Source organism: Bombina bombina, chromosome 3 (genome assembly GCF_027579735.1).
Source record: "Bombina bombina isolate aBomBom1 chromosome 3, aBomBom1.pri, whole genome shotgun sequence".
NCBI classification, from domain to species: Eukaryota; Metazoa; Chordata; class Amphibia; order Anura; family Bombinatoridae; genus Bombina; species Bombina bombina.
Genome location: NC_069501.1, coordinates 995,029,990 through 995,174,168, shown reverse-complemented (window position 1 = coordinate 995,174,168; position 144,179 = coordinate 995,029,990).

The following is a 144,179-nucleotide window of genomic DNA, read 5'->3' as shown; positions in this document are numbered from 1 at the left end:
TTTGCTTAAGGAGGTATTAGCTACTCTGGATGACTGTGATTCCATGGTAGTACCAGAGAAGTTGTGCAAATTGGACAAATTTTTAGAGGTCCCAGTGCACGGCGACGCTTTTCCAATACCTAAGAGGGTAGCGAACATAGTGGAAAAGGAGTGGGAGAAGCCAGGTGTACCCTTTGCCCCACCTCCTATATTTAAGAAAATGTTTCCCATAGTAGACCCTAGAAGGGACGCATGGCAAACGGTCCCGAAGGTTGAGGGAGCTGTTTCAACACTAGCGAAGCGCACAACTATTCCTATAGAGGACAGCTGCGCTTTCAAAGATCCTATGGATAAAAAATTGGAAGGATTGCTTAAAAAGATTTTTGTTCAGCAAGGGTTCATCCTTCAACCAGCTACGTGTGTTATTACTGTCACTTCAGCGGCGTCCTTTTGGTTCGAAGAACTAGAAAGGTCGCTCCAGAAAGAGACTTCCTATGAAGAAGTCATGGACAGAATTCAAGCATTAAAGTTAGCTAATTCCTTTATATTGGATGCCGCCTTTCAAATAATGAAATTGGCGGTGAAAAACTCAGGTTTTGCTATAGTAGCGCGGAGGGCGCTTTGGCTAAAATCCTGGTCGGCAGATGTGTCGTCCAAGACTAAGTTACTGAATATTCCTTTCAAGGGTAAGACCCTTTTTGGGCCGGAATTGAAGGAAATTATTTCAGACATCACTGGGGGTAAGGGCCATGCCCTCCCACAGGATAGGCCTTTTAAGGCTAGGAAAAAGTCTAATTTTTGTTCCTTTCGCAATTTCAGGAACGGACCGGCTAATAACTCCACTGCCGCTAGACAAGAAGGTAACGCGGCCCAGCCCAAACCCGCTTGGAAGCCCATGCAAGGCTGGAACAAGGGTAAACAAACCAAGAAACCTGCTGCTGCTACCAAGACAGCATGAAGGGGTAGCCCCCGATCCGGGACCGGATCTGGTAGGGGGCAGACTATCTCTCTTCGCTCAGGCTTGGGCAAGAGATGTTCTGGATCCCTGGGCACTAGAGATAGTTTCCAAGGGATACCTGTTAGAATTCAAGGGACTTCTTCCAAAGGGAAGGTTCCACCTGTCTCGCTTATCTTCAGACCAGATAAAGAAACAGGCATTCTTACATTGTGTAAGAGACCTATCAAAGATGGGAGTGATAAACCCAGTCCCCTCCGGGGAACAAGGTCTAGGGTTTTACTCAAACCTGTTTGTGGTTCCCAAAAAAGAGGGAACTTTCAGGCCAATTCTGGATTTAAAGATATTAAACAAGTTCCTCAGAGTTCCATCCTTCAAGATGGAAACCATTCGGACAATCTTACCAACAATCCAGCAGGGTCAATTTTTGACTACCGTGGATCTAAAGGATGCGTATCTGCATATCCCAATCCACAAATCTCATCATCAGTTCCTGAGGTTCGCCTTTCTGGACAAGCATTACCAGTTTGTGGCTCTTCCATTCGGTTTAGCCACCGCTCCCAGAATTTTCACAAAGGTGCTAGGGTCCCTTCTAGCGGTCCTAAGACCGAGGGGCATCGCTGTAGCACCTTATCTAGACGACATCCTAATCCAAGCGTCGTCTCTTTCCAAAGCGAGGGCTCATACAGACATTGTGTTGGCTTTTCTCAGATCTCACGGGTGGAAAGTGAACATAGAAAAAAGTTCACTGTCACCGTCCACAAGGGTTCCTTTTCTGGGAACAATAATAGATTCTGTGGAAATGAAGATCTTTCTCACAGACGTCAGAAAGACAAAACTTCTAAAAGCTTGTCGAGTTCTTCACTCTATTCCTCAACCCTCCATAGCTCAATGCATGGAAGTAATATGACTAATGGTCGCAGCAATGGATGTGGTTCCTTTTGCTCAAATTCATCTAAGACCATTACAGCTGTGCATGCTCAATCAGTGGAATGGGGACTATACAGACTTGTCTCCCCAAATTCAAGTAGACCAGGTAACCAGGGACTCACTTCTCTGGTGGTTGACCCAGGATAACCTGTCTCAGGGAATGAGTTTCCGCAGACTGGAGTGGGTCATCGTCACGACCGACGCCAGCCTCTTGGGGTGGGGCGCGGTCTGGGACTCTCTGAAAGCTCAGGGCCTATGGTTGCGGGAAGAGTCGCTTCTCCCGATAAACATTTTGGAACTAAGAGCTAAATTCAATGCGCTCCTGGCTTGGCCTCAGCTAGCGGAAGCCAGGTTCATAAGATTTCAGTCGGACAACATAACGACTGTTGCGTACATCAATCATCAGGGGGGAACAAAGAGTTCCCTAGCAATGAAGGAAGTAACCAAGATAATCCAATGGACAGAGAATCACTCCTGCCATCTATCTGCTATTCACATCCCAGGAGTAGACAACTGGGAGGCGGACTATTTGAGTCGTCAGACTTTCCATCCGGGGGAGTGGGAACTCCATCCGGAGGTCTTTGCTCAGTTAACCCAATTATGGGACATTCCAGACATGGATCTAATGGCGTCCTGTCAGAACTTCAAAATTCCTTGCTACTGGTCCAGATCCAGGGATCCCAAGGCGACTCTAGTGGATGCATTAGTGGTGCCTTGGTCGTTCAACCTAGCATATGTGTTTCCACCGTTTCCTCTCCTCCCCAGGCTCATAGCCAGGATCAAACAGGAGAAGGCCTCTGTGATTCTGATAGCTCCTGCGTGGCCACGCAGGACTTGGTATGCAGACCTGGTGAATATGTCATCGGCTCCACCATGGAAGCTACCTTTGAGACAGGACCTTCTAGTACAAGGTCCATTCGAACATCCCAATCTAGTTTCTCTGCAGCTGACTGCTTGGAAATTGAACGCTTGATTTTATCCAAGCGTGGGTTTTCAAATTCTGTGATTGATACTCTGGTCCAAGCCAGAAAACCTGTGACTAGAAAGATTTACCATAAAATATGGAAAAAATATATCTGTTGGTGTGAATCCAAAGGATTCTCCTGGAGTAAGATTAAAATTCCAAAGATTCTCTCCTTTCTCCAAGAAGGTTTGGATAAAGGATTGTCAGCTAGTTCTCTAAAAGGACAGATTTCTGCATTATCCGTCTTGTTGCACAAACGATTGGCAGCTTTGCCAGATGTACAAGCTTTTGTTCAGGCTTTGGTTAGAATCAAGCCTGTTTACAGACCCATGACTCCTCCTTGGAGTCTAAATTTAGTTCTTTCAGTTCTTCAAGGGGTTCCGTTTGAACCTTTACATTCCATAGATATTAAGTTACTATCTTGGAAAGTTCTGTTTTTGGTTGCTATTTCTTCTGCTAGAAGAGTTTCTGAATTATCTGCTTTGCAGTGTGATCCACCCTATCTGGTGTTCCATTCAGATAAGGTTGTTTTGCGTACTAAGCCTGGTTTTCTTCCAAAAGTTGTTTCCAACAAGAACATCAACCAGGAAATAGTTGTTCCTTCTTTGTGTCCGAATCCAGTTTCAAAGAAGGAACGTTTATTACACAATTTAGATGTTGTTCGTGCTTTAAAGTTCTATTTAGAAGCAACAAAAGATTTTAGACAAACCTCATCCTTGTTTGTCGTTTACTCTGGTAAGAGGAGAGGTCAAAAAGCTACTGCTACCTCTCTCTCTTTCTGGCTGAAAAGCATTATCCGCTTGGCTTATGAGACTGCCGGACGGCAGCCTCCTGACCGTATCACAGCTCACTCTACTAGGGCTGTGGCTTCCACATGGGCCTATAAGAACGAGGCTTCTGTTGACCAGATATGTAAGGCAGCGACTTGGTCTTCTCTGCACACTTTTGCCAAATTCTACAAATTTTATATTTTTGCTTCTTCAGAGGCTGTTTTTGGGAGAAAGGTTTTGCAAGCCGTGGTGCCTTCTGTTTAGGTAACCTGATTTGCTCCCTCCCTTCATCCGTGTCCTAAAGCTTTGGTATTGGTTCCCACAAGTAATGGATGACGCCGTGGACCAGACACACCAATTTTGGAGAAAACAGAATTTATGCTTACCTGATAAATTACTTTCTCCAACGGTGTGTCCGGTCCACGGCCCGCCCTGTTTTTTTTGTTTTTTTTTAATGAGGTTGAAAAATTTTTCTTTATACACTACAGTCACCACGGCGCCCTATAGTTTCTCCTTTTTCTCCTAACCGTTGGTCGAATGACTGGGGGGCGGAGCCAGAGGGGGAGCTATATGGACAGCTCTTGCTGTGTGCTCTCCTTGCCTTTCCCTGTGGGGGAGAACATTTCCCACAAGTAATGGATGATGCCGTGGACCGGACACACCGTTGGAGAAAGTAATTTATCAGGTAAGCATAAATTCTGTTTTTGTTAAAGTGAATGTAAATTGTGATGCTAAAGTGCCCGGTTTTTAAAAATTCAATTAAAAACAGGGGCACTTTAATTCATCAAAATTTACATTTCACTCGTTGTGAAAAAATACTTACCTTTTAATCTTGACAGCAGCTCCAGCTTCCTCCACCCGTTGCAAAGCCTCTTCCGGGGTCTAAAATGAGGAATCCGGCTTCCTCCAATCACGGCGTTGAATCAGACACTGATTGGAGGATGACCTATCCATCATCAGCTGTGATTGGAGCCATGATTGGAGGATGACCTATCCATCATTTCTGACATCAGAAATGGCTTGCGACGACCGGAGGAAGCTGGAGCTGCTGTCAAGATTAAAAGGTAAGTATTTTTTCACGAGTGAAATATAAATTTTGATTAATTAAACTGCCCCTGTTTTTAATCAAATTTTTAAAAACAGGGCACTTTAGCATCAAAATTTACATTCACTTTAAGTATGATAATATTTTACAACAATCAGTTGCACAAGGCAAATAATCAATTATGGAAAATAAACATTTAAAATTTATGCTAGACAAAACAGACTATGAGGCCTACTTATCAAGCCGTCAACTATGCTGCATTCGCCGGCACCAATACGCTCGCCTAACATTGCCTAACATTGCAGCCGCGGACCTGAATGCGCTCTCCTTATTTATCAAAAAAGCTGTCAAAAAGCCGCGCAGCAAGTACGGGGCGATGAGCAGCGGGCTGTTGTTAACTAACAGACATCGATCTTGCTGCTATTCGACTTTTTCGCAACTTTATTTATACCCTCCACTCCCCGACTCCCCCGCAACCTAAATAAAGTTATTAAACCCTATCCCGCCGCTCCCGGACCCCAACGCAACTAAATAAATGTATTAACCCCTATCCCGCCACTTTTGGACCCCGCCTCAACTAAATAAAGTTATTAACCCCCTATCCCACTGCTGCCAGACCCGCCGCAAGCTAAATAAAGTTATTAACCCCTATCCCGCAGCTCCCGGAGCACACCGCAACAAAATAAAGTTATTAACCCCTATCCCGCCGCTCCCAGTAGCCCACCGCAACTAAATAAAGTTATTAACCCCTAAACCCCTGGCCTCCCATATCATTACCACTTACTAAACCAATTAACCCCTAAACCGCCAGCCCCCCACATCGCCATAAAATAAATTAAGCTGTTAACCCCTAAACCTAACACCCCGCTAACTTTACCTTTAGAATTAAAATAAACTAAATTAAACTATTAATTAACCTACCCCAACTATTATACTAAAATTACATTAAATTACATTAAACTATTAATTAACCTACACTATCTATTATACTAAAATTACATTAAACTATATTAAACTATTAATTACCTACCCTAACTATTATACTAAAATGGCATTAAATTACATTAAACTATTAATTAACCTACCCTAACTATTATAATAAAATTGCATTAAACTATATTAAACTGTTAACTATTCTACACTAACTATTGTACTAAATACATTAAACTACAAATTAAATTAACTATATTATATATTTAAAAACCTAACCCTACTCAAGTTATTTAAATCTACTTTAAAGAATTACTAAGTTAAAAAAAAATAACATCTAAGTTACACAAAATAAAAAACACTAAGTTACACAAAATAAAAAATTAATTATCAAATATTTAAACTAATTACACCTAATCTAATAGCCCTATCAAAATAAAAAAGCCCCCCAAAATAAAAAAACCCCTAACCCTAGCCTACAATAAACTACCAATGGCCCTTAAAAGGGCCTTTTGCGGGGCATTGCCCCAAACAAAAATAGAAACACCCACCCCAACAGTAAAACCCCCCACCCAACAACCAACCCCCCCAAAATAAAATCCTATCTAAAAAACCTAAGCTCCCCATTGCCCTGAAAATGGCATTTGGATGGGCATTGCCCTTAAAAGGGCATTTAGCTCTTTTCCACCCAAAGTCCCTAACCTAAAAATAAAACCCTTCAATAAACCCTTAAAAAACCTAACACTAACCCCCAAAGATCCACTTACAGTTTTTGAAGACCCAACATCCATCTTCAACGAAGCGACAGAAGTCCTCAGCGAAGCCGGCGGAAGTCTTCATCCAAGCGGGCCGAAGTCTTCATCCAACCGGGCAGAATTCTTCATCCAGACAGCATCTTCTATCTTCATCCATCCATTGCGGAGCGGGTCCATCTTCAAGACATCCGGCGCAGAGCATCCTATTCTTCTGACGTCTTCTGAACAATGAAGTTTCCCTTTAAATGATGTCATCCAAGATGGCGTCCCTTACATTCCGATTGGCTGATAGAATTCTATCAGCCAATCGGAATTAAGGTGGAAAAAAAATCCTATTGGCTGTTGCAATCAGCCAATAGGATTAAGCTTTCATCCTATTGGCTGATCCAATCAGCCAATAGGATTGAGCTCGCATTCTATTGGCTGATTAGAATAGCCAATAGAATGCAAGCTCAATCCTATATGTAGGTGGTGGCGATGTCGGGGCGGCAGATTAGGGGTGTTTAGACTTGGGGCTTATGTTAGGGTATTAGGTGTAAACATAACTTTTATTCTAGCTTAGAAATCAATGGGATATCTGGCAGCATCGAACATAAGATTTTGTTGCTTTCAGACTCCCATTGATTCCTATGGCATCCACGGCCTCCAGGGTGGCGGATTGAAAACCAGGTATGCTGGGCCGGAATAGTGGCGAGCGTACCTGTTAGAAGTTTGATAAATGGCAAAAGGTGTCAGATAGTGCCAAATGTGTATTCGGAACATCTGTAATGATGTAAGCATCGATCTCTGTTGGATTGAGACCGGCGGATCGTATGTTACGTCACAAATTTCAACTTTTGCCGGTCTGTAGGCTTTGATAAATAGGGCGAATCAGGCTCGCCACAATTACGCTGCAGAATTCCAGCGTATTTGCGGTTGACGGCTTGATAAATAGGCCTCTATGTATCAAATGCAGTATATATTTGGAATAGAAAGAAGCGCAGTGACTTTAGACGTAATCAATCTCAGTCTAATGGTAACAAAAAAAGAGGGGAAACAACAACAAAAAATGTAGGGGTCAAAAAGTTTTTTCTTTTTTAGATAGTGAGACGGAATATTCCTCTGATGATAGCAAAGGGATTGATAATGTGTCAGCAAATTTAGCCACCCAGGGCGTTTCTGGTGTGGGGTCAATGGTATCACAGTATAAACTAGTAGTAAAACCCAAAGTGCCAACGTCACACAGGGATCTTACTTATTCTGAGAATAGTGGGGCTAATGTACAACCACAATTAAATATGTCCCCTCAAATTAGTGGACTCATTTTAGAACAGTCAGGTTTGGATAAGGTTTTTCCAGGGGAACAGGACCCTATGGGAGGGGGTTCGAGCCATAAAAAAGCAAGTACAAATAACTAATGTCTTAAATTTGTCTAGTGTACCTTTAACTTCAGATCAGGAATATCTTCTGAGTTTGGGTTTGGAATTTGCCCCTTCTTTTATTTTTTTCAAACCCTATTAGATGTTAATCGTCTAGTAAGAAATATTACTCTAAAAAAACACTTTGGTGATTCTAACAGTAGCCAGAGATGCCAAGATAATGCTAATTCTGGGAATATCACTGATTTTACTAGCTTTGAAGAGTCTTATGATGTGGTATCATTACAAATGTTAGCGTCAGACACTAGAGGATGTTCAGGTGATATTAACAGAGGGCAATCTTTTAAAAACAAGTCCAGATTTTACCAGATAAAGAGTAGAGGTCCCACTGTGGAAACATTTCACAACAGAATTGAGTCTGATTTAGTTGCTTTAGGAGAATCCATTTAACAAAATACCCATAAACAGAAATTCAATCTTACAAAGGGACAAAAGGAAGCGCTTGTTTCTTTGGAACAAAATAGGTGTAATATACCTTTAAGGACAGGTCCCTCCTACCAACAGCCAAACCCTATTTAAACCTCACATTGCCATATTCAAACTGCCTGTTAATTGATGTACTTTGTTTCAGTCTGCTCTGTGAAGAGTTTAGCTCTATTTTCATAGTTCTTAAGACCAGGTCTCTGTTAATTTAACCTTTGTATTATTCAGCTTATCGTAACCTTTATTAGGTTTACACTTTGAGGTTTATTCAAATCAAACCTTTACCACAATCAGCAATTCAGCCTTTTCTGCAGCCGCAATATTCAGCTCTGTGTGTGTTTCCAGCATCAGCTGTGTATCGGATCATCCTAACCGCAACCGGAAGTAAGTCACACTCTCACCGGCTTCTCACTTCTCCACACGCTGTCGGACAAACAACCCTCCGGATCTTTTCTCACATCGGGTATTTTCATTCCAAGACAAAGGTACTGTGATTGCTTACTTAGAGACTGAAGTGGTAAGATTATATGCCGATAAAACCTCTAAGAATTCGTAAGCACTATTCATACTAACCTGTGTCTGAACCACCAGTTATATTGATATATGCTTCCAAAAGGATGTGAAAGAATGTGTGGGACTTGTAAATATTTTATTTCCAGTGTGAGTGTGTGAAGATTGTCTGCGGTACTAGTCAAACACCTGTAACAACTTGTTGAAGTGATTATCCTGCAGAACATTTACCTCTAAGCAAATCATTAAGCAGAAACCTGAGACTGCTATCTAACACTGCTCATAGGAAACCTGTGTTATATTAAACACACGTTGTTTCTTTTCCAGTGTCATTCATTACTGTATTTGTTACTAATTAGCTCACTGTTTCTGATCTTAGTAAATATAACCACTTTGCTGAGACTTAAAACACAAGAGCAACAAAACCAATTTTATATTGGTCAGGAGTATTACAGTATTAACAGGCCTAAAATATCTGTTTGTTTACTCTTTAAGTCATGGAACCACAAGAGATTCAGAATGAGTTCTCTAACATACATCAAAAGTTGGATTACCTTGCACATGGCTTAACAGAGGTGCAAGCAGAGAATACAGCTTTAAAAGCCTTAATAAAAGAATGTTTAACCCCTAAGGAGCAGGCTACTCCTGAACCTCAAATTCAGCATCCTACTCCTTTTTCAGGTAAACGATCAGTTTTCAGAGATTTTAAAAATGCATGCAATTTGTTATTTACTTTGAGACCCAGGACTTACCATAGTGAGAGAATAAAAGTTTGCACTACTATATCTTACTTACTCGGGGAACCTAGAACATGGGCCAATAGGCTGTATTAAACAAACGATCCTGTAATGGATTCATTGCAGGATTTTTTCTCTGCTATGTCTATCTTATATGAGGATACTAACACACAGATTAATGCAGAGACCAAACTGCGTGCTCTTAAACAGGGCAAAAGAACCGTGGAAGAGTTCATCACTGACTTTCAGATGTGGGCCTCAGACTCCAAATGGAATGAGGTCAGCCTCAGAAATCAGTTCAGGCTGGGATTATCTGAGAGTTTAAAAGATGAGCTCTCACGAATAGAAATGCCTGAAACATTATCAGCTCTCATAAAAGTCTGTATTACTCTGGACAGACGTCTGAGAGAGCGCAAAGTAGAAAAATCAGTCTATGAGACAGTCTCTAGACGCACTTATCCCTCACCTACATCACAAGAAAAGACTTTATCTAACCCTATACCTATGGAAATAGGAACTATAAGGGGTCCACTTACCTCAGAAGAAAATATAAGACGAAGATTGTCAAATGTCTGCCTATATTGTGCACATAAGGAGCACTCTGTTAGTGAATGTCCATTACTATCAAAACAAAGAAAGGGTAAGACAGAATCTATCAAACAGATATATAACACCTCTAAGACACAACATCTAACTATTCCCCTTTCTTTACAGTGGGATCAAGACAACCTACAGACTGAAGAACTAATAGATTCTGGGGCGACTGGAAATTATATTGACACTGATTATGTAAAAAAGAATAAAATACCCACTGTGTGCAAAGCAAACCCAGTTTTTGTCAAGTTAATTGATGGTACATTCATTCAGAAGGGACCAATCACTCATCACACCATACCACTTTTAATAACCACATCCAAGGCACACACTGAATATGTAACTTTTGATATTATACCTATAGCACAGCACTCAGTCATCTTAGGTTATACATGGTTAGTTATTCATAATCCTGAAATAGATTGGACACAAAACACAGTAAACCTAAAATCAACCTATTGTACTAAGACTTGTTATCCTCACTGTTCCATTGCTACTATGGAGCAGGGTATTCCATGTGTTTATCAGGATCTGGCAGACGTATTCGATTTGAAAGAAGCTGAAAATTTACCTCCACACAGAGCATTTGACTGCCCCATTGACATCATTCCAGGATCACAAATACCTCATGGCAAAATTTACCCAATGAACCAAAATGAGCTCCAAGATTTACGTACCTATCTGGATGATAATCTGAGAAAGGGTTTCATTACACATTCAACCTCTCCAGCAGCGGCTGGGATATTCTTTGTAAAAAACAAAGATGGAACTTTACGTCCAATTATCGACTACAGAGCTCTAAATAAGATCACAGTAAAGAACCAATATCCACTCCCTTTAATCCCTGAGTTACTAGAAATACTTACGGGGGCCACTGTATTTTCAAAACTGGATTTAAAAGGAGCTTATAATCTAATCCGTATCAAGAAGGGTGATGAGTGGAATACTGCTTTCCGCACCAAATACGGATTGTTTCAATATAACGTTATGCCCTTCGGATTATGCAATGCTCCGGCAACTTTCCAGCATTTCATAAATGAGATATTCCATGATCTCACAGATATTTGCGTAATAATCTATTTGGATGATATCTTAATATATTCAAAAAATATGGCCGAACATAAGAAACACGTTCGTTGGGTTTTAACTAGACTTAGACAAAATAAGTTATATGCCAAGTTAGAAAAATGTATCTTTCATACATCAGAAATAAAATTCTTGGGGTATATTCTAAAACCCAACAAGATTAAGATGGATCAACAAAAGATTCAGGCTATCGTAGAATGGCCAAAACCTACTACCACACGCTCACTCCAGAGGTTTCTGGGGTTTGCAAATTTTTACAGGAAATTTATTAAAGGGTTTTCCTCAGTTGTAAAACCACTTACTCAACTAACTAGTAGCAGTCACAAATTCTGTTGGACAAAAGAGTCCCAAGAAGCTTTTACTAAGCTAAAAGAACTTTACACTTCAGCACCAGTTTTAACTTTACCAGACTACAATCAAGCATTCATATTGGAAGTAGATGCTTCCAATTCTGGAATTGGAGCAGTCTTATCACAACAGAACAGGGACACCAAACTGATTCATCCCATTGCTTTCTATTCAAAGACTTTCTTACCAGCAGAGAGTAATTATTCTATTGGTGACAAAGAGTTACTAGCTATAAAACGTTCACTAGAACATTGGCGACACCTCTTAGAAGGAACTAAAGAACCCTTTCTGATTTATACCGATCATAAGAACCTTGAATACTTGAGGACCAACAAGACACTCTTTTCCCGTCAAGTAAGATGGGCACTTTTTATGGATCGGTTCAATTTTTTAATAACATACCGACCAGGAAGTGCAAATGCGAAAGCTGACGCTTTATCAAGACAGTTTGATTCCAGTTTGCCACATCACATCTCAACACCAATTATAACAGAAGAAACATTTTTGGGAGCACTCACTGGTTTAGAGACTGAAATATTATCAGCTCTTAAAGATGAGACTTCCATACCACCAGAGTGTGTTAAGGATTCAACAACAGGATTATTCTACCATAATGGAAGATTATTCATTCCTGAGTCTCAACGACAGCTCATATTGAACAACACCCATGACAATTTATTATCTGGACATACAGGAATCCAAAAGACCATTGAGTTAACTAAAAGAAACTTTTGGTGGCCTCATATGGAAAAGACTATTTCTGACTACGTCATTGGCTGTGATGTCTGTGCTAGAAACAAGGTGGAGCACAGGAAACCTATAGGTTACCTGACGTCACTACCGATTCCTGAGAGACCATGGAGTACCATATCCATGGACTTCATTGTTGATTTACCATATTCACAACATTATAATACAATATTTGTTGTAGTGGATCAATTAACCAAATTAGCTCACTTCACACCTTTAAAGGCTCTTCCTAGTGCCTTTATAACAGCAAAAACATTCATTAGGGCTATTGTTCGCCTACATGGTTTACCATCAACCATTATAACTGACAGTGGTACTCAATTCACCTCCGCTTTCTGGAGATCACTCTGTAAGTCACTAAAGATTGACACACGTTTCTCCACAGCATTCCACCCACAAACCAATGGGTTAACCGAACGTTTAAACCAAACATTAGAACAGTACCTCAGGTGTTATATTACACATTTACAAGATGATTGGGTAACATACCTCCCTTTGGCAGAATTTTCATACAATAACTCTCTATCCTCTTCAACAAAGATGTCCCCATTTTTTGCCACATATGGTTATCACCCCACATCAATCACTCTTTCAAATACTCCAGTCAATTCTCCAGGTGCTACAACTTATCTCACTACCTTACAAGATCGATTAGAACAAATAAAGGCACACCTCGTTCAAGCTAAAGACAGACAAAAACATTATTATGACCAAAGACACAGACCCTCACCAGACTATAAGTTAGGTGATCAGGTACTTCTTTCTACTAAATATCTAAGGTTACAGATACCAAGTAAAAAATTAGCTAATCAGTATATAGGACCTTTTTCAATTGACAAAATCATCAATCCTAATGCAGTGAGACTAAAGCTACCGCAACATTACAAAATACATAATATATTTCATGTCTCATTATTAAAACCATATACTTCAGACCGAAACAGATTAGATTTGACAGTTCCTCCTCCCATACTCCTAAACAACCAAGAAGAGTTTGAGGTAGAAAGAATCCTAGACTCTCGCATTAAGAGAAGGAGACTAGAGTATCTGATTCAATGGAAGGGTTATGGACCAGAAGAGAATTCTTGGCAACATTACTCAGAGATTAACGCTCCAAGACTCCTTAGGCGCTTCCATCTTCGTTACCCATCTAAACCTCACCCTGAATCACCGGGGGTGATTCCTTAACGGGGGGAGATGTAATATACCTTTAAGGACAGGTCCCTCCTACCAACAGCCAAACCCTATTTAAACCTCACATTGCCATATTCAAACTGCCTGTTAATTGATGTACTTTGTTTCAGCCTGCTCTGTGAAGAGTTTAGCTCTATTTTCATAGTTCTTAAGACCAGGTCTCTGTTAATTTAACCTTTGTATTATTCAGCTTATCGTAACCTTTATTAGGTTTACACTTTGAGGTTTATTCAAATCAAACCTTTACCACAATCAGCAATTCAGCCTTTTCTGCAGCCGCAATATTCAGCTCTGTGTGTGTTTCCAGCATCAGCTGTGTATCGGATCATCCTAACCGCAGCCGGAAGTAAGTCACACTCTCACCGGCTTCTCACTTGTCCACACGCTGTCGGACAAACAACCCTCCGATCTTTTCTCACATCGGGTATTTTCATTCCAAGACAAAGGTACTGTGATTGCTTACTTAGAGACTGAAGTGGTAAGATTATATGCCGATAAAACCTCTAAGAATTCGTAAGCACTATTCATACTAACCTGTGACTGAACCACCAGTTATATTCATATATGCTTCCAAAAGGATGTGAAAGAATGTGTGGGACTTGTAAATATTTTATTTCCAGTGTGAGTGTGTGAAGATTGTCTGCGGTACTAGTCAAACACCTGTAACAACTTGTTGAAGTGATTATCCTGCAGAACATTTACCTCTAAGCAAGTCATTAAGCAGAAACCTGAGACTGCTATCTAACACTGCTCATAGGAAACCTGTGTTATATTAAACACACGTTGTTTCTTTTCCAGTGTCATTCATTACTGTATTTGTTACTAATTAGCTCACTGTTTCTGATCTTAGTAAATATAACCACTTTGCTGAGACTTAAAACACAAGAGCAACAAAACCAGTTGTATATTGGTCAGGAGTATTACAATAGGGCACTTGTCATACGCCCTGCAGATAAGGGAGGGTCAGTGGTTGTAATGGATAGATCAATGTATGTATCTGAATCCCAACGTCAACTGACTAATACACAAGATTACTCTAGACTCAGTGGGGATCCCACAGGTGTGTTCAAGAGGGAATTAAGACATCTATTGGATGATTGATTGGAACAGGTTTTTTTTTATTCACATATGGTAGATTATTTGATTGTTGAATTTCCAAAAACACCCTGGTTCCACCATCTACCGAAGGTACACAAGTCTGTAAGCAATGTACAAGGTTGACTAATAATAAGTGGCTTTAATTCCCTTCTTGAACACACCTCTGAATGGCTGGACTCTCTGTTACAGCCTCTTGTTACTTCCTTAGTCTCTCACATCAGAGATACCAAGCATGTACTCAATTTAATCAAAGATGTATCATGGAATAATGGCTTTACTTGGCTGATGATTAATGCAGTGTCCCTTTATTCGTCTATTCCCCATGACAAAGGTTTACTAGCATTACGTTTCTTCCTTCAACACTTCCCTCAATAAACCAGTGAGTTTCAGCAGTATATCATCAAGGCGGCCAACTGTTTGCTTACCCACAAATATTTTAGGTTTGAGGGGTAATGCTTTCTCCAAAAATGTAGCACAGCCATGGGAGCAAAATCCTACATGAATTTATATCTAGGTTGGTGGGAGATGGTGCACATATTTGGAGAGAGTAACCCCTTCAGACCTTATATAAGATTGTTTAAGCACTTTATTGATGAATTGCTGCTGATCTGGTCAGGTCCAAAGGATTTCATTGCCCCCTTTGTTGAATATTTGAATACTAATGATATGGGGTTGCGATTCACCATTAAACACTACTCCAGATATATCAATTTTATGAATCTCACTTTGATAGGAGACGATAGTGGTAAGATAATTTCAAAGGTTTATCGCAAGCCCATATCTGATATCCTTCACGCCACCTCATGTCACCCTGATCATGTGATGTTTGCTGTGGCCAAATGCCAGTTCACTAGATTAAAATTAAATTGTAATGAACATTCAGATTTTGTGACTGAGGCTGGTGAATTAGAAAGACGGTTGTTTGCCAAGAAATAACCCAAAAGGGAAGTATATAGGGCCAGGAGGGAGGTTGATAACACTGATGGTTCTTGTAGGAAACAACCAATCAGATGCTCATACAAAAAATGCCACACTTTAGGCTCAATACTATCCCCCACACAACTTAAATCTACTACTTATCCATCTAGATCTTGGCTTACCCATTTGGGGATGTTTAGATGTGGACACAACAGGTGCAAACCCTGTGACTATGTATATATTACCCAAACTTTCAGGTCCTCTGTTACAGGAGAAGCTTTTGAAATACAATCATGTTTAAATTGCACTTCCTCTTTTGTAATCTACCTTATTGAATGCACTTTTTGCAATCTTCAATATGTTGGACTCACTAGTAGGGATGTTAATACCCGAATTCTGGAACATTTGTCTACTATATCGAAAGGTAGATCCTCTACTCCTCTTATGCAACATTTTTCTACAAAACATGATAGCAATATGTATTCATTTAGGTGGTGTGCAATTGAAAAAGTAAAACCTCCTAAAAGGGGAGGTAATCTTGAACAAATTTTGGCTAAAAGAGCGATGTATTGGATATTCACGTTGGGCACACGTATACCTTAAGGTCTAAATTCCAGGTATGACCTCATTAATTATTGGAAATTGTCTTTTCCCTAAGATACGTTGCCTGACCTGACTTTCTAATTTCTCTCTCTTTCATTATTTACTAACTCTTGGCTAGATTACGAGTTTTGCGTTATGAGGGGTGCGGTGCTAACTTGCATGTTATTGTCAACGCTCTCTTACCTACAGCGCTGGTATTACAGGTTCTCATAAACCCGGCGTTAAAAGACAAGAAGTGAGCGTAGAGCAAAATTGTGCTCCATACCGCACTCCAATACCAGCGCTGCTTAAGTCAGCGGTGAGCTGGTTGTACGTGCTCATGCACAATTTCCCCATAGACATCAATGGGGAGAGCCAGCTGAAAAAAAGCCTAACACCTGCAATAAAGCAACGTAAAGCTCCGTAACGCAGCCCTATTGATTCCTATGGGGAAACAAAAGTTATCTTTACACCTTACACTCTAACATGAACCCCGAGTCTAAACACCCCTAATCATACACTTATTAACCCCTAATCTTCTGCCCCTGACATCGCCGACACCTACATTATACTTATTAACCCCTATTCTGCCGCTCTGGACATCGCCGACATCTACATTATACTTATTAAACCCTAATCTGCTGCCCCCAACATCTCCAACACCTACATTATATTTATTAACCCCTAATATCCCGCCCCCAATGTCGCCGCAACCTACCTACACTTATTAACTCCTAATCTGCCGCCTTCAACGCCGCTAGCTAGCTTAGGTTTTATTTTTATTTTACAGGCAAGTTTGTATTTATTTTAACTAGGTAGAATAGTTACTAAATAGTTATTAACTATTTACTAACTACCTAGCTAAAATAAATACAAATTTACCTGTAAAATAAAACCTAACCTGTCTTACACTAACACCTAACCTTACACTATAATTAAATAAATTACCTAAATTAAATACAATTAACTAAATTAAATACAAATACCTAAATTACAACCCCCCCCCACTAAATTACACAAAATAAAATACAAATTACAAGATATTTAAACTAATTACACCTAATCTAATAACCCTATCGAAATAAAATAAGCCCCCCCCCCCCAAAAAAAAAAAACCCTAGCCTAAACTAAACTACCAATAGCCCTTAAAAGGGCCTTTTGCTGGGCATTGCCCCAAAGAGATCAGCTCTGTTACCTTTAAAAAAAATACAAACAACCCCTCCAACAGTAAAACCTACCACCCACACAACCAACCCCCCAAATAAAACCCTAACTAAATAAACCTAAGCTCCCCATTGCTCTGAAAAGGGCATTTGGATGGGCATTGCCCTTAAAAGGGCATTTAGCTCTATTGCTGGCCACACCCTAATCTAAAACTAAAACCCATCCAATAAACCCTTAAAAAAACACTAACCCCTGAAGATACACTTACAGTTTTGAAGAGCCAACATCCATCCTCAACGAAGCCGGGAGAAGTCTTCATCCAAGCCGGGAGAAGTGGTCCTCCAGAAAGGGCAGAAGTCTTCATCCAGACGGCATCTTCTATCTTCATCCATCCGGCGAGGAGCGGGTCCATCTTCAAGACATCCGGCGTGGAGCATCCTCTTCAAACAACGTCTTCTTCGGAATGAATATCACTTTAAGTGATGTCATCCAAGATGGCGTCCCTTAGATTCCGATTGGCTGATAGAATTCTATCAGCCAATTGGAATTAAGGTTGAAAAAATCCTATTGGCTGATGCAATCAGCCAATAGGATTGAACTTCAATCCTATTGGTTAATCCAATCAGCCAATAGGATTGAGCTCGCATTCTATTGGCTGATTGGAACCAATCAGCCAATAGGATTTTTTCAACCTTAATTCCGATTGGCTGATAGAATTCTATTTTAAGGGTTTATTGGGTGGGTTTTAGTTTTAGATTAGGGTTTGGCAAGCAATAGAGCTAAATGCCCAGTAAGGGCAATGTCCATCCAAATGCTCTTTTCAGGGCAATGGGGAGCTTAGGTTTTTTAGTTAGGCTTTTATTTGGGGGGTTGGTTGTGTGGGTGGTGGGTTTTACTGTTGGGGGGTTGTTTGTATTTTTTTTTACAGGTAAAAGAGCTGATTTCTTTGGGGCAATGCCCCGCAAAAGGCCCTTTTAAGGCTAGGTTTTTTTTTTTAATTTTGGGGGGGCTTTTTTATTTTGATAGGGCTATTAGATTAGGTGTAATTAGTTTAAATATCACGTAATTTGTTTTTTATTTTGTGTAATTTATTGTTTGCTTGTTTTTGTAATTTAGGTATTTGTATTTAATTTTGTTAATTGTATTTAATTTAGGTAATTTATTTAATTGTACTGTAAGGTTAGGTGTTAGTGTAAGACAGGTTAGGTTTTATTTTACAGGTAAATATGTATTTATTTTAGCTAGGAAGTTAGTAAATAGTTAATAACTATTTAGTAACTATACTACCTAGGTAAAATAGATACAAACTTGCCTGTAAAAAATAAATAAACCCTAAGCTAGATACAATGTAACTATATTGTAGCTAGCTTAGGGTTTATTTTACAGGTAAGTATTTATTTTTAAATAGGAATTATTTAGTTAATGATAGGAATTTTTAGTTATATTTATTTTAATTATATTTAAGTTAGGGGGTGTTAGGGTTAGACTTAGGTTTAGGGGTTAATAACTTTAACATAGTGGCGGCGATGTTGGCAGTGGCAGATTAGGGGTTAATAAATGTAGTTAAGTGGCGGCAACAATAAATACAAACTTGCCTGTAAAATAAAAAAAAAACTAAGCTAGCTACAATGAAACTATTAGTTATATTGTAGCTAGCTTATGGCTAGATTTAGAGTTTGGCGTTAGCCGTCAAAAGCAGCGTTAAGGGGTCCTAACGCTGCTTTTTACCGCCCGCTGGTATTTAGAATCAGCCAGGAAATGGTCTAACTCTCACTTCCTTACCGCGACTCCAGGCTACCACGGATCCCCTTACGCCAATTGCGTATCCTATCTTTTCTATGGGATCTGCCTAACACCGGTATTTGGAGTCTTGGAAGAAGTGAACGGTAGCCCCTCTACCGACAAGACTCCTACCGAAAAAAAAGTCAGTAGTTAAGAGCTTTATGGGCTAACGCCAGAATATAAAGCTCTTAACTACTGTGCTACAAAGTACACTAACACCCATAAACTACCTATGTACCCCTAAACTGAGCCCCCCACATCGCCGCCACTATAATAAAAAATTTTAACCCCTAATCTGCCGACCGGACACAGCCGCCACCTACATTATACCTATGAACCCCTAATCTGCTGCCCCTAACATCGCCGACACCTATATTATATTTATTAACCCCTAATCTGCCACCCAACGCCGCCACAACCTAACTACAAGTATTAACCCCTAATCTGCCGACCGGACCTCGCCGCCACTATAATAAATGTATTAACCCCTAAACCGCCGCACTCCCGCCTCACAAACACTATAATAAATATTAACCCCTAATCTGCCCTCCCTAACATCGCCGCCACCTACCTACAATTATTAACCCCTAATCTCCCGCCCTCAACGTCGCCGCTACTATAATAAATGTATTAACCCCTAAACCTAAGTCTAACCCTAACCCTAACACCCCCCTAACATAAATATAATTTAAATTAAACGAAATAATATTCCTATAATTAAATAAATTATTCCAATTTAAAACTAAATACTTACCTATAAAATAAACCCTAATATAGCTACAGATTAGGGGTTAATAAATGTAGTTAAGTGGCGGCAACAATAAATACAAACTTGCCTGTAAAATAAAAAAAAACCTAAGCTAGCTACAATGTAACTATTAGTTATATTGTAGCTAGCTTACGGCTAGATTTAGAGTTTGGCGTTAGCCGTCAAAAGCAGCGTTAAGGGGTCCTAACGCTGCTTTTTACCGCCCGCTGGTATTTAGAGTCAGCCAGGAAATGGTCTAACTCTCACTTCCTTACCGCGACTCCAGGCTACCGCGGATCCCCTTACGCCAAATGCGTATCCTATCTTTTCTATGGGATCTGCCTAACACCGGTATTTGGAGTCTTGGAAGAAGTGAGCGGTAGCCCCTCTACCAACAAGACTCCTACCGAAAAAAAAGTCAGTAGTTAAGAGCTTTATGGGCTAACGCCGGAATATAAAGCTCTTAACTACTGTGCTACAAAGTACACTAACACCCATAAACTACCTATGTACCCCTAAACTGAGCCCCCCACATCGCCGCCACTATAATAAAAAATTTTAACCCCTAATCTGCCGACCGGACACCGCCGCCACCTACATTATACCTATGAACCCCTAATCTGCTGCCCCTAACATCGCCGACACCTATATTATATTTATCAACCCCTAATCTGCCCCCCCAACGTCGCCACAACCTAACTACAAGTATTAACCCCTAATCTGCCGACCGGACCTCGCCGCCACTATAATAAATGTATTAACCCCTAAACCGCCGCACTCCCGTCTCACAAACACTATAATAAATATTATTAACCCTTAATCTACCCTCCCTAACATCGCCGCCACCTACCTACAATTATTAACCCCTAATCTCCCGCCCGCAACGTTGCCGCTACTATAATAAATGTATTAACCCCTAAACCTAAGTCTAACCCTAACCCTAACACCCCCCTAACATAAATATAATTTAAATTAAACTAAATAATATTCCTATAATTAAATAAATTATTCATATTTAAAACTAAATACTTACCTATAAAATAAACCCTAATATAGCTACAATATAACTAATAATTACATTGTATCTATTTTAGGATTTATATTTATTTTACAGGCAACTTTGTATTTATTTTAACTAGGTACAATAGCTATTAAATAGTTATTAACTATTTAATAGCTACCTAGTTAAAATAATTACAAAATTACATGTAAAATAAATCCTAACCTAAGTTACAATTAAACCTAACACTACACTATCATTAAATTAATTAAATAAATTACCTACAATTAGCTAAACTAAAATACAATTAAATAAACTAATCTATAATACAAAAAAAAAAAAAATTACAAAAAATAAAAAAAATTACAAGAATTTTAATCTAATTACACCTAATCTAAGCCCCCTAATAAAATAAAAAACCCCCCCAAAATAAAAAAATTCCCTACCCTATTCTAAATTACAAAAGTAATCAGCTCTATTACCAGCCCTTAAAAGGGCTTTTTGCGAGGCATTGCCCCAAAGTAATCAGCTCTTTTACCTGTAAAAGAAAATACAATACCCCCCCAACCCCCCCAAACCCCCCTTAAAAAAAACCTATCACTAACCCCCTGAAGATCTCCCTACCTTGAGTTGTCTTCACTCAGCCGAGCCGAAGTCTTCATCCAATCCGGGCGATGTGGTCCTCCATCCGGTAGAAGTCTTGATCCAAGCGGCAAAGAAGAGGTCCTCCATCTGGGCGAAGCCTTGATCCAAGCGGCAAAGAAGAGGTCTACCATCCGGGCGATGTCTTCTTCCAAGCGGCATCTTCTATCTTCTGTCTTCCGGATCCATCTTCATCCCGCCGACGCGGAACATCCTCCTTCCCCGGCGGACTAACGATGAATGAAGGTTCCTTTAAGGGACGTCATCCAAGATGGCGTCCCTCGAATTCCGATTGGCTGATAGGATTCTATCAGCCAATCGGAATTAAGGTAGGAAAAATCTGATTGGCTGATTCAATCAGCCAATCAGATTGAAGTTCAATCCGATTGGCTGATCCAATCAGCCAATCAGATTGAGCTCGCATTCTATTGGCTGTTCCGATCAGCCAATAGAATGCAAGCTCAATCTGATTGCCTGATTGAATCAGCCAATCAGATTTTTCCTACCTTAATTCCGATTGGCTGATTGAATCCTATAAGCCAATCGGAATTCGAGGGACGCCATCTTGGATGACGTCCCTTAAAGGAACCTTCATTCATCGTTAGTCCGTCGGGGAAGGAGGATGTTCCGCGTTGGCGGGATGAAGATGGATCCGGAAGACAGAAGATAGAAGATGCCGCTTGGAAGAAGACATCACCCGGATGGAAGACCGTTTGCCGCTTGGATCAAGACTTCGCCCGGATGGAGGACCTCTTCTTTGCCGCTTGGATCAAGACTTCTACTGGATGGAGGACCACATCGCCCGGATTGGATGAAGACTTCGGCCCAACTAAATGAAGATGACTCAAGGTAGGGAGATCTTCAGGGGGTTAGTGATAGGTTTTTTTAAGGGGGGTTTGGGTGGGTTAGAATAGGGGTATGTGGGTGGTGGTTGTAATGTTGGGGGGGTATTGTATTTTCTTTTACAGGTAAAAGATCTGATTACTTTGGGGCAATGCCCCGCAAATAGTCCTTTTAAGGGCTGGTAATAGAGCTGATTACTTTTGTAATTTGGAATAGGGTAGGGAATTTTTTATTTGGGGGGCTTTTTTATTTTATTAGGGGGCTTAGATTAGGTGTAATTAGATTAAAATTCTTGTAATATTTTTTTTTATTTTTTGTAATTTAGTGTTTATTATTAGTTTATTTAATTGTATTTTAGTTTAGCTAATTGTAGGTAATTTAATTAATTTAATGATAGTGTAGTGTTAGGTTTAATTGTAACTTAGGTTAGGATTTATTTTACATGTAATTTTGTAATTATTTTAACTAGGTAGCTATTAAATAGTTATTAACTATTTAATAGATATTGTACCTAGTTAAAATAAATACAAAGTTGCCTGTAAAATAAATATAAATCCTAAAATAGATACAATATAATTATTAGTTATATTGTAGCTATATTAGGGTTTATTTTATAGGTAAGTTTTTAGTTTTAAATAGGAATAATTTATTATATTATAGGAATATTATTTTGTTTAATTTAAATTATATTTATGTTAGGGGGGTGTTAGGGTTAGACTTAGGTTTAGGGGTTAATACATTGATTATAGTAGCGGCGACGTTGCGGGCGAAAGATTAGGGGTTAATAATTGTAGGTAGGTAGCGGTGATGTTAGGGAGAGCAGATTAGGGGTTAATAAAATTTATTATAGTGTTTGCGAGGCAGGGAGTGTGGCGGTTTAGGGGTTAATACATTTATTATTGTGGCGGCGAGGTGCAGTCGGCAGATTAGGGGTTAATACTTGTAGTTAGGTTGTGGCGATGTTGGGGGGGCAGATTAGGGGTTAATAAATATAATGTAGGGTTTGGCGATGTTAGGGACAGCAGATTAGGGGTTCATAGGGATAATGTTGTTGGATGCGGTGTCCGGTTGGCAGATTTGGGGTTAATAATAAAATGCAGGTGTCAGCGATAGCGGGGGCAGCAGATTAGCGGTTAATAAGTGTAAGGTTAGGGGTGTTTAGACTCGGGTTCATGTTAGGGTGTTAGGTGTAGACTTAGAGAGTGTTTCCCCATAGGAAACAATGGGGCTGCTTTAGGAGCTGAACGCTGCTGGGTTTTTTTCAGCCCAAACTGCCCCATTGTTTCCTATGGGGATATCGTGCACGAGCACGTTTTGCCAGCTTACCGTCACCGTAAGCAACGCTGGTATTGAGGGTTGAAGTGGAGCTAAATTATGCTCAACGCTCCCTTTTCTGAGCCTAACGCAGCCACTCAGACAACTCTCAATACCAGCGTTGTTTAAAGGGTGCGCTGGGAAAAAAAGCAGCGTTAGCTACACGGGTCTTTACCGACAAAACTCTAAATCTAGGCGTTAGGGTTTATTTTATAGGTATTTAGTTTTAAATAGGAATTATTTAGTTAATGATACGAATTTGTATTTATATTTATTTAAATTATATTTAAGTTAGGGGTGTTAGGGTTTAGTGTTTAATAAATATAATATAGTGGCGGGGACGTTGGGGGCGGCAGATTAGGGGTTAATAAATGTAGGTAGGTTGCGGCGACATTGGGGGAGGGAGATTAGGGGTTAATAAATATAATGTAGGTGTCAGCGATCTTGGGGGCAGCAGATTAGGGGTACATAAATATAATGTAGGTGGCGGCGATGTCCGGAGCGGCATATTAGGGGTTAATAAGTATAATGTAGGGGGCGGTGATATCGGGGACGGCAGATTAGGGGTTAATAAGTGTAAGATTAGGGATTTTTAGACTCGGGGTTCATGTTAGGGTGTTAGGTGTGAACATAAATTTAGTTTCCCCATAGGAATCAATGGGGCTGCGTTACTGAGCTTTACGCTGCTTTTTGGCAGGTGTTAGACTTTTTCTCAGCCGGCTCTCCCCATTGATGTCTATGGGGAAATCGTGCACGAGCACGTACAACCAGCTCACCGCTCACTTAAGCAGCGCTGGTATTGGAGTGTGGTATTGAGCACAATTTTGCTCTACGCTCACTTCTTGCCTGTTAACGCCGGGTTTTTAAAAACCCGTAATACCAGCGCTGCAGGGAAGTGAGCGGTGAGAAAAAACTGCACATTAGCACCGCACCCCTCATAACGCAAAACTCGAAATCTAGGCGTTTGTTCTGTGTATTTGGCGTCACAGGGTTACCATGGTTTCTTATTAAATAATTAGGGACAGGCGTAACAATTTTGTAACAACCTAAAGGGTTGCATATTAACACTTTTAAATGAGAGGGGTAGATCCTAGCACCCATTGGCTATGAATACGGCCTAAGCCGAATCACATAAGCCAGGTGGTGCTACGCTCTTCCTACCTTGCTGCTGTTGTTCCTTGAAACTTTTTTTAAACAATGTAATAAAGAATTTGGAATTTTACCTTACGAACTGTCCACCTTCATTTCTTGAGTTAGTTATATAGGCCAGAGAAGAGGCATCACTTGGCTCACTCTTTCCAAGTCCTGGCTGATCTTTCAGACATCTGCCTTTTGTGGTGTGCGAGAGAACGTTTTTCAGATCCCATCACAGATATGAGGGATCATACACAGACAGTGGCGGTTCTAGAATTTTTTTATTGGGGGTGCCAGTGTTTAATTAGAGGGGCACATTAAAAAACAGAAACAAATTATATTTAAACATTAAATACTTTAATTTTGCTTTACATTAAAATCATACCCTAGCATCATATTGAGCCTCCCGAGCATGGAGGCAAGCACCTCAAATCAGCTCTTCAGTCTTTAGAATGTTTTATGGGCATAACATTTTTTTGTCTGTGGGCAAACCCACCCACCCATGCAGCCTTCAGAGAGACCTGGAGGTTACGTTATACTAATGCACTTCAGATTACGTTATACTAATCCACTTCAGGCTTCACAATAGTGGTATAAGGGTATAAAGGAATAACCTGTTGGAAATCATATTATAACCCTAAAATATCATAAGCATCCCAGACTCAGTTAACTATTTGGCTGCCGCAGTGGTTCCATGAATCGAACATCAAAGCGTATCAGTTCTGTTTGGTAGCCAAAGGGTTAAATTGGACACATGCACCCCATGCCATATATGACACAAACCCCATTAGAGGCTGCAGGGGGTGAGAGCAGTAAACTTCAGAATAGAGAATGAGAGAAAATGCAAGTGAATAGATGAATGAATAGAGACAAAAGGTTTGTGAAATTATGCAGACATCATTCTATCCAATAGGTGTTTACATCCCCCTTACCTCTCTTAGCTCTTAGCTCCAGTTTGGGGGGGTCTCTTCTGCTCCCAAAAAAGGAACTGGTATCCTGCAGATGGCAGCTGAATGATATTTGCCCAACCTCTGCATCAGAGCCGTAATGCCCAATCTTATCCTCACTGTAGGGCCGAATTTCAGACATTGCTGCAGCAATAGTATAGGATCACTGAGAACCGCTGAATTGTGTGAGGAGATCCGCTGGAAGGTAAAATGCTATCCTTTTGGGTGGTGAAGAGGATCCTCCAGGGGGGTTAACGCTGAGTATGGCGGGTCCTGGGGGATGGATAATCTGGTGACCTGTAGGGGGTAAATTAGGAGTCCAGCGGCTGGAAGAATGGGGATTTTCAATGGGATAAATCAAAGGTCCTGGGGGAGGGGGATAAGCCACCTTGAGGTCCGGTTTCCCAGCTCCGTTTTGAACAATGGCAGCAGAATGATGACGTCACACGAGGGGGCGCTCTGACATCAGGAGGCAAGTGCGGAATAACAATGACACTGCAGTAAAACAAGGAATCAACTTCATGGATAAGCTCAGGGGGGCCACAGGGGGGGGGGGCAGGGACATTTTTACAGGGGCATTGGCTACTGTAGGCCCCCATGTAGAACTGCAACTGTCCACAGAGCAGGGATCTACTGTTGATATGGGCCATGAGGTAGGTAGATGGATTCTCTGAAAGAGGTCAAGTTGGTCAGTAGATAGGATGACATCAAGTGTGGTGAAGGTTGATGCGCTACTGATTTGGAACATTAGGTTGGTCAAAGCACAGTTATTCTGCAGGTCAGCAAAGGAGTCATTAGTGCTAAAGGGTGCCATCAGCTAAGGAACTCAAAGTTTAGGACGCCATACTTGTCAGTAGTCAGCTCGCCCCTCAAAGTTTAGGCAGCCATACTTGTCAGTAGTCAGCTCGCCCCTCAAAGTTTAGGCAGCCATACTTGTCAGTAGTCAGCTCGCCCCTCAAAGATTAGGCAGTCAGCTCCACTACTCTAGGTACAAATATAAACAAACTCCTGAACATATTAGCACTGCGGAATCTGTTGGTGCTCTACAAATAACGGATAATAATAATATCAGCAAATCACAGTGCAGCATGTAGGAGTGTCAGTGTTCTGCATTCCATAAAATGCACTTCAGCCTCTCAGGAGTGAGTGGAAACAGTACAGTTTCCAAAGTAAACTTACACTAAAAGCAGGCAAAATAAATAATGTGCATTGCAAAATCTTTTTTTATTTATGCATCATTAAACATTTTGGGCCACATTACAAGTGGAGCACTATTTAATGCTCCTGTTTGAGCATTAACTGCACTAGAAGTAGGCTTTTTGCACACGTCAGGTTGCTCTCATATTATGAGTTGAAAGTAAACTGTTTTCGCTTGCGCTAACCCGACGTGCCTAAAAAAACAATTTAGAAAATCGAGAGCGCATTAACGTATTCCCTACTGAAGAGTGTTAGAAAAAAAAAGCATAGGACTTTAATAATTAATTTATAGGTATGTATATATATATATATATATATATATATATATATAAATATGTTTATATGTGTGTACATATGTGATATAAAAATATACCAAACATCACAAACCAAAACAAATGTGAAAATAAATGTGATGATTCAAACGAGAATCAATAAACAAAAAGTTCATATAAGGATATGTGTATTCTTGTTGAGACTTCTGTGACTCTTTGTATCCTTGGAGTTTCTCAAAGAAAAGGAGAAAGAAATAGCAACATAGTGTAATTCTGTGATGATTATCAGAAATGTATCCAACTTGTGGCCAAATGCCTACTCACATGAACTTGAGCTTACGACCAAGCTCAGGGGAATGCGCACACCCACTTTATACTGATGGGTAAACAGTACTCTCACAGCAATGCAATAAATAAAAGATTTATTTAAAATACAGTAAAAAGCGTCACAAATGCTAGGGACAGCAGATTAGGGGTTCATAGGGATAATGTTGTTGGATGCGGTGTCCGGTTGGCAGATTTGGGGTTAATAATAAAATGCAGGTGTCAGCGATAGCGGGGGCAGCAGATTAGCGGTTAATAAGTGTAAGGTTAGGGGTGTTTAGACTCGGGTTCATGTTAGGGTGTTAGGTGTAGACTTAGAGAGTGTTTCCCCATAGGAAACAATGGGGCTGCTTTAGGAGCTGAACGCTGCTGGGTTTTTTTCAGCCCAAACTGCCCCATTGTTTCCTATGGGGATATCGTGCACGAGCACGTTTTGCCAGCTTACCGTCACCGTAAGCAACGCTGGTATTGAGGGTTGAAGTGGAGCTAAATTATGCTCAACGCTCCCTTTTCTGAGCCTAACGCAGCCACTCAGACAACTCTCAATACCAGCGTTGTTTAAAGGGTGCGCTGGGAAAAAAAGCAGCGTTAGCTACACGGGTCTTTACCGACAAAACTCTAAATCTAGGCGTTAGGGTTTATTTTATAGGTATTTAGTTTTAAATAGGAATTATTTAGTTAATGATACGAATTTGTATTTATATTTATTTAAATTATATTTAAGTTAGGGGTGTTAGGGTTTAGTGTTTAATAAATATAATATAGTGGCGGGGACGTTGGGGGCGGCAGATTAGGGGTTAATAAATGTAGGTAGGTTGCGGCGACATTGGGGGAGGGAGATTAGGGGTTAATAAATATAATGTAGGTGTCAGCGATCTTGGGGGCAGCAGATTAGGGGTACATAAATATAATGTAGGTGGCGGCGATGTCCGGAGCGGCATATTAGGGGTTAATAAGTATAATGTAGGGGGCGGTGATATCGGGGACGGCAGATTAGGGGTTAATAAGTGTAAGATTAGGGATTTTTAGACTCGGGGTTCATGTTAGGGTGTTAGGTGTGAACATAAATTTAGTTTCCCCATAGGAATCAATGGGGCTGCGTTACTGAGCTTTACGCTGCTTTTTGGCAGGTGTTAGACTTTTTCTCAGCCGGCTCTCCCCATTGATGTCTATGGGGAAATCGTGCACGAGCACGTACAACCAGCTCACCGCTCACTTAAGCAGCGCTGGTATTGGAGTGTGGTATTGAGCACAATTTTGCTCTACGCTCACTTCTTGCCTGTTAACGCCGGGTTTTTAAAAACCCGTAATACCAGCGCTGCAGGGAAGTGAGCGGTGAGAAAAAACTACACATTAGCACCGCACCCCTCATAACGCAAAACTCGAAATCTAGGCGTTTGTTCTGTGTATTTGGCGTCACAGGGTTACCATGGTTTCTTATTAAATAATTAGGGACAGGCGTAACAATTTTGTAACAACCTAAAGGGTTGCATATTAACACTTTTAAATGAGAGGGGTAGATCCTAGCACCCATTGGCTATGAATACGGCCTAAGCCGAATCACATAAGCCAGGTGGTGCTACGCTCTTCCTACCTTGCTGCTGTTGTTCCTTGAAACTTTTTTTAAACAATGTAATAAAGAATTTGGAATTTTACCTTACGAACTGTCCACCTTCATTTCTTGAGTTAGTTATATAGGCCAGAGAAGAGGCATCACTTGGCTCACTCTTTCCAAGTCCTGGCTGATCTTTCAGACATCTGCCTTTTGTGGTGTGCGAGAGAACGTTTTTCAGATCCCATCACAGATATGAGGGATCATACACAGACAGTGGCGGTTCTAGAATTTTTTTATTGGGGGTGCCAGTGTTTAATTAGAGGGGCACATTAAAAAACAGAAACAAATTATATTTAAACATTAAATACTTTAATTTTGCTTTACATTAAAATCATACCCTAGCATCATATTGAGCCTCCCGAGCATGGAGGCAAGCACCTCAAATCAGCTCTTCAGTCTTTAGAATGTTTTATGGGCATAACATTTTTTTGTCTGTGGGCAAACCCACCCACCCATGCAGCCTTCAGAGAGACCTGGAGGTTACGTTATACTAATGCACTTCAGATTACGTTATACTAATCCACTTCAGGCTTCACAATAGTGGTATAAGGGTATAAAGGAATAACCTGTTGGAAATCATATTATAACCCTAAAATATCATAAGCATCCCAGACTCAGTTAACTATTTGGCTGCCGCAGTGGTTCCATGAATCGAACATCAAAGCGTATCAGTTCTGTTTGGTAGCCAAAGGGTTAAATTGGACACATGCACCCCATGCCATATATGACACAAACCCCATTAGAGGCTGCAGGGGGTGAGAGCAGTAAACTTCAGAATAGAGAATGAGAGAAAATGCAAATGAATAGATGAATGAATAGAGACAAAAGGTTTGTGAAATTATGCAGACATCATTCTATCCAATAGGTGTTTACATCCCCCTTACCTCTCTTAGCTCTTAGCTCCAGTTTGGGGGGGTCTCTTCTGCTCCCAAAAAAGGAACTGGTATCCTGCAGATGGCAGCTGAATGATATTTGCCCAACCTCTGCATCAGAGCCGTAATGCCCAATCTTATCCTCACTGTAGGGCCGAATTTCAGACATTGCTGCAGCAATAGTATAGGATCACTGAGAACCACTGAATTGTGTGAGGAGATCTGCTGGAAGGTAAAATGCTATCCTTTTGGGTGGTGAAGAGGATCCTCCAGGGGGGTTAACGCTGAGTATGGCGGGTCCTGGGGGATGGATAATCTGGTGACCTGTAGGGGGTAAATTAGGAGTCCAGCGGCTGGAAGAATGGGGATTTTCAATGGGATAAATCAAAGGTCCTGGGGGAGGGGGATAAGCCACCTTGAGGTCCGGTTTCCCAGCTCCGTTTTGAACAATGGCAGCAGAATGATGACGTCACACGAGGGGGCGCTCTGACATCAGGAGGCAAGTGCGGAATAACAATGACACTGCAGTAAAACAAGGAATCAACTTCATGGATAAGCTCAGGGGGGCCACAGGGGGGGGGGGGGCAGGGACATTTTTACAGGGGCATTGGCTACTGTAGGCCCCCATGTAGAACTGCAACTGTCCACAGAGCAGGGATCTACTGTTGATATGGGCCATGAGGTAGGTAGATGGATTCTCTGAAAGAGGTCAAGTTGGTCAGTAGATAGGATGACATCAAGTGTGGTGAAGGTTGATGCGCTACTGATTTGGAACATTAGGTTGGTCAAAGCACAGTTATTCTGCAGGTCAGCAAAGGAGTCATTAGTGCTAAAGGGTGCCATCAGCTAAGGAACTCAAAGTTTAGGACGCCATACTTGTCAGTAGTCAGCTCGCCCCTCAAAGTTTAGGCAGCCATACTTGTCAGTAGTCAGCTCGCCCCTCAAAGTTTAGGCAGCCATACTTGTCAGTAGTCAGCTCGCCCCTCAAAGATTAGGCAGTCAGCTCCACTACTCTAGGTACAAATATAAACAAACTCCTGAACATATTAGCACTGCGGAATCTGTTGGTGCTCTACAAATAACGGATAATAATAATATCAGCAAATCACAGTGCAGCATGTAGGAGTGTCAGTGTTCTGCATTCCATAAAATGCACTTCAGCCTCTCAGGAGTGAGTGGAAACAGTACAGTTTCCAAAGTAAACTTACACTAAAAGCAGGCAAAATAAATAATGTGCATTGCAAAATCTTTTTTTATTTATGCATCATTAAACATTTTGGGCCACATTACAAGTGGAGCACTATTTAATGCTCCTGTTTGAGCATTAACTGCACTAGAAGTAGGCTTTTTGCACACGTCAGGTTGCTCTCATATTATGAGTTGAAAGTAAACTGTTTTCGCTTGCGCTAACCCGACGTGCCTAAAAAAACAATTTAGAAAATCGAGAGCGCATTAACGTATTCCCTACTGAAGAGTGTTAGAAAAAAAAAGCATAGGACTTTAATAATTAATTTATAGGTATGTATATATATATATATATATATATATATATATAAATATGTTTATATGTGTGTACATATGTGATATAAAAATATACCAAACATCACAAACCAAAACAAATGTGAAAATAAATGTGATGATTCAAACGAGAATCAATAAACAAAAAGTTCATATAAGGATATGTGTATTCTTGTTGAGACTTCTGTGACTCTTTGTATCCTTGGAGTTTCTCAAAGAAAAGGAGAAAGAAATAGCAACATAGTGTAATTCTGTGATGATTATCAGAAATGTATCCAACTTGTGGCCAAATGCCTACTCACATGAACTTGAGCTTACGACCAAGCTCAGGGGAATGCGCACACCCACTTTATACTGATGGGTAAACAGTACTCTCACAGCAATGCAATAAATAAAAGATTTATTTAAAATACAGTAAAAAGCGTCACAAATGCTATACAAAACACCTTATACAGAGGTTAATAGAGCCATATGTATGGATATTTGCTCACAAAAGTCAACTCCACTGCAGGATGCAGGCGGATACAGGCAGCAGAAACTTAACCGCTGCACAGATCAACCTGACCCCAGATGGGAGTGGCTCCTCCTACCAGTGTATCAGCAAATGTACAGACGCACAGGAGAGTAAAAAAGTTCCAAAAGTTCCGACGATCGTTTCGCTTAACAAGCTTTTTCAAGGAGATGAAGTGCGCATGTCCGTGTAGCCTTATATACCGGTCTTTAGATTTAGAACGGATATCTGGATTCTTCTGTTGCCATTTTGGAAGAGGGCATGAATGTCCTCCAGTCTATTGGTTGTCTTATGTGGATTTGTTTTATGCTTACAGCCATTAAGGAAAATATTGCCACATTCACAAATATATACTAATATATTGCGTTGCATATTGAAAAATATAATATAACAATATTGCGTCTTTACAGTCATACATAATTTGTAGCATCACAATTTTGTTTAATAGTACAATCTACATATGGCTATATCTGAAACACCATTATTATCTGTTCCTTTCACCATTCATGGAAATATGCCTGTTTTATTCTTATTTTAATGTATGTGAATTTACTTACGCTAGCACAGAGTATACTATCTTAATTCAAACACCAGAATACATATCTCAGACCTAAACTCTATTACAAAATATGAGAAATTGATCCTAATAAGTTTATTACTGTCTACTCATGTTCCTAACGAATAGTCTACAATTAATTATATACCATCAGTCATTAGTTGTTTAGACTATCTATAGTGAATAGTTCTTCCTCCCTGCTCTTTTATCCAACATTTATTTTTTATTTTTTATTTGTTATTCTTGCCCCAAGTTATAGAATTATTATTTTTTTTTTGCCTTTATTTTATTAAGGTAAGAATGGATGTCACCTATATTTAGAATGTTATATGATATTATCATTATGATTTAGATAGAACTTAATATTGCAAGAAGTGATGTAGTTCAAAGTCTTTGTTTAAACCATTAGGTATAAAAGTATCCATAGTGTGTATCCATTTCATTTCTAATCGTCCCAGTTGATTCTGTATGTCACCACCCCTCCAGTCTTGTTCAATTTTCCTTATCCCTAGGAATTCTAAATCACTGACCTTCCTTCTGTGTACCCTATCAAAATGTGCTGACAATGTGTGATTTTGGTAGCCCTTCTCAATATTATATATGTGTTCATTTAATCTTGTTTTCAAGAGCCTAGAGGTGCGACCTATATAGATTAGATTGCATGAGCAGCGTAATAGATAGACTACATTCTTGCTATTGCAAGTAATGAATTTATTTATCTCATAAACTTTTTTATTATCTGCTGAATAGAACTTATTGCATAACTTTGATGTTTTTTTCATTCTCTGACATGCATTGCAAAATTGACATTTTCTGAACCCTACCTGTGGAGTGGGCAGCCAGTTCTTGGAAGACATTACATTTTGTTTATTTTTATTGTTATTTCCATGTGATAACCGTAATTTCAAATTTGGTACCTTTTTGAACATAATATTGGGACCTTCCCCAAGAAATTCTGTTAATCCCGAATCTCTTGTAAGGACCCCCCAATGTTTATGAATAATATTTCTTAACTCATAACTTTGTGTGCTGTGTTGGAAAATTAATCTGTTAGCTATGTTTTTATTATCTCTCTTGTTGCCTTGTGTACTGTTGTTTTTGTACTTTAATAATTCAGTTCTATCCATATTCCTAACTTCCTCTATTTTTTCTTCCAAAAAAACATTTGAATAGTTATTTTCTAAGAAACGTTTTTTTAAAACTTTAGATTGACTTTGGTATTCCGCTTCTTCCTTACAGTTGCGTCTTAATCTAACAAATTGGCCTTTGGGGACATTTTTTAACCAATGGCGTTGGTGACAGCTGTTGAGATTTATATAGTTGTTTACATCTATACTTTTAAAGTGATTCCTTGATTTAAGTGAGTTCTCCTCAATATATATTTCCAAATCCAGAAATTCTATTTTCTCTTTGCTATACTTCCAAGTTAAGGACACTTGGAACTCGTTATTTTTCAAATATTCCATAAATTCCAATAACTGACCCTCACTTCCTGACCATATTAGAAACAGGTCATCTATATAGCGGTGATAGGACACCAGATATTGCGCCCAGGGGGAATTGTAGATGTAATTATTTTCCCAGTTGGCCATGTAAAGATTGGCATAACTGGGCGCAAATCTGGTTCCCAATCGCAGTACCACTTGTCTGCAAATAGTGGCCTAGATTTGGAGTTTTGTCGGTAACGACCCGAAAAACTAACGCCGGCTTTTTTCTGGCCGCACCATAAAAATAACTCTGGTATCGAGAGTCCACATAAAGGCTGCGTTAGGCTCCAAAAAAGGAGTGTAGAGCATTTTTAACGCAGCTTCAACTCTCGATACCAGAGTTGCTTACGGACGCGGCCAGCCTCAAAAACGTGCTCGTGCACGATTCTCCCATAGGAAACAATGGGGCTGTTTGAGCTGAAAAAAAACCAAACACCTGCAAAAAAGCCGCGTTCAGCTCCTAACGCAGCCCCATTGTTTGCTATGCGGTAACCCTTCCTACGTCTGCACTTAACACTCTAACATGTACCCCGAGTCTAAACACCCCTAACCTTACACTTATTAACCCCTAATATGCCGCCCCCCGCTATCGCTGACCCCTGCATATTATTATTAACCCCTAATCTGCCGCTCCGTAAACCGCCGCTACTTACATTATCCCTATGTACCCCTAATCTGCTGCCCCTAACACCGCCGACCCCTATATTATATTTATTAACCCCTAAACTGCCCCCCACAACGTCGCCTCCACCTGCCTACACTTATTAACCCCTAATCTGCCGACCGGACCTGAGCGCTACTATAATAAAGTTATTAACCCCTAACCCGCCTCACTAACCCTATCATAAATAGTATTAACCCCTAATCTGCCCTCCCTAACATCGCTGACACCTAACTTCAATTATTAACCCCTAATCTGCCGACCGAATCTCGCCGCTATTCTAATAAATGTATTAACCCCTAAAGCTAAGTCTAACCCTAATACTAATACCCCCCTAAGTTAAATATAATTTAAATCCAACGAAATTAATTAACTCTTATTAAATAAATTATTCCAATTTAAAGCTAAATACTTACCTGTAAAATAAATCCTAATATAGCTACAATATAAATTATAATTATATTAGAGCTATTTTAGGATTTATATTTATTTTACAGGTAACTTTGTATTTATTTTAACCAGGTACAATAGCTATTAAATAGTTAAGAACTATTTAATAGCTAAAATAGTTAAAATAATTACAAATTTACCTGTAAAAGAAATCCTAACCTAAGTTACAAATAAACCTAACACTAGACTATCAATAAATTAATTAAATAAACTACCTACAATTACCTACAATTAACCTAACACTACACTATCAATAAATTAATTAAATACAATTGCTATAAATAAATACAATTAAATAAACTAGCTAAAGTACAAAAAATAAAAAAGAACTAAGTTACAAAAAATAAAAAAATATTTACAAACATAAGAAAAATATTACAACAATTTTAAACTAATTACACCTACTCTAAGCCCCCTAATAAAATAACAAAGCCCCCCAAAATAAAAAAATGCCCTACCCTATTCTAAATTACTAAAGTTCAAAGCTCTTTTACCTTACCAGCCCTGAACAGGGCCCTTTGCGGGGCATGCCCCAAGAAATTCAGCTCTTTTGCCTGTAAAAAAAAAACATACAATACCCCCCCCCAACATTACAACCCACCACCCACATACCCCTAATCTAACCCAAACCCCCCTTAAATAAACCTAACACTAAGCCCCTGAAGATCATCCTACCTTGTCTTCACCATACCAGGTTCACCAATCGGTCCAGAAGAGCTCCTCCGATGTCCTGATCCAAGCCCAAGCGGGGGGCTGAAGAGGTCCATGATCCGGCTGAAGTCTTCATCCAAGCGGGCCAGAAGAGGTCTTCCATCCGATTGAAGTCTTCATCCAAGCGGCATCCATCCAGAGCGAAGCGGCAGCATCCTGAAGACCTCCACCGCGGAACATCCATCCTGGCCGACGACTGAACGACGAATGACGGTTCCTTTAAATGACGTCATCCAAGATGGCGTCCCTCGAATTCCGATTGGCTGATAGGATTCTATCAGCCAATCGGAATTAAGGTAGGAATATTCTGATTGGCTGATGGAATCAGCCAATCAGAATCAAGTTCAATCCGATTGGCTGATCCAATCAGCCAATCAGATTGAGCTTGCATTCTATTGGCTGATCGGAACAGCCAATAGAATGCGAGCTCAATCTGATTGGCTGATCGGATCAGCCAATCGGATTGAACTTGATTCTGATTGGCTGATTCCATCAGCCAATCAGAATATTCCTACCTTAATTCCGATTGGCTGATAGAATCCTATCAGCCAATCGGAATTCGAGGGACGCCATCTTGGATGACGTCATTTAAAGGAACCGTCATTCGTCGTTCAGTCGTCGGCCAGGATGGATGTTCCGCGGTGGAGGTCTTCAGGATGCTGCCGCTTCGCTCCGGATGGATGCCGCTTGGATGAAGACTTCAATCGGATGGAAGACCTCTTCTGGCCCGCTTGGATGAAGACTTCAGCCGGATCATGGACCTCTTCAGCCCCCCGCTTGGGCTTGGATCAGGACATCGGAGGAGCTCTTCTGGACCGATCGGTGAACCTGGTATGGTGAAGACAAGGTAGGATGATCTTCAGGGGCTTAGTGTTAGGTTTATTTAAGGGGGGTTTGGGTTAGATTAGGGGTATGTGGGTGGTGGGTTGTAATGTTGGGGGGGGTATTGTATGTTTTTTTTTTTTACAGGCAAAAGAGCTGAATTTCTTGGGGCATGCCCCGCAAAGGGCCCTGTTCAGGGCTGGTAAGGTAAAAGAGCTTTGAACTTTAGTAATTTAGAATAGGGTAGGGCATTTTTTTATTTTGGGGGGCTTTGTTATTTCTTCTGTTAAGTGTGATCAGTCCACGGGTCATCATTACTTCTGGGATATTACTCCTCCCCAACAGGAAGTGCAAGAGGATTCACCCAGCAGAGCTGCATATAGCTCCTCCCCTCTACGTCACTCCCAGTCATTCTCTTGCACCCAACGACTAGATAGGATGTGTGAGAGGACTATGGTGATTATACTTAGTTTTATATCTTCAATCAAAAGTTTGTTATTTTAAAATAGCACCGGAGTGTGTTATTATCTCTCTGGCAGAGTTTGAAGAAGAATCTACCAGAGTTTTTGCTATGATTTTAGCCGGAGTAGTTAAGATCATATTGCTGTTTCTCGGCCATCTGAGGAGAGGTAAACTTCAGATCAGGGGACAGCGGGCAGATGAATCTGCATAGAGGTATGTAGCAGCTTTTATTTTCTGACAATGGAATTGATGAGAAAATCCTGCCATACCGATATAATGTCATGTATGTATACTTTACACTTCAGTATTCTGGGGAATGGTACTTCACTAGAATTACACTGTAAGAAGTACATAAAGCTGTTTAATAACTAGAAATTATGTTTAACGTTTTTGCTGGAATGTAAAATCGTTTTCATTTGCTGAGGTACTGAGTGAATAAATGTTTGGGCACTATTTTTCCACTTGGCAGTTGCTTAATCTTTTTTCTGACAGTTTCTGTTCTCTCTCACTACTGTGTGTGAGGGGGAGGGGCCGTTTTTTGGCGCTTTTGCTACGCATCAGATATTTCAGTCAGCAACTCATTGTATTTCCTGCATGATCTCTACAGAGCTCAGGGGTCTTCAAAACTTATTTTGAGGGAGGTAATTTCTCTCAGCAGAGCTGTGAGAATTATAGTTGACTGAGATAAAAAACGTTTATTCTGTAATTTGTTTCCTGCTTTCAGAATTTGTTATCTTTGCTAATGGGATTAAACCTTTGCTAAAGTTGTGTTGTTTACAAGGATTGAGGCTATAACTGTTTCAATTTATTAATTTTCAACTGTCATAGATCTTCTGTGCTTCTTAAAGGCACAGTACGTTTTTAATATTATTCTAATTGAATTGTATTTCCAAGTTGCAAGTTTTATTTGCTAGTGTGTTAAACATGTCTGATTCAGAGGATGATACCTGTGTCATTTGTTGCAATGCCAAAGTGGAGCCCAATAGAAATTTATGTACTAACTGTATTGATGCTACTTTAAATAAAAGTCAATCTGTACAAATTGAACAAATTTCACCAAACAACGAGGGGAGAGTTATGCCGACTAACTCGCCTCACGTGTCAGTACCTGCATCTCCCGCTCAGAGGGAGGTGCGTGATATTGTAGCGCCGAGTACATCTGGGCGGCCATTACAAATCACATTACAGGATATGGCTACTGTTATGACTGAAGTTTTGGCTAAATTACCAGAACTAAGAGGTAAGCGTGATCACTCTGGGGTGAGAACAGAGTGCGCTGATAATATTAGGGCCATGTCAGACACTGCGTCACAGGTGGCAGAACATGAGGACGGAGAACTTCATTCTGTGGGTGACGGTTCTGATCCAAACAGACTGGATTCAGATATTTCAAATTTTAAATTTAAACTGGAAAACCTCCGTGTATTACTAGGGGAGGTGTTAGCGGCTCTGAATGATTGTAACACAGTTGCAATACCAGAGAAAATGTGTAGGTTGGATAAATATTTTGCGGTACCGACGAGTACTGAGGTTTTTCCTATACCTAAGAGACTTACTGAAATTGTTACTAAGGAGTGGGATAGACCCGGTGTGCCGTTCTCACCCCCTCCGATATTTAGAAAAATGTTTCCAATAGACGCCACCACAAGGGACTTATGTCAAACGGTCCCTAAGGTGGAGGGAGCAGTTTCTACTTTAGCTAAGCGTACCACTACCCCTGTGGAGGATAGCTGCGCTTTTTCAGATCCAATGGATAAAAAGTTAGAGGGTTACCTTAAGAAAATGTTTGTTCAACAAGGTTTTATATTGCAACCCCTTGCATGCATTGCGCCGATCACGGCTGCAGCGGCATTCTGGATTGAGTCTCTGGAAGAGAACATTAGTTCAGTTACGCTGGACGACATTACGGACAGGCTTAGAGTCCTTAAACTAGCTAATTCATTCATTTCGGAGGCCGTAGTACATCTTACTAAACTTACGGCGAAGAATTCAGGATTCGCCATTCAGGCACGCAGGGCGCTGTGGCTAAAATCCTGGTCAGCTGATGTTACTTCTAAGTCTAAATTGCTTAATATACCTTTCAAAGGGCAGACCTTATTCGGGCCCGGGTTGAAAGAGATTATCGCTGACATTACAGGAGGTAAAGGCCATGCCCTGCCTCAGGACAAAGCCAAAGCTAAGGCTAGACAGTCTAATTTTCGTTCCTTTCGTAATTTCAAAGCAGGAGCAGCATCAACTTCCTCTGCACCAAAACAGGAAGGAGCTGTTGCTCGCTACAGGCAAGGCTGGAAACCTAACCAGTCCTGGAACAAGGGCAAGCAGAACAGGAAACCTGCTGCTGCCCCTAAAACAGCATGAATTGAGGGCCCCCGATCCGGGATCGGATCTAGTGGGGGGCAGACTTTCTCTCTTCGCCCAGGCTTGGGCAAGAGATGTCCAGGATCCCTGGGCGCTAGAGATAATATCTCAGGGATACCTTCTGGACTTCAAATACTCTCCTCCAAGAGAGAGATTTCATCTGTCAAGGTTGTCAACAATCCAGACAAAGAAAGAGGCGTTTCTACGCTGCGTACAAGAGCTCTTGTTAATGGGAGTAATCCATTCAGTTCCACGATCGGAACAGGGACAGGGGTTTTACTCAAATCTGTTTGTGGTTCCCAAAAAAGAGGAAACTTTCAGACCAATCCTGGACTTAAAGATCCTAAACAAATTCCTAAGAGTTCCATCGTTCAAGATGGAGACTATTCGGACAATTTTACCTATGATCCAAGAGGGTCAGTACATGACCACTGTAGATTTAAAAGATGCTTACCTTCACATACCGATTCACAAAGATCATTACCGGTACCTAAGGTTTGCCTTCCTAGACAGGCATTACCAGTTTGTGGCTCTTCCATTCGGATTGGCTACAGCTCCAAGAATCTTCACAAAGGTTCTGGGTGCTCTTCTGGCGGTACTAAGACCGCGGGGAATCTCGGTAGCTCCATACCTAGACGACATTCTGATACAAGCTTCAAGCTTTCAAACTGCCAAGTCTCATACAGAGTTAGTACTGGCATTTCTAAGGTCACATGGATGGAAGGTGAACGAAAAGAAAAGTTCACTCGTTCCACTCACAAGAGTTCCCTTCCTGGGGACTCTTATAGATTCTGTAGAAATGAAGATTTACCTGACAGAGGACAGGCTAACAAGACTTCAAAGTGCTTGCCGCACCCTTCATTCCATTCAACACCCGTCAGTGGCTCAATGCATGGAGGTAATCGGCTTAATGGTAGCGGCAATGGACATAGTACCCTTTGCACGCTTACACCTCAGACCACTGCAACTGTGCATGCTAAGTCAGTGGAATGGGGATTACTCAGACTTATCCCCTTCTCTGAATCTGGATCAAGAGACCAGAAATTCTCTTCTATGGTGGCTTTCTCGGCCACATCTGTCCAGGGGGATGCCATTCAGCAGACCAGACTGGACAATTGTAACAACAGACGCCAGCCTTCTAGGTTGGGGTGCCGTCTGGAATTCTCTGAAGGCTCAGGGACAATGGAGTCAGGAGGAGAGTCTCCTGCCAATAAACATTCTGGAATTGAGAGCAGTTCTCAATGCACTCCTGGCTTGGCCCCAGTTGACAACTCGGGGGTTCATCAGGTTTCAGTTGGACAACATCACGACTGTAGCTTACATCAACCATCAGGGAGGGACAAGAAGCTCCCTAGCTATGATGGAAGTATCAAAGATAATTCGCTGGGCAGAGTCTCACTCTTGCCACCTGTCAGCAATCCACATCCCAGGCGTGGAGAACTGGGAGGCAGATTTCTTAAGTCGTCAGACTTTTCATCCGGGGGAGTGGGAACTCCATCCGGAGGTCTTTGCCCAAATACTTCGACGTTGGGGCAAACCAGAGATAGATCTCATGGCGTCTCGACAGAACGCCAAGCTTCCTCATTACGGGTCCAGATCCAGGGATCCAGGAGCAGTCCTGATAGATGCCCTGACAGCACCTTGGGACTTCAGGATGGCTTACGTGTTTCCACCCTTCCCGATGCTTCCTCGATTGATTGCCAGAATCAAACAAGAGAGAGCATCAGTGATTCTAATAGCACCTGCGTGGCCACGCAGGACTTGGTATGCAGACCTGGTGGACATGTCATCCTGTCCACCTTGGTCTCTACCTCTGAAACAGGACCTTCTGATACAGGGTCCCTTCAAACATCAAAATCTAACTTCTCTGAAGCTGACTGCTTGGAAATTGAACGCTTGATTTTATCAAGACGTGGGTTTTCTGAGTCAGTTATTGATACCTTAATACAGGCTAGGAAGCCTGTTACCAGAAAGATTTACCATAAGATATGGCGTAAATACCTATATTGGTGTGAATCCAAAGGTTACTCTTGGAGTAAGGTTAGGATTCCTAGGATATTGTCTTTTCTACAAGAAGGTTTAGAAAAGGGTTTGTCTGCTAGTTCATTAAAGGAACAGATCTCAGCTCTGTCCATTCTGTTACACAAACGTCTGTCAGAAGTTCCTGACGTCCAGGCTTTTTGTCAGGCTTTGGCCAGGATTAAGCCTGTGTTTAAAACTGTTGCTCCACCTTGGAGTTTAAACCTTGTTCTTAATGTTTTACAGGGCGTTCCGTTTGAACCCCTTCATTCCATTGATATAAAGTTGTTATCTTGGAAAGTTCTATTTTTAATGGCTATTTCCTCAGCTCGAAGAGTCTCTGAATTATCAGCCTTACATTGTGATTCTCCTTATTTGATTTTTCATTCGGATAAGGTAGTTCTGCGTACTAAACCTGGGTTCTTACCTAAGGTAGTGACTAACAGGAATATCAATCAAGAGATTGTTGTTCCTTCTTTGTGCCCAAATCCTTCTTCGAAGAAGGAACGTCTACTGCACAACCTGGATGTAGTCCGTGCTCTAAAATTTTACTTACAGGCAACTAAGGAATTTCGACAAACGTCTTCACTGTTTGTCGTTTACTCTGGGCAGAGGAGAGGTCAAAAAGCTTCTGCTGCCTCTCTTTCTTTTTGGCTTCGTAGCATAATTCGTTTAGCTTATGAGACTGCTGGACAGCAGCCTCCTGAAAGAATTACAGCTCATTCTACTAGAGCTGTGGCTTCCACTTGGGCCTTCAAGAATGAGGCCTCTGTTGAGCAGATTTGCAAGGCTGCAACTTGGTCTTCGCTTCATACTTTTTCCAAATTTTACAAATTTGACACTTATGCTTCATCGGAGGCTATTTTTGGGAGAAAGGTTCTTCAGGCAGTGGTTCCTTCTGTATAAAGAGCCTGCCTATCCCTCCCGTCATCCGTGTACTTTTGCTTTGGTATTGGTATCCCAGAAGTAATGATGACCCGTGGACTGATCACACTTAACAGAAGAAAACATAATTTATGCTTACCTGATAAATTCCTTTCTTCTGTAGTGTGATCAGTCCACGGCCCGCCCTGTTTTTAAGGCAGGTAAATATTTTTTAATTTATACTCCAGTCACCACTTCACCCTTGGTTTTTCCTTTCTCGTTGGTCCTTGGTCGAATGACTGGGAGTGACGTAGAGGGGAGGAGCTATATGCAGCTCTGCTGGGTGAATCCTCTTGCACTTCCTGTTGGGGAGGAGTAATATCCCAGAAGTAATGATGACCCGTGGACTGATCACACTACAGAAGAAAGGAATTTATCAGGTAAGCATAAATTATGTTTTTATTAGGGGGCTTAGAGTAGGTGTAATTAGTTTAAAATTGTTGTAATATTTTTCTTATGTTTGTAAATATTTTTTTATTTTTTGTAACTTAGTTCTTTTTTATTTTTTGTACTTTAGCTAGTTTATTTAATTGTATTTATTTGTAGCAATTGTATTTAATTAATTTATTGATAGTGTAGTGTTAGGTTAATTGTAGGTAATTGTAGGTAGTTTATTTAATTAATTTATTGATAGTCTAGTGTTAGGTTTATTTGTAACTTAGGTTAGGATTTCTTTTACAGGTAAATTTGTAATTATTTTAACTATTTTAGCTATTAAATAGTTCTTAACTATTTAATAGCTATTGTACCTGGTTAAAATAAATACAAAGTTACCTGTAAAATAAATATAAATCCTAAAATAGCTCTAATATAATTATAATTTATATTGTAGCTATATTAGGATTTATTTTACAGGTAAGTATTTAGCTTTAAATAGGAATAATTTATTTAATAAGAGTTAATTAATTTCGTTGGATTTAAATTATATTTAACTTAGGGGGGTGTTAGTATTAGGGTTAGACTTAGCGTTAGGGGTTAATACATTTATTAGAATAGCGGCGAGATTCGGTCGGCAGATTAGGGGTTAATAATTGAAGTTAGGTGTCGGCGATGTTAGGGAGGTCAGATTAGGGGTTAATACTATTTATTATAGGGTTAGTGAGGCGGATTAGGGGTTAATAACTTTATTATAGTAGCGCTCAGGTCCGGTCGGCAGATTAGGGGTTAATAAGTGTAGGCAGGTGGAGGCGACGTTGTGGGGGGCAGATTAGGGCTTAATAAATATAATATAGGGGTCGGCGGTGTTAGGGGCAGCAGATTAGGGGTACATAAGGATAACGTAGGTGGCGGCGCTTTGCGGTCGGCAGATTAGGGGTTAATAAGTGTAGGCAGGTGGAGGCGACTTTTGGGGGGCAGATTAGGGGTTAATAAATATAATACAGGGGTCGGCGGTGTTAGGGGCAGCAGATTAGGGGTACATAAGTATAACGTAGGTGGCGGTCGGCAGATTAGGGGTTAAATTTTTTTTTTCGAGTGTCGGCGATGTGGGGGGACCTCGGTTTAGGGGTAAATAGGTAGTTTATGGGTGTTAGTGTACTTTAGAGCACAGTAGTTAAGATCTTTATAAACCGGCGTTAGCCCAGAAAGCTCTTAACTACTGACTTTTTTCCTGCGGCTGGAGTTTTGTCGTTAGATGTCTAACGCTCACTTCAGAAACGACTCTAAATACCGGAGTTAGAGAAATCCCATTGAAAAGATAGGATACGCAATTGACGTAAGGGGATCTGCAGTATGGAAAAGTCGCTGCTGAAAAGTGAGCGTTACACCCTATTTTGAGTGACTCCAAATACCGGCGGTAGCCTAAAACCAGCGTTAGGAGCCTCTAACGCTGGTTTTCACGGCTAACGCCAAACTCTAAATCTAGGCCAGTGTGTTTTATTAAAATAGAAGTCGTTGGTTTCCAGTATGATCTTAATGCCTTCCAAAATGAATTCAAGTTGTTTGCTATTCAGAGTTTTGTCCTCCTCCAGCATCTTTTTAACTGATGTAATGCCAAGATCCTTATTTATAATGGTGTACAGTGATGTGACGTCACTAGTGACTAGCCACCAATCTTTGTTCCACTCTATACTCTCCAGATGATTCAATATACTTATGGTATCTTTTAAATAGGATTTAGTGCTTTTCACATAGCTTTGTAAGTGTTGGTCTATATAGGCTGAAAGGTTACTGGTTAGGGAATTAACACCCAACACGATTGGTCTCCCTGGGGGATTACATAAATCCTTGTGGATCTTCGGGAGTACATAAAAAGTTGGTGTTTTCGGAAATGGATTATATATATAAGAATATTCCTTTTTATTTAGAATATTTTCCCTAAGCCCATTATTTAGGTATTTCTCTAATCTTTTTTTAAAGTCAAATATAGGACTAGAACTTAATTTTTTATAGGTGTTAATATCATTTAGTTGTCTAAGGCATTCTTCATCATATTTCACTTTATCCATTATAACTGTGCCTCCGCCTTTGTCCGCGGGCTTAATTATGATTCTATCATCATTTTTCAATTGATCTAGTGCCATTTGTTCTACCCTAGTTAAGTTCCATTTATAGTCCATTCTGAGATTTTTTATATCCCTATGGACCAGCTCTAAAAAAGTCTCCATGGGGGCTGATTTATATTGAGTCAGATTAAATGTAGATTTATTGCTTATTTCTACATGTCTGTATATATTTGGTTCTAGGGAATTATTTCTTATAATCGGGCTATTTGCAAAATATTTTTTAATGCACAAATTGCGTATGAATTTCTGTATTCCTATATATGTATCAAATTTATTGATTCTATAACTTTGGGCAAAATTTTGTCCCTTCCTAAAACTGATGTTTGTGCTTCTGATAGTCTCACACTTGACAAATTGAAGATCCCTTTATGTGTGATACCCGTGTTACCCTTTTCTATGATATCCTTTCTCCTGATACTATGTGGTTTTCTTTTTAATAGTCTACTCTGTCCATGTTCCTTCTTCTCTTGTTGAACAGATCTGAGTCTGTGCGTGTGTATCTTCTTTTTCCAGTTTCTATAAAAACCTCCTCATCACCTGAGTCACATCTATTAAGTCCCTCAAATCTATTATAAGTGTTGGTCTCATTGTGATATTGTGCTTTCTGTTTCCTGAATGGATTCTTTGGTTGTTGCCAATCATAATCTTACCATCTTTGTTGCTCTGGTCTTTGGTAGTTACCCCTGTTATGTTGATATGTGTAATTTCTAGTATCATGCTGAAAGTCAGTTTGTCTATATCCCCCCTGTGGACTCACCTCGTTTCTATGTGTGTAATATTGCTCTCTCTCTCTATGTGCCAATGAGCTATTGCTGTTTTGGTGCATCCTATTGCCCTTGTCCAAATTCTGGTGTATGTACCCATATTCTTTGTCTTTTTGTTTCTTAGTCATCTTATTATTATTTTTGTTATTACTAGTATTGTACATATTCGTCCTTATGTTTTTAACTTTATAATTCCTTTCCTTCCTTTCCTTATAATCCTCGTAGTCTCTAATATATTTCTTTCTTTTGGTATTTTTAATTTCTTTTTTCAAAGAATCAATATTCTCCATTATTATGTTGGAAAGGTTTTCATATTTGGTGTTACTCATATGTGGAATTACTTTCTGTTCTAATGCGTTAATTTCCTCATTTACTTCCTCTAGAAGTTTCTTTCTTTCATTAATAATTAAACCCATTAACGTTTTTGTACAGTCTTCTAAGATGTGATTCCATTTTGTCATAAACATCAAATTGTCTTGGCCAAACGTGGGATTTTTAAAAATTCTTAATCCCCTTGGGGTGATTTGTTCTTTCAAATACTTTTCTAATGTAACAATTTCCAAATGATATTTTGTTTCCTTAGTCATATACTTTTCAACTTAATAAACCCTCAAGGGATTCGTTTGTTGTATCATTATTATCAAAGAAGTCATCAGCGCAAGATGTCATATTGCGTCTGCTATTAAATAGTGTCATTATATAAAAAAAATTGTCAAAATAGCCAATAATCTCAGTACAACTTATCTTAGGCAGTCAATTAGACAGAGTGGAGACACTGTATGTGTATGTATATATCCTTAATTGCTAATAGTGGTGCTATTAAATCTCTTGTAGAATTTAATCTATGTGATAGTGAAACCGCGTAGTATCGGTTTTATTGAAAATCTATGCAATAGCAGTTAAATGCCACTAAAATCTTATGTGTACTTTATAACACTATATAACAAGATTCTTGTTGCTTTGTGCTTAAGCAACTAAATGCAAAATGTTATAAACTAGTGCAATAGTGAAACCGTAAGGGAACGGTATTGGAAAACTTACGTGCAATAACAATTTGCAAAATAATCTGTGCTTTCATAAACAATCTTATATATCCTCTATATCAATATATAGCGATATTCTTATTACTTTAAAAATTGAGCACCTAAATACAAGGTATAGTATAAGACAACAAGTGATATAAAAATATACCAAACCTCACAAACCAAAACAAATGTGAAAATAAATGTGATGATTCAAACGAGAATCAATAAACAAAAAGTTCATATAAGGATATGTGTATTCTTGTTGAGACTTCTGTGACTCTTTGTATCCTTGGAGTTTCTCAAAGAAAAGGAGAAAGAAATAGCAACATAGTGTAATTCTGTGATGATTATCAGAAATGTATACAACTTGTGGCCAAATGCCTACTCACATGAACTTGAGCTTACGACCAAGCTCAGGGGAATGCGCACACCCACTTTGTGTACATATGTATTTATGTATTTATATGTGTATATATGTATTTACAGACATATATACACATTTAAACACATAAATACATATGTACACATATATAGATATTTATTAATATATATATATATATATATATATATATATATATATATATATATATATATATATATATATATATATATACAGTATATACAATCACTGGCCTGTTTAATTGCTTGGTAACACAAATTGCTAATCAACCAATCACATGGCAACAACTCAATGCATGTAGGCATCTAGATGTGGTGAAGACGACTTGCTGAAGTTCAAACCGGGCATCAGAATGGGGAAGAAAGGGCATTTAAGTGACTTTGAATGTGACATGGTTGTTGGTGCCAGACGGTTGGTCTGAGTATTTAAAAAAACTGCTGATCTACTGGGATTTTCACGCACAACTATCTCAAGGGTTTACAGAAAATGGTCTGAAGAAGAGAAAATATCCAGTGATTGACAGTTGTGTGGACGAAAATGCCTTGTTGATGTCAGAGGTCAGAGGAGATTGGGCAGACTGGTTCGAGATGATAGAAAGGCAACAGTAACTGAAATAACCATTGGTTACAAGCAAGGTATGTAGAATACAATCTCAGAATGCACAACACGTCAAACTTTAAAGCAGATGGGCTACTGCAGCAAAAGACCACAACGGCTGCCACTCCTGGCAGCTAAGACCAGGAAACTCAGGCTACAATTCACACAGGCTCAACAACATTGGACAATAGAAGATTGGAAAAAATGTTGCCTGGTCTGATGAGTCTCGATTTCAGCTGCGACATTCAGATGGTAGGGTCAGAATTTGGCTGAAACAACATGAAACCATGGATCCATTCTGCCTTGTATCAATGGTTCAGGCTCCTGGTGGTGGTGTAATGGTGTGGGGGATATTTTCTTGCCACACTTTGGGCCCCTTAGTACCAATTGAACATTGTTTAAACGCCACGGCCTAGTATTGTCTCTGACCATGTCCATCCCTTTATGACTACAATGTACCCATTTTCTGATGGCTACTTCCAGCAGGATAATGCACTATGTCACAAAGCTCAAATCATCTCAAACTGGTTTCTTGAACATGACTATGGGGCCTATTTATCATTGTGTCAATCTCTACGCATTCGCTGGAGTCAATACGCTCGCCAGACATTGCTGTTGCGAATCTACATACAACGCCCTTATTTATTAAAAAGTCTGTCAATTACGGAGCGATGAGCATTGGCCTGTTGATAAATAAGAGTCATTAATGTCACAGATATTCTGTTTGTTTCCAACTTTATTTATACCATTTCATTACTGTCCATGAACAAGCACATTTCTCTAAAGCTAATCTTTTATTTTTCATCTGTTAATGTCCAAGAAATAGCTAGATTTATACCTGAACAAACAATAATATCTTATAGAAAGTTATTTTCTATGTATTTGTTATACAAAAAGCTGATATATGATATTTCCACATAAATTAATGTGTATCTGTATTTCTATAAATCATGATATGCCTATCTCATGATTTATTTATTTTTTAATTATTATAAATGCTAGAATTTGTACATATATCTTTGCACATACTTGTATATGTGTTATGTCAGAAATCTTTTGCAAACATATTTACAAGTCCCAAAATTCCTTTTTTTGTTCTAAACAATGTTGTCTTTCATATCTCTGTGTTTATTTATACCACTATATGTATATAGTATAAATTTATTATTATTCTGAGCATGAATAATTGCAAATATAACATGTAATCAGGGTATATCATATGTATTGATTTGCAAATGGATATTTTAAGAACTGGGACAGTTTTCTCTCTGCACCTGTGTAACCCCTCCTGATTGCAGTCTAGTTTTAAACACCACACACCAAAATTGGCTGGCATATAAGATGACATTTCTTAATGAAAATGAAATTCAAGAGATGGAAGAAAAACACTGAAAATAGCATGACAGTAAAGAGGTGATTTTAATTTTTGCTGTATCTGAATTTTTGCTGTATCCCTTTGAGCTATCAGCTTAAGATTATATTGAATCAAATATCATTCAAAATTTAAAATAATTGTCTAAAATAATACACTGTGTGTTCTAATGTCATCATTAATGTTTAACTTTAATACTAATTTCACATATGCATACTTTCAAAGTATAATACACAATGTAACAAATGGCACTTACAGGTTCTGATGAGTGATCAATGACACAAGTATTGAGCAATTTGATTCGTTAGTGATAGTATAAAATGTATATTTAAATCAGATTGGCTGATGTCATAAATCATGTGATCATGCATTTCCCAATCAAAAGTGGTGGAAACTTTCACTAGTTTGTCGGATGTTTAGGAGTATTGCGTCAAATTTGGTGGGAAAAGTGTTATGTCAAATTTGATGCGAAGTGGAGAGTGGGACTTGTATTACATGCCTTAAACATGGTGCAAATAGATTTATCAAAAAAAAAAGGAAGTTCGCTATTTTATGTTATATATTTATTTCATTTTTATTGATTTAGAAAGAGTATACAATTTTAATAAAGTTTCTAATTTACTTTTATTATCTAATATGCTTTATTGTCTTGCAGCATCGAACATAACCTTTCTGTGTTTTCAGACTCCCATTAATTTCTATGGCGTTTGATAGGTACGCTGCATCGGAATTCACGTGAGCATACCTGTTGAATGTTTGATAAATTCGGAAGAGGGTCAAATAGAGTCGAATGTGAATTTTAAACATCTGGAATGACGCAAGCATCAATCTGCATCGGATTGAGATCGCGGGAGCGTAAATCTACCCCTATGAGTTTACTGTACTCCAATGTCCTCCAAAGTCACCAGATCTCAATCCAATAGAGCACCTTTGGGATGTGGTGGAACCGGAGATTCGCATCATGGATGTTCAGCCGACAAATCTGCAGCAACTGCGTGATGCTATCATGTCAATATAGACCAAAATATCTGAGGAATGTTTCCAACACCTTGTTGAATCTATGTCATGAAGAATTAAGGCAGTTCTGAAGGCAAAAAGGGGTCCAACCCGGTACTAGCAAGGTGTACCTACTAAAGTGGCTGGTGAGTGTATATATAAGTGCATTGGAGCCCTTTACATGATAACATGTAAAAACATATTTATGCAATATTCATATTTAATAAAGGTTTTAACTATGTAATTACAGTAAATATTTCAAATTCCAATATGCTGCACAAAGCAGAATATGTTCTAAGTATTTCTAAATAGATATTCCTATATATACTTTATCTGTATATATCTATACCTATATATAATCATCTATTTATATAGGTATAGATATATATTTTACCAAAATACCATTATTTATATATATATATATATATATATATATATATATATATATATATATATATATACTGTATATATGTATTTAAGAAAAAATAGAATATATTCTTTAATGTGAAGAACATTGGAAAGTGAAATACTCATATTTTTATGTCGGGTTAGAGAATATGCATTTGGGAATTAGGCGAGAGTTAGTGTGTTTTTTTCCATTTTTTTTCTCTATTAAAGGGACAGTTTACTCAAAAAATTTCTCACCTTTAATTTATTCCCAATGATCCACTTTACCTGCTGGAGTGTATTAATTTGTTTACAAGTAGCTCCTTTACCCTTATATTGGCATTTGAAATAGTTGATTTAGCATGTAGTATCCCCACCTATGCTGAAAGTTTGTGGCCGCAGGTCCAAGCTATAGATAAGCTTTGTAAACACAGCCAGCAGAAGAAATTGCACTCCCAGTGGGGTATAGCAGAGATAAGGTAATAAAATGTTGATTTTCCATTGTTCTCTCCAAGTACTGGTGATTGTTTTATGGACAGATATAAGATAAAGAAGCAGGTTATATGTACACAATGTGATACAGTAATCAGATCTGATTATACTTACAAGCTCAACCCATTTTATTAGGTTGTGGCTTCAAAACACAAAATCGGAGCTTTAATATACACAAATAAACCTTAAAAAGCTCATTTTCATACATTTTTTACTCTGCCGTTGTTAAAAAAAAAAAAAAAAAGCAATTGTAAACACATTACGGGAAAAACTATTTTACAGTATACTGTCCCTTTAACTTCTATAGTGGAATACAACCTGTGTGCAATATTCTAAGTTCAACTTTTCAACATGCAAAAAAATTAGTTATAGCAGAGGTAGCACCCATTGTTTTTACAGAGTATCTTATTTCTTGTTTAAGTTGATGATTCATGTCGCTATTACAGACAAACATTCATACATTCACACGCTATCATACATTATCACATACACACATTGTCATACACACTCACTATGATAGACACACTCACACATACACACATTCACACATTCACATTCTATTCTATATTATTTTGTACTTCATATTAAATTGTATTACATTTAAACTTTGCCCTTTCTATTTTGTATTTTATTTTGCATACATCAATGTATTTAGGATTGTGATTTTACAAATTCTGATAATGCTTTCACAGTTTCTATGTAACTTTAACAAATTATGATCATACTTTGTATGTCCCAGAGAAATGAGTGATACCTTTTTGGGATGCAACATTTCACATAGGAGATATAAGGTAACTGGAGAACACCTGAACTGATATAAATGCTCAGTTTGCATCAATTACAAATTAAACTGAAATGTTTTCAATACAATTCAATTTGCTTTTGTTTATATTTTAGTATATAGTACTTTTCTGTTAATTAAAATAAGTGTATTGTGAATTTTGAGAAAACTTCACCTGCATGCAGCTTGCGAGATAAATCAGTGAGAACAGCGTGTTTAAATTCCTAACATTTCACAAGAATTGTGAGAGAGCTTCAAACATACCCTGGAAATGTCCCTGCCACTTTCTGAATCCATTGTAAACTTTTAGTTTACAATGGATCAAATACAAAGTTCAATGTAATTTGTAAAAGGTACACAAAAAATTATAAAGTACGATACTAATTTGTTGAAGTAGCACAAACACTTTCAAAACAAAATCAGAATTTGTAAAATCACTGCTAGATCTAAATATAAGTATATTAAAATAGAAAAGAGAAATCGTAATCGTAAAGCTTAAATGCAATAATTCTGAAAGGACACAATCTGAAATGTAAAGTGAAATGAAATACAAAGCACAAAGTGTACGTTAGCAAAACTTTAATATCATGCAGCTCTATATTGCACTGGGCTTGGTTCTCTTTCAGATACACAAATTAGAGAGATCTTGAAGCGCTAGAGAGTTACACACTTTTTCTCTTTGAGCATTCAGTGAGTTCAGCCCCAGTGAAATCTGAACTACAATTTCTCTCCAAGCTGAAGATTTTTTTTAGCTTCAGGGCCATAGTTATATGCACAGCCACACTTATTATCATAGCTAGGCCTAGGTGTGCAAACTAATACCTCTGGCAGGCTTATATGTGTAGAGGGAAGGAGTAGGTGGGCAGAGCACCACTCCATTAAAAAGCCAAATCAGTGCAAACTAGTACCTCTGGCAGTCTTTATATATTGTGGGAAGGAGTAGGGGGGAGCAGCATGAGCAGGGTAGCAATACTAATTGCAAATGTATTAAAATATAAAAGAGAAATCACAAAGCTTAAATGCAATAATTCTGACGGGACACAATCTGAAATGTAAAGTGATATAAAATACAAAGCACAAAGTATAAGTGTAACAAAACTCTCATATCTTGTCTCTCCCTTTATTACCCATTCCCCAATTTTGCATAATTAACACGGTTATATTAATACACTTTTTACCTCTGTGATTATCTTGTATCTAAGCCTCTGCAGAATGTCCCTTTATTTTAGGTCTTTTGACAGACTTGCATTTTAGCTAATCAGCCCTGAATAATAAATAACTCCACGGGAGTGAGCACAATGTTATCTATATGTCACACATGAACAAGCGCTATCTAGCTGTGATAAACTCTCAAAATGCACTAAGATAAGAATTGGCCTTCAAGGACTTTGAAATCAGCATATGAGCCTACCTAGTTTTAGCTTTCAACAAAGAATACCAAGAGAACAAAGCTAATTTGATGATAAAAGTAAGTTGTTTAATATGGCATTCCTTATCTTAATCATGAAATATTAACTTTGACTAGACTGTCCTTTTTAGTAAGCAGAAGGTACCATAAACAACATATCTATCTATCTATCTATCTATCTATCTATCTATCTATAAATAAATATATATATGCTGTATGTATATATATATATATATATATATATATATATATATATATATATATATATATATATATATATATATATATATATATATATATATATATATATCATAATGAAATATCTGATTAGTAACATTCTCTGACCAAAAGTAACCCTGTAAAAGACAAAATGCCTGAGAAACACAGAGAGGCACCCAAACTATAGCACAATTATTTCTAATATACTTTCAGAAACATTAGAAGTGCTTATTTGAGTGCCAGACTAGTATGACATATGCTCAGAAAGTTTGCTCCTTGCACATGAGCTCTGCCTCTGTACCTCTAAATGTCTACAGAGCTAATTAAGGTTAACAAGAACACCATAATAGTGACAAGAAACAGTAAAGCCCTCCTGGCAATATTGAGAGAAAACATACAAAAGTAAATAAAATTACTTCAAAGCATACACCATCTCATGTAGCACAATAAACGCAACAATAAAACCTGCCATGATACAGATAGTGTTTTTAAAAGATACTATGATATAAAGCCAAAACAATAAAGTTTACCCTTGAGCAGGACTTTGCAATTTGAACATCACAGAATAAAGTATGACATAATTAGCAATAGTGGCCCAGTAATACAAACAAGCCTTGCCTGTTTGCTCCTTGATTAGAAGCCATCTTGACAGTGTGATCAATAAAATGGATCTTGTCAGATGGAACAATAATATGGAAAACCTCTTCTTGGACACATTTTTAACGCCCGCTGGTATTATGAGTCTTGAAATGACAGGCTCACCACTCACTTTTTTGGCCAGTTATTAACTATTTAATAACTACCTAGTTAAAGACAAATTTACCTGTAAAATAAAACCTAACCTAAGTTACAATTACACCTAACACTACACTATAATTAAATTAATTACCTAAACTAAATACAATTAATTACAATTTAAAAAAAAATATCTAACGTACGAAACCCCCCCCCCTTAAATTACAGAAAATAATAAAATAATGACAAGAATTTTAAACTAATTACACCTACTCTAACCCCCCATATTAAATAAAAAAATCCCCCCAAAATAAAAAAGCCCTACCCTACACTAAATTACAAATATCCCTTAAAAGGGCCTTTTGCGGGGCATTGCCCCAAAGTAATCAGCTCTTTTACCTGTAAAAAAAAATAAAAATACCCCCCCAACATTAAAACCCACCACCCACACAACCAACCCTACTCTAAAACCCACCCAATTCCCCCTTAAAAATCCTAACACTAAACCCTTGAAGATCACCCTACCGTGAGATATCTTCACCCAACCGGGCAGAAGTGGTCCTCCAGACGGGCAGAAGTCTTCATCCAAACCGGGCAGAAGAGGTCCTCCAGACGGGCAGAAGTCTTCATCCAGACGGCATCTTCTATCTTCATCCATCCGGCGCGGAGTGGGTCCATCTTCAAGACATCCGACGCGGAGTATCCTCTTCTTTCTTCGTCCGACGACTGAATGAAGGTTCCTTTAAATGATGTCATCCAAGATGGCGTCCCTTCAATTCCGATTGGCTGATAGAATTCTATCAGCCAATCAGAATTAAGGTAGAAAAAATCCTATTGGCTGATGCAATCAGCCAATAGGATTGAACTTTAATCCTATTGGCTGATCCAATCAGCCAATAGGATTGAGCTGGCATTCTATTGGCTGTTCCAACCCCTAATCTGCCGCTCCCGACAACGCCGCCATTATAATAAACATATTAATCCCAAAACTGCCGCACTCCTGCATCTTAAAAACTAGTTAAATATTATTAACCCCTAATCTGCTGTCCCTAACATCGCTGCAACCTACATTACTGTTATTAACCCCTAATCTGCTGCCATCAAAATTGCCGCGACTATACTATAGTTATTAACCCCTAACCCTAAATCTAACCCCCTAACTTTAATATAATTAAAATAAATCTATATAAAAATTACTATCGTTAACTAAATAATTCCTATTTAAAACTAAATACTTACCTGTAAAATAAACCCTAAGCTAGCTACAATATGACAAATAGTTACATTTTAGCTATCTTAGGTTTTATTTTTATTTCACAGCTAAGTTTGTATTTATTTTAACTAGGTAGATTAGTTAGTAAATAGTTAACTATTTACTAACTACATAGTTAAAATAAATACAAATTTACTTGTAAAATAAAACCTAACCTGTCTTACACTAACACCTAACCATACACTGCAATTAAATAAATTACATTAATTAAATACAATTAACTAAATTACAAAAAAAACACTAAATTACACAAAATAAAAAATAAATTATCAAATATTTAAACTAATTACACCTAATCTAATAGCCCTATCAAAATAAAAAAAAGCCCCCGCAAAATAAAAAAAAAAACTAGCCTAAACTGCCAATAGCCCTTAAAAGGGCCTTTTGCGGGGCATTGCCCCAAAGAAATCAGCTCTTTTACCTGTAAAAAAATAATACAAACAACCCCCCACAGTAAAACCCACCCCCTACACAACCAAACCCCCAAATAAAATCCTATCTATAAAACCTAAGCTCCCCATTGTCCTGAAAAGGGCATTTGGATGGTCATTGCCCTTAAAAGGGCATTTAGCTCTTTTTCCTTGCCTAAACCCTATGCTAAAAATAAAACCCACCCAATAAACCCTTAAAAAAACCTAACACTAACCCCTGAAGATCCACTTACAGTTTTTGAAGACCGGACATCCATCCTCAATGAAGTCGGGAGAAGTCTTCATCCAGACGGCATCGTCTATCTTCATCCTTCCGATGCGAAGCGGCTCCATCTTCAAGACATCCGGCGCGGAGCATCCTCTTCTGTCGATGGATCTTCAAGAATGAATTCTCCTTTAAATGACGTCATCCAAGATGGCGTCCCTTGAATTCCGATTGGCTGATAGAATTCTATCAGCCAATCGGAATTGAAGGGACACCATCTTGGATGACATAATTTAAAGGAACCTTCATTCCAGAAGAGCCGTTGGATGAAGAGGATGCTCCGCGTTGGATGTCTTGAAGATGGACCCGCTCCGTGCCGGATGGATGAAGATAGAAGATGCCGTCTGGATGAAGACTTCTGCCTGTCTGGAGGACCACTTCGCCTGGCTTGGATGAAGACTTCTCCCGGCTTCGTTGAGGACTTCGGCCCGGTTGGATGAAGACTTCTCCTGGTAAGGTGATCTTCAAGGGGTTAGTGTTAGTTTTTTTAAGGGGGTATTGGGTGGGTTTTAGAGTAGGGTTGGTTGTTTGGGTGGTGGGTTTTAATGTTGGGGGGACTTGTAATTTTTTTACAGGTAAAAGAGCTGATTACTTTGGGGCAATGCCCCGCAAAAGGCCCTTTTATGGGCTACTTGTAATTTAGTGTAGGGTAGGGCTTTTTTTATTTTTGGGAGGCTTTTTTATTTTGTTAGGGGGATTAGATTAGGTATAATTAGTTTAAAAATCTTGTAATTTGTTTATTATTTTCTGTAATTTATTGTTTTTTTGTACTTTAGATAATTTAATTTAATTGTATTTCATTGTATTTAATTTATGAAAATAATTTAATTATAGTGTAGTGTTAGGTATAATTGTAACTTAGGTTAGGTTTTATTTTACAGGTACTTTTGTATTTATTTTGTCTAGGTAGTTATTAAATAGTTAATAACTATTTAATAACTATTGTACCTAGTTAAAATAAATACAAACTTGCCTGTAAAATAAAAATAAACCCTAAGCTAGCTACAATGTAACTATTAGTTATATTGTAGCTAGCTTAGGGTTTATTTTATAGGTAAGTATTTAGTTTTAAATAGGAATAATTTAGTTAATGATAGGAATTTTAATTTTGATTTCTTTTAATTATATGTAAGTTAGGGGGTGTTAGGTTTAGGGTTAGACTTAGGTTTAGGGGTTAATAACTTTAATATAGTGGCGGCGACGTTGGGGGCGGCAGATTAGGGGTTAATAAATGTAGGTAGGTGTTGACGATGTTTAGGGGTTAATATATTTATTATAGTTTACGGGTTAATATATTTATTATAGTGGCGGCGATGTCCAGTTCGGCAGATTAGGGATTAAAAATTATTTTTTAGTGTTAGCGATGCGGGAGGGCCTCAGTTTAGGGGTTAATAGGTAGTTTATGGGTGTTAGTGTACTTTTTAGCACTTTAGTGAAGAGTTTTATGCTACAGCATTGTAGTGTAAAACTCTTAACTACTGACTTTAAAATGCGGTACCAGTCTTGACAGGAGAGGGTCTACCGCTCACTTTTTGGCAGACTCGTAATTCCGGCGCTATGCAAGTCCCATTGAAAAAAGAAGAAACACAATTTACGTAAGTGTATTTGCGGTATTTCCAAGTCTGGCCAAAAAAGTGAGCGGTGAGCCTGTACCTTCAAGACTCGTAATACCAGCAGTCGTTAAAAAGCAGCGTTAGGACCTCTTCTTAACGCTGGTTTTTTAATCTAACGCACAACTCGTAATCTAGCCGCAAGTGTTTCTGATGTCAGTGAACACAGGGACTCAAGTCTCCAGCAATCCTTCAAAGCAATTCAATGTCCACAGCATCATTACTTAAAAACGTTCTTACTTTATTAGAACACAGACATGTTAATGCGACGTTTCGGGTATTAACTTTTATTCATGCATGAATAAGGGTTAATACCAAAACGTCGCATTAATATGTCTGTGTTCTAATAAAGTAAGAAAGTTTTTCTGTGGACATTGAATTAATCTATTTATATTAATATCCATACATTAATTAAAATGTTTTAGGGAGCACCATACCAGCTCCCAATATTATTTGGTTTCTATAAATTTAACAAAAAAATGATCTACTTATATACATGAGATACACAGCAGTGACTTGATGCACTTGTCAGTGTTCTGTTGGCTTGATGCTCTCTACAAAGTCTCCTAAAATGACCGCTCCTGCATCTCTACAATTAGTATTGCTATCCTGCTCATGTTGCACCCCCCTACTCCTTCCCACAATACATAAAAGACTGCCAGAGGTACTAGTTTGCACACATTTGGTTTTTATGGAGTGGTGCTCTGCCCACCTACTCCTTGCCTCTACACACATAAGCTCGCCAGAGGTACTAGTTTGCACACATAAGCCTAGCTAACAGAGCAGCACTCCCCCCACCTACTCATTATTATTATTATTATGTTACTTGTAGAGCGCCAACAGATTCCTTACACACAAAAGGGAAGAGGTACTAGTTTGCACACCTAGGCCTAGCTAACAGAGCAGCACTCCACCCATCTACACCTTCCCTCTATTCACAAAAGCCCACCAGAGGTACTAGTTTTAACACCTAGGCCTAGCTAACAGAGCAACAATCCACCCACCTATTCTTTCCCTCTACACACAATAGCCAGCCAGAGGTACTAGTTTGCACACCTTTGCCTAACTAATGAAGCAGCGCTCCATCCACCTACTCCTTCCCTCTGCACACAAAAAGCCACCAGAGGTACTAGGTTGAACACAGAGTGGCGCTCCACCCACCTAATGCTTCCCTATACACACAATAGCCAATCCTAGTTCCTATACCCGTTCTGGTAATCAGATTTTCCAAATTGTGGGGGAATGGCACCTTACCAACAAACCAGACAGACAAAATTTACCAGCCAGACATCACTCAATGTGAAAAGTTACAAAATAGCTACAAAATATCGACAGAAACCACGTTCTGATACCTGTTCTGCCTGTAATATGCTTTTTCATGAAATGTGACATAACAGCAACCAGCAACCCAGACAAACCAAATCCACCAGCCACACATGACTAAATGCGATAAGTGGAATCAGCCACAAAACATCCATAGAAACTATGTTCCGATACCTGTTGCACTTATGGGTTGTTGTTTTTTAAATGTGGCAGAACAGCAACTTCCCTGCAACACAGACAGACAAATTCACCAGCCACGCATGACTAGATATAAGTTTAATCAGCCATAAAACTTTTACAGAAACCATGTTCTAAAACCTGTTCCGGCCTATAATAAATTTTTTGTAAAATTCGGTGGAACTGCACCTTCTCAGCAATACAGAGAGACCAAATTCACCAGCCAGACATGACTAGATGTGATCAGTCTAATCAGCTACAAACTATCCACGGCAAACACGCTGTGATATCTGTTTTAGTCTGTTATATGCTTTATCTTAAAATGAGGTGTAACGGCACCTTCCCAGCAAACCAGACAAATAAATTCACCAGCCATGCATGACTAGAAATGATAAGTTTAAGCAGCCACAAAACGTTTACGGAAACCATGTTGTGAAACCCATTCAACCTTGTAATCCATTTTTTTGTGAAATGTGGTGGAACTGCACCTTCTCAGCACATAGACAGACCAAACTCACCAACCAGACATGACTAGATGTGATAAGTGAATCATCCACAAACATTCATGGAAACAATGTTCCACTATCCCTTTCAGTTTGTAATACACTTTTAAAAAAAATGTAGCGGAACAGTACCTTGCCAACAACCCAGATAGGCCAAATTCACCAGCTACACGTGACTAAATGTAATAAGTGTAATTAGTAGCTTGATAAAGGGGCAGGACCCGAAACGTTGCTCAGTTGAATAAAGGCACTGTTGCCATACTTTGAGTGCCACCGGAGTGTTGTTTTATGTCATATACTACAGGACCTTGGAAAGGGAGGTCCTCCTGGTGTGCACCACTATCGGTTTATTGGGAGATTAAGGACATTTGGTCCTGCTTTTTCAACACTAATAAGTGTAATTAGCCACAAAACATCCATGTAAACCATGTTTCAATATCCATTCCACCTGTAATGAGCTTTATTTGCAAAATGTATATAATAGAATCCTCCCAGAAACCCAGAACCCAACCAAATTCACCAGCCAGACATGACTAGATGTGATAAGTTTCTGATGATGTTTTGTCGCTGATTACACTTATCCCATCTAGTCAAGTGTTGCTGGTGGATTTGGTTTGTCTATGGTGCTGGGAAGTGCTGTTACATCACATTTCAGAAAAAAGTGCATTACAGGTGGAACATGTATCAGAACATGGTTTCTGTGGATGTTTTGTGGCTGATTACACTTGTCACATCTAGCCATATGTAGCTGTTTAATTTGGTCTGTCTATGTTGTTAGGAAGGTGCTGTTCTGTCACATTTTGCAAAAAAAGTAGATTACAAGCAGGAACAGGCATTAAAACATGGGTGCACAATGCAGGGCAGCGGCTTCAAAGGCTAATAAGATACTAGCATGTATTAAAAGAGGTATTGATTCAAGGGAGGAAAGCATAATTCTGTCATTATATAAAGCCCTGGTAAGACCTCACCTTGAGTTTGGAGTGCAGTTCTGGGGACCAATTGCTAAAAAAGATATTGCAGAACTAGAAAAAGTTCAGAGAAGGGCCACAAAGCTAATAAGGGGGATTGGAGAAATTAACCTATGAGGAGAGGCTAGCCAAACTGGGTCTGTTTTCTTTAGAAAAAAGGCGCTTGAGAGGTGACATGATTACTTTATATAAATATATTCAAGGCCATATACAGAGATGGCAGAAGCTCTGTTTATTCCAAGAAAATTGTTTCTGACAAGAGGTCATAATTTAAGGTTGGAGGAAAGGAGATTTAATCTCCTGCAACGGAAACGTTTTTTTCACTGTGAGAGCAATAAAATTGTGGAACTCATTACCAAAGGAGGTAGTGAATGCCAATACCATAGATACATTTAAAAATAGTCTGGATAAGTTTCTGCATACTAACAAAATTCATGGATATGATTGCTAGTATTAAATGGGTCACATTTTAATGGGGTTATTTAAGCTTAACTGGAGCTTTTTGTAAGTATTTTAGATTTGTATAGGTTGAACTCGATGGACTTCAGTCTTTTTTTCAACCTTATCTACTATGTTACTATGTTACTATGTTTCCGTGCATGTCTTGAAGCTGATCACACTTATCACATTTAGTCATGTGCAGCTGGTGACTTTGGTCTGTCTGGATTGCATTGAAAGTGCCGTTCTGGGTTATGTTCTGTTCCGGACGATACTTTGGTTGTTAAAAGGTTAATTAAATATTATATCACAATTCTTGTTCCTAAATATTGTTCTCAATAGTCTCTAACACATTCCAATATATTTTGCATTGATTTCCTTCATAAGTTAATACTTTAAACTTCACAAGCTTTAGCTTGCTACATTCTACATAGTCACTGTAGAGGCTAATTCTATCTGTCCTTAACTGGCTTTAGCAGAGGAAATAAGATAAGAAGTTTTCAAAAGAGTGCTGTAAAACAATTACAATTTTGGGGAAAAATCCCAATGGCAATTCGTTTTTCTATACCGGTAAGAACTTGTTTGGCTCCAAAAAATAAGGTAAGCGGTCAGGTGCGTGTGTGTGTGTGTGTGTGTGGGGGGGGGGGGGGGGTGCATTTAAAATCTATTCCATTAGAAAAGGTTAAGGTATGTAGAAATCTCAGAAAAATATTTTCTTACACAAATTGTCAGATTCTAGAGGGCGCCAAACTAATGGTTTCGAGCACAGAAATCAGCATTGCATAATAAATACCATAAAGATTATTATTAGTGCAAGCAATGTCCCAAATACAATTTCTGCAGAAGCCATATAGACCTAAGCTGCTCTTCTGACCAACCACTAACAGCCAGCAAACAAGAGATATTTTAATGTACTGTATGTAGAAGGATTTCCCAGTTAATAATTTATTACAAAAGAAATCTTGTAATTACATGGTGTTGCATGTTAGAGTCTTGGCTGACATGCAAGGGAGTTTTTTTGCTTTGGCTTTGCCGTTATTCAAAAATCGTGAACATATACAACATAATTTATGTAGTCTGTCTTAGGCATCCTGGCATGTGAATGTATCTTAAAGGTTAGAACATTTCACTTATGATGTCAAACTTTTTACTTCATGCAAACCGACAACTCTGACATGACAAGGCAGTAACTATTCTAGAGCTTGACATTTCCTGTTGCAGGTTTCTATTTACTCATAATTGCACATTAAGACTTAGTCATTTAGTGATTTACTAAATTGGAAGAGAGGATATTTTAAAGAGGAACATCTGAAAAGTTGTTGTTTTTTTAAATATGAATGAAGCTTTTTTTTTTTTTTAAAGGTAATATTTTCAAATGGGAACAAAGGTTAATTGGTTAATACACATTTAATAAAAAAAAACATTTGCCTAGATTACGAGTGGTGCGCAAATTGTAGCGCAAGTGCGCTATAGGTTTTTTTCGGCTCCCTAGAGCGTCTTCAACATCTCTAGCCTCACCAGTCCTTATGTTATTAAATAGTATTTCATAGCATAAGGACTGGTAAAGCTAGAGAGGCTGAATACGCTCTAGGGAGGTGACAAAAAAAACCATAGTGCACTTGCGCTACAGTTTGCGTGCCACTTCTAATCTAGGCGATTGTCTACAGGAAAGTATTTTTCCTGTTAAATGAATGCATGAGGAGTGTAAGATATGTAAGATATTGCATATGGACGCAAGACGTATGTTCGTCTAGCAATGGAAGAAAAAGAATGAACAAATACAAACTTTAGGGCCAGATTACAAGTGGAGTGCTAATTAACACTCCCGCTCGAGTGTTAATAGCGCAAGAAGTAAAGTTATGGATCTCCTGCTAACCCAATGTGCACAAAAATCTGAACTTACAATATCGTGCACAAAACAACCTATTCCCCCATAGAAGTCAATGGAGCAAAAAAGTGGAAGAAAACCTAACACCCAACTCATAAACCTGGTCACATATTCTCATGTGCGCTAACCCGACATGAAAATATGAATATTTCACATTCCAATGTTCTTCATATTTTATTTTTCATATAGTTTCATATAGTTTATGTTCTATTTATTCATAAATACATATTTCTATATATTTCTGATGGTATTTGTGTACAATATATATCTATACCTATATATATATATATATATATATATATATAAAATAGAGAGAAAATAACTCATTGTGTAAACCATTTACAAATCTAAAGAAGTCAGAAAACTTACTTTAAACCTAGAAACTCTCTGACTACACTGTTTCCAATGCATCAAAGGAATCTGGTAAGATATGCAAATGAGGTTCACAATGACTCACCTTTTAACTTTTAGCCTGCTTTTTAAGACAGGACTTCCCTTTATGACATAGCACTGCTGCATTACACAGCTTTTATGCATAGCTAGGGTTAGTACAGTGAGTGGAGGGATTTTAAAGTCACTTTTCGCCTCCCCATAATTTTAATTGTTTATATATATATATATATATATATATATATATATATATATATTATAATATATATATATATATATATATATATAGGAATATCTATTTATAAATAGTAAGAACATATTCTGCTACATGCAGAACATTGGAATGTGAAATATTTACAGTAAATACACACTATAAGAATATTGCATAAATATGCTTTAACATGTTTTCATCTTCTTCACTGCAAAGGGCTTCAATGCACTTGTGTCTATATATGTCTACATATGATATTAATGTATTTATATGGTGTATATATGTCTGTAAATACATATATATCTTTAGAGATATTTTAAAGCCCTTTGCTTGCCTTTTTTTTCTAACACCTGAGACCTCATACCTTTGTGCCCTAATAATTTTTTTTGTGCAATTTTTTTCAATATCTTTTATTAGTTGGTGTTATTATGAGTGTAACTGTACTTTCTAATGACAGTGGAGGGCCCTCTAGTGGGCCTGTAACAAAATTAAGGGATAACTGAGTTAAAGTCTGGAATTTGCTATGTGTGTATGTGTTACTTTGTTGCAACCGGAGGGGTTGGAGAGTGTTCTTACCTTTTATAGGTCCTTTGTTGCAGTGGTTCCATGCCTCTTTTCCTGCTTCCAGACTTTGAGAGGATTTTCCCGCCCACCCGTCCCCGTTTAGAAGTAGAAGTTGGCGGCAAGGTGGTCAAGGTGGCTTAAAGATAGGACTATCCCCTAGCTATGGGTAGGTTTTAGTTGAATCAACTCTCTAAGTCAGGTTTTATTTAGACCTCCACCCTTATCCAGCGGGTTGTATAGCACGTTGGTAGGGGTCACTCTCCTGGGGGGGTGGTTATTTTTACCCTAGCTAGGGCTTCGGTACTAGCCCTGGAGTGAGCAGTCAGAATGATGAGTGATGGCCTTGAAAAACGGGGAGGGGTGACGCCCACTAGGTGCCGGCCTAGGGGTTTCCCTCCTTGACAAAATGCCTTCCGAAGATCTCAAAACTAACATCCATTTCTCTCTGCTAAGGTGCGTGAGCAATCCGTGCCACACTGCAGGTATCGAATGGGGCTTTGACCATCTGTCAGTAGGGGTTAGTTAGCTAGTGGTGAAGTGCCGCCAACGATTTAGAACTTTTACAAAATTCAAGTTACTGAAAAGCTGCCTAAACTATTAAATAGTTGATAAGTTTGCGTTTTAATAAACGTGACCGGTCTTTTCCCAATACAGTTGTTGTGTTTCATTTATTTAGTACATAAGTTAGTAAACAAAATGACGCAATAGGAGGTTTATCCCTTATGTATTTTTTAATGTGTTTTGTGCAACTTTTTTTATTTGCGAATCAGTTAACCACAGCTACGAGGACGCACTAACCAGAGGAGCGTTAACTTCAATTGCCTCAAGCAAACCCAATATTGCTCATTTGCAAATGTTTGTGTTCCACTCGTAATCTGAGCCTTAGTCATAATAATTAGTTAGTACGCATCTCTATCTATTGGATAGAATGAATAAGGGCTAAATTTTAAGTTGCTCCTCCCGCGTAAACTACACTAGATGGAGGCTTTTTGTGAGCTTCAGGTTGCGCTCCGTATTATGAGTTGAAAGTAAAAAAATTAGTGCAAGAGCATAAACCTGACGCGCCAAAAGTTGGAGAATGTCATAACCGCATTAATGTATTCCACCATCGACTTCAATGGAGCGTAAAAAACTGCAAAGAACACTAACCCTCATAATCGTAGTGTTAACCCGACCGTGTATATTCAAGAGCGCTATATCCGACATAAAATCTGAATATTTCCACATAGAAGAATATGTTCTACTTATTCTTAAAAAAATACATAAATATACATATATATTTATATATGTAATATAGGATTTGTTGGTAAAATATATATCTATATCTATATATAATATGTATATATGTGTGTATATATACAGTTATATATATATTTATATATAGGTATGGATATATACAGAAATATGTAGGAATATCTATTTAAAAATACTTAGATACCTCTTCCCCAAAGTAGGTAGGTTGTAATAGTTGTCTATTATGGATTTGTAACTAATTAATCTGCGACGAACCTTCGCAACAGCTCAGACAATCGGATGTCAGATATTATCCCTGGTTACGTATGGTTGGTTGATCGTGTTGAACAACTATTGTTATTGTCATTTTGGTACTTACGATTCTTACAAGTGTTGGACATTAGAAACAAACCGTTATCTATAGTGTTACCTTTGAATAAGTGCTTTGTAGTAGCATTCCAGGTTAAATTAATCCTAAAAAATGAATAGCTAATTTATTATCTATCTTGATCATGAACTGAAATACATATTGTGCACAGAAATTGTGTTTATTATTATTCTTGCATATCATGACTCCATTAACACAAGATAGGATATCTTAATGGTTCCTATTAAAACGTAATCAGAAACAATCTTAATATCAAACTAACTTATTAGGCAGAATTACAACAAATATATTTTTGGGGGCGGGCAACGGAGGCTGCTAGTTTTGGGGCTTGGAGAAGAATATTGGGAGATGCTTTTAAATTGTATGTGAGACCCCATTGCATGGGTTAGGACTATAATGTTTTTTACCCTTGCAGGCCCGATACAGTGCTGGGTAATTGGACACTCATATTGTTTACTGGGCAGCTGAGGTCAGAGATGACTGGGACTCAGCTGTATTTTCCAAAGAGGACTTGGCTGGTTAGTTGGTTTGGGTGTTAGATGAATGCATTGGGACCAGGGTTGTGTGTAATGTGGTGGCTAATTCCAGGGTTTTGGTTGTTCATGCTGGGGACACGATTAAAGCTTTATGTCCCAAAAAGAGTTGGTAGATAGGATCCATTTTGACTTGGAGAAGCTGATTGATTTGTTTCCCTGGCTTGGGTAATAGTCTGGTCGGATGTTGAACCCAGGGTGGTTTGGAGATCTGCTTGGGATGTGCCAAAGATTGAAAGTCTCTACGAAGAAAGTAAACGCATGATTTCTAGTTTGGTGAGGAGCTGGGGTGGGTGTTGCATTCGCCACGTTTAAATTCAAAAGGGAGTCTGAGAGATAGCTTCTTCTTGAAGGATGGGGTCCATTTAAATGAGATTTTCAGCTCTTTAATTTTAAGGAAGGGGTAATAAAGGCCTTAGGGTTTGTGAGGCGGGGGCTCAACGGTAGTGTCGAGCTTTGTGCGGTGTGCTTGCCTTATGCTTTGAATAAGTAGGATGTTTTTTCTGGTTCCTCCTGTTTTTTCACAGGAGAGATATATTTAATGGGGCGTGCATTTTATTGTGTTGGGAGTGCTGTGGGGATTGTGAGGGCAGCACGGTGTGGGGTTTTGTATTACAATTGTTATTTATGGTTCAAGTTATTTAATTGTTAACAATTTATATTTAATAAACAAAGCTGTGGCCTCTTTTTCCCCATTTCCTGTTCTGTGCATTTTCTTTTGGGTAAAATTAAGTTTCGAGTGTAAGGGTCAATGTAACCCCTGGCGGAGGAACTGGAAGAAAGGGGTTTTTGACCCTACACTGGCCTCAGTAGGGAGGTCAAATTTAGGGCATAGGGTGGAGTTGGGGGAGAGGTTTTATAAGGTGTGGGGGGAGAAAGTGGCATCACTTCAGGATCTGTACAGCCAGGAGAAGAACATGCCCTCCCTGTTTTTAAAGTGGTTGTAGTCGTAGCTTTGGCAGGGTGCTTGCCCTATGCTTTGAATAAGCTAGGATGTTTTCTAGTTCCTCCTGTTTTTTTCACAGGAGAGATATATTTAGCTAACACACACGGACTCTATTAACCCCATTAACCTTATGGAATTTTCAGTGATAGGCATCAATTAGGTGAAAATGGGCACCAAACTAATATATGCAAATAGTAACTGCCAGGGATTAAAAGGTAATAACTCAATACACAAGCAATCTCATGCTGAAAACACAATCGCCTAGATTACGAGTTTTGTCGGGTCAGGGTGTGCCGGTGCTAACGAGCAGTTTCCCCTCACCGCTCACCTACAGACACACGACCTAGTATTACGGGTTTTTACAAACCCAGCGTTAGCCGCAGAAAAGTGAGCGGAGAGCAAAATTTAGCTCCACATCTCACCTCAATACCAGCGCTGCTTACGGTAGCGGGTGAGCTGGCAAAACGAGCTCGGTGTACGATTTTTCCCATAGGAATCAATGGGGGAGAGCCGGCTGAAAAAAAACCTAACACACCTGCAAAAAAGCAGCGTAAAGGCTAGGAGCCCCATTGATTCCTATGGGGAAAATACATTTTATGTCTACACCTAACACCCTAACATAAACACCCCTATCTTACACTTATTAACCCCTAATATGCCGCACCTGACATCGCCGACACCTGCATTATATTATTAACCCCCTAATCTGCTGCTCCGGACACCGCCGCCACCTACATTATATGTATTATCCCCTAATCTGCTGCCCCCAACATCTCCGACACCTACATTATATTTATTAACCCCTAATCTGCCACCCCCCAATGTCGCCAGCAACCTACCTACACTTATTAACCCCCTAATCTGCCGCCCCCAATGTCGCGCCCACTATATTAAAGTTATTAACCCCTAATCTAAGTCTAACCCTAAACACCCCCCTAACTTAAATATAATTTAAATAAATCTAACTAAAATAACTATCATTAACCAAAAATGTTCCCTATTTTAAAACTAAATACATACCTATAAAATAACCCTAAGCCTAGCTACAATATAACTAATAGTTAACAATGTAGCTAGCTTAGGGTTTATTTTTATTTTACCAGGCAACTTTGTGTTTATTTTAACTAGGTAGAATAGTTATTAAATAGTTATTAACTATTTAATAGCTACCTAGTTAAAATAAAGACAAATTTATCTGTAAAAAAACCTAACCTAAGTTACAATTACACCTAACACTACACTATATTTAAATTAATTCCCTAAACTAAATACAATTAAAACATAATTTATGTAAGAACTTACCTGATAAATTCATTTCTTTCATATTGGCAAGAGTCCATGAGCTAGTGACGTATGGGATATACATTCCTACCAGGAGGGGCAAAGTTTCCCAAACCTCAAAATGCCTATAAATACACCCCCACCACACCCACAATTCAGTTTAATGAATAGCCAAGAAGTGGGGTGATAAGAAAGGAGCGAAAGCATCAACAAGGAATTGGAATAATTGTGCTTTATACAAAAATTATAGCCACCACAAAAAGGGTGGGCCTCATGGACTCTTGCCAATATGAAAGAAATGAATTTATCAGGTAAGTTCTTACATAAATTATGTTTTCTTTCATGTAATTGGCAAGAGTCCACGAGCTAGTGATGTATGGGATAGCAAATACCCAAGATGTGGAACTCCACGCAAGAGTCACTAGAGAAGGAGAGATAAAAATAAATACAGCCAATTCCGCTGAAAAATTAATCCACAACCCAAATCAAAGTTTAAATCTTATAATGAAAAAAACTGAAATTATAAGCAGAAGAATCAAACTGAAACAGCTGCCTGAAGAACTTTTCTACCAAAAACTGCTTCTGAAGAAGAGAAAACATCAAAATGGTAGAACTTAGTAAAAGTATGCAAAGAAGACCAAGTTGCTGCTTTGTAAATCTGATCAACAGAAGCTTCATTCTTAAAAGCCCAGGAAGTAGAATCTGACCTAGTAGAATGAGCCGTAATCCTCTGAGGCGGGCATTTACCCGACTCCAAATAAGCATGATGAATCAAAAGCTTTAACCAAGAAGCCAAAGAAATGGCAGAAGCCTTCTGACCTTTCCTAGAACCAGAAAAGATAACAAATAGACTAGAAGTCTTTCTGAAATCTTTAGTAGCGTCAACATAATATTTTAAAGCTCTTACCACATCCAAAGAATGTAAAGATCTTTCCAAATAATTCTTAGGATTAGGACACAATGAAGGGACAACAATTTCTCTACTAATGTTGTTGGAATTCACAACTTTAGGTAAAAATTTAAATGAAGTCCGCAAAACCGCCTTATCCTGATGAAAAATCAGAAAAGGATATTCACAAGAAAGAGCAGATAATTCAGAAACTCTTCTAGCTGAAGAGATGGCCAAAAGAAACAATACTTTCCAAGAAAGTAATTTAATGTCCAGAGAATGCATAGGCTCAAACGGAGGAGCCTGTAAAGCCCTCAAAACCAAATTAAGACTCCAAGGAGGAGAAATTGACTTAATGACAGGCTTGATACGAACCAAAGCCTGTACAAAACAACGAATGTCAGGAAGAATAGCAATTTTTCTGTGGAACAGAACAGAAAGAGCAGAGATTTGTCCTTTCAAGGAACTTGCAGACAAACCCTTATCCAAACCATCCTGAAGAAAATTGACTTAATGACAGGCTTGATACGAACCAAAGCCTGTACAAAACAACGAATGTCAGGAAGAATAGCAATTTTTCTGTGGAACAGAACAGAAAGAGCAGAGATTTGTCCTTTCAAGGAACTTGCAGACAAACCCTTATCCAAACCATCCTGAAGAAACTGTAAAATTCTAGGAATTCTAAAAGAATGCCAAGAGAATTTATGAGAAGAACACCATGAAATGTAAGTCTTCCAAACTCGGTAGTAAATCTTTCTAGACACAGATTTGCGAGCCTGTAACATAGTATTAATCACTGAGTCAGAGAAACCTCTATGACTAAGCACTAAGCGTTCAATCTCCATACCTTCAAATTTAAAGGGCCACTGTAAGTAAATATTTTCTATGCCTGTTACTAACTAACTACCCCAAATACGCTTTTTATCAATAGCATTTCATTTACATATCTCTACCGTATATCAGAAATCTTGTCTGCAAATTTAATTGTTTTCCAAACCCACTCCGTGGGTATCCTTTGCTCTGTACCAATCCGTTTACAATACCTAGGTTTCAAAATGGCGCTTTAAACACAAAGTTATTGGTTTAAGTATTTTGAACATGCAGTGCTGAAAATAGTGGGCAGGATAACGTGACATCATCAGCGAATAAAAGATATAACTTTTAGAACGTTTTGAAACTTCGTTTTGGAGAAAATATAGGTCAGTAGGTTTTAATTAGTGTTTATTAACTTTAATATGTTAGTTGTTTAGCTTAAAAATTAGAACAGAAAGTAATCCTTTAATGATTTGAGACCCTGATGGAAAAACAGACCTTGAGCTAGAAGGTCTGGCCTTAACGGAAGTGGGCCAAGGTTGGCAACTGGACAATCCGAACAAGATCCGCATACCAAAAACCTGTGTGGCCATGCTGGAGCCACCAGCAGAACAATTGAACGTTCCATTATGATTTTGGAAATCACTTTTTGGAAGAAGAACTAGAGACGGAAAGATATAAGATGATAATTCCAAGGAAGTGACAACGCATCCACTGCTTCCGCCCTGAGGATCCCGGGAACCTGGACAGATACCTGGGACGTTTCCTGTTTAAGATGAGAAGCCATCAGATCTATTTCCTGGAGGCCTCCACATCTGAACAATCTGAAGAAACACATCTGGGTGAAGAGACCATTCTCCCGGATGTAAAGTTCTGGCGACTGAGATAATCTGCTTCCCAATTGTCAATACCTGGGATATGGACCGAAGAGATTAGACAGGAGCTGAGATTCCGCCCACATACAAGTATCCGAGATACTTCTTTCATAGCTTGAAGACTGTGAGTCCCACCTTGATGATTGACATAACACCACAGTTGTGACATTGTCTGTCTGAAAACAAATAAATGGTTCTCTCTTCAGAAGAGGCCAGGACTGAAGAGCTCTGAAAATTGCACGGAGTTCCAAAATATTGATTGGTAATCATCGCCTCTTGAGATTTCCAAACCCCCTGCCGCTGTCAGAGACCCCCAGACAGCTCCCCAACCTGAAAGACTCGCATCTGTTGTGATCACAGTCCAGGTTGGACGAAGAAAAGAGGGCCCCCTTGAACTATACGATGGTGATCTAACCACCAAGTCAGAGATAGTCGAGTATTGGGATTTAAGGATATTAATTGTGATATCCTTTTAGTAATCCCTGCACCATTGGTTCAGCCATACAAAGCTGAAGAGGTCTCATGTGAAAACAAGCAAAGGGGATCGCGTCCTATGCTGCAGTCATGAGACCTAAAACCTCCATGCCACATAGCTACTGAAGGGGAATAACTTGAGACTGAAGGTTCGACAAGCTAAAACCAATTTCAAACATCTTTTGTCTGTTAGAGACAAAGTCATGGATACTGAATCTATTTGGAATCCTAAAAGGTTACCCTTGTCTGAGGAATCAAGGAACCTCTTTGGTAAAATTGATCCTCCAACCATGCTTTTGAAGAAACAACACTAAGTTGATACGTGTTGAGATTCTGCAAATGTAAAGACTGAGTAAGTACCAAGATATCATCCAAATAAGGAAAACACCGCAATACCCCGCTCTATGATTACAGAGACGTAGGGCACCGAGAACCTTTGAAAAGATCCTTGGAACTGTTGCTAGGCCAAATAGGAAGAGCAACAAATTGGTAGTGCTTGTCTAGAAAAGAGAATCTACAGGAACTGATAGTGATCTGGATGAATCGGAATATGAAGATAAGCATCCTGTAAGTCTATTGTGGACATATAATGCCCCTTGCTGAACAAAAGGCAGAATAGTCCTTATAGTCACCATTTAAATGTTGGTATTCTTACATAAACGATCTCAAAATTTTTATATCCAGAACTGGTCTGAAAGAATTCTCTTTCCTTTGCATCAATGAACAGATTTGAATAAAACCCCAGACCCCGTTCCAGATATGGAACTGACACAATTACCCAAGATGACTCCAGGTCTGAAACACACTTCAGGAAAGCCTGAGCCATTGATGGGTTCACTGGGAATGCGTGAAAGAAAGAAACTTCTCACAGGCGGTCCTTACTTTGAAACCTATTCTGTACCCTTGAGAAACCAATGTTCTGAATCCAATGATTTTGGATTGAATTGATCCAAACATCTTTGAAAAATCGTTAGTCTGCCCCCTACCAGCTGTGCTGGAATGAGGGCCAACACCTTCATGCGGACTTGGGGGCTGGTTTTGATTTTCTAAAAAGCTTGAATTTTATTCCAGAATGGAGAAGGCTTCCAATTGGAAACTGTTCCCCTTAGGGGAAGGGTCAGGCTTCTGCTCCTTATTCTGACGAATGGAACGAAAATGGTTAGTAGCCCTAAATTTACCTTTAGATTTTTTATCCAGAGGCAAAAAAGCTCCCTTCCCCCAGTGACAGTTGAAATTTAGAATCCAGCTGAGAACCAAACAATTTATTACCTTGGAAAGAAAGAGATAGCAACGTTGACTAAGAAGTCATATCTGCATTCCAAGATTTAAGCCTAAGGCCTCTTCAGCTAAAATAGCTAAAGACATATACCTGACATCAATTCTAAATGATATCAAAAATTGGCATCACAAATGAAACTATTTGCATGTTGAATTAGCTTAAAAATGCCTATACGCATTAGGATCTGGTACTTGTTGCGCTTAAAGCCTCCAACCAAAAAGTTGAAGCCTAAGAAGATGACCTGAACATAAATAAGTTCTTCCTTAGATAAGATTCAGGCTTCCTATCTAAAGGACTCTTTAAAAGAAGTACTATCTGCTATAGGAATAGTTGTACGTTTAGCAAGAGTAGAGATAGCCCCATCAACTTTGGGGATTTTTTTCCCAAAACTCCAATCTATCAGACGGCAAAGGGTACAATCTCTTAAAACCTTGGAAGAAGGAGTAAATGAAGTACCCAAACTATTCCTATGCCCTAGAAATTACATCTGAAATACGCGTCAGGAACCGGAAAAACCCTCTGGAATTACTACATGAGGTCTTAAAAAACAATATTTAAATGTTTACTGGGTTTTTTTTTATTTTTTTATTTTTTTTATTTTAAATCCATCTTTTATTTATCAGAATGCATAACATATGGTTACAAAAAGGTGTTTTGCCTATATAATATCGTATCATTACAAGTTATACTACGGTATACCTAAATCTTTGGTTTTGAAGATGGCTTTTTGACAATAATTGTAAACCAACAACATACAATAAAAACGACATCGAATGAGAAAAAACAAAAAACCAATTCTGGTCTCTTGTTCTTATTACTTTTATACGCTATACCTTTATCTATTTGATATAACATTTTCATATTTCTTCCCTATCTTCAAAATCTAAGTAATTGCTATTGATATTCTAAGCTTCACTCTTTTCCCTTATAGTTGGTAATCTATGTGTAGTTCAATTCCTTTCTATAACAGGTATTGGAGGTGGAGGGGCAGTAGGTGTAAGGATTCATCCCATAGGAATCTCATGTTATGAAAAAACTCTAATCTATTTCTTTTTCATAAAACCATACTCTTCTAGGCATAACATCTCCTCAACCTTATCTAGCCACATCTGTCCTGTCAATAGGGTCGGTTTTGTTTTCCATTTTAATGCTATCAAGGATTTTGCGCTGTTTATTCCCACTTGTAGCAGCTGTCTCCGGAGTTTACATGACTGTTTTGGGTAATTGGTTGAGTAGTACTATATTAGGCGTTAAAGTAAGGCCTGGAATCAACCCTTTTTTAAAGTGGTCTTCTATGAAGTGCCATAATTGAGTTAATGTTCCACACTCCCTCCCACATATGTATATAGCTGCCCCCTTATTTTACATCCTCTCCAGCACCCGTCCACCCAGAGGATGGGTATAAAGTTCAATCTTGTCGGTGTTAGATACCAACGTGTCAACACTTTGAAATTAAATTTGAGTATTTTGGGGTGAAGTTGATGACTTCTCCTAATGTGTTGAAATAATCAATTTCCATGTTTCAATCATTCAACGTCTCGCTAACTCTCTATGCCATTTGGTGGTATATGTAGGAAGTATTTTTTCTTGGCCATTCTGCAATAATGCTCAAATCTTTGATAGGGAGTGTGGAATCGGGTGTACTGGCAGAGCAGGTCTTTTCAAAAGGGGTCAATTGTCGCAGAAAAATCTGTCTTGTATGTGAATGTGTTAATGAAGTGTTTCGAGTTGCATATATTTTAACCAAGGGTGATATGCACCATTGGCTACCTCTTTTATTTCTTCTCGTCTCAGGAGTTTACCCTCATGTATAAATTCCCTCAAAGGTGTTGGTGTGTCCCCCATTCTACTAATCTTTGATAATTTCTGTCTAATCCCCCTGTAAGTTCAGCATCTCATTGGGGATCGGTTTAAAAGTGGGGATCTGGGACTAGATATATCACCTTTCTTCTTTACTATTATGTCCCAACTCTTCAAAAAATTGTCTGTGCATTGGGAGTGTCGTACATTGTGGGGGTCTCAGTATTTTGGGTACCCAGCATAAAGCCTCAGACGGAGGGGACCCCCCCTTTTTAATATATGGGAGTCAATCGCTATCCAGGCATATGATCTGATGTGTTATGCCAATCTAAAACTCTCTGCAAAATTATTGCATCTAAATAGACTTTAATTTCTGTAAGGCCAAGTCCCCCGGCGATTGTTAGATCTATATATTGTAACTGTGTTTACTCGGGGCTTACACTGTGCCCATACAAATTTGTTTATATGCTTCTGAATCTGAGTGGAGAACCACCTAGGTAGGGCTATAGGTAAGGCTTGCAAGATGTATAAAATTCTTGGTAATGTCGTCATTTTAATACATTGCACCCTTCCCCACCAGGATATAGGTTTACCTGACCATTTATTTAGATCTTTCTGTACCGACTGTAATAAAGTCTCAAAGTTCTTTTTAAATAGTGTTTTTTTGGTTTGGGGATAAGTATATGCCTAAATATTTAAGGGCGTCAGTCTTGAAGTTTCAGAGGACAGACCTCTGACAGTCTAGTAAATGCGTCTTGCCTGAGGGAAATATTTAATAATTCTGATTTTGAGGGATTTACTGCAAATTAGAGCATTTCCCAAAACTGTCCAATTCTTTCATGATTGCTTACTAAGGAGTGGGTCGGGTTTAGTAATCGTGAAGAGGACGTCGTCCGCGTAGAGCGCGATTTTAAAACTATGGGGGCCAATGACTATGCATTTTATTGAATTATTTTCCCGAACATGAGATGCCAATACTTCCATTGTTAATATAAATAACAGGGGGTGAGAGCGGGCCAGCCCTGTCTGGTTCCATTGCTTATCGTAAATGAATGTGATAAAATGCCAATTTGCTTTTACTTTTGCGGGTGGGGTGTGCATAAAGGCTAAATATCCTATTAAGCATTTGGGGTCCTATCCCTATCTCTATTAATGTTTCTTTAAGGAATTGCCAATCAAGCCGATCGAAAGCCTTTCTCGGCATTGGTCGCCAAGAAGACCGTCGGTATTTTATGATATTTGGCATATGACATGAGGGTCAGGGCTCTAAACGTATTATCCCTTGCTTCCCTAAGGGGAATGAAACCTACTTGGTCAGTGTGAATAATGTCTGCGAGTATTTTGTTTAATCTTTTTGCTAGAATCTTGCCAAGGATTTAAGGTCTGTGTTCAATAATGATATGGGTCTGAAATTTTTTGGGTCTGTAGGGGCTTTGTCTGGTTTTTAAAATTACTGATATATGAGCTTGTTGCATTTCCGTGGTCAAAGGAGTACCCTTATAAATAGTCTGAAACAGGGCTAGAAGGTGTGGCGCTAGGGAGGATTTATACATTCTGTAGTACATATTGGTAAACCCGTCTGGGCCAGGGCTCTTCCCTGGAGGCAGGTCTTTCATGACAGAGAGAACCTCTTGTAATGTAATAGGGGCTTCAAATTCTTCTCTTAATGATGTCTGGATTTTGGGCAAATGTGCATCTTTAATATATTTTTTTATTTGGCTCAATCTATTTGGGGATTGGTCTGTTCGTATATTGTATAGTTCTGAATAATAGGCCCCAAATTGGGCTGCAATTTCCTTACTATCCAACAGAGTTTGGCCTAATGGCGTTATTAATTTATTTATATGTGCTCTCATGTTCTGCTCATTCAGAAGCCTAGCTAATCTTGGTCCTGCTCTATTGCCTTCATAAAAATAGGTTTTCTTCAGAGCTAGGGCATTTCTCTGTGCTTCCTTTATCAAGATTTTATTAATGTCTTGTCTCACTTTGGTTATGTGTGTTAATAATGTTACATCAGGGAGGTTATTTTTGTGTTGTATTTCAAGTTTGTTTAGGCGGGCTCGTCAATGTCAGGATAGAGTGTTATGTTTCCTCATTATAGCTTTTTGTTTTATGCATTCTCTCTGATAAAGCCTATGCGCCTCCCAAAATAAAGCTCGGTTGTGTTTCATTATTATTGTTAAATAGAAAATATTCCTGAACTGCTTTTTAATATACTTCTTGACTGGGGGATGATGGAGATGGAATTATCCATTTTCCAAATAAGGACTATCGGTGCATCTGGCCACTACAGATCAATTAGAACTGCAGGAGTGGTCAGAACATGCCTGTAGCACAAATCTCTGTGTCTTTTAAAAGAGATAGGTGGTTCCTATCAAGGAATAAGAAGTCAATACGAGTGTATGAGGCCCCAGGGATGGGAATTAAAATGTTATACTTCTTTGCTGTGTTAGGATGCTGTATCCTCCATACATCTACCAGTCCCAAAGATTCTATCATTGAAAGGGCTGCGTTAGGTGCCCTAGACTTTGTCTGCCAATGTTTTGTAGAAGAGTCTAGCGTGGGGTCTAGTGTTGTGTTAAAGTCCCCTCCTATTATTAGCAGGCTCTTTTGTGTTCTAAGATGAGTGTAAGCAGTTTTTGGAAAAAGATTTCCTACGGTTGAAAGGTGCATACACATTAACAAATGTGACGGGTTTGTTTAAACATGAGGCCTACCAAAATTAGGATTCTGCCCTCAGAGTCTGATATTTTGTTATGCAATTGAAATGCAAATGTTTATGGAATAAGTTGCAATCCACCTTTTTTTTAGCGTTATATGCGTTATGAAAGCTTATAGGAAAGTCTCTTGATACTAGGGAGGGTTCCTCTCCTGAAACAAAATGAGGTTTCCTGGAAAAAAAATGACCGAATGAGAATATTTAGCAAGGTGCTTAAGAGCCACCGAGCGTTTAGTTGGAGAATTAAGCCCCTTGGGTGTTTTGCGATATAGATATGCGTCATATCTATGTTTAGTGGAGGTTACAAGCGTTAGTGGGGATTGGCTTACCTGCCAGAGACAGCTGTGTGAGCATCTAAGGCATTTTCTAAAATATTGTCCTATGAGTGAGGTTCCTATTGAGGAAAGGCATTCAGAACAAGAGAAGAGGGTATTTTCTCTATTTGAAGATCTAAGGGTGATAAGCGTATAAGTATATTTGACCAGTACAACATACAAATAACAACAAAAACATTGAAAAGACAAACAATAACACATTTTGAGATTACTCATTATGAGAACAAAACAGCAATCAAACAGATTCCTATCTAGTCTATGAATAATCTACGAGTGGGTGGGGGGGGGGGTAATCTGATGGTTTTATCTCTCAACTCTAAAATGGGCATCAACAGTTTCTATCATGCTAACTATGATAACTATAACACTCAACTGGGTCTACATTTGTAAAAGCTAGTTAGTTTGTGCTATTAGCCTATTACAACGGCTACTCTAATAGTTCTGGTATGCTGTAAATAAACATATATCAGGTTTCATCTGTAGAGTGGGAGGCAAAGGCAGGACCGGATGCTTCAGTGTTTCTTCTTTTATGTGGCATTGTAGTCCAGTTACTCCTTTGGGGTTTAGGCTCTGTTAGTCCTGGTTGGATCTTACTCTTATTAGTGTCCGACAATTTAGGCAAAGAAGGTGGTGCTATATTAAGCTGTTTACAAAAACTATTCTAAGTCATCAGGTCCTCTGTAAATGTAGGTTTTCTCATCTTTCGAGACTTGATTGCAAAGGGGAATCCCCATCTGTATGTGATTCCCAAGTCTTGAAGATGTAGAGTTAGATACCTAGCTTCTTTGCGTTTGGCTAAAGTGATTGGACTGAGGTCTGGGATATATCTGTATTGCATCTTCCCCGAAGTGAAAGGGTGATTTTTTTCCTGGTTGCCTGTAGAAGTTTCTCTTTGTCTGTGTACTTATGGCAGCACAGAATTACATCACGTGGTGGCATATGATCAAGGGGTTTGTGGTCTTAAGGCTCTATGAGCTCTATCAAGGGTGATGGGTTCTTTTTCAGGATCTAGTAAATATTTAAATAGATTCTTGGAGATAGGAGGGCAATTGCTGTGGCAAAATCTGTTCTGGAATGCCACGAATCCGAAGATTCTGACGGCGGCCTCTATTGTCCAGATTTTCCATTTGCATTTGTAAGTGATCTATAGCCTCATGTTGAACTTGGAAAGCCTGTGTAGTGTTGTCTGAGGATTTATTTGTTTCTTCCATCTGCTCTTCCAGTTCTAGGACTCTATCTCCCAGTTCTCTAATATCTCTTTTAACTTCTGCCAAGCCATCTCTAAATAGCTCTGCTGACCTGTTGCATTATATTAGTAAGATCTGCTTTAGTGGAGAGTGTTTGGAGATCAGCTCTTGTTATAGGTGCTGAGTTCTTTAAAGCAGAAGTACTGATCTGAGAAGAGTTGTCAAGTTGATCAGGAGTAATTGGTTCGAATTCCACTATAGTGGGAGAATCCTGGCTTTTAAAGTATGAGTTCAATTTACCTCCTGTTAGTGTGCCTCCTTTAGAAGATTTATCAGCTTTGTTTTTGAAAGCCATTGTAGTATCCTTAAGCGTATAGGCCTTTTAATCTATTAATAAGCTTCTCTGCAAGTGTCCCTTGTTGTGCGCAGTTATATTATGTGTATGGTAGAAATTGATAAGTCTTTGAGGCCAACCGCTTGGTAAATATGTGATAGAAGCCCCACAACAATATATCTATGTCAATGGTCTATTAGTAGTTTCCTTTAACGTATTTTTTTCTTTCTGACCGTATTTATAGACAGTCTCAGGTCCTGCTATGGCTCAGATCACCGTAATTTTAAGTTTCAGATGTTTAATGTTTTATTCAAACTGTGGTAAATCTCTGCTTGTTACTACTACATATAGCGCTGTATATAGCTACCTGTGTTCCCAGCAAAGTTATTCTGATATCTCGTCTGCTTGACGGGTCCCTCTGGCGGATGCTGGTGCTGTCTGCTGGGTTTTAGAGTCGTAGTTTGCTGTGATAACAGATATGTCCTGCGGTTATGCCTTACCCGGTCATTCGGATGTGCGCCATGCATGTTATGCTGCGTCACGATTACTCCTGTCTTCTCCAGTTAGACCTCAGACTTTAATCGATATATGTGTCGTACACTGGTGTTCTCCCAATCTTTAATTTGGTGTATATTAAGCTTCAGTGTTCTCTCCTGGTATAAATAAACCCAGTTGGTGACAAAATAAAAGGTTATAAATCACCATTAGAGTTGATATCAACGGAGCTTTGTCAGTGTGCGACCATTTGCTTCGCTGGTCGGCTCCACCCCCTAACGTTTACTGGTTTTAATATCAAGAGGACTAGACTCCTCCATATCTAATGCAATCAACACCTCCTTTTAATAAAGAACGAATAAACTCCATTTTAAATAAATATGAAGATTTGTCAGTGTCAATATCTGAGGCAGAATCTTCTGAACCAGATAGATCCTCATCATTAGAGATAGATAAATCAGAATGCTGGCGGTCATTAAAAATTCATCAAATTTCTGAGAAGTTTTAAAAGACCTTTTACGTTTATTAGAAGGTGTATAACAGACAGTGCCTTCTGAATAGAATTAGAAAACACATTCTCTTACATTAACAGGAATATCCTGAACAGTAGATGTTGAAGGAACAACAACAGGTTAATGGACTACTACTAATGGAAATATTGTCTGCTTTTGAAAGTGACAAACTAACACAAACTACAGCCGGAGGAACAGTTACCACAAGTTTACAACAAATGCACTTAGCTTTGGTAGAACCAGACATCAGGCAGCAGCATTCTAGAAGTAGATTCTGATACAGGGTCGAATTGAGACTTCTTGCAATATGTAATAGAAATAAACAACATATAAAGCAAAATTATCAAATTCCTTATATGACAGTTTCAGGAATGGGAAAAAAATGCAAACAGAATAAGCCTCTGGAAACCAGAAGCAAAATGAAAACAATGATTTAAATAATGTCAAAAAAACTGGCGCAAGTATGACGCCCACAATTGATAAAATGTTTTGTTTTTTTTTGGCGCCAACAAACACGAGAGTCATAGATGACGCAACTACGTGAAAACTCTCGGCGCCAACTAAGACGCCGGAAATGATGTCATAATGTCAACAAACGTAATTCTCACGCCCAAAAATGACGCAATAAATTACAGCATTTTGTGCTCCTGCGAGCCTAACAGCCTGCAATTTAGAAAGAAACAGTCAATTTGAAAATTTTTCAGGTAAGGAAAAAATTTATTCATATGCATTTCCCAAAATGAAACTGACAGTCTGTAAGAAGGAAATATACTGATTAACCTGAATCATGGCAAATATAAGTATAAAACATATATTTAGAACTATACATATAAAGTGCCAAACCATAGCTGAGCGTGTCATAAATAAAATAAAACATACTTACCAAAAGACACTCATCTACATAAAGTAGACAGCCAAACCAGTACTGAAACGAGAATCAGCAGAGGTAATGGTATATAAGAGTATATCGTCAATCTGAAAAGGGAGGTAGGAGATGAATCTCTACGACTGATAACAGAGAACCTATGAAATAGATCCCCGTTAGGATGACCATTGTATTCAATAGGTAATACTCCCTTCACATCCCTCTGTCATTCAGCGGGCTTCAGCACGCTACAAAGCGCATAGGCAACGTAGAAATCTAGCACAAACTTACTTCACCACCACCACAGGAGGTAAAGTTTGAAAAACTGAATTGTGGGTGTGGTGGGGGGGTGTATTTATAGGCATTTTGAGGTTTGGGAAACTTTGCCCCTCCTGGTAGGAATGTATATCCCATACTTCACTAGCTCATGGACTCTTGCCAATTACATGAAAGAAATACAATTATCTAAAGTACGAAAAAAAAAACCCACAAAATACAGAAAATAATAAAATAATTACAAGTTTTTTAAACTAATTACACCTAATTTAATCCCCCTAATAAAATAAAAAAGCCCCCCCAAAATAATAAAAAGCCCTAACCTATACTAAATTACAAAAAGCCCTTAAAAGGGCTTTTTGCGGGGCATTGCCCCAAAATAATCAGCTCTTTTACCTGTAAAAAAAAGTACAATACCCACCCTGACATTAAAACCCACCACTCACACACCCAACCCTACTCTAAAACCCACCAATCTCCCCTTAATAAAACCTAACACTAACCCCTTGAAGATCACTCTACCTTGAGAAGTCCTTCACCCAACCGGGCCGAAGTCCTCAACGAAGCCGGGCAAAGTGGTCCTCCAGACGGGCAGAAGTCTTCATTCAAGCCAGCCAGAAGAGGTCCTCCAGATGGGCAGAAGTCTTCATCCAGGCGGCATCTTCTATCTTTATCCATCCGGCACGGAGCGGGTCCATCTTCAAGACATCCGACACGGAGCATCCTCTTCCATCGATGTCCAACTGAAGAATGAAGGGTTCCATTAAATGATGTCATCCAAGATAGTGCCAATCGGAATTAAGGTAGAAAAAATCCTATTGGCTGATGCAATCAGCCAATAGGATTGAGCTTGCATTCTATTGGCTGATCAAATCAGCCAATAGAATGCCAGCTCAATCCTATTGGCTGATTGGATCAGCCAATAGGATTGAACATCAGCCAATAGGATTTTTTTCTACCTTAATTCCGATTGGTTGATAGAATTCTATTAGCCAATCGGAATTGAAGGGATGCCATCTTGATGACGTCATTTAAAGGAACCTTCATTCTTCAGTTGGAAGTTGATGGAAGAGGATGCTCCGTGTCGGATGTCTTGAAGATGGACCCTGCTTCACGCCGGATGGATGAAGATAGAAGATGCCACCTGGATGAAGACTTCTGCCCATCTGGAGGACCTCTTTTTCCCGGCTGGGATGAAGACTTCTGCCCATCTGGAGGACCACTTTGCCCGGCTTCGTTGAGGACTTCGGCCCAGCTGGGTGAAGACTTCTCAAGGTAGGGTGATCTTCAAGGGGTTAGTGTTAGGTTTTATTAAGGGGGTATTGGGTGAGTTTTAGAGTAGGGTTGGGTGTGTGGGTGGTGGGTTTTAATGTTGGTGGGATATTGTACTTTTTTTTACAGGTAAAAGAGCTGATTACTTTGGGGCAATGCCCCGTAAAAGGCCCTTTTAAGGGCTATTTGTAATTTAGTATAGGGTAGGGATTTTTATTATTTTGGGGGATGTTTTTATTTTATTAGGGGGATTAGATTAGGTGTAAGTAGTTTAAAACACTTGTAATTATTTTATTATTTTCTGTAATTTAGTGTTTTTTTTTCTCGTACTTGTATTTAATTGTATTTAATTGTATTTAGTTTAGGGAATTAATTTAATTTTAGTGTAGTGTTAGGTATAATTGTAACATAGGTTAGGTTTTATTTTACAGGTAAATTTGTCTTTATTTTAACTAGGTAGTTATTATATAGTTAATAACTATTTAATAACTATTGTACCTATTTAAAATAAATACAAAGTTGCCTGTAAAATAAAAATAAACCCTAAACTAGCTACAATGTAACTATTAGTTATATTGTAGCTATCTTAGGGTTTATTTTATAGGTAAGTATTTAGTTTTAAATAGGAATAATTTAGTTCATGATAGTAATTTTATTTAGATTTATTAAAATTATATTTAAGTTAGGGGGTGTTAGGTTTAGGGTTAGACTTAGGTTTAGGGGTTAATAACTTTACTATAGTGGCGGCGACGTTGGAGATGGCAGATTAGGGGTTAATAAATGTAGGTAGGTGTCGGTGATGTTAGGGCAGGCAGATTAGGGGTTAATAATATTTAACAAGTGTTTGCGATGCGGGGAGTGTGGCAGTTTAGGGTTAATATATTTATTATAGTGGCGGCGATGTCCGGTTCGGCCTTGGTTTAGGGGTTAATAGGTAGTTTATGGGTGTTAGTGTACTTTTTAGCACTTTAGTTAAGAGTTTTTATGCTACGACGTTAGCCCATAAAACTGTTAACTACTGACTTTTAAATGTGGGTACCAAGTCTTGACAGGAGAGGGTTGTACCGCTCACATTTTGGAAGACTCGTAATACCGGCGTTATGCAAGTCCCATTGAAAATATAGGATACGCAATTGATGTAAGTGGATTTGTGGTATTTTCGAGTCTGACCAAAAAAGTGAGCGGTGAGCCTGTCATTTCAAGACTCGTAATACGAGTGGGCGTTAAAAAGCAGCGTTGGGACCTCTCAACGCTGCTTTTTAAGGCTAACGCAAGACTCGTAATCTAGCCGAGAACTTTTAAAGATTACTACAATTAAAGCCTAACTGTTCTTCTAGGCCTCCTTCAAGGTACAGTATGCCTTACTGCAGCAGGAAGAGAAATTACTCTCCTCGTCAACTGCCTGTTATGACAATCTGCCATTTGTTAATGGGAATTCTCTGGTAAGCAGCAGGTAAGAGTTCATTGTATTTACAGATGCTGTGATAACACCCTTTCAAATGGGCTAGATTTTCTCTCTCTCTTATCCCCTGGGACAATAATTTCAGCTGCTGCCTCTTGTTTCAATTACTTTTCTGTAGCCAATACTGTAGAATTGAAAGAAGCAACTATTTCAAATGAAAAAATACAGGTATGAGCTACTGGTATAGAATTTATTACACCCCAGCAGGGAAAATGGATAACTGGGAACAATTTAAAGGGGAGATGAATGTTACAGTAGAGTTATACACCACATCCATTATTGTTAGGAGTTTCCAAAACTGTATAGCATCATCTGTAGAAGATAAATAGGATGTAATATATATACCTGCCAAAAGTACAGTCTTTGATCAATAAGGATCTGTATCGGTACAATTCCCCACCACCCTCAAAAAAATAGTTTAGCATATCAGGGGGCAAAACTTTGTCCTCACAGCTGTGCCATGTCTGCACACATAATAAGAGTTCTCAAAAATCACATTTTGTTACAAAAAGGGAATATATTATAAAATGTAATTGTTAATGGATTCATCATATCTTGAGAACGTGCTTAGCATGCAAGGGCCAGATTTTGAACCTTCAGTATAGGCTTTTTCCACAGTCTCTTCTATGTATTTTTTTATTAACTCCTGATTGGTTAGAGTAAATGGACTAACCAATCATGAGAGTGGTATGGCATTGGAATAGGCATTGAAGAGTATAGAAAATATGGTAACTCATGTGCCAACTCACTTTCATGTTTAGGGGTTATTATTAAAACAATGGATAAGCATGCTTTTTCTGTAAAATCATAGCTTTGTGTTTAAAATATCACACAGTATAATACACAACACATCTATCTTTGGGTTTAGCAGATCTCTTAAATAAGTCACTGTTCCTTATTTCAGTTATAACGAATCACAACAGATGTATCTGGCACCCAGCAAATGTTAGAAAATGCTGAGTCAGCTGTGGTTAGCTTTTGTTCATCTTCAGATACAATGTCCTAAGAGACAAGAAAACAAGAGGTGCCTGATGGTGTAATAACGTAAGGAACAAAAGGAGGATAAGTGATATATACAGCTGGGTACTCACAAGATACGTTGCACTTCCAGTGCAATATTAGATGAACCAAGGCTTCAGAGTCGCTCAGCTGACTCAAACGACCTGGAAGGACAGCTGGGCCATGGGGGAACTCCTCTCAGATGATGCATCCAAACCAAGGAAGGACTCAGCCAATCAGATAGTAGCACCTATGATAGGTCTACTACGAGCAGGTTTGCAAGGTGTTGTCCATAATCACAGCAACCATAGGGCAAGGTACAGAAGTGTAAAAGGATTTTATTTAAAACAAATTAAAAACATGGAGTTGCAACAACGCGTTTCTCGGCAATCATGCTGTTTCATCAGGCTGTATAGGCTCTACTTAAGCATATAACAGACTAATAGGAATAGTGGAATGTCACACACCCACCTAAGCACCATACCCAATTGGGCCATCAAGCCAGCAAATTAAACCAATCACATTGGGGCGCGTCAGCATATAGGACAATCCAAGAACAACAGTAGTGTTTAATGTTTAAAAGCATATTCACACATTCTAATATCTAAAAATGAACAAACCCAAATAGCTTGAATCAAATTGGGAATTGATGATATATCGCGAATTGAGTGTGAAGGACTAGGACGATTACGAACCGTTACGTAAAAGTGAGGGTAAGGGATATATAATAAATGTGCAGCCCACAATAAAGATATGGGAGAATCGCTCAAATAGGGAAATAGCGGAACAATGTAATTGGTAGATTCAGTAATGCAACTATGTGTGTGGTCGGTGACGTGAACCAGATAGGAACTCCAATTACTTATGTGGGAAGACCTCAATGTCTATAAAGATAATGACAAATCTGAAAAAGGGGTGTGTGCCGATGTGTGTGGTATGTGTATAGTCAGTGACATAAACCAGATAAATGTGCCATTTGTGTATGTAGAATGACCAATGTCACGTTATTACACCATCAGGCGCATCTTATTTTCTTGTCTCTTAGGACATTGTATCTGATTTATCGTCATCTTTTGAGAGAGTGGCCGTTTGGCACACAGCGTCTTGTGGATTCCTTTGAGACCATATGCTCCAGAGACTAAAAAATTCATTTTTGGACTTTCTGTAAATATTCCACTGATTTATCATTATTATTTTTATGCTTTATTTTTAATTTTTTCAAATTTCATATTTTGATTTGATAATTCATATTTTGATTTTTTAGATATATATTTTTGATTATAAATATATATATATATATATATTATCTTCACTATTATTCTTAACATTATTATCTATATAGATTTGACTGTATTTTGGTTTTCATTTTATCCCCTAATGTTTATTTATTATAATTAATTATTTTGGGGTATAGCTATTGGAGTTATCCTGCTGACACTCCTCTTTTACACAGCTATAGGATTAGATTGTGTTTTCTTCTTTTTTTTTTTTGTTCATTTTCAGCCATCCTTCACTTCCACTGTAATTGCAAAATGATTGGAAATACTTATAGTGTAGTACCCTTTATATACCATTGTTCTCTGCCCCACATACGAATCACCATTTACACAATGCCATTAAAAAGGGAACCAAATTATTTGAAGAGGATGATGATGTCTTACTGAGCCACAGATTTACATTTATAAAAATAATGAAACCAAGAGATTACAATACAAATTACAAATGGAAGCTTATTTCACAAAAATGGAAGTGTGAGAACAAAGCAAGCTATAAAGTTAACTGACGGTTTGCAGTGTGCTCCCAGGAATTTTAAAGGGTAAATTAGTCAGGGAATGCAACACATATTCTTGTGATAATAAAAATGTGTATGAATAATAAATGCTGATACTAATGAATAATTATTATAATAAACAATAATAATGAATTAGGAATGTAAAGTATAAAACAGGGAAACCACGTTGTTCTATTTTATAACCAATACTTCATATGTGTTGTTTTACCATTTGTAAAATACATTTATTTTTGTGGGCTATTGAACCTTTTGCTACTTGTAATTGATTGATTAAAGGGACAGTCTACTTGAACATTTTTATTGTTTAAAAAGATAGATAATCCTTTTATTACCCATTCCTTAGTTTTGCATAACCAACATGGTTATATTAATAGACTTTTTACCTCTATGATTACCTGTATCTAGGCCTCTGCTTAGATGCACTGAGATGGCTCCTTATGTCAGTGCTTTTTACAAACTTGCATTTTAACCAATTAGTGTTGGTTCCTGTATAACCATTATCATTCTCCAAGGGAGTGAGCACAATGTTATCTATAGGGCACACACAAACAAGCACTGTCTGGCTGTAAAAAACTAATAAAACGATAAGAGGCAGCCTGCAGGAGTTTAGAAACAGGCAAATTTAGAGGTTATACAGAATATTAATATAACAATGTTGGTTATGCAAATATATATTTAATAATAAAAAGTACATTATTTTTGTATGTGAAGAATGTAAAATATGCGTAACCCGCATTGGGGGTCGCAAAAATAATAAACTAAATGATCCAAAAATCATAAAAATTAAGCCTAATCTAATACCCCTATAAAAACAAAAAAAGCCACCCCAAATAAAAACACCCCCTAATCTAACAATAAACTACCAATAGCCCTTAAACCAGGGCTCTCATCCTATTGGCTGATTTGAATATTTCAACCAATAGGAATGCAAGGTAACCCCAAATATAAAAGGGGTACCTTGCATTCAATCTTCAGTGTGCGGCGGAGATCGCATGAAAAGGTGCCTCCACGCCACTGAGGATCGCTGCCGTTAAAGAGGACTGGTGCTCTGGATCCGGCGCATCAGGGAAGACCGCTCCTCACCTCGGGAAGAAGATAGAAGATGATCCCGCAATGGATGAAGATGTTGCCGCCTGGATGAAGACTTATCGCTGCCTGGATGAAGATGGATGACTTCAGGAACTGTGAGTACATTTTTTGGGGTTAATGTTAGGTTTTATTTTTTAAATTTTTTGGGTTTTTTTTTTTTTATTTAGATTAGATTTTTTTATTTTTTTATGGTCAGCAAAAGAGCTGATTGCCTTTTAAGGCAATGCCCCATACAAATGCCCCTTATTTTGGGGGGGTTGATTGGGTGGGGGGGGGATTTTACTGTTAGGGGGTACTTTTTTTTATGTAAAAGAGCTGATTGCTTCAGGGCAATGCCCTTCAAAAGGCCCTTTTAAGGGCTATTGGTAGTTTATTGTTAGATTAGGGGGAGTTTTTATTTTGGGGTGGCTGTTTTGTTTTCATAGGAGTATTAGATTAAGTTTAATTTTTATTATTTTGGATAATTTCGTTTATTATTTTTGTAATCAAAGATTTTTTTTTTTCATAATTTTAGTGTTTTTTTGTTGTAATGTTTTTTTTTATTTTTTTTTTTTATTTTAGTTTTTTAAAAAGAGTTGTATTAGGTTTATTTATAGTTTAAGCTTAGTTTTTTAAATTTCACAGGTAAGTTTTTTTAATTTATTTAAAGGTAGTTATCTTGTAACTTTAATTTAAAGTTAGAGGGTGTTAGGTTTAGAGGTTAGTAGTTTAATTTAGTGTGTTGCGATGTGGATGGCCGTTGGATTAGGGGTTAATAGGTTTAGTTTAGTATTTGCAATGTGGGGGGGCCGGCGATTTAGGGCTTAATATGTTTATTTAGTGTGTTGCGATGTGGGGGGCCGGCGGTTTAGGGGTTAATGGGTTTATTTAGTGTTGGCAATGTGGGGGGTCGGCGGTTTAGGGGTTAATACTTTAATTTAGTGTTGGCGATGTGTTTGGGCGGCGGATTAGAGGTTAATAGGGTTATTATAGTATTTGGGCTGCAGGGGGATGGCTGTTTAGGGATTAATAGTGTAGTTTATGGGTTTTTAGTGTACTTTGTAACATTTTAGTTATGATTTTTGTGAAACATTTTTGTTTTGCAAAATCCATTACTACTGGTCTTTGATCACAGAATGGATCATTGCGGTATAAGCTATAACGCTGGCGTAATAGCCGGATCACACAACCTGTAATATGGGTGACCTGAAAATTCCACACTCAAAAGCCATTGTTTGAGTGCGGAATAGAGAGTTGCGGTATAGTCTAAAACACTTGCGATATAGCCGTATCGCTGTGGCTTGTAATACGGGAGACCTGCCATTCCGTGCGCAAAGGCCAACTTTTCAGTGGTATAGCCATACCGCACAATTTGTAATTTTGCCCATTGAAAATAGGCAGGTGACCACGGTTACTACTATAATCATCTTACTAAATTGTTATGAGGGGTACCCCAAATTAAATAAAACGGGGCCATACAGGCTTTTTTGGGGGTTGTAATAAAAAATTGTTTTATTGCCAGGTGATCACTGTCACCATTGTCAATAATAACTGTCACTATTGTCAATAACTGTGGTGACAGTAACCATCTGTCTATACAGAAAAAAATGTAAATTTTTTAAATTTCCCTGAAACATCATATATCAGCCACAGTCTTACATTTAAAGAATATAGCCAGGATCAAACACCTGTTTCCTATAGAAGATCTTCTCATAATCATCCATGTTTTGGTGAATCACGTATGGACTAGCATACTATTTAAGATAGGTCTGCTATCCTACAAAGCTCTGCATGATCAGAGACCAAGCTATTTGAAAGAATTACTGGTGCACTATGTCCCAACTCTCACTCTTCGATCAGCACAACATGCCCAGAACCTAAATGTGACAAGAATTCACCAATGTAGTTTGCAAGCTTTCAGCTATGCTGCCAAACATTCTCCCAAGTACAGTGAAAGAAGCCTTGGGTGAAAGAGTTTTAGACAAAAGAGCGCTAAAATAGCTAATACCCAATGGAGATAAGAAAAAGAATTGTCTGTAACAAATAAGTTTCTTATTAAAACAGTCAATTTTATTAGTTGTATAAACTCTTAGTAGTAATGACGTGTTTCTAACTGTCTTATGCAGACTATATAATATCCATACAATGTGTTAAAAGAGTTTTGATGTGAAAAGAGTTATGATGTTACATAAATATGTGTGTGATGTAAACCATATAACATAATTTTTTTTTTTTTTTTTTAAATACAGTAGGTTGGCCAACCTATAGCCTAGATTTAGAGTTGGGCGGTAGCCGTCAAAAACCAGCGTTAGAGGCTCCGAACGCTGGTTTTTACCGCCCTCTGGTATTTGGAGCCAGTCATTAAAGGGTCTAATGCTCACTTTCCAGCCGCGACTTTTCCATACCGCAGATCCCCTTACGTCAATTGCGTATCCTATCTTTTCAATGGGATCTTTCTAACGCTGGTATTTAGAGTAGTGGCTGAAGTGAGCGTTAGAAATCGAACGACAAAACTCCAGCCGCAGAAAAAAGTCAGTAGTTAAGAGCTTTCTGGGCTAACGCCGGTTCATAAAGCACTTAACTACTGTGCTCTAAAGTACACTAACACCCATAAACTACCTATGTACCCCTAAACCAAGGTCCCCCCACATCGCCGCCACTATATTTACATTTTTTAACCCCTAATCTGCCGCTCCGTACACCACCGCCAACTACATTATCCCTATGTACCCCTAATCTGCTGCCCCTAACACTGCCGACCCCTATATTATATTTATTAACCCCTAATCTGCCCCCCACAACGTCGCCGCCAGCTACCTACAATAATTAACCCCTAATCTGCTGACCGGAGCTCACCGCTAGTATAATAAATGTATTAACCCCTAATCCGCCTCACTCCAGCCTCAATAACCCTATAATAAATTGTATTAACCCCTAATCTGCCCTCCCTAACATCGCCGACAGCTAACTTCAAGTATTAACCCCTAATCTGCTGACCGGAGCTCACCGCTACTCTAATAAATGGATTAACCCCTAAAGCTAAGTCTAACCCTAACACTAACACCCCCCTAAGTTAAATATAATTTTTATCTAACGAAATAAATTAAGTCTTATTAAATAAATTATTCCTATTTAAATCTAAATACTTACCTGTAAAATAAATCCTAATATAGCTACAATATAAATTATAATTATAGTTTAGCTATTTTAGGATTAATATTTATTTTACAGGCAACTTTGTAATTATTTTAACCAGGTACAATAGCTATTAAATAGTTAATAACTATTTAATAGCTACCTAGTTAAAATAATTACAAAATGACCTGTAAAATAAATCCTAACCTAAGTTACAATTAAACCTAACACTACACTATCAATAAATAAATTAAATAAACTACCTACAATTATCTACAATTAAACCTAACACTACATTATCAATAAATAAATTAAATACAATTCCTACAAATAAATACAATTAATCAAACTAACTAAAGTACAAAAAATAAAAAAGAACTAAGCTACAAAAAATAAAAAAATATTTACAAACATTAGAAAAAAATTACAACAATTTTAAACTAGTTACACCTACTCTAAGCCCCCTAATAAAATAACAAAGACTCCCAAAATAAATTTCAAAAGTTCAAAGCTCTTTTACCTTACCAGCCCTTAAAAGGGCCCTTTGCGGGGCATGCCCCAAAGAATTCAGCTCTTTTGCCTGTAAAAAAAAACATACAATACCCCCCCAACATTACAACCCACCAACCACATACCCCTAATCTAACCCAAACCCCCCTTAAAATAAACCTAACACTAAGCCCCTGAAGATCTTCCTACCTTGTCTTCACCATGCCAGGTATCACCGATCGTTCCAGGCTCCGAAATCTTCATCCAAGCCCAAGCGGGGGCTAGACATCATCCGGCTGAAGTCTTCTATCAAGCGACGGCTGAAGAAGTCCAGAAGAGGCTCCAAAGTCTTCATCCTATCCGGGGAGAAGAGTTGATCCGGACCGGCAACCATCTTCTTCCAAGCGGCATCTTCTATCTTCATCCGATGAGGACTGGCTCCATCTTGAAGACCTCCACAGCGGATCCATCCACTTCTTCCGACGACTTCCCGACGAATGACGGTTCCTTTAAGGGACGTCATCCAAGATGGCGTCCCTCGAATTCCGATTGGCTGATAGGATTCTATCAGCCAATCGGAATTAAGGTAGGAACATTCTGATTGGCTGATGGAATCAGCCAATCAGAATCAAGTTCAATCCGATTGGCTGATCCAATCGGATTGAATTTGATTCTGATTGGCTGATTCCATCAGCCAATCAGAATTTTCCTACCTTAATTCCGATTGGCTGATAGAATCCTATCAGCCAATCGGAATTCGAGGGACGCCATCTTGGATCATGTCCCTTAAAGGAACCGTCATTCGTCGGGAAGTCGTCGGAAGAAGAAGATGGATCCGCGGTGGAGGTCTTCAAGATGGAGCCGGTCCTCATCGGATGAAGATAGAAGATGCCGCTTGGAAGAAGATGGTTGCCGGTCCGGATCTACTCTTCTTCCCGGATAGGATGAAGACTTTGGAGCCTCTTCTGGACTTCTTCAGCCGTTGCTTGATAGAAGACTTCAGCCGGATGATGGATGTCTAGCCCCCGCTTGGGCTTGGATGAAGATTTCGGAGCCTGGAACGATCGGTGATACCTGGCATGGTGAAGACAAGGTAGGAAGATCTTCAGGGGCTTAGTGTTAGGTTTATTTAAGGGGGGTTTGGGTTAGATTAGGGGTATGTGGTTGGTGGGTTGTAATGTTGGGGGGGGTATTGTATGTTTTTTTTTACAGGCAAAAGAGCTGAATTCTTTGGGGCATGCCCCGCAAAGGGCTCTTTTAAGGGCTGGTAAGGTAAAAGAGCTTTGAACTTTTGTAATTTAGAATAGGGTAGGGCATTTTTTTATTTTGGGGGGCTTTGTTATTTTAATAGGGGGCTTAGAGTAGGTGTAATTAGTTTAAAATTGTTGCAATTTTTTTCTAATGTTTGTAAATATTTTTTTATTTTTTGTAACTTAGTTCTTTTTTATTTTTTGTACTTTAGTTAGTTTATTTAATTGTATTTATTTGTAGGAATTGTATTTAATTTATTTATTGATAGTGTAGTGTTAGGTTTAATTGTAGATAATTGTAGGTAGTTTATTTAATTAATTTATTGCTAGTGTAGTGTTAGGTTTAATTGTAACTTAGGTTAGGATTTATTTTACAGGTAATTTTGTAATTATTTTAACTAGGTAGCTATTAAATAGTTATTAATTATTTAATAGCTATTGTACCTGGTTAAAATAAATACAAAGTTGCCTGTAAAATAAATATTAATCCTAAAATAGCTACAATATAATTATAATTTATATTGTAGCTATATTAGGGTTTATTTTACAGGTAAGTATTTAGATTTAAATAGGAATAATTTATTTAATAAGAGTTAATTTATTTCGTTAGATAAAAATTATATTGAATTTAAGGGGGTGTTAGTGTTAGGGTTAGACTTAGCTTTAGGGGTTAATACATTTATTATAGTAGCGGTGAGCTACGATCGGCAGATTAGGGGTTAATTATTGTAGGTAGCTGGCGGCGATGTTTTGGATGGCAGATTAGGGGTTAATAAATATAATATAGGGGTCGGCGGTGTTAGGGGCAGCAGATTAGGGGTACATAACTATAATGTATGTTGCGGCGGTGTAGGGAGCGGCAGATTAGGGGTTAATAATAATAAGCAGGTGTCAGCGATAGCGGGGGAGGCAGATTTGGGGTTAATAAGTGTAAGGTTAGGGGTGTTTAGACTCAGGGTACATGTTAGAGTGTTAGGTGCAGACGTAGGAAGTGTTTCCCCATAGAAAACAATGGGGCTGCGTTAAGAGCTGAACGCTGCTTTTTTGCAGGTGTTAGGTTTTTTCAGCTCAAACTGCCCCATTGTTTTCTATGGGGATATCGTGCACGAGCACGTTTTTGAAGCTGGCCACGTCCGTAAGCACCGCTGGTATCTAGAGTTGCAGTGGCGTTAAATTATGCTCTATGCTCCCTTTTTGGAGCCTAACGCACTGAAAACCCAGCCATTCTGTGAACTCTAAATACCAGTGGTATTTAAAAGGTGCAGGAGAAAAAAAGCATGCGTAGCTAACGCACCCCTTTGGCCGCCAAACTCTAAATCTAGCCGTAAATGTGCTAATAACAAATACAGTTAAAATATAAAATCAGATTTGGGCTTAAGGATCAAAAGATCAACAGCATTCATAAAGTAAGTGTCCTTTCCCAAATAAAGAGTCAAAATAGTTCATATAAAATTTATATGTATAACAAAAAACGAGATATATCTAAAGCGATGGCTGTTGTCTTAAGTTATGTACATTGAGATACAGCTGTAGGGAGCCTGTATTAACAGCAAAAAGTTAGTATGATATACCTATCTGACCTTTTTACCCCTTTGGTGCATCGGTGGTAGAGGAAAAACGTCCTGGGATCCTATGAGTAATCTTGCAGGTTTACGGGTTTCAAATCCACCCTTAGCCCTGATGTTGTCCTTCTGTAAGTTGAATCCATTTGAGGGATCTGTGCTTAAGGTAGAAATATTTACCTTCTTTATGGTATTTGTGACTTGCAGGTTACAAATTCACCCTGTACCCGGATGTTTCCATATGCCGTATCTCAGTGGTAATGGAATTCTACGAGGAGTAGTAATACTGTATGGGACTGCATCAACTTTAAGTGATATTCGGGCTGGGTTACAGTTTAACAGGCCCAATGCGCCAAACATGTCTTCTGTAATCTCATTCACTCTGGCGACGAGGCTGTAGTCTATTCTCATTTAACTGCAGGAGAGAGGCTCCTAACCCATAACTGCTTGCATAAGCACTAACCACAGTCTTTTTGGAGGGGTCATAGACGCCCAGCACTGGGGCAGATCACAACAAGGACTTGACCCGTGTAAAGGCCTCTTCTTGTGGTGGTTCCCAGACCCAGGCAACATCTTTTTTCAACAATTCGGTGATGGGGTGTAACCCTGAGGACAAATCTGGTAGGAACTTGCCCACATAATTCACAAGGCCCAATACTTGTCACAGCTCATCTACATCTGAAGGACTTTTTATTTGCTCAATAACAAGGACTTTGCTAGAGTCCGGCTTGGTACCATCTCTACTAATGATGTGTCCAAAGTAACATAATTCTGATTTTCTAAAATGACATTTTTCTTTATTCAATTTCAGCCCGGACTCTTTGATGGTCTGCAGCACACAGCTCAACCTCTATTCGTGTTCATCCAGGGTGGACCCATACACCAGGATATCATCCATAACAACTACAGTGCCCTCGTGATCCCTCAGGAGGGAACTAATTTCTCTTTGAAAAATTTCAGGGGCAGAGGATATCCCAAAGGGGAGTCTGCAAAAGTAAAACCGAACTACCGGTGTAATGAAGGTAGTCAGTTTGCGGCTCTTCGTGTCTAGAGGTATCTGCCAGAATCCGCTGGAAGCATCGAGTGTAGAAAATAATTTTGCCCCTGACAATTTCGGAGCTATGTCTTCAAGTGTCGACAGCACATAGCTCTCCCTTTTCACAGCCTCATTCACCCGTTTATAATCTACGCAGGTGCGTATCTTCCCATTCTTCTTTCCAACGGGCACAATGGGAGCACACCAGTCCGTTGCTTCGGGCACTTCTTCAATATTTTCCATGTTCTTCATTCGCAGAAGTTCCTTCTCCACATAAGGCATGAGTGGAATGGAATTCTACTAGGAGTAGTAATACTGTATGGGACTGCATCAACTTTAAGTGATATTCGGGCTGCCTTACAGTTTAACAGGCCCAATTTGTCAAACATGTCTTCCGTAATCTCATTCACTCTGGCGACGATGCCTAGACTACAGGCCACTTTCCTCCTCAATAAGTTGTTAACACACGGCCCTCTGATTACATGTATCCACATGGTGAATTTATTTTGCTTGCACTCACAGCTAGCAAGAAATTTTCCCATTCTTCTTTGCAACGGGCACAATGGGAACACACCAGTCAGTTGCTTCAGCCACTTCTTTAATATTTCCCATGTTCTTCATTCACAGAAGTTCCTTCTCCACTTAAAGGGTTAGAAAACTTTACTTTTTAAACTTAGAAAAAATACATAATCACTTAGTTAATGTTTCAAAGGGTTAAACCTACTTACTCTGACTTTTCAATGAAGCTTGAATCTTTAATAAAAATGTATTTTATGTTCCCATCTAAACGGTCTCAAAGACCGCCCATAAATGTAGGCTGGAGTTAGAAAATGTATGCTATCCCTTCATCCAATGGGGCTGCAGCACAGACCTCTTATTATAATTTTTAAATAAAGGGTTCTCCTTATTCTCCTCATGCACATTTTAATCTGGGGGCACTCGCATGCGCAGTTAGCAGTGAAAGTCCGGTCATCCATGCACATCTCATTTAAGAATTAGGACTTATCAATATGCTCATCAGAGTAGGGGGATCTGCAAACATTAAATATTGCTCATTAGTCTAGGGGTTTTAAATATATTTACCTAGCTGCTGCCACTCTTTGTGCTCCTCCAGAACTGACTGTATACAGTGCGTGCCTTTATCTTCAGCGCTCTGGTGCACCACTCCCACTGAAACGTCACTGGCCTCTTCATCAGAATCTGGCATGGAGTTGATGACACGCCGGCTGACACTGATTGAAAGAGGACAGTTTTGAGCATGTGCTGCCACTGATAATAGTAAATGTGCATGCGGGACTCCATCTTTGTTCTACCTAGGAAGAACTCCGTAATTTGCCATGTTTAATGAGGAAAAAAAGAGGGTTTGGCAGAATAAAGATTTTCAAATGCAAATTATAGGTAATCTATAAAAATGTGCTAATGCGTGTTATTTGCTTAATTTAAGAACAGGATTTGATGTTTTGAAATATGAGGGGAAAAAAATTGGAGTTTACTATCCCTTTAAGGCATGAGTGGGAATAGAATTTTATGAGGCGTAGTAATACTGTATGGGACTGCATCAACTTTAAGGGATATTCGGACTGGCTTACAGTTTAATAGGCCTAATTCACCACCAAACATGTCTTCCGTAATCTCATTCACTCTGGCGATGAGGCCCAGACTACAGTTCGCTTTCCTGTTTAATAACTTTTTAACACACTGCCCTCTGATTACATATACCCACATGGTGAATTTCTTCTGCTTGTACTCACAGCTAGCAAGAGATTTTCCAGCACAATCAATAGGGCCTCCAGGACTGTGAAATTTCGTTGTGACTTTTTCAAGCTGAGGCTGTCGAGGCAGTTTCATGAATGCTGCTAGGGACATAACTGTAATGTCTGCTCCTTTGTCAATCTTGAAGGCAACCGTGGCTCCCATCACTGTGAGGGTAAGCCGCCAATCTTCGTCTGAACCGGACTGTTCTACAAAAGACCCTACAAAGGACTCCTCTTGAGTTACTTGGTCACTGTCCACCTGCATCTCTTTAATAGACTCAGTTTTACACACCACTTCAAAATGGCCCATTCAGTTACACTTCTTGCACCTCTTGTCTTTAGCAGGGCATATATTATTTGCTTCATGGGTACGGTTATACCACGTGCAACGAGTCTGCTGCACCCACCTGCTGCTGCCCTTTGTCTACCGCTCATATTTTGCCAGTTGCCTGCAGCTCTCCTGAACTGCTGCACTTCATCTACAATACTCTCAGACCTCATGTCAGCACTTTGCTTCTTCATCAGTTCACTCTGGCCGGCCATCCTAATCGCCTCATCTAGCGTCAATTCAGCCTTCAACTGTAAATTCAGTGAGACCTCAGCTTCTGCAATTCCTATAACTATTCTGTCTCTGATTTGCTCTTCCTTAGCAGCTCCAAACTCACAAAACTCTGCTAATTTATACAAGCTGCGCACAAATTACTCCACCGATTCCCCCACAAGCTGGGCACATTTGTGGAAACAAGACCTCTCATGAATCACATTTATTTTATGCACAAAATGGGCACTGAATTTATTCATAACTATCTCAAAATCAAATTCTTCCCCTTCTTGGCTCCACATCTTTCCCATAGAGTATAGAATTGAATTAACTTGTACTTCACCACTCTCCTTGTCCAACCTGGAAGCAATCCTGAAGCGTGCAAACCGCTGTTGCCATGTGGGTCATGCTGCAGGCTGGGAGAAATCAAACGGCTCAGGTGGAGTAAATTTCGTCATCACCATTAATCAGGAAACAGATGTGCAGGTACGTACTTCTGACACCATGTCATGAGATGCAGGACACAGTATGATAGGTACAACTTAATTTTATTGCAGACCACAGAAATGACAGACTGCATAACACATCCAGCTTAGTAACTGCGACACAGGTTATACTGGACATAGGTGATGCCCACTTCCTGTGACATCACACCCATGCTCTCATCACACTGTCCATTTAATAAAAATGAAACAAATTGAAATATAAATTCCGTATTTATTATGCTTGCTATTCCTGTAAAATGGAATAAGATTTTTTATTTTTCCACATTGCCAAAAAAGGCCAAAAGGTTAAACTGTAATCTAAGTATGCAGCAAATAATGCAAATTGCTCTAATTAGCTGCATATCTTATCTCTCTTGCTTGTGGTGGGTTGGACAAGCTGTTCTGCTCTCACTGTGCAGTATGTAGGTGGTTCTTTAAAGTTTAAAGCATACTTTCTGCCTCTCTATGGAGTGTGGGATACTAACATTAAAGGGTCAGTCAACACCAGAATTTTTGTTGTTTGAAAAGAAAGATAATGCCTTTATTACCCATTCCCCAGTTTTGCATAACCAACACTATTATAGAAGTACACTTTTTACCTCTGTGTTTCCCTTGTACCTATGCTTATGCAAACTGCCCCCTTATTTCAGTTCTTTTGACAGACTTGCATTTTAGCAAATCAGTGCTCACTCCAGGGTAACTTCACATGCATGAGCTTAATGTTATCTATATGAAACACATGAACTAATGCCCTCTAGTGTTCAAAATGCATTCAGATTAGAGGCAGTCTTCAAGGCCTAAGAAATTAGCATATGAACCTCCTAGGTTTAGCTTTCAACTAAGAATACCAAGAGACCAAAGCAAAATTGGTGATAAAAGTAAATTGGAAAGTTGTTTAAAATTACATTCCCTATTGAAATCATGAAATTTTGTTTGGACTTGACTGTCCCTTTAAACAGAGTAGAATTGCATAATCAAAAAATGCATGGTAATATGACAATGCAAAAGCACAATATGAATTTCAAATGATTAGTAGATTTTCTTTTGACAAATTTCAAAGTTTGTTCCATTTTCCTTCCCCCCTGCATCATGTGACAGCCATCATCCAATCTCAAAAAGCATATAATCATTTTCTCAAAGTTCTTGCACATGCTTACTAGGAGCTGGTGCCTCAGAAAGTGTGCATATAACAAGATTCTGCACATGATAATAGGAAAGTGAATGGGAGAGTTGTTTAAAATTGGTTGCTCTATCTAAATCATGAAGTTTAACTTTGACTTTAGTGTTCCTTTAAATTTCTTCTTTCCAAAGTCTTCTTTTTCCTTTTATCCAGTGAATTCCTCTTTCCCATTGACACACACTTTAATACAACATAATAACTCCCAACTTCAGGCACCCATTTTTTTAAAATTAATAAAATGTTATGGGCTAGATTCAGAGTGGCACGCTAACTGTATCGCACAAGCGATATGGGGTATTTCTCAGCATGCCTATAAAGAGTTGAAAGTAAAGGTGTTCGCTTGAGCGCAATAGAATTTAATGCAGGTTAACGTAACCTCAAGGCGTTAAGGGTAGTATGTTAAACAAAATTGTACTAAACACATTAAAAGTACATTTAACAGTACAGTTAAACTCATTATAAATATATATACAGGTAGCCCTCAGTTTACGCCGGAAGGAATGTTTGTAAATAGAAACTGTTGTAAATTGCAACCCAGTTTATAATGTTAGTCAATGGGAAGTAAGGGAGTCAGGTTCCAGGCCCCTCTCAAAATTTTCATAAGTAACACCTAATACATTATTTTTAAAGCTTTGAAATGAAGACTTTAAATGCTAAACAGCATTATAAACCTAATAAAATAATCACACAACACAGACTGTATCATCAAACTAAGTTTAATGAACAAAAACATTTTTTTACTTGCATTTTTCTGCACACAGTTCTCTGCATTGTTAGGATGTTAGATAATATTGGGTCTGCAGCTATTCTATGCATTCCAGTCTGGACTGATTTATATGCACCCTGACCTTCAAGCAGCTGGGCAGGAAGATAAAAGTGAAGTGGCTGCTAGATCTTGTTCCTTTGAAAGCTGCTTGATAGCTCAGGTCTGGTTACACTGATTAAATTCAGCTTGCATATCTTTGCTGCAACATAAAAAGACAGCTCCACCTACTGGCTACTTTAATCAATGCACTGCTTCTCAATGCTTTTCAATAGCATAACCACAAAAAAGAGTACACTTGTAGCACTCAAGAGCTGGTTAAATTGCTAGAAAAAATTCTAAAAAGCTCAGTGAGTTGGAACATTAGAAAGACAACATTAGTCTCTAGGAGTACTAAACCTAACTAAGTTAAAACTTAACATTTATTTATTATGCAGTGCTAAAATTTGCGGAAAACACGAAAATTAAAAACACTAACCGTGATTGGAGCTAGAATAAGTCTGGAATAATTAGGCTAATTGGACCGATGAATAAATCTGTAACTCAGAGTCTCCTCTATATAGGCTATAGTATTGTGGCTAGGGTTATATACAGTGAGGATAATTTGAGATAATTTTGAGGAGAAATTATCCTCACTGTATATAACCCTAGCCACAATACTATAGCCTATATAGAGGAGACTCTGAGTTACAGATTTATTCATCGGTCCAATTAGCCTAATTATTCCAGACTTATTCTAGCTCCAATCACGGTTAGTGTTTTTAATTTTCGTGTTTTCCGCAAATTTTAGCACTGCATAATAAATAAATGTTAAGTTTTAACTTAGTTAGGTTTAGTACTCCTGGAGACTAATGTTGTCTTTCTAATGTTCCAACTCACTGAGCTTTTTAGAATTTTTTCTAGCAATTTAACCAGCTCTTGAGTGCTACAAGTGTACTCTTTTTTGTGGTTATTCTCTTGACCACATTTTGTTCTCCAAGTTTATATATAGTACACAGCACCACCGACTCTATTATTATAAAGTACAGATCTGGAATACACCCCAGAATCTATCACACTAAGAGATCTAGAGCTTATTTTTTATTTAAAGAAGTAGTGCCATTGGTTTTCCCCCTTTGTTATGAAGCTTTTCAATAGCAGTCACATGACTGAAAAAAGGGCGTTATTCTGAAATGGCGCAAATTGAACTGTCGTAAACCGAGGGCCACCTGTATATATATATATAATTTAAGAAAAGGCTGAACAATATCCCTAAGGAGGCTTGTATGTCAATATCGCATACAAGCCTGAGGGAAAAAGATTTTGGTTTCTTCCGTTGGTTTAAGGTGTTAATCCTTTTTAGAGGCTGAACAGGTAAAATTTATATGTATAGAAAATAAATGTTGTAGTGAAGCCTGTAGCCCTTGTTTCTTTGCTAACACCAAAATTTCCGTAGTTACATAAATAGACTAGTCCACACTTGGTATATAGTAAGACTGTCTTTAAAGTTGCGGTTTATATTGGAAGTCCAAACATCAAATAAAGCAAAACACTCACTTACCCGTCTTCATTTAATGCAGGGGCTGTGTTCCTCTCTGCCAGCAATCAATTTGTGCCTTTTGGATGCTGTGTGTCACAGACATGCAGGTGTTAGAAAGCTGTCCCTCTGTCGGTATATCCAATGTATAGGGCGTCCGGAGAGAGAGAGTGTTTGCAAAGCTGCTGGTAGCGGTATTGTGCCCAGGACAAACCGCCGAAAAATAACATAAACAGACGCCTCCACACAGGTGGATGAGATCCAGCAGTAAACGGATCGAGAATATGGTTTTAAAAGTCTCTTTATTGTATATCCATAAAAGTATACTGTGAGCAGTCACAGAAAGTAAGTAATGATATCACAGCCAAAAGCGTGTCAGCTAGTCCTAAAGCCCGTTTACACGAGCCATTTTTTGCAGTACAGAGGTTCCACCCTTTGCTCTCTTTCTCTCCCTCTCTTTTGCTCTCTCTCTCTCCCCCCTCTCTTTTGTTCTCTCTCTCTCCCGCTCTCTTTTGCGCTGTCTCTCCCCCCTCTCTTTTGCTCGCTCTCTCTCCCCCTCTCTTTTGCTCTCTCTCCCCCCTCTCTTTTGCTCTCTCCCCCCCTATTTTGCTCTTTCTCCCCCTCTCTTGCTTTCTCTCCCCCTCTTTTTTGCGCTCTCTTTCTCCCCCCCTCTCTTTTGCTCTTTCTCCCCCCCTTTCTTTTGCTCTCTCTCTTCCCCCCTCTTTTGCTCTCTCTCTCTCTCTCTCTCCCCCCTCTCTTTTGCTCTCTCTCCCCCTCTTTTTTGCTCTCTCTCCCCCCTCTCTTTTGCACTCTCTCTCTCCCCCCTCTATTTTGCACTCTCTCCCCCCCTCTTTTGTGCTCTCTCTCTCTCCCCCTCTCTTTTGTGCTCTCTCTCTTTTGTGCTCTCTTTCCCCTTCCCTTTCTTTTGCTCTCTCTCTCACCCTCTCTTTTGCTCTCTTTCTCCCCCTTTCTTTTACTCTCTCTCTCCCCCTCTCTGTTGCTCTCTCTCTCCCCCTCTCTGTTGCTCTCTCTCTCTCCCCCTCTCTTTTGCTTTCTCTCTCTCCCTTCTCTTTTGCGCTCTCTCTCCCCCCCTCTCTTTTGCTCTCTCTCTCTCTTTCCCCCCTCTCTTTTGCTCTCTCTTGCTCTCTCTCACTCCCCTGTCTTTTGCTCTCTCTTCCCTCTCTTTTGCTCTCTCTTCCCTCTCTTTTGCTCTCTCTCTCCTTTCTTTTGCTCTCTTGCCCCCTCTTTTGCTCTTTTACCCCTCTCTTTTGTTCTCTCCCCCCTCTCTTTTGCTCTCTTTCCCCCCCTTTTGCTCTCCGTCCCCTCTCTCTTGCTCTCTCTCCCTTCTCTTTTGCTCTCTCTCTCCCTTCTCTTTTGCTCTCTCTCCCTTCTCTTTTGCTCTCTCCCCTCTTTTGCTCTCTCTCTCCCACCTCTCTTTTTCTCTCTGCCCCCTCTCTGTTGCTCTCTCTCTTTCCCCACCTCTCTGTTACTCTCTCTCACGGCCATGGCTGCTCCTGCCCAAAACCCGCTCCTGCCATGCCCACCCGACCACGCCCTGTCACACCCGGCCCCGTCCCTGTCACGTCCGGCGGCTCTGCCCCCATCATGCCCGGCCGGCCCTGCCCCCATCATGCCTACAGTTCTTGCAGCGGGCAGGTCAGTTTGTTGAAAGCCAGGTGTGTTTGTCCTTGCGCAGTCTGTAGTGTACATGACAGCTTCAGACAAGCACACTTGGTCTTTTACATTATAGGACAAATAAATAAATGTAGCCCCTCACATTTTCATGTTAAACTTTTGCACGTGAATACAGTTACTGCAGGAGAAGTTGCCTAGGTAACTATCAGACTGGTTGGTCATGTGATCAATTTAGCCTATAGGGATGATCCTGTTGTTGAAACTGGAGAGAAGAGTGTAAGATACAGAGGGAAGCATGTCAGAGCAGTGAAGGAGTGCATGAGGCCTGGCTGTGAGGAGAACTGCAGACTCCATACTGTGTAAAGTAACAGTATTCCTCTGATCTGCTGATTTAGTGTATGGTGCCAGCTGCAGTCTGACCCTGTGAGAGGGAGATGTGGAGCAGGATCCAGACAAAGTAAATGACTGTCAGACCCTACCTAGAGCTCCCCTTCAGCCTGTGCAGTTGAATCCTGTTTAGTGGTTAGGAGTATCCTCTCCCCCTGTCATACTGACAGGGCATTCTGTCCATCACAGACACTTATACACAGCTCTTCCTATGGATTGCAGCTTCCTATGAGTTGTAACTGTTTAAATGCATATGGATTACCTTAAAGGGCCCCAACATTTCTGTGCACCAACTGGTACCCATCAGCCATTAGGGTGAAGCCTGAGGGTGGGCTCACAGGTGGTTTGGGAGGGTGCTGGGCCTGGTTGGACAGAGTTGGTGAGTTAGTTAGCCACTGTATTACTTGCCTTACTTTTGTTTGCCATAATACTTTAATACATGTTCATATTGGTTTTTTTTTTTTTTTTTTTTTTTCATTTTCAACAGTTTTATTGAAGAAATCAATTTTACATACAAATTAGTTTAGGCAAGTACATCCAGATCATAGCATCAGCTTATGCATACATTGTTCAAAATAAACTTGCAGTGAAAAACATTTCTTACTAACATACGGCTAGATTTAGAGTTTTGTCGGTAACGACCCGCGTAGCTAACGCTGGCTTTTTTTCCCCCGCACCTTTTAAATACTGCTGGTATATAGAGTTCACAGAAGGGCTGCATTAGGCTCCAAAAAGGGAGCCAGGAGCATAATTTACCGCCACTGCAACTCTCAATACCAGCGGTGCTTACGGACGCGGCCAGCTTCAAAAACGTGCTTGTGCACGATTCCCCCATAGGAAACAATGGGGCAGTTTGAGCTGAAAAAAAACCTAACACCTGCAAAAAAGCAGCGTTGAGCTCCTAACGCAGCCCCATTGTTTCCTATGGGGAAACACTTCCTAAGTCTGCACCTAACACCCTAACATGTACCCCGAGTCTAAACACCCCTAACCTTACACTTATTAACCCCTAATCTGCCGCCCCCGCTATCGCTGACCCCTGCATTTTATTATTAACCCCTAATCTGCTGCTCCGGACACCGCCGCCACCTACATTATACCTATGTACCCCTAATCTGCTGCCCCTAACACCGCCGACCCCTATATTATATTTATTAACCCCTAATCTGCCGCCCCCAACGTCGCCTCCACCTACCTACAATTATTAACCCCTAATCTGCCGACCGGACCTCGCCGCTACTCTAATAAATGTATTAACCCCTAAAGCTAAGTCTAACCCTAACCCTAACACCCCCCTAAATTAAATATAATTTTAATCTAACAAAATAAATTAACTCTTATTAAATAAATTATTCCTATTTAAAGCTAAATACTTACCTGTAAAATAAATCCTAATATAGCTACAATATAAATAATAATTATATTGTAGCTATTTTAGGATTAATATTTATTTTACAGGCAACTTTGTATTTATTTTAACCAGGTACAATAGCTATTAAATAGTTAATAACTATTTAATAGTTACCTAGTTAAAATAATTACAAAATTACCTGTAAAATAAATCCTAACCTAAGTTACAATTCAACCTAACACTACACTATCAATAAATTAATTAAATAAAATACCTACAATTATCTACAATTAAACCTAACACTACACTATCAATAAATTAATTAAATACAAATACCTACAAATAAATACAATTACATAAACTAACTAAAGTACAAAAAATAAAAAAAGAACTAAGTTACAAAAATAAAAAAATATTTACAAACATTAGAAAAATATTACAACAATTTTAAGCTAATTACACCTACTCTAAGCCCCCTAATAAAATAACAAAGCCCCCCAAAATAAAAAAAATGCCCTACCCTATTCTAAAATAAAAATAGAAAAGCTCTTTTACCTTACCAGCCCTTAAAAGGGCCTTTTGCGGGGCTTGCCCCAAATAATTCAGCTCTTTTGCCTGGAAAAAAAACATACAATACCCCCCCAAGAAGTCCATCATCGGGCAGAAGTCTTCATCCTATCCGGGCAGAAGAGGAGATCCGGACCAGTAGACATCTTCATCCAAGCGGCATCTTCTATCTTCTTCCATCCGACGACGAGCGGCTCCATCTTCAAGACCTCCGGCGCGGATCCATCCTCTTCTTCCGACGTCCTAACACAGAATGAAGGTTCCTTTAAGGGATGCCATCCAAGATGGCGTCCCTCGAATTCCGATTGGCTGATAGGATTCTATCAGCCAATCGGAATTAAGATAGAAAAAATCTGATTGGCTGATTGAATCAGCCAATCAGATTCAAGTTCAATCCGATTGGCTGATCCGATCAGCCAATCAGATTGAGCTTGCATTCTATTGGCTGATCGGAACAGCCAATAGAATGCGAGCTCAATCTGATTGGCTGATTGGATCAGCCAATCGGATTGAACTTGAATCTGATTGGCTGATTCAATCAGCCAATCAGATTTTTTCTACCTTAATTCCGATTGGCTGAAAGAATCCTATCAAAAGGCCCTTTTAAGGGCTGGTAAGGTAAAAGAGCTTTTCTATTTTTATTTTAGAATAGGGTAGGGCATTTTTTTTATTTTGGGGGGCTTTGTTATTTTATTAGGGGGCTTAGAGTAGGTGTAATTAGCTTAAAATTGTAATATTTTTCTAATGTTTGTAAATATTTTTTTATTTTTTGTAACTTAGTTCTTTATATAATTATGGGTACCAACGCAAGAATGGTGCAGGACATGTTAAGGGTCTTCCTTACCGAAGTGGGGGATGTATCTCTAGCTCGACTGATGGAAGTAAGCCCTGCTCTAGGGAAAGAGTGCCATCGACTAGCCCTACAAGTCACTCCCCAGGAGCCATACCAGAGGTATTCTGTGTGCTCCAGCCATGCTTTAACAGTGGTCTTACATAACCATTGAAGACAAGAAGAAAGCCCAGTCACAGGACTGGTATATAGGGACAGTCCTCAGGGCAATGAGAGCCATGAACCCTAAATTACTGAGCTCCCTCCCCATTGGGCAAAGAGACTTGTACCGGAGAGAATGGAGTAAACTACATCTGGAAGATGGAATCCTTTATAGAATAATAAAATACCATGACTACCCTGGTTGAAAGCAGCTAGTGTTACCTCATAGATATTGGGGAATGTTCATGAGAGCCCTCCATAATCAACATTGGCATCTTGGGGTAGACAAGAACTATGGCCTGGTACAAGACATGTTCTGTTGGCCTCGCATGATAGAACATGTTGAACATTATGCAAAGACCTGCAGAAGATGTATTCAGAGAAAGACTCTGTGTGTGAGAGCTGCCCCTATGGGCCACCTGAGAAGTACAGGACCCCTGGATCTTGTGTGCATGGACTAGCTATGTATTGAGAATTATACTACCGGAATTAGGAATGTTCTGGTGGTAACAGACCATTTTACCAGGTACGCTCAGGCTTTTCCCACTAAAGACCAGAAGGCTGTGACCGTAGCCAAGGTCCTCTGGCAGAAATATTTTGTGCTGGGGTCTGCCCAATCAAATACATTCTGATCAAGGTAGAGACTTTGAGAGTAAGCTGATCAAAGAACTGTTGGATATGTTGCAGGTTCAGAAGTCAGAACAACACCCTACTACCCAGAGGGTGATGCCCAGCCTGAGCATTTCAATAGGAAACTCCTAGATATGCTTGGGACTCTGAAACAAGTGGAGAAGTGGTCCTGGAGTAAGCATGTGGAGGCCATGGTCCATGCATATAATTGCACAAGGCATGAGTCTACAGGATTCTCACCCTACTTCCTAATGTTTGGAAGGGAAGCCAGAGTAGATGTCCGGCTGGGGGTGTCCCCAGATGGGACAAAGTCAGACTCTCACTTCCAGTATGTGAGGACCCTCAGACAAAACCTTCAGAGTGCCTATAAGTTGGCCACTCAAGCTGCGGCAAAAATGGAGAAACGCAACAAAAGAAGATACGATACCAAAGGGAAGCATCGGGAAAACCAAGTGGAAGATAAGGTTCTCCTTCAAAATCTAGGGGTACCTAGGAAACACAAATTGGCAGACAGATGGAAGGATACCCTTTTTGAAGTTGTGTCTAAGCTAAAGGGGCTGCCAGTGTACAATATAAAAGGCCCAGAAGGCCGGATAAAGTCTTGGCATAGGAGCCATCTACTATTGATAGCCTATATCAATGATGAGGAAGGAAATAATAGTGAATTGGAGAAAAGTACAACAGAGAGTTCTGAAAATGGGGCAGTGGAGACCCCAGAAGCTCTTAGTGCTGATAATCAGTGGTGGTCTCCTCCTGCTTAGGAAACACAGCACTTACATTCCTCTCCTCCCTTAGCCTCCTCTACATTGAATCCCAACAGCCACAACTTTGTGCCTGGGACCCCAAAAAGAGACTCTTGGGAAAGCCAGGGCCTCAAGCCTCTGGTGACCTCCCCACCCAAGTGGCCGGAGCTGAAGATTCCCAGGCACACTCTAGAATTCCTCAAAGAGAACAAAGACTGGGTACTAGAATACAGCAGCCTCCCAGGGTTGTTACTTACGATCAAGTCGGGGAACCCAGTTATGTACATATGCCCCAGGTACAGTCTAAAATGGTTGATTTTCTGTATGCGGTTGCAGAAATGATGAATGTTGTAACCCCTCTGTCCTAGAGAAAAATGCAAGATAGTTGAAATTTGTTTATAGGACTGCTAGTGCATTTATTATTATTTATATGTTGTTTTTTTCTCAATTTACCTCTTGGTGGGACCTTGCCAGTGGAAGGTAAGGATTTTATGAGCCCCTCACATTCTCATGTTAACCTTTTGCACCTGAATACAGTGACGGTAGGAGAAGTTGCCTAGGTAACTATCAGACTGGTTGGTCATATGATCAAATTAGCCTGTAGGGAAGCCCCTGTTGTTGAAACTGGAGAGAAGAGTGTATGACACAGAGGGAAGCAGACATGTCAGAGCAGTGAAGGAGTGTGTGAGGCATGGCTTTGAGAGGAGTTACAGACTCCATCCTGTGTAAAGTAACAGCATTCCTCTGATCTGCTGATTTAGTGTATGCTGCCAGCTACAGTCTGACCCTGTGAGAGAGTTGTGGAGCAGGATCCAGACAGAGTAAATGACTGGCAGACCCTGGAGCTGCCCTTCAGCCTGTGCAGCTGAATTCTGTTTAGTGGTAATGAGTATCCTCTCCCCCTGTCATACGACAGGGCATTCTGTCCATCACAGACACTTATACACAGCTCTTCCTGTGGATTGCAGCTTCCTATGAGTTGTAACTGTTTAAATGAATATGGATTACCTTAAAGGCCCCCAACATTTCTGTGCACCAACTGGTACCCATCAGCCATTTGGGTGAAGCCTGAGGGTGGGCTCGCAGGTGGTTTGGGAGGGTGCTGGGCCTGTTGGACAGAGTTGGTGTGTTAGTTAGTCACTGTATTACTTGCCTTACTTTTAATTGCCATAATCCTTTAACATGTTCATACAGTTATATTGTTATTACTGTGTGTGTTGTAGTTATTTATTATGTTCCTGTCTGGGAAACCTATTCTTGCCCTGGATGCCCAGTCAGGTGGAGGCACTGCCACAGTCATGTACCCCAACTCCTAGGTAGCGGAGGCTCAGGATCGGCCTGCAGAGCACATGGAGGTAGTTGGGGTAAAGACCCAAAGGGGTATTTCTGGGAAGATATTTTAACTCAAAATGTATTCAGCTCACAATGGTAAGTGCTCTGTGAACAGTTATACTTCAGCTGCTGTCCAGCTGCAAGTTGGAAAAAAATAGCCAATCAGCATCAGCAGTGGTTTTGTTTTGTTGTGATGAGATTTCACTGAATTCTCGTGAGATTTCAAAGTAACCTTCCTTAAACTGAATAGGAAAATAGCATGATTGTGTCTGCACATTCCAGATGCACACTCCTTTGCAAATCTTAAGACTAGCATCCTGATTGGCTGCTTAAATTCTTTTTACAGTGGGGTGTGACATTTTGAGGTAAAATATCTTCCTTTTTTTACCAAAGATGTTCGGGTGATATTTTCTGCAGCTATGCTGAACCACTTTTAAGTGCTTCAACATTTGGGTATCATGTCCCTTAAAGTTATGGTAGAGATAAAATTGTGACAATAAAATCCTCCATTTCATAAAAGCAAGAGCCAAATAATTATGATATAGACAATTAGCACATTAGCAAAAGAACAAATTAAATTTGATAATAGGACTAAATTGAATTTTTTTCATAAAGTTGTACCTGCCTATCACCTAGATTACGAGTTTTGTGTTGCGGCTCGTAATGCTGAAAATATGGCATTTTCAGCGTTAAAACAGCACCGTAGCTATTACAAGTCTTGTCCGTATAGGTGTACTGCACACCTTTTAGCCTGTACCGCAACGTCAGTACCACACTCGTAAAAATTACGTTTTTTCATGGGACTCTCATAGCGCCGGTATTACAAGTTTTGCGGTACGGCTAAAAAGTGAGCGTTACACCCTAAAACGACAAGATCCGTAACACCATCTAAAGTCAGTAGTTATGAGTTTTACACTACAAAGCTGTAACATAAAACTCATAACTAAACTGTTACACAGTACACTAAACACCCATAAACTACCTATTAACCCCTAAACGGAGTCCCTCCCGCATCGCAAACACTATAATAAATGTATTAACCCCTAATCTGCCATTCCCGACATCGCTGCAACAAAAATTATTAACCCCTATTTTGCTCCCCGACATCGGCAACACTATACTAAAAGTATTAACCCCTAAACTGCTGACCCTCCCACATCACAAACACTATTTAAATATTATTGACCCCTAATCTGCCATCTGCCCACATCGCCCCCGCTATACTAAAGTTATTAAGCCCTAAACCGCAAGCCACTGTAATAAACCTATTAACCCCTAAACCGAAAGCCCCCCACAATGAAATATACTAAATAAAACTATTAACCCCTAAACCAAAAGCCCCCCTACATCGCAATAAACTATTTTAAACTAGTAACCCCTAAACCTAACGCCACAATAACTTTATATTAAAATTACAATTTCCCTATCTTAAAGGGACACTGAAACCAATTTTTTTCTTTCGTGAGACAGATAGAGCATGCAATTTTAAGCAACTTTCTAATTTACACCTATTATCAATTTTTCTTTGTTTTCTTGCTTTCTTTATTTGAATCAGAAGGCATCTAAACTATTTGTTTGGTTCAGAACCATGGAAAGCTCTTCTTTATTGGTGGGTAAATTTATCCACCAATAAGCAAGAACAACCCAGTTTGTTCACCAAAAATAGCCGGCATCTAAACTTACATTCTTGCATTTCAAATAAAGATACTAAGATAATGAAGACACTTTGATAATAGGGGTCAATTGGAAAGTTGCTTAAAATTGCATGCTCTATCTGAATCACAAAATAAAAAAAATGGGTTCAGTGTCCCTTTAAATTAAATTAAAATTTACCTGTCAAATTAAAAAAACTAAGTTTAAACTAACAAACTAATATAACTAATAAACTAAAATTAAACTAACTACCAATTAAATTAAACTAAACTACACATTAACAAAATCCTAACACTACTCTAAAAATTACAAACTATCTAATTACAAAAAAATACTAAGTTACAAAAAATAACAAACATTAAATTGCAAAAAATACAAAACGAAATTATCAAAAATAAAACATAATTACACCTAATCTACTAGCCCTATCAAAATAAAAAAGTCCACCCAAAATAAAAAAAACACCCTAGCCTACAATAAACTACCAATGGCCCTTAAAAGGGCCTTTTGTGGTGTATTGCCCCAAAGATATCAGATCTTTTACCTTTTAAAAAAACACAAAGACCCACCAACAGCAAAACCTACCACCCAACCAACCCCCAGAAATAAAAAACCTAATTCTAAAAAAACTAAGCTACCCATTGCCCTGAAAAGGGCATTTGTATGGGCATTGCCCTTAAAATGGCATTTAGCTCTTTTACTGCCCAGACCCTAAATTAAAAATAAAACCCACCCAATAAACCCATAAAAAAGCCTAACACTCACCCCCTGACGATCCACTTACAGTTTTTGAAGTCCCGCTTGAACGATCTTCATCCCGGCGAAGTCTTCATCCAGACGGCCTCTTCAATTTTCATCCCGGCGGCGACGTCCTGATTCAAGCGGTGATAAGTCTTCATCCAGACGGCCTCTTCAATCTTCATCCAGGGGGCATCTTCTATCTTGATCCCGGAGGAGCAGAGCGGGTCCATCATGAGACATCCAGCGCGGAGCATCCTCTTCATACGGTTGCCGCCGTACACTGGATCTTCAATGCAAGGGATGCGATTCAAGATGGCGTCCCTTGCAATCCTATTGGCTGAAAGAATTTAATCAGCCAATAGGAATTAGGGCTGCTAAATTCCTATTGGCTATTCAAATCAGCCAATAGGATTCAAGCAGCTCTAATTCTATTGGCTAATTCGAAGAAGCCAATAGAATGAGAGCTGCTTAAATCCTATTTGGATAAAACATTTTTGTAATGGTAGGTTTTTTAATTTTTTAGTTAGGTTAGGTTTTAATGTAAGGTAGCTTAGGTTTTATTTCACAGGTAAGTTTGTATTTATTTTAACTAGGTAGTTATTATATAGTTACTAACTATTTACTAACTATTCTACCTAGTTAAAATAAATACAAACTTACCTGTGAAATGAAAATAAAACCTAAGCTAGCTACAATATAACTATTAGTTATATTGTAGCTAGCTTAGGTTTTATTTTATAGGTAAGTATTTAGTTTTAGATAGGCATCATTTAGTTAATAATGGTAACTTTAATTTAGATCTCATTTCATTATGTTAAAGTTAGGGGGTGTTAGGGTTAGGTTTAGGGTTAGGGTTACCTTAGGGTTAGGTTTAGGGGTTAATATAGTTTAATTTAGGTTGTTGCAATGTGGGGAGCTGGCGGTTTAGGGGTTAATAGTTTTATTTAGTGGTAGTAATGTGGGAGGCCAGAGATTTAGGGGTTAATAGCTTTATTTAGGTGGCGGCAATATCGGGAGCAGCAGATTAGGGGTTAATAACTGTAGGCAGGTGTCGGCAATATCTTGGGCAGCAGATTAGGGGTGTTTAGACTCGGGGTTTATGTTAGAGTGTTAGGTTTAAACTGTCTTTTATTTTCCCTATAGACATCAATAGGGCTGCGTTACAGAGCTTTTGTTTCCACGATCGCAGGTGTTAGACTTTTTTTTTGCCGGCTCTCCCCATTGATGTCTATGGGGAAAGCATCCTCAAGCACGTCAAGCACAGCGCTTGTTTTGGGAGCGGTATGGATCTTAAAATCTCCATATCGCCCGCACAAGCAGTGTTTTTTTAAACTTGTAATGGCAGCGCTACAGGGAATAAAATAAAGCATTTTTTTGTGGCGTTCTTTACTTTCCCTATAGCGCTCAAAACTCGTAATCTATGTGTATCTGAATTAATAAACAAAAAATGGGTTTCATGTCCCTTTAATTGAAATATTAAAATGATTAATTTCTTCCACTCTTCGTATGCCCCTGGACTGCAAAACAATTAATATTTCGCTGACAAATGCTGATTTTTATTTCTTTTGTGAGGCAGATATTCATTTCTGATGAGTACATAAAAAAATCATGTGTATTTTACTTTAAAAGGCAACTGAATATATATATATATATATATATATATATAAAAAGAGAGAGAAGAGTTTAATTTATTAAATGATGAAAATACATATCGACCTTTAAAAGGTAATCCTACACAAACGTTTCTTAAAGAATATCTTTCCCTTATTGATACGGGTCACCATCTAGGTATTTTTAATGACCAAGATTTAAAATATTTAAAACATTAGTCCCCAATCCTAGCGACATTTTGTCACCTTTCAAAGGTGCATAAGGATAAGACTAATCCCCCAGGTTGCCCAATAGTGTTCGAAATTAATTAATTAACCTCTAGGTTCTCAGAATATGGGGACTTTTTCATTAAACCATTGGTTCTAAGAAATTCTCCACATACAATAGAATTATTAGAACAACAATAGAATTATTGGAAGTGGCAGAAAGATTATAAATGGGTCACCTTAGATGTGTCAGCTTTGTACACAAACATACCTCATAAATTAGGGGTCAATGCAATAAAAAAAACATTGGAATGTACAGATTTGTCACCATCACATCAAATGTTTTAGCTGATAATATCAAATTTGTTTTAGAGAAAAATGTATTTATGTTTAAGGACAAATTTTATTTACAAATAGGAGGGACCGCGATGAGGACCACTATGACTCCTAGTTATGCCAATCTTTACATGGGTCTTTGGGAGGATCTATATATATACAAAAATAATGTTTATGGCGAAAATATCATCTGGTGGGGTAGATATATAGATGACATTATAATGATTTGGAGAGGAGACGACACACAGCTCGACGAGTTCTTCAAGTCTCTAAATAATAATGAGATGAATTTAAAATTCACATCTTCCAATGAAGTCTTCCAATGAAGAAAATTAATTTTTGGATCTTATACTTTTTCATGAGAACGAAATAATTAGTACTAGACACTATAGAAAAAAGACGGACAGTAATGGTTATCTTAGAGCAGACAGCGGTCATTACCAGCCTTGGTTTTGAAATATCCTCTTCAGACAATTTCAGAGGATACGCAGAAATTGTACCAAAATAGAGGATTTTGATAGAGAGGCAAATAACCTGAAATCAAAATTTGTGAAGAAAAAATACCCTCCCAAATTGATAGAGAGAGCATATGAAAAGGCTAAAACAACAGATAGAAAAGATCTATTAAAGAAAAAAGTGAAGAGTAGGAATAGACAACAATTAGGTTTTATTACAACATATGAGGCTGCTCCAGAAAGTAAAAAGATATTTAAAAAGTATTGGCCAAAATTAAAACAGGATAAGCTACTATCTAGACACCTGGAAGAAGAACCTAGGTTTAGATTTAAAAGAAACAGAAATATAAAAAATACACTAGCACCAACCATTTTAAAGACCCGTAAAGAATCCACAAACTGGCTCCAAAAAAATAGTACTGGATTCTTTAAATGTAATCGCCTAAATTGTGAGGGATGCAGTCATGCATATAATTCCAATAAACTAACAAAAATTGTAAAATAAAATACTAATGATAATGAATGCATTATAAATGCGTTGACTAACTGCAAAACTCAATATATTGTTTACCTTTTAGAGTGCAGTTGCAAATTACAATATATTGGAAGATCGAAAAGACCATATAAAAAAAGACTATTTGAACATATAAAAAATATAACACAGGGGGACTATACTTGAAATTATCCCCCAACCCAAAAATGGTAGTAATAGAATGGTTAAACTTAGACAAAGAGATAAAGGGGCCTATCTATCAAGCTCTGAAAGGAGCTTGACGGCCCGTGTTTCTGGCGAGTCTTCAGACTTGCCAGAAACAGCAGTTATGAAGCAGCGGTCACAAAGACCGCTGCTCCATAACCCTATCCACCTGCTCTGAGCAGGAGGACAGACATTGCCGGATGATGACACCTCCCTGCTGGTGGCCCATTGGCCGCCAGTCTGCAGGGGGCGGCGTTGCACCAGCAGCTCTTGTGAGTTGCTGCTGCAATGCTGAATACAGAGAGTGTATTGCTCTCCGCATTCAGCGAGGACTGGCGTACCTGATCCGCACTGTCGGATCAGGTCCGCCAGACTTTGTTAAATAGAGGCCAAAGAGACAAAGAGAAACCTTCTGGATTCATTATTTACATACTTTATATCCAGAAGGTCTTAATAAAGACATTTACATTGCAGCTTTTCTCTAACTATAGATGGCAAACTATGAGTTTTTGGATTCTATGATGACCCCTGTTACATATAGGCCTAGAGGGGTTTACATTTATATTTATATTTATAATTATCTGCTTCATTACATACTGTCCGTATTACACATACACTAGTTATATTAGTCAATTGTCATTATCCCTTTCATATTAGTAGGTGACTTGAATTTTGTTATATTCTGTTATATTCTGTTTTGACAAACTGTAATTACCATTTTACTGAGATTATAACTTTGTTTTTATATAATTCTTGTTACGATGTTTAATTTAAACGTTATACATACTTTGCTACCTGATTAGTTTTTCAAAATATGTATGATACTAGGAGCTCCGAATCTTTGGTGCATTCAGTACCGATAATAAGGTTCTCTGATTGGTTTAGGGCCATGTGATCTCATTAGCCAATAGCGTCCATATACGTCACAGTACCGTCTCCCGAGGCTTTACATTTTTGCATGCTCGCCATGCCAGGTAATATTCAGTACCCACTGCCCCTGATGAAGAAGAGTTTAACTCTTTGAAACACGTAAGGCTTATAGATGGATTCTAGTGGGACGCCTGACTTTTGAGATCTAATTTTATTCATTATTTGCAAAGTTTTATATTTGGGATATGAATACCCCGGCTTTTATTCGTACTTACCACATTGATTGGCATTTTGAGACCTTCCCGTCCAGATGATATTATAACGCATTTGTGATACCTCATTTGTAATTGAGGTCTGAAAGTGTGAGTACCATTTCAATAGGTTACACGGTTTTCCTGTCTGTTAACTTTTAATATCAATAAATACCGTATTATACTATGTATCCTCTGATTTTTTTTTCTTATGAGGATCGATACAAGAATCCATTGCTGCAATGCTCTGTGACCTTCCCAGGACTCTAGTGTGGGTGTAAGTCCCTTTCCTCCGATGCTGTTATCTTACCTCATAGGATTGAGGTCTCGTCTGTGAGTATATGGTGTGTCCATTTTTGGGATTCCATATTTCTACTATTCACAAAGCTGTCTTCTATTGGGAACACTTACGTCTGGAATATATATATATTTGGACTCTAAAACGTTTATTATCTTTTATCATCTAGATGGTGGTGCTTCTGTTTTCGCATATCTGTTACCTATTACCTATGATTTTACTGTTATACGATAACTGTGTGTTTGTACTCTGTCTAATACCTCTATTCATAGATGCCTAGACTGGGATTTACCTCCTGTAGCGCTTTGTGACACCCGTTTTTTGCTCTCTCTCTCTCTCTCTCTCTCTCTCTCTCTCTATATATATATATATATATATATATATATATATATATATTATTATATATATACATATATGAAAAAATTGTTGAACAAGGATGTAAGTACACCAGATATCTTTCTTTAGTATTTCGTTATTCAGTAATTCACTAGTGTGTATTGATTAGAAAAGTCAACAAGATAACATATAGTAGTTATCAATTAAGATTGATTCTGATTGCATAGGGATGTTTAGTGAAGTCATTACTTATTTTTCTAGTTAATTAGAAACCAGTTGTAAGCCTGTATTGGGTTATTCCAGAGAGTATTTAAAAAGAAGTGCGTTCCCAAAACCCCCTGTAGATTTTTTTTATTTTTTCCATAATTTTTTGGAAATATTTAAGGTAAGGTCTGCTGGGAATTACGATGTATTGTATTATTTCTAACACATAGCATAGAAAATGTTTGACCAGACGATAGGACACAGTTTAAAATTGAATCTATTATAAGTAAAATGTTTTTAAAGTTGACAGTTGTTCTATGTTTTACAGCAGTGTTTATTAACAGCGGTCCTCAAGTACCCCTAACAGGCCAGGTTTTTATTATAGCTGTACTAGAGGACAGGTGAAATCATCAGCATATTTGTGAGAGCAGGTTAGATATCATGGTTACTGATCAGCTGATTATTTCAGCTGTACTCTAGTTAAGCTATAATAAAAACCTGACTTGTTGGGGGTACTTGAGGATCGGGGTTGAGACACTATTTTACAGAATAATCCAGTATTCTGACTTTGTCCAGTTAAATATATATATAAAAAAATGAACACAAGTAACTGAGGCCCTACCAACTGTGCCATGAGTCATAGGGGTATATTTATTATAGTGCAGACGGACATGATACGCTGTCGGCATTTTACATTGCACCAGCAGTTCTTTTGAACTGCTGGTGCAATACCACCCCCTGCAGATTCGGTGTCAATCAACCCGATCGTTTTCGATCAGGTTGATTTCTGTCCGCCACCTCAGAGCAGGCGGACAAGTTATGGAGTAGCGGTCTTTAGACCGCTGCTTCATAACTTCTGTTTCCGGCAAGCCTTCAGGAAAGCTTGATAAAATAACCCCTAATAATCAGCTTAAAAACAGTCATTTAAAAAAATTAAGAGATTGTAGATATAATATCTAAATATCAAATTAGACGCTAGTGCTTTAAGCTTTTACCCAACATTAAATCATATCCAATTGGAAATATATTGTTTCAGTCTTTACAGAAACCTTGTTCAGATATTTCTTACAATTTAAGCTATATCCTATTGATTGTTTTATTAATCTAATACACTATGATTTAGATTACAAGTTGCGTGCTAGTTAGTGCTTTCACTCGAGCGTAGAAGTACGCTTTTTGACAAGGACTGATTGGCCTACCAGGATACCAGGAGATTTCCTGGTGGGCTGCAGCACCTGGGGCTGGAAAGCTACAATTTAAAGGGGTGATTAAAGGGACATGAAACCCACATTTTTTATTTCATGATTTAGAAAGAGCATACAATTATAAACAACTTTCTAATTTAATTCTATTATCTATTTTGCTTCATTCTCTTGATATTCTTTGCTGAAAATCTAGATATGCTTAGTAGCTGCTGATTGGTAGCTGCACATAGATGCCTCCTGTGATTGGTTCACCGTGTGCATTGCTATTTCTTCATTAAAGTATATCTAAAGAATGAAGCAAATTAGGTAATAGAAGTAAATTGGAATGTTGTTTAAAATTATATTCTTTACCTTGGGTATAGTGTCCCTTTAATGGATGCAATTGGGTTGTAGTGTGCCTATATAACAACCACGGGAAATTATTTTTATTACAAACTAATATAAAATGATTCGGTAAAAACAATATTGGGGGAAGAAGTACCCTGGTAATCATGGGCCCGATCCGATATGCAGCGTCGCCCGCAAATGCCGGCGACGCTGAATTTTGCGCTGATTTGGTATCCTATATACGGCGTAACCTAGAAGTTACGCTCGTATATTTCTGCCATCGCCCGTAGTTTTTCGGGCCATAGGCAGGTATACCAAACCCGTGCAGTTTGGTATCCAATATACAGTGTAAGGACTTACGTGGTGAAAATGGAGAAATCTTACTCCATTTTCACCTCGCCACAAAAATCAGCCGTAGTAAGCCTTATGCTGTCTATTGGAGCCCCGTAACTCCCTAAACTAGCTACAAAATAAACCTAACACCTAACGCATGCGCAATGTCTATCTACCTGTCAACCGCGATCTGCTAAATAAAACCTAACGCATGCGCAATGTCTATCTACCTGTCAACCGCGATCCCCCGCCGCAATCCCTAATAAAATATTTAACCCCTAAACCGCTGCTCCCGGTCCCTGCCGCCACCTACATTAACTACCCCCTAATGTGATCCCCCTACACCGTCGCCAACCATATTAAACTACCCCCTAAAGTGAGCCCCTTACACTGCCGCCATCTACCTTACCTACCCACTAAAGTGAGCCCCTTACACCGCCACCATCTACCTTACCTACCCCCTAAAGTGAGCTCCTACCCCGCCGCCATCTATTTTAAAATTATTAACCCCTAATTTAATCCCCCTACCCCGCCGCTACCTATATTAAATTAATTAACCCCTAATTTAATCCCCCTACCCCGCCGCCAGCTATATTAAATTATTTAACCCCTAAAATACTAAACTATCCCTACACCACTAAACCTAAGTCTAACCCTACAAATAGCCCTGAAAAGGGCTTTTTGCGTGGCATTATCCCAAAGTAAACTGCTCTATTGCCAGCCCTTAAAAGGGCTTTATGCGGGGCATGCCCCAAAGAAAACTGCTCTTTTACCAGCCCTTAAAAGGGCTTTTGGTGGGGCTTTGTCAAAAAGTAAACTGCTCTTTTGCATCTAATCTAAATCCCCCTACACCGCCACCACCTATATTAAACGTATTAACCCCTAATCTAATCCCCCTACCCCGCCGCCACCTATATTAAATGTATTAACCCCTAATCTAATCCCCCTACACCGCTGCCACCTATATTAAACACATTAACCCCTAATCTAATCCCCCTACACATCCGCCACCTATAATAAATGTATTAACCCCTAATCTAATGCCCCTACACCGCCGCCACCTATATTAAACACATTAACCCCTAATCTAATCCCCCTACACCGCCGCCAGCTATATTAACTATATTAACCCTAATTATATTAGGGTTAATATAGTTAATATAGTTATTATATTATATATATTAACTATATTAACCCTAATTATATTAGGGTTAATATAGTTAATATCGTTATTATATTATATATATATTAAGTATAATAACCCTATCTAACTCTAACATCCCTAACTAAACTCTTATTAAAATAAATCTAATATTAATATTATTAATTGAAATATTCCTATTTAAATCTAAATACTTACCTATAAAATAAACCCTAATATAGCTACAATGTAATTAATAATTACATTGTAGCTATTTTAGGGTTTATAGTTATTTTACAGGTAACTTGGTATTTATTTTAACTAGGTACAATAGCTATTAAATAGTTAATAACTATTTAATAGCTACCTAGTTAAAATAATTACCAATTTACCTGTAAAATAAATCCTAACCTAAGTTACAAATACACCTACACTATCAATTAATTAAATAAACTACAAATATCTAAACTAAAATACAATTAAATAAACTAAACTAAATTACAAAAAAAACAAACACTAAATTAAAAAAAATAAAAAAAGATTACAAGATTTTTAAGATAATTACACCTATTCTAAGCACCCTAATAAAATAATAAAGCCCCCAAAATAAAAAAAATTCCCTACCCTATTCTAAATTTAAAAAGTTAGCTCTTTTACCTTACCAGCCCTTAAAAGGGCCTTTTGCGGGGCATGCCCCAAAGAAAACTGCTCTTTTGCCTGAAAAAAAAAACACAATACCACCCCCCAACATTACAACCCACCACCCACATACCCCTAATCTAACCCAAAACCCCCTTAAATAAACCTAACACTACCCCCCTGAAGATCTCCCTACCTTGTATTCACCCAGCCGGGCAGAACTCTTCATCCGATCCAGGCGATGTCTTCAATCAAGCGGCAGTGAAGTCTTCTTCCATCTGGCGATGTCTTCAATCAAGCGGCAAAGAAGTCTTCTTCCATCCGGCGATGTCTTCAAGCAAAGCGGCATCTTCAATCTTCTTTCTTCGCTCCTCCGGCTGATTTCTGGACATCGCTGGTTTATCAGACTTACGGCACTTTAGCATCGGCACTTTAGCATCTGACAGCGCCGTATATGGGATAGCTCCAGTTGCGAGCTGAAACTGCGGGCGGCAGAGGTTCCCTCGCTTGCGCCACAAACTACGCTGCATATCGGATCGCACCCCATGTTTGAGGAAAAACGGGCATGCACACTCTACTGACTCAATAGAAAATAGTGCTCAAAATTTTCCATGGCTGCTTTTTATTCAAAGTCCAGCACTGCTTTTTGCGCTCGTCAGATAGCTGTATTATAAGTTAGAAGTGAAAAGTTTATATGCACACTAACCAAAGGACTTCGAACATTGTGACCATGTTATTATCCACCATAGACTTCAATGGACAGAGCAGAAGAAAAAAACCTTTGGCTAGATTACGAGTTGTGCGTTAGGCTTAAAAAGCAGCATTGGCCAGTCCTAACGCTGCTTTTTAACGCCCGCTGGTATTACGAGTCTTGCAGGTACCGGTCTACCGCTCACTTTTTTGGCCAGACTTGGAAATACCCCAAATCCACTTACGTAAATTGTGTATCCTCTTTTTTCAATGGGACTTGCATAGCGCCGGTATTACGAGTCTGCCAAAAAGTGAACGGTAGACCCTCTCCTGTCAAGACTGGTACCGCATTTTAAAGTCAGTAGTTAAGAGTTTTACACTACAACGCCGTAGCATAAAACTCTTAACTAAAGTGCTAAAAAGTACAGTAACACCCATAAACTACCTATTAACCCCTAAACCGAGACCCTCCTGCATCGCAAACACTAAAAGAAATTTTTTAACCCCTAATCTGCCAAACCGGACATCGCCGCCACTATAATAAATTTATTAACCCCTAAACCTAAGTCTAAACCTAAGTCTAACACCCCCTAACTTAAATATAATTTAAATAAAACAAAATAAAATTACTACAATTAAATAAATTTATCCTATTTAAAACTAAATACTTACCTATAAAATAAACCCTAAGATAGCTACAATATAACTAATAGTTACATTTGTATCTATCTTAGGGTTTATTTTTATTTTACAGGTAACTTTGTGTTTATTTTAACTAGGTACAAAAGTTATTAAATAGTTATTAACTATTTAATAACTACCTAGTTAAAATAAGTACACATTTACCTGTAAAATAAATCCTAACCTAAGTTACAATTACACCTAACACTACACTATCATTAAATAAATTACCTAAACTAACTACAATTAAATTAAATAAACTAAAGTACAAAAAAACTCAATTAAAGAAAATAATAAAATAATTACAATTTATTTAAACTAATTACACCTACTCTAATCCCCCTAACAAAATAAAAAAGCCCCCTAAAATAATAAAATTCCCTACCCTATACTCAATTAGAAATAGCCCTTAAAAGGGCTTTTTGCGGGGCATTTCCCCAAAGTAATCAGCTCTTTTACCTGAAAAAAAAAATACAATACCCCCCCACATTAAAACCCACCACCCACACACCCAACCCTACTCTAAAACCCACCCAATCCCCCTGTAAGGTGTTGGTTTCAGGGGGGGAGTGTCAGGTCAGGCCGAAGCCGCGGGCCCACTGTACCACCTGAAGCAGATGTAGATTATCTGATAAGGATATCCTTAGAACAGACTCAGACCACGCAGCAATGATCCAAAAACTATTCTCCTTTATTGAAAGACACACAACATGTCTTATAGGCACCAATTACAGTGTACAGGGTTAACTTGATGACACGTTATGGTCACGTCATTTTACACAGTTATACACAGTGTTATTCTGGAAAGTTACTAGCTCTAAACAATCTATATAGTCATAACAATAAATGCATCTGCGAGAACAAAAAGGTCTGTTGACCATCTTATTGAGATAATACCCTCCTGGGCATAGTGCCAGGGACATCTACAAGGTTAGCTAGCTTTGCAGAATAAAATCACAAGCATATATTTCTCACCACATAATAACCCATTATAATAAAGTTTAATCATTACAGGATGTATGCAAAGAACAAGATGGCGCTAGTCAGGTTCATTAACCCTTAACATACCATCCTTTTATTCTAACAGAATAACATAAAAATAGAGAGGCGCAGAAAATGAGGAAGACCTTTAACAACAGTATGAGCCTTATACTACGGTAACAGAACTCTATGTGAGAATACTAGAGAGAAAATATTCACATGTCGTGGTATAATTTTATAGGCCAATAGGGCACAATTTGTCACTGCCCATAGGTGCGGCCTCTCCAATAACTTCCGTCTACCTCCCAGCATCCCTAAAACTACCGGTCTATCTGCACAAAGACCCAACCAGCCCCCTATCTACCCCCAAACAACGCTGCATCTTTTATTTCTCCACCTGCATTGCTAGTACCCCCCCAATGTGTCCAACAGTTCTTTCTCCACTGTAAAGCATGACATGGTAACAGCACAACTGTCTCTAGGTGGCCTCTGATCACTTTAAGAACAGTCTTTGTCCTCTAAGAGCGCTCCACCTTCCTCAGACACTTTAATACAGTTAATTTGCAGTAGGGGTGCTTATCCAGTGCTCTTCCACAGGGAGATGCTGGACATCTGATGGTTTGTTCATGGGGTAGACAAGGCAGCCAGTGGATCCCCATGGCAAGCAGACACTCGAGTCAGAAGGAGTCTAAGAAGAAAACAGAAACAGCACAAGATGAGTACACATCCCAATACAATCACAACTATGTCCAAATAAAACTTCTTTCATCTTTTTTAAGCATCACAATTCCTTTAGCTTAACTCATCCTATGTCATTTAAAATCAAGAAAACATTGTTGATATATAATACAAACTAAATACATTGATACTTTTACAGAGAATCACTCACAGCTTCTCTATACAATTTAAACGATACTTCATGAATACTAAGCAAGTGAAAACTGCTAGACTTCATTAAGAGGCCAAATGCTATGCTAAAACTTCTGGGTGCCCTGTAGCAAAAATGAAAAAGGAAAACAGTCAATAAAAATAAAGGAATCTCTTTACACTGTCGCTTTGAACCACTAAAAATAAAAGAACCTAGTGTTGCTTAATTCAGCACATCTACTATCTATAATGTTTATAATTCTCCAACCATGATCCTAATAGTCAACAATCTAATCTGATATAAACACTACTAGTTTACTAATTATTTTATGCAACCTAAATTCTCTCACACTCCTGTATGAGGAAAGAATACAATCATAACATCATTTAAAACTACAAAATCTCTTAAAAATAAACACATCTTTATGGTAAGATAAATCCTTTCTTTGACAAATATCAGGAATTACCAAATTCACTTTGCAGATACCATACTAATTAATAAAAGGGAAAAAATACATTTACTTTCATAAACATTAATTATGCTATTCCCTAAATAAATATTTCTCTGTATAATTAATATAAACTTCTAGCTGAGACATGTCCTCATTATGTTCTATAGGGTGAAGGGTCTAAAATATTCTGATATATTGCAGCATTTTCTCAGTGGGCCATTCAAAAGGGTACAGTACTGCAAGGTTGAGAGTTACGCTTATCTAAAGGGTTACTTTGTTTAAGTACATAAACTACAATGTGCACTAAGACCAATAAGGCATGCTTTTCTGTAGACAAAACTATGTGACTTCTTATAAGTAATATGATCAACAGAAAGTAACACCAATACAAGAGCATACAAAACAAGAGATATAAGTAAATGAGTTAAAACAATACTCCTCTAATTTAATTGGTTGACCCTGTAACTGCATAACAGGTCCTCAATATCAACCGGCAAGGCACCGTCCAGAGAAGGATAGTCTTTATGTTCTGACGACACACGTCAGAGGAAACAGTCATGGATTACCCAGAGTCCAGTTCTGGGGCTGGTACCAGCATGCAATGCAAAGAATGGATCCAAAGATAGTTCAGCAACTTTTACTGCAGTATGGTGGTTAAAACAAGCTTGACAAAAGGTCTTTTATCCTCATTTTTTCTCTTTAAACGGTTTACTTGCATTCAATCTTTGGAATTTGGAAGAGTGCACTTATGGAATTTTATCTGTACAGATTTTACCTAAATATGGAAACTCAAAAATATTAGGCCTAGATTTAGAGTTTGGCGTTAGCCGTCAAAACCAGCGTTAGAGGCTCCTAACGCTTGTTTTTTACGGACTCCGGTATTTAGAGTTCAGTTACCGACACTCAAAAATCACCCAACGCTCAAATCTCTACCGACAGCTCAAACCCAGTAGTTAACATATACCGACAAAATAAACATCCACGAATCACAAAACAAATATTACACAAAGTACACTTACACTCATACAAACACTACACTATATTTATTTTTTCAGATTTAATAATTTTTCATCAAAATACAAAGGATCAAAGTTGCAAGATCTCGGGTGTTAGAAAAAAAACAACACAAATCCATTTTGCCATTGACTTACATTGACACACGGGAAAAGACCCTCATATAGCTACATCTAACTAATAAGATTATCACAAACATACACTCATCGATGCATACAAACAATATACACCACATGACATACACAAAAAAGTTATTTATTACAAAATGAACACGATTTAGTTACTTTTTCACACAAGCTCATGACATCACTCACTTTACGAGGAAAACCAGTCTTTGAAAAAAATTTTACCAAAATTTAGAGCCTCCATTGACTTCTATGGGGAAGACGTGCTCGTGCACGCAAAAGACAGATTTCCCTAACGCACACAAATAGCGTAGACCTAAAAACTCCAAATACCAGCGCTAGAAATAGGAAAAAAATACATGCTTTTCTGCGTTAGACCCAGCTATGACAAATAGATCAAGAAATGACTATTTCCCTATGGTGGACTTATGGATTGTACTTATTGAATATTCACAACAGCATTAAATTGTTTCATACTTTTATATTACATCAACTACAAATCAACATCACTAGTAACAAACATTTTAAACAAAAAAAATCACATTTAAACGGACACAAAAATAATTTTAAAATTTCAGGATTCACAAACAGTACACAATGGGAAACACCTCTCGTTTACCTTTATTATTGCATTTCATTTATTAAACTCATATGCTTGCAGCAACTGCATATCTACATAGGCTTAACACATGATCAGTCATGGATGCACATACATAACTTTTAGCATTCACTCATACATGTGCATTCAAATGATGGGGGAAAAACACATTACATTCTCTCTAGGAATCAGAAAACGGAACATATGGATTTTACTGTACTTTTAGCATCATGATTCCATCACAATAAACCATTAGGAATTACGTACAAGAAGAACATCATTACACCAGATTACAGATGTCACTTTATGGGAAGGAACAACAATGCCAGACCGCTATCACAATATATACGTAGATGTACATAACACGCATCACCCATCACGCAACCACAAAGCACACATTTAGATTTTATTCAGCACACAATAACAATGTAGCACAATACAACAACACAATGAGGATTTCAGAACTACTTAGGCAGGTTAATAATATCATGACGTCATTAGAAGATTTAACCATACACATTACAGATTCACGACTGTACCGCCCCTTTCTGAACTTTAACACTCAATACTACAATACAACATATACGTAAATAACAGTTTGGAACAGCATTATTAGGGAGATTTGAATGGGACAATTAATAAATATTGTCAGATCGCAAATCACTTATATATATAATACTACAGATGACAGCCGGAAGTTATTCAGTATTAGTGCCATTTGAATGGGACGCATACAATATTGACAGCTCGGCAATCACTTATATATACAATACTACAGATGGCAGACGGGGAGTTCGGAATTATTATTGCGATTTTAAAGGGACGCATACAATATTGACAGCTCGGCAATCACTTATATATACAATACTACAGATGACAGCCGGAAGTTATTCAGTATTATTGAGATTTGAATGGGACGCATACAATATTGACAGCTCGGCAATCACTTATATATGCAATACTACAGATGACAGCCGGAAGTTATTCAGTATTATTGAGATTTGAATGGGACGCATACAATATTGACAGCTCGGCAATCACTTATATATACAATACTACAGATGACAGCCGGAAGTTATTCAGTATTATTGAGATTTGAATGGGACGCATACAATATTGACATCTCAGCAATCACTTATATATACAATACTATAGATGACAGCCGGAAGTTCTTCAGTATTAGTGCCATTTTAATGGGACGCATACAATATTGACAGCTCGGCAATCACTTATATATACAATACTACAGATGACTGCCGGAAGTTATTCAGTATTATTGAGATTTGAATGGGACGCATACAATATTGACAGCTCGGAAATCACTTATATATACAATACTACAGATGGCAGACGGGAAGTTCTGAATTATTATTGCGATTTTAAAGGGACGCATACAATATTGACAGCTCGGCAATCACTTATATATACAATACTACAGATGGCAGATGTTACTTTATCGTTTACAAACAATGTTGCAGCAACGTTGATCGATCACATTCGATGCACATTATACACAACTATGCACTTTCATTCATGTTAGCCTGGACGTGTGCTTGTTACTATAAGATCGCGTTTAAGAAATATTGATTACGCATATGATCAAACTGTATGTGTGATATTGTACACATTCACATTGAGATTCATTGTGGGAAAACAACATTTCAGCAAACAACAAAAAAACGCCCACTGTGAAAGCATTCGCGCCGCTCACATACAAACAAGTTAATACAATCAGCAATCATTACAAACTCAATACCATTGGACTAATTGTACTATAAATCCCCCAAACAACATGGCCAATGCATCACTTGTGATCCACATCAGATCAAGTGCATACCTTGTTACGCTGTTTTGAAAGATGGATGATGATGACATGGTAGACACTGCTGGTGCTGCTAATGGCGAACTAGCTGTTGGTCGAATCAGGCAGCCTCGGCGGCTCAGACTGAGACGAAGGGGTCGTCTGGTTCGAGGTCCTCGTGTCTACAGGGTGAGACCCACCTTGGAAAACATGAGCGACTTTGAGGTTTATGATAAGTATCGGCTCAATCGCGAACAGCTCATTGGCCTTCTTAAACCTCATTTGGAGCCACGTATAAGAATAAGGACTGCTGTTCCCGCCATGAGTAAGATGCTAAGTTGTCTATACGTCCTGGCCTCCGGGAGTTTTCAATCCAGAGAAATCTACATGCATGGCCTGGCTCAAGGTACATTCTCTGTGGTGTTTGATAACTTTCTGGACGCCATGGTACGTATCAGTAAGCAATACATAGGATTCCCACAGAATGATGGTGATTGGAGGTGCCTGAAGCGGGAATTCTTTGATATTGCTCAATTGCCCAATGTCTTGGGAGCCATAGATTGTACCCACATTGTGCTGCATGCTCCAATTGATGACTTGCCCTTCAGAAATCGCAAACATTTTCAAAGCCTCAACGTGCAGTATGTTTGTGATGCACAGATGAGGATTATGCATGTGTGTGCGAATTTTGGAGGATCTTGTCATGATGCCCGCATCCTCGCTCAGTCGTCCCTGTGGAGACCGTTTGAGGAAAGACAAATGCCCCCTGGTTATCTCGTTGGTGAGTATTTGTGCACAACATGGTTAATTAGTTTGACAATTGCCACTGTAGTTTTAAAATGTTAGCGTAATGTTCAGCTATAGGATGCAATTTAACCATTTATTTTTATTTCCGCAAATGTCTAGTTTTAGTTCAAGGCAGATATGTAGCATGTCTTACCTTAAATGCTCAGATAGAGAATGCAATGTAACCATTTATTTGCCATTTTACACAAGGTCTGGTTTAGGAGAAATACGCATATGTAGCATGTCTTAGCTGAAATGGGAAGATATTAGCTAATGCAATTTAACAATGTCATTGTCTCTTTCCGCTAATGTCTAGTTTTAGTTCAATGCAGATATGTAGCATGTCTTACCTTAAATGCTCAGATAGAGAATGCAATGTAACCATTTAGTTTTTATTTTACACAAGGTTTGGTTTAGGAGAAATACGCATATGTAGCATGTCTTAGCTGAAATGGGAAGATATTAGCTAATGCAATTTAACCATGTCATTGTCTCTTTCCGCTAATGTCTAGTTTTAGTTCAATGCAGATATGTAGCATGTCTTACCTTATATGCGCAGAAAATGCAATGTAACCATTTAGTTTTTATTTTACACAAGGTTTGGTTTAGGAGAAATACACATATGTAGCATGTCTTAGCTGAAATGGGAAGATATTAGCTAATGCAATTTAACCATGTCATTGTCTCTTTCCGCTAATGTCTAGTTTTAGTTAAATGCAGATATGTAGCATGTCTTACCTTAAATGCTCAGAGAATGCAATGTAACCATTTAGTTTTTATTTTACACAAGGTTTGGTTTAGGAGAAATACGCATATGTAGCATGTCTTGGCTGAATTGTGAAGATAGATAATAATATTGAACTAGTTTATTCTTGTAAAAATAAAACATTTGTTAGTGGATTATCGTGTACACAAACTTTTTTTGGACTCAAAATACTATTTTGAGGATTCAGTTTGAATTATGTTCTGTTCATCATTTATAGGTGATTCTGGGTACATGAGCCGGCCTTGGCTTATTACCCCCTTGCGTAGCCCGACTGATGTGTCTGAGGAGCGCTACAATAGGGCTCATAAGAGAACCAGGGCTGTGGTTGAACGAATGTTCGGGCTCCTGAAGATGAGATTCAGGTGCCTGGACAGGTCGGGAGGAGCCCTCCAGTACAACCCAAAGAAGGTGGCTAAGATCGTTATAGCCTGTAGTGTCCTGCATAATATTGCACAGCGGGCTGGGATGCTGCAGGGCGTCCAGGCGCACCGAAACCTCCTCAGAGATGAGGAGGATGATCCTGTTCTAGAGGGGCCATTCCGGGACAAGGGGCTCAATGTCAGAGCATACATCATCAACCGCCACTTTAGACGGTAAATAATAGAAGTTAGACTGGTATATTGTCAATAGATGTGAACTCTAGGGAAATGACAAGTAGAGAATTGTGCAAACATGTTAGGATTGTTCATCAAATGCTAAAAATGTGTTTAATTTATTAATATAGGTGATGCTCTGGTCATTGGGTCCTGTAGCTAGTCTATGCCACCTGGTTTTTAAAGAGGACATCAGCTGGTAAGTATAGATGTATGGACTGTTGCTGGCATGAATTGTACACAAATACATCATATGGCATACATTTTCGAAAATAGTATTTAGTTTACACATTACTTAAAATGTAAATACTCAGCAAGGGATCCTCTAGCATAACTATCCTCTAGCATGACTATGGTTCAATGTCACACATTAGAGGTTAGTTCTGCTCAATATGACTCATCTTCACACTTCATAGAACATAACACAAGATGCTACACACGCTTAGTAAGCTAGAAATTGATTCAGAAATGGGGGGTGGGAGAGGGGTACAGAACTGACTCACACACTTGTATTAGTACATTTTTTTAAAAAAATTATGCCATTAGGGAGATGACTTCATTTAAAGACTGAAAGGGGAAGAATTCGAAGAATGACAGTGAAGAATTCCCAGACTGACAGTGGAAAAAGACAAGATTGAAATTGAAGAATACCAATATACCAATGGGATCATGTCTGGCATTATCTTTCAAATCTGCTGACCTTGAAAACCATACAATAGAATAAGGCTGTGGAGGCATCCTATTGGAGACACTTAGATGATTTTCTAATTTTTAGATTGGTATTTCAGTCCTCTATTTATGAAATGATGAATAAGACACCTATTGAAGATCAACTGTTGACCCCTGAATTGACTTTCAAAGACCATGCATTATCCAGGTTGGTTTACCAATGCATGCTAGTTAAGAATCACAGGAAGAATGTTGAATATTAGTAGCTTACATACATTAGTCATACTTAGTTCATAATTAGAGATTTAGGTATCACAATCAGACACTTAGATGATTTTCTAATTTTTAGATTGGTATTTCAGTCCTCTATTTATGAAATGATGAATAAGACACCTATTGAAGATCAACTGTTTACCCCTGAATTGACTTTCAAAGACCATGCATTATCCAGGTTGGTTTACCAATGCATGCTAGTTAAGAATCACAGGAAGAATGTTGACTATTAGTAGCTTACATACATTAGTCATACTTAGTTCATAATTAGATATTTAGGTATCACAATCAGACACTTAGATGATTTTCTAATTTCTAGATTGGTATTTCAGTCCTCTATTTATGAAATGATGAATAAGACACCTATTGAAGATCAACTGTTTACCCCTGAATTGACTTTCAAAGACCATGCATTATCCAGGTTGGTTTACCAATGCATGCTAGTTAAGAATCACAGGAAGAATGTTGAATATTAGTAGCTTACATACATTAGTCATACTTAGTTCATAATTTGATATTTAGGTATCACAATCAGACACTTAGATGATTTTCTAATTTCTAGATTGGTATTTCAGTCCTCTATTTATGAAATGATGAATAAGACACCTATTGAAGATCAACTGTTTACCCCTGAATTGACTTTCAAAGACCATGCATTATCCAGGTTGGTTTACCAATGCATGCTAGTTAAGAATCACAGGAAGAATGTAGAATATTAGTAGCTTACATACATTAGTCATACTTAGTTCATAATTAGATATTTAGGTATCACAATCTTAAAAAGGAATACATATTATAGTTGATATAGAGGTATTTGAATGGACATGAAATATTACATTTATGTTCAGCATACATATATATTTATTATTGAAATGTGATATACATTATTATGTATAATTAGAAATTCTGATATTTTAATTTTTTTATTATTACACAATATAATGGTGTATGTTTGTTTTATAAATTTTTAAATTTAAATCAGAAATATCTTGATAAAATTATGCACAAAGTTAGAGCATAGACACAAGATGATTGTAAATGTATTTTATGAATATTTTATAACGTGTGTATTAACTTTGTCAAATTTTGTTTTTTAATTTCAGATTGTCATCTGATGACTTCCAGGAATATTTTTTTGGTTTTGTTTAAAAAACATTTTATTTTTAAATGGTAATAATCAACATTTTATTATTAAATACCCTCTTTTGAACAGATTATAATAAATATCCATATAATCTGTCAATAAAAAACAATTTGACTCCCATGACTGGTAGTTGTCTATTTGACAAGCACATGCATAAGATCAAATTATGCATTAATTTTTGAAAATCCACTGATTCAGAGAATATTAAATTAAACTATCTTTTTTAAATTAATTGGGGAGTGAGATCCATCGATGCTTTTCTTGTGAAAATCTTAGATGTTAAAATAATTTCGGATATGTAGTCAGAATTTGACCTAAATTTATTTTTTTCACTTTTAAGAAGGGGAAGTGGTTCACTTACATTAAAGTGACAGTGTTGTTGAATGTAAAATTAATTTTATAAGATCTTGTATCTCAAAACATTATTTTATAAAATTTATAAATTGTTAAATTTATAAATGGTAGGTCATTTAACTTCATATTTTGCACAAGCTAGTTATTGGATGCCATGTTAATAGATTTTATTTTCTAGTGGAGTCATTTAAAGGGACATTTAACTATAGTTATTAATATTATGTAGTTTTTAAAATCTTACCTCTTGGGTTAGACATCACATATCTATATATAATTTTCATTCCCCTTTAGTTTCTTTCGACAATGTTAAATCAACATTCCGAATGGTTTTGTCCTTAAAGGGACATTCACAAAATATATTGTGTATTGATTTTTAAAAAATCATAAAAGAATTTAAACATATTTAGAAAGTACTATAGAATTACATTCAGTCTTTAAATATACTTCGAAAAATATACATCAATGCACATATCTTATTCAATTACATAAGGCATCTATGTGCAACCAACAATCAGCATCAAAGTAGCCTATGTAGATATGTATTTAATCCAAGAATATATATAATTACAATCTAATGATTGAATACCAAAACATATTAAGTTGTTCAAATATTATAATCTTATCCAAAATGCATAAATAACATATAGCTTAATGTCCCTCTAAGCTGAAGACTGCGAAATACATCCATTACAATATATATTTCAGTCAGTGTGTAAAACAATCCAGAAGTTAATCTAAATATGCTTTACTCATATGTTATACTAATTTAGCAAAAGGAAGGTGTCTAGGTTTCTGATTTTTAAAGCATTATTGTGAAATGTCTCTTTAAAGGGACATGAACTCAAAATATACTTAAAGGGAGACAGTTAAAAAAGTAATGATTTATACATTCAGAATGAGTATTCTATTTTAAGCAACTTTATAAATTGTCTCATATTATCAATGTTCCTCGTGATGTTGCTATCATTACTTTAAAAATAAGGCATTAAATTGATTATTTATTTGCTTCAGTACTCTGGACAGAACTTTTTTTTTTGGTAGGATTAATTTCTCCAACAATCATCAAGGACAACCCAGGTTTTTTACAAAAATTGTCCGTAATCTAAAATATCATTATTGATTTGCTAAGAAAGATAACAAGATAATTCTTAACATTTGAGAATCGGATTAAATTATAAAGTTGCTTAACATTTCATGCTCAATCTGAATCACGAACGCTAAACTTTTTTGGACAGTGTCCCTTTAAGAGATTTAAAGAGTGTATTTACTTCTCTTCTTATCTTGACATACTTTGCTTGAAAAGCATATCGAGATAGGCTCAGTAGATGAAGATTGGTGGATGCACAGATATGCCTTATGTGATTGGCTCAACCATGTGCATTTAAATTTCTTCTGTTGAGGATATCTAAATACAAAGATAAATTGAGTTACATTTTAAAGTCTAAACAATTTTCTATCTCTACAGATCATTTGATACAATTGTTTGTTTGTAATGTCTATTTAAAAATAAAGACACCATTGCACAATAACATATATGAGCAGTTCAGACAAATACAAGCTCGAGGTTTATTTACTAATAACAAACAAACAAACAGTTTAACATCTATAAACAGATTATCCAAGTTACTGACATTATAACCTGAATTTGAACATTCAGAAATGTTGCGTGGGAAACGTATCTTGAAACACCAGATTTGCATCTTTAAACATTAGAGTCTAATGTCACGCAATAGCACACAATCAATGTGCATTCTAAAATACATTTAATAGAGCAATGTCAATACTTCACAATAAGTAAAAAAATTGATTTTATGAACAATAAAGGCATACAATATTAAATGTGTATTTGTATTAAAGAAACAGACCGTTATTAAACCGAAAAATGTATACAACATTTAATAATGTGACAGTATTAGATTTTAAAGTTAATTTAAACATTAAGATTTAATGGATCACGGATATTAAATCTGCGTCACACATATCCGCATGACAGGCCCACGAGTTACAAATAAGTCTACATGAAAAATGAAGTAACAGCACCACCAGGAGGTATGTGTAAGGAAGTTACTAAGATATGAAACATTAAGGAACGGCCAATCAGAGTTCATCACACAAACACAACTTGAGTCAGGATGGTCTCACAGACATTCTAACAATATTTCAAACTTTTATCCAATCAGATGTACAGATAACTTGTCCCATGGTGCATCTCATGTTTACTTCACCATATAAAAGTCCATTACACGTTGCCATCTTTGTCAGTTCTATAATGCCTGCAGGCAGTATATATTCTAATTATAATATACCAGGATTTATTATACAACCCAGCAGGCATGTCATCTCCCAGGTTCACCAAGCAGGAGAGCGCTGCACTGGTCCACGCCGTCAAGGACTTTTATCCCCAGCTGTTTGGGAACAAGAGGAGGTCGACAGATGCGCCTGTTAAGAAGGCCCTCTGGGAGTCTATCACCAATGTGGTTAAATTGGTGTGTGGCGTCCAGAGGAGCCAGGATCAAATCATGAGGAGATTCGGAGATATGAGGTTGCGCTTGTCAAAAAAGTCAACCTCATAAGGGACTGGGTACAAGCCCGTAAAAGAGGGGGCCAAAGAAAGGCCCCGCGGAAACTATACCTACTCCCTTATGAGGTGACTTTATGCGAGCTCCTCACTCTCCGGGTCCCCAAAAGATTTAGATCCTCACCATCCTCGGCCTCCTCTTCTTCCCTCCCAGCTGCGGGATCTGAAAGTCCTGACGCGGGGGCCAGGGCAGCTGCTTCTCCGTCCGGTGGCCTGGGAGGAGATGAAAGAGAATCTGAACCAGGTAACTATCCAACTTCATATAATATCTTAATATTTGATTAGAATTTTAGAAAATGTGTATATAGTCAGATACTAAACCTATACAGATCTCACAACATACACTACATATGATGTTTAGATATCTGATTTTAGATTAGTGGCACATGAAATAGGAATGATGTTTCTTGCGCTCTACAGAATATGCGTCACAGAGCGAAAATGGAATAGCGCATTAACATGGGTTTGCTGTAAGTGGCATTGCTTTATACATGTTGGTCAAATGACGGATGCGTAATTCCGCTTGGAATCATTGCGCAATGATCGCGAAAATGGAATTGCGCATACACGTTAACATGGGTTTGCTGTAAGTGGCATTGCTTTATACATGTTGGTCAAATGACGGATGCGTAATTCCGCTTGGAATCATTGCGCAATGATCGCGAAAATGGAATTGCGCATACACGTTAACATGGGTTTGCTGTAAATGGCATTGCTTTATACATGTTGGTCAAATGACGGATGCGTAATTCCGCTTGGAATCATTGCACAATGATCGCGAAAATGGAATTGCGCATACACGTTAACATGGGTTTGCTGTAAGTGGCATTGCTTTATACATGTTGGTCAAAATGAAATGTGAATTATTATATATGTGAAGAATACAGAATTCTTATTTTCAATATTATACATAATAAAAACAAAATAGCAGAATACAAAAAAATAATAACATATGCCCATCAATTGATGAGAATGAAATAACACTAAAGAATAATTAAAGCTACAGTAAACAACACAAATTATTGAAAATAAGAGTACAGGATATATTTATCATGAATTTAATTGAGGAAACAATTAACTCATGGGACTACCAAAAGATTAATAGTTTTTAATTGATTTGCTAATAATGTAAAGATTTTAAACATGGCATGATTTGTATTAATGATATCCAATCCTCATTTAATATATTACAGATCTGGATGTTGGTGCTGGATCCTCAAGCCAGGGCTTGTCACAGTATGGTATGTCTCATTTTAATCGACATTTGTCTTAGAAACATGGACAGAACATTACATACTAAATCCACATTGTTCAATATTTATATGTATCTGCAAAATCGATTATTAAAATCTTTACAAATAAGAATAAACAAAAAACATAGGATTACATTGTAAGACTACTCTGAATTTTTTTCGAATTTAAGATATCCCATCTATTCTGGATATCTTAATTTTAATGTAAAATTCTTTGAATGTCCAATTTATATTCTTCCCTTGTGTATTGCTTAATCTTATTTGTATAAATTTTGAAAAAATTCACACACTTTTGCATATGATTTGATTTTAAAAATATAGATTCCATTATTGAAATTGATCACATCATTTAAGGGACATGCCAACTAAATTTTACATTGAATGATTTTTAAACGTGATTTTATTGTTTTGTTTAAACATTTTATGAGCTACATTGGTTCAGTCTATTGTTTTAGTTCTTCTAAAAACATATTGATTTTGGTTTAGGTTAAACAATGCATTACTGGTATTATCCTGCTTTTTTATGCATAAATTGGCATTGGGTCAAAAGTTAAAATCATGTGTTCAGATAACAGTAGTACATAGTTTCAAAAAGTATACAATTACACTTTTAGAGCTTCATGTCCCTTTAATAGATGAAAATTAAATAATTCCTAGGATATCCTTAAATAACATATTAGATTGGAATTGCATGCTCAATCCCATTCATTACATCAACATATGGAGTAGAGAATTCATTAACACCAACATTGTCAAATCAATATATTTTTATATTAAAGGGACACTGATCTAAAATTATTAATGTTGTCATTCAGATAGAGCATGCAATATTAAGCAACATTTAAATATAATACTATAATCATATGTGAAATATTCTATTGCTAAATGTATTTTAAAATCAAGAATGTACGTTTATCTGCAGCTCAATTTTGGTTGACCAACCTGGGGTTTTATTGATGATTGGTGGATACCTTCAACAAACAATATTTATTGAATCCAATATTGCTTATCTGCCTTTAAGATTAAAATGTAGCAACATTAAAATTATAATAGGAGTCAATGTTAAATCATTTGGAACACTTTGAACAGTGAAATCAATGATTGAAATAAATCATGTCAGTGTCCCTTTAATAAACAATAGATTAATTAATCCTTACATTCTTTGGATTAGACAATATTGATATATAATTCACATATTCACTGTTGGAGTTACTTTATAGATATAAGCATACTCTAACAGCACCATGATTACATATTTGTACTAATCAATTTGGTTTGGTATTGTGATCAATATGTGTTGTGTCCTAAACAAGATTACTGTACATTGCACAAATGGCTCGATGTGCCACATGTCTTTGTTTATATTTGTCAACAGCTGTTATTCAAAATGTGGTTTGTGTGTATTCTTTTAAGAACATTGCTCAATGGGTATATTTAGATATGCAATAGCATCGTATGAGATGAGTTTGATGTCTAATATAGTCAGAAATTAAACATATGTTCAATACATCATTTTTTACAGAATCCCCTTAATTCAATCAAGCATTTTTTTTTATAATGACTGCTCTATTCTTCACATTTTCAAGTTGATTATTCGTATAAATCTATACAGATGTGATTTAGTGATATCCCAAATGTGTTCCCTAATATATATCTATATCATTCATAGAGAGAGTTGGTGTGGGGAGCCCAGAGGAATCCAGCACCGACGCAGAGATGCCCTTGCGGTCTTCTGGTAAGTCCATTGACTCATTTATATGTCATTGAAGGTGTATTGTTAATCAATATTATGAACATGATTCTGATGAAGCATAATATTTGAAACAAACATATAATTTACTCCTCTGATTATATATTCATTTTATTTGAATATTGAAAGATTAATAATTAAAACTTTCTTAGTCTACACCTTTGTTATTCAGAAGATGTATAGCATATGTTTGTTTCCATGTTCATTTTTGACAACAATCATCAAGTGATACACACATGAGAAATCTTAAATGTTCAATGTACTATGCTTTTATGATTTAAAAATTAATACAAACAATAAATTGAAAATCTGAATCATTGAGAATAACAAATCTAATGTCATTTGTATGCTCCATCAAAATGATGTAAATCATAACTTTGGGTGTGTATATCTTTAATGCAACATTGATGTGTGTCTTTGAGCAACAGTAACATATGTTATAATATCTGATCTTAACGTGTACACAACATGTTATGTTTTACAGAGATTGATTTAACATGTGGGACGGAGGAGGAAGAGACTCCCTTGAAGTCTGATGGTATGTGAAATATATCTAACATGTTTCCAACATGTTGCTTTATTGGAAATCATTTTATTGAAGACATTCAAAGTCTACAGCTTTTGCACTTTAAAAAGGAATATTATTTGTCTGTTCAAATACACTACTGCCCCCTTTATATATCAGGCATCATGAAGATATGCTTGGATTTGTTTAAATATTTGGATTTGAAATTCATGCCATCATGATGTCACATGCATATTCTAGGCCAAACCACAATAATAATTTTATAATTGTACAGTCATTGCTATTCATCTGAGTGCCTATATGCATACCATATCCTCATGTCATCATTGTTTAGAAATTCAAACACACTTCTAAGTATATTGCAAACATAATCAAGTTGAAATGCGTTGATTTGATTTCATTATGTATGAGATGTTAATATATTTATTATATTTATTTCAGATGGATCCTCCGCTTCTGGTCATCATTGTTCCTCCCCTGCCCAGTCCCCTGGCCAGCCCCCTGCCCAGCCCCCTGCCCAGCCCCCTGCCCAGCCCCCTGCCCCTCCCGACCCTTCCCATTTGTCCTGTTCTACACCTCCCAAAAAACGCCCCTTTGTCCCCCTTCGCCGCTCTCTCTTTTGGCCCTTACAGCTACCCCAGCTGCCCAGCCCCCAACTCACCACTCCCCAGCTGTACGGGCTACCCCAGAGCAGCAGCCAATCCCTCCCCAACCCAATCCCATCCCTCCCCAACCCAATCCCATCCCTCCACAACCCAATCCCATCCCTCCACAACCCAATCCCATCCCTCCCCCCTGTCTCAACCTTCATTGTCCTGGGTGTCGGATTGTCCTTCCCAGGCACAGCTGTAAGTATCATTCAAAATCAACATTATAAGATACTTAAAGGTACTCTGAATGAAAAAATTTCAATTGTGATTCAAATAGAGCATGCAATGTTAATCAAATTTATAATTTACTACTCTTATCAATTATTATTCATTCTATTGCTATCTTTATTGAAACAAAGAAATGCCTATATTTTTTTTTTATTCCAATAAAATATGGACATCTTTCTTTATTGTTGGATGAATGTATCCATCAATCAGCAGGGACAACCAAAGTTGATAACCAAAAATGGCCTGCCCTATAAACTTACATTCTTGCATTTAAAATATAGCTAGAGAATTCTAACATTTAAAGAATACGAGTAAATTATTATTTTTTTTTAATGTCATGCTCTATCTGAATCAGTAACTAAAATATTTAGGTTTACTGTCCCTTTAATTTGATATCACTACATATACCAATCACCACTATTTGGATCCAACAATGTATGTACAAATGTTCATACATTATCTCTTGTATAACCCAGTGGGAATGTAATTTCTTCTGGTTGCTATGTTTACACAGCTTGTCCTCAACGCCAAAATGTTTAAGGATAGGTGTGCCTACCACAGTATAACAAAAATCTTTAAAATGCTAATGTAAGTACAATGTAAATCCTTTAACAAGATTTTAGACACTCAAGCTGTAAAAGTGGATCATCAAAAACCAATTAAAGGGGACAACATGTTGGATTAAAATGTCCATTTAATGGTTTAGGTCTGTCTGAAGAACATATTTCATGTGTAAATAATCAATGTCAACAAATTAATTTAAAGAATGATTTGTCTTTATGATGACAATGTATCTTTGCTTTTTATTTTGTCTGTTGTGTAATTATCATTAATATTTGTTTTTTTCTTTATTTTAGGCTGTGACTCAACATGGCTCACGCTCGAAGGTCTAGCACGCATAGAGCAGGCCGTGTTGAGGAACGCAGCTGTCCTGAGAGGGATGGCCGACACCATGCAGGCCCAGCTACAGGTTCAGCATATGACTCTACGTCAGATGAGGCGGTGGAACTCAATGCTTGAATCTGTAGCTGGACAGGCACAGGACGATGAAGGGGATGACCAGTAAGTGGAGGATCTGGAGATGCTCCAAGGGCGCTGATAAGAATCCTCCGTCCACATGTTGATGTTTGGTTTTATGGTTGCCATTTGGCCTTTTTTTCTGTTTATTGTTGTGCCTGTTGCACTCTTTTACCTTGTCATATGTCTCCAATGGGGCTATGCTGGCCCTTGGCAACTCTCTTCATGGACTGTGATGCACTCTGTTACCTTGTCATATGTCTCCAATGGGGCTATGCTGGCCCTTGGCAACTCTCTTCATGGACTGTGATGCACTCTGTTACCTTGTCATATGTCTCCAATGGGGCTATGCTGGCCCTTGGCAACTCTCTTCATGGACTGTGATGCACTCTGTTACCTTGTCATATGGCTCCAATGGGGCTATGCTGGCCCTTGGCAACTCTCTTCATGGACTGTGATGCACTCTGTTGCCTTGTCATATGGCTCCAATGGGGCTATGCTTGCCCTTAGCAAGTCTCTTCATGGACTGTGATGCACTCTGTTACCTTGTCATATGTCTCCAATGGGACTATGCTGGCCCTTGGCAAGTCTCTTCATGGACTGTGATGCACTCTGTTACCTTGTCATATGTCTCCAATGGGGCTATGCTGGCCCTTGGCAAGTCTCTTCATGGACTGTGATGCACTCTGTTACCTTGTCATATGTCTCCAATGGGGCTATGCTGGCCCTTGGCAACTCTCTTCATGGACTGTGATGCACTCTGTTACCTTGTCATATGGCTCCAATGGGGCTATGCTGGCCCTTGGCAAGTCTCTTCATGGACTGTGATGCACTCTGTTACCTTGTCATATGTCTCCAATGGGGCTATGCTGGCCCTTGGCAAGTCTCTTCATGGACTGTGATGCACTCTGTTACCTTGTCATATGTCTCCAATGGGGCTATGCTGGCCCTTGGCAAGTCTCTTCATGGACTGTGATGCACTCTGTTACCTTGTCATATGTCTCCAATGGGGCTATGCTGGCCCTTGGCAAGTCTCTTCATGGACTGTGATGCACTCTGTTACCTTGTCATATGTCTCCAATGGGGCTATGCTGGCCCTTGGCAACTCTCTTCATGGACTGTGATGCACTCTGTTACCTTGTCATATGGCTCCAATGGGGCTATGCTGGCCCTTGGCAACTCTCTTCATGGACTGTGATGCACTCTGTTACCTTGTCATATGTCTCCAATGGGGCTATGCTGGCCCTTGGCAACTCTCTTCATGGACTGTGATGCACTCTGTTACCTTGTCATATGTCTCCAATGGGGCTATGCTGGCCCTTGGCAACTCTCTTCATGGACTGTGATGCACTCTGTTACCTTGTCATATGTCTCCAATGGGGCTATGCTGGCCCTTGGCAAGTCTCTTCATGGACTTTGATGCACTCTGTTACCTTGTCATATGGCTCCAATGGGGCTATGCTGGCCCTTGGCAACTCTCTTCATGGACTGTGATGCACTCTGTTACCTTGTCATATGTCTCCAATGGGGCTATGCTGGCCCTTGGCAAGTCTCTTCATGGACTGTGATGCACTCTGTTACCTTGTCATATGGCTCCAATGGGGCTATGCTGGCCCTTGGCAAGTCTCTTCATGGACTGTGATGCACTCTGTTACCTTGTCATATGGCTCCAATGGGGCTATGCTGGCCCTTGGCAAGTCTCTTCATGGACTGTGATGCACTCTGTTACCTTGTCATATGTCTCCAATGGGGCTATGCTGGCCCTTGGCAACTCTCTTCATGGACTGTGATGCACTCTGTTACCTTGTCATATGGCTCCAATGGGGCTATGCTGGCCCTTGGCAAGTCTCTTCATGGAATGTGATGCACTCTGTTACCTTGTCATATGGCTCCAATTTTCCTGATCTTTACCAGATTATTTATAAACGTTGTTGATGTTTTCTGACATACTAATAAAAGACATGTCATTGCACGATTCTTTGTCCTCCTTATTCATGTCATTGATTGAAATCTCTAGTTTATCTTGTTGATCCTTAAAGGGACCTACCAAAAATAATGGTGTTTCCTGAATCATATATGTAATACAATTGTAAATGACTTTAAGATTAACATCTCCAATGTAATTTTAATTTTTGTCTTTATATATTTTTCTAAAAGCTTTATCATTGCATGATTATGATTAGCATAGTAATTCTTTTATATATGTATATATAGATTGTTATATATGTATATTTCAAATTTCACATCCATGTGTGTATTTATAAACTCTGCATGAATTGATGCACCTTTAACAAATGATCTGAGGATTGATACAATGATATAATCCCTGTAAAGTGTTCATTTTATTGAAATAGTATTGTCTCTGTGTATCCTCTTTTTAAAAATAAAAATCATGTCCCTTTAAGTGATGGTGAGCACAATTGTTAATGAATGGATTTCCATTTCTAAAGCGTTTTTGTCCTTTTTACATGAACAAGGACATATAATCTTATTAATAAACAATCTTATTGTAATGTTGACAGCACATGTATTTCATTTTCAATTCTATCTTATTGTAAAAGTGTAACCAAATCAATCTCTGTGTGTAATGCGCATATTTTAGATGAGGAATATGTTTTTCCAAATATTGTTAAAAAATACTTCTCCTCCCATATATGGCTATATTTCAACTTGAATAAATGACACGTTTGATCAATACATGTGTCATTATTGTTATTCCAAAACAATCTAAACATATCTTAAAGCATCAATGGCATATGTATTTCTCATGTGTATCTTTTAAATGTTAAAAATATACACCATAGCTATAATTAAAGGGACAGTCAAGTCCGAAAAGATGATTCATGATTTTGTGACATTCCTAGATAGCAATCTAGACACATACTAGTTACTAAAATATAAATACGTTTCTTAGTGATATGCCAAGCTGTCAACTGAGTCCTTGTATTGGCTGCGTTTTTTCAGCGATCTCGGATGCACCATGTTGCTTAAGACGTCACCTGCCAGGCTGTCCAATTATTCCTTGTATTGACTGACGTTTTTACGCGATCAAGGATGCACCTTTTATTGGATGGCATTTTTACGCGATCAAGGATGCGCCTTTTTTTGGTTTGCGTTCTTACGTGATCAAGAATGTGCCTTTTATTGGATTGCGTTCTTACGTGATCAAGAATGTGCCTTTTATTGGATTGCGTTCTTACGTGATCAAGGAAGCGCCATGTTAATTAAGACGTCACATGCAAAGGTAAAAAACCGTCTGATTGTATTACGTAGTCCCGCAATATTTGTTTGTGCACGTTAAACACGTTTGTGAATGAAGCCAAGTTTAAAAACATGGCGAATATGGATTGTTTGCATCATGTTACATTGTTGACCCATAGCTGATAAAGACCACCACATTCTCTTTTGCTGGATGTCTGGTTGAATAAACGAACGAAAGCAAAATGTTTTCATGCATAAGATATTTCGAGGCAAGTGCAAATCTCTATAGTCCATGTTGTTTAATATGTTTGTCAACAATATGCTCCTTTTTATGAAAAATGACTGTTGTGTTTAATGTTAAAGATATCTAATTCATAAATATGCGCTATTGTTTTAGAATAAAGTAATCAATATGCATTTATCTTTATCATATGCTAAATATATGATGCCGACTTCTTCTAAATGTAATTTCGTCTTATATTTTATTAAAGGTTCATTAGACACTCACATTATAAATCAAAATATTTTATTTTGTCTCTAGTTAGATAGTCCATTGTTTAACAAATACACGTCTCATTTTGCTTCTGTTCAAATAAAATGTAAGTAATTTTCAGACTCCTCGCCAAGCCTCTAAGTTTCATGTGAGTACCATCTCCAGCTTTCTC